We start from the raw sequence: 124435 nt of genomic DNA on the forward strand, positions 1-124435 counted from the left end.
TGGTCCCCTTTTCCTATTGGCCTCAGTTGCTTTAAGGTATCTGCTTTAGTTTCTCTGCGTTAAGGGCAACAAATGCTAGCTAGTTTTTTAGGTGTCTTACCTATCCTCACCCCTCCCTTGTGTGCTCTCGCTTTTATCATGTGCTCATAGTCCAATCCCCTTGTTGTGTTTGCCCTTGATCTAATGTCCACATATGAGGGAGAACATACGATTTTTGGTCTTTTGAGCCAGGCTAACCTCACTCAGAATGATGTTCTCCAATTCCATCCATTTACCAGCGAATGATAACATTTCGTTCTTCTTCATGGCTGCATAAAATTCCATTGTGTATAGATACCACATTTTCTTAATCCATTCGTCATTGACTGCATTTTTTAAATGAAAGCCCTTACACTATGAGTGATAATTCAGTTTTACAGATAAAAGGATCCCCTTATTGCTCAGACTTCCAAGAAACAAAATGGTCAGCTGGTATATTACTTTGCACTCCCTCTAATGATGGTGTTTATAGACTAGGAAATAATATTAGGGCAAAAAGAAGATCTATTGGGATATTTAAAAAAAGAGAAAGTACACAAGGTAGGCTTACAATGAAGCTTCAGCAAGCCACCTGCAGAAACAGTAACCACAAGGTTGACAGGACACCCAACAGGGTGGCTACAATTTTTCAACTTAGATTTGATCCAGGTTAGGAGACAGAAAGCCAATAACAGAGCCACAAGGAATACAGAACATTATCTAAAAGTATCTGATTTCAGACATACTCACTGTTCCCAAAATGTTTTCTATTCTATGTTGTTAATCAAAGGAGCCAAAACTTGGTCTTTAGTCCTCATTTTTTGACATGAAAATTTTTTCAATAACACTAACAAAATCCTCACAAGTTTGATAGAAACATACCATCCCAATGGCAAGACTCTGAGGCTAGCATAACCTAGAATACTAATTTGGGAGAATTAAAACAGCCATTGCTAGTCCTCCCTTAATTATTAATCCCAACTGAAATGAAGCCACTCCAAATACCACAGCAAAAAAGGAAAATTACATAATAAGTCTGAACTAGTTTTAAAAGAAGTTTAAAGATGGCAAAAGGCCCCAGCACTCCCATTTTCTATAAGGAAGTCTGGAAAGTACCACAAAGTTACAAGTTCTTTTTTTTTTTAATTTTTTCTTTTTGCAGTACTGTGGTTTGAACTCAAGTCTTCTCACTTGCTAGGCAGGCTCAACTGCTTGAGCCATGCCTGTTGCCCTCTGGTTACTTTTGAGATAAGGTCTCACTTTTTTGCCCCAGCTAGCCAGGATCATGATTCTTCTATTTTATGCTTCCCACCATAGTTGGGATGACAGTTTGCACCAGCATGCCCAGCTGGTTGGTTGAGATGTGGTCTCACTTTTTGCCAGGGTTGACCTCAAATTGCAATCCTCCCTATCTCAACCTCCCAAGTAGCTAGGATTACAGGCTTAAGTGACTTCACCTGATTACAACCATGTTCTTTAATGAGGTAGAACTAATAGGCATTTTTACCTTCATTTAGAGTGTAACCTTAATTTAGATGTAATTAATCATATTAATTGCTTGGATGCTATTTAGAAAATTGTGCAAAATTAAGCAAATTGCTTAAAAGACATCTAAAATTTCAAAGTGTCAAACACAAAATCTAAAGTAGAGGCACTATTTCTAAGTCTTTCAAAGTGTATTTCTAAGTGTGAACAAAGCCATCACAAATGAGGGTCAGAAGCTATTACAATGACTGGGCATGGTTGGGTGCAGTCAGCTGTAGTATAAACAGCAGATTCTGTTGAAATAGAAAGTGAATGAGCATATTCCATTGTAGCTGTCAGCTTGGTTAGTGGTGCGTGTGTTTCAGAGAAACCTGCAGTCTAGAAGGACATTCACTGTGACTTTGCCCAAATTACTACTACTCTGAACCTCAATTTCATCACCTATATAATGGGGAGAGGGTTTGATGAGAAGAGCCCTAAAATCTCAGCTTTAAGTCTCATCCTGTCTTGCCCTGTGATGCCTCTGCCTTGTTATAATGCAGTAAGAAGACTGCATTATATGACAAGCAGTTTCTAGTACTATGCTCTTGAATTCCCAGACTCCAGAACCATGAGCTCAATAAATCTCTAGTACTTATATATTAAAGACAAAAAAAACTCTCATTTTCTGAAATTTATTTATAGTGATTGCTGTTGAAACTCCATTCCCATCTACCTTAATGTCAGGGACTATGGGTAAAACAGGATGCTGTTTGGAGCAGTCTGGTCTTTTAAACCAAAGGCCAAAACCTCTTCCTGAAACTACATGACCTTTTTGCTTTGTCTCCTGCCTTTGGTTCTTTATCTTGTCCAGCCACCTTGTTTATAGATGATAACTGACCCAGAGACAACAATTGGCCTGCCTAGGGAACCAAAGCTAGAAAATTACAAAGCCAAGACTGGAGTCCAACTTGGCTAGTCATTAAATACAGTGTTCCTTCCCTTAAATCATTCCATCCACCTGTCCCTCACCTGACAAAAAGCAAAGCAAAACAAAACTGAGAAACTCTGTTCGGGGAGCATCTGTTTAGATAATACTAGTGAAAAGTATGTTATTTTATTTCAAAAATGTAAATATGAATGTGATAGTAAATGTTAATGCCTAAAAAGCCTAGCTTAGTGAGTGTATGGCAGGCTTTCAGTCAACACCACCAGTAATCACTACCCAGGGCCTTGAAGTTAAAGGAAGCTCTTAGGAGAAGTCAGGGACGGGCAGAATACTTAAGATTACATGTGTAGAATAAATACAGTGTTGGCAGAAAGTGATTAAAAGTTCCCAGACCAAGGAAATCCAATTCAAGGAGATAAGGCACAGAGAGAAAGATGGCATAATTTGGCTTAGAGTTAACTGCAACTTAAGTTAATGTAATACCACCTAAGTGGGTATTATACATATTTTCGTTATGTTCTAGTGACAAGAATTCTGGAGAAAATGATGGTTTATACCTCACAAGACAAGAAAAGCATCACTATGATAAGCTACTGACTTCAATTTTGACATTTGTGACTTGTCTTGGTAATAACAAAAGTACTAAAACAATTCAGGTTCATTGTTGCTATTATCCAAAGTGGTTGGTAAGATTCAAAGGAACCAGTGGAATGTGAATTTTATGGCACCATAATTATCTTCAAAAGGGAACCACTCAACATGCAGAAAGGCAAACAGAAATTTTTAAAAGCTGAAGGCTAGAAAAGGATAAAGGGTGTGGCAAGACTAATTTCTCCTCCTATAAATAGTAATAGTCCACTATGAGGAAGTAAAAAGAAAACCTGTGTGTGTGTATGAGAGAGAGAGAGGGAGGGAGAGAGAGAGAGAGAGAGAGAGAGAGAGAGAGAGAGAGAGAGAGAGAATCTGGCCTTCAGCAAAGAAAAAGTAGTTCTAAATGAACTAAAAAGCATTCATTTAAAATCTACTGGTTGGGAGGGATGAAGAGGCTCAAGAACCGATATCAAGAGCAAATGTTCAGTTCTTCTGAAAAGTACAATAAAAAAATCCTTTTTCAACAATGGAATTTCAGGTAGTTTTACAATAATAAAGAGAAGTCTAGATTCCATAAAATTAAATAGGATACAGCAGTAAATAACATTAAATAAAAACTCAAAGACTAATTAAAATAAATTAAGAAACATTTATATTGAGAAAAGACAAATGTTGGTATCCTGAGATTCTCAACTATAAAAAGAATAATAGTAACATCAGTCTGAAAGTTTGTAATGATTAAAATAATATACATAAAATTCTTAACAGAGTATCTGGTACATGAGTGCTTTACAAATGGTAGCTATTACCACAACCAGGAAGAATAACTTCACTAATAAAAGCTTTAAAATGGGACTAGTTACTACTCCCCGCTTCAACTTGAGTTTGAGCATACTAATATGGTCACCAATCAAGTAGCTTTTGCCTAGATAATTGATTAGATTTCCCAAGAGACCAAAAATAGTATTTGAAGCAAAGGTGAAGTAAAAAGAAAAAGTTACCTGAGTAAGCAATGGCTAGCAAAACATTTTGACTTTTTTTTTTAAGCAGCATTCATAAGGCAAGGCCTCATTCACAGGACACAAAAATAAGGAAAAGAAAATCAAGGCAATTGAGAGATTTTAAAAATTAAAGGGAAATGCTATACAATAAGCAGTAACCAAAAAGAAAAGGATATTTCCAAGGGAAACTATAGGAGTCTTTGCTAGATCCACGCTTATCTAAAATAACTCAAAGCCAGGTGTATAGTGTATACCAATAATCTCAGCACTGGGAGGTGGAGGCAGGAGAATTCCGAGTTCCAGGCCAGCCTGGGCTACAATAGCGAGACCCTGTCTCAATAATAACAATTCAAGACTCTGAATTGTTATTCAGTTCACCAACTGAGTCAATATACTTATTTTAATAACAGTTCATCTCTAGGAGGATCTAAATTTCTTTTTCTCTGTTTGATGAAGCACTTAATTTCTTTTTGTTCCCAGTACAGAATTTATTTTTGAAGAGTTCCATTTTTACTCTTTAAAGTTAAAGACCTTTTTCTCTCTTCATCTAAGTCTAGAAATCAAAGGCTTTGACAAAAAGATAAGAAAGATATTTCAACCCTGGGGGTATAGTCACAGGCAGGACACTCACAGCTACATATAAGAAAAGATAAAGTAGAAAGGAAGGTGGAGTTGATGAAAAAGAAATTCTCATACAATCTGAAGGCTAAATGTAGAGAAATATAGAGAAGCAAAGCTCCAGGAGGGCAGTGGATGAAGATGAAATTATTATGGCTTTTCCTCTCTCATCAAGGAAGTACTGTTTGTGACTGAGCAATCTCTTAACAGAGGTTCTGAAAGTTACCATGTAACTTCTAAACCAAAGTTTAGAATTTGCTATTTCAGACATTCCAGGATTTAGAAATTGATAAAACTTCTATTTCTAAAAAAAAAAATAAGAGTTTGATATTATTGTCTTTGCCCACTCTCCTGATACTAGTCTTCATTTCTTTAAAAACAACCTAAATACATCCCAAATGATGTATTGATCTTAGCGGTGAAATGCTTTAAATCTTTCTATACATAAAACCATGCCTGGGAACAGTGACTTGAAACCAGACAAATCCAGGTCCTGGTTCCCCATCACAGTTTCTCCATTCTACTTACGGCTCAAAAAAGCAAAATTAATGCTCAAATAGCCCGTGAGGCACGTAAACATGGAAAATTTCTATCCTGATCAGACCAGATATCAGGTAAAATATTATCTAATTTTCAATGGACTGACTACCCATTTAGAAGGGGTTCTAGCATTTTAAAATTATATACTAACATCAACAACACTGTCAAGGATCTTGAATCACACCCACAATGGCTTGTCAAATAAGCACGGAAGTTGTGTCATTTTGGTTGCCTGGAAATTCATATCTGGTCCACTGAACTACAAAGATCTTGGATCCCAATTAAAGGCTGTGGATCTCCACATAAATGATATCTCTGTTACAGAGAAAGAAGGGGCTGCTGCACTTGTTAGAACACCTCTGGCTTTGTATCAAGATGCTCCAAGTTTGGATTCAACCAAGCTTCCAGTGTGCCCATGCCAAACTTCATGCTTCAGCAAGAGGCAAATGCTGGCTCCCAGGAACACACCAGATCTCTGGGATGAGGAAAAGAAGCATGCTTCAGTTGGACTAAGCTTGGTCCTCTTTGTTAGCACCAATCTCTTACCATTTAGTTCCTCACAGACTAAATTACAGCTTCTCTCTGAGAAGAGGTCCTGGGTACGAAAAAGTAAATAAAGTAGAAATTAAACTAGAAATTCCAAGGCCAAAGCGAATCTGAGTCCAGTACAAGAAAGTGGAGGAATTCAATGAGCAGCAACTCTGGGGTACTTAAGATTCTCCAATCCTGGTCCAGCCTCATGGTCCCACCTGTACCCCAATCATCGGCACCACCTCATCGATCCACAATAAATCCAACGGAGCTGAGGCTCGAGTTTGTCGGTGGTGAATTCGGCGGATTCGCAGAAGGTACAGGATGATGGCCAGCAGCACCACCAAGATACAAGCAAAAAATAGATAGTGGTTGTAGACAAAGGAGAGACGGAACCAGCTGACATGGACTTGTCGGACACCTTCCTGCCGAAGATCCCTAGAGAAGGAGAAAAGAACTAGTAGTTTCACAGAGATACATTTACTCTGATTTGAAGTGTCCCATGGTGCTGTCCCATTTATTCCATCCACGCAAACATTGTCAACGCTAGTTACACAGAGCAAGCAAAGCTGCAGAACGTCCCCAGCCCAGGGACAGTGTGCAATTCTACCTGCGCCTTCCTTTCCCTAACTTACAGAAACAGCCTTGCAGGCTCCAAAATCTGTAGACAAGAAATCTGAAGACCTTTGAAACCGAAGAGGGAAAACCAAAAAAACAACCGAAGAACAGGAAGACAAGACTGGTTATCTCTCACATAAATCTTAAAATATAGTTCATAAATACAGTACTAATGAAATAGGGTGTTCCCTAAATCCAACCAAGAAATCAGAATGTGTCTATGTCTTTTTTAAAGAGCTGCTGCATTTCCTTAGGATAAGGATGCTGATGTCTGATCAGCTGTATTAAAACCTGGGAAACAGTAAGAGATATGCAAACCAAAGGGCAGTGGTCTAGTGGCCTGGCTGGAACAGAAGTCACTCTTAGGTGGTCCAGGTGCTGGAACCAGTTTTTGTTTTGTTTAATCTGCAGTGTTTTTTAAAAATGTGCATCTCCGAACTGAACGACTTCATGTAAAATATAGATTCTGGCTTCTCTGGACAAATGAGAACTAGCAAACGCTGGGACAGCATTTCCGCATGATGCAACTAGCCTTTTAGCTGGCACGTTCTCTGGTTCCCCATAGCCCTGTACAGCCCACTTCCCTCACTCTGTCACCTGCCTGACTCCTAAGGCATTAAGTTTAAAAGAACAGGCACCAAAGATTAAGAATTTGTCTTAATCTATCTGAACTAGTCCAAGGAAAGAGGACCTAAATGTTGTCCCAAATATCTTCCAGGGCATAAAGGCAGGGCATCAGGCTACCATAGCATGATGAAAATACGGCCCCCCCCCACCCCGCCCCGCCCCGCCACATGCAGAGACAAAAAAAAAAAAAAAAAAAAAAAAAAACCCCGAACCATTTTCATGTCCTTTTTACTAATTTCTGAAGTGACTCTATCCACTAGGAAATCTTGCTCTATTCCGATAGCCTTCCCCCTTCCCTATTCAAAATCTTTTTCAGGGTAACTTAGGGATGACTTTTAGTTCATCACTCAGCATCTTAGAAGAAATTAGTATGAGCCCAGTCCAAAAACTGATTTGTTGTAGACGAACAAATACAGTTGACTTTCTGAAATGGCAGAGCTGAGGAACGGACTCCAAACAATAATTCTCAACCTTCTTTTGTTTTTTTGTTTGTTTGTTTTTTGGCAATCCTGGGGTTTGAACACAGGGCCCCACACTATTAGACATGTGCTCTACCAGTTGAGCCATACCTCCTGCCTCAACTTTCTGTTTCAACTGCCGGATTTGCATAGTGGCTCTGTGGAAGCAGTAATAGGAGTTTATTTGTTTTGTGGGGTGGGAGTATAGAGGGGTTCACTTAGGAAATCTATTCTGAGACACAGATTAATATCCTCTGAGATCAAGGTACAGCTTGGTTAGTCTCACTTTACCTGAGTGGTAAGAATCGGGTTTTGTACAAAATGGCTCCCAGTGTCCACTGAACCTCTCGGTCATACACCAGCTGAGCTGTACGCAGGTTTGGGTAGTCATAGGGAAAATGGAATCCTTCGTGTAGGACTTGGTACATCCAAGCTGACTTAAAACACTGATATCTGTGTTGTGACAAAAAAAAAATTAAATCTTAAAAAAATAAGATAAAAGAATTCTAATGTTTTTCTTTGCAATAAACTACATATTCCCATTAGATATCAAAAGATCTGCCTCTCCCCACTTCATCTTCCTCACCTCTAGGTGAAGCCAAATTTGACCTATTTTATCTTACCATATGTGAAGACTACCTTTGGCAAGGTCTTGATATTGTGGCTGTGATTTTTCTCTTTTTGTTTTGCTTTTCCTTTTCCCTTAAAAAAAGTAGTACTTATCTTTACAGAGCATCCTGAAATATCTAGAAATGTAATTGCATGAAGTTTGGGATTTGCTTCAAAATAACCAAGTTGCAGTAAGAGTCAAGTAGTGGGTGGGAAAATAAAACAAGACCGGCCCAGAGTTAAAAACTGTTCATACAGAAGCTAGGTGAAAGCTGCACAGGAGTTCATTATACTATTTTATTTTGCTTATAGGTTTAAAAATTTCAAATACAAAATGGAAAACTGATGAACCACTGGCAAAATGTTAATAGTTGTTGAAGCTGAATGATAGATTGTTATAAGTTACCATTCTTTCTTCTTTTCTGCATACTTGACATGTTCTATAATAAAGTTCAAAAAATTTTAAAAAGGGCATCATTTTTATGTCTAGTCACTTGAAGAGAACTCTTGAGTAACCACTGCTTTTCCTTGGCTTCACTAAAATTGGCTTGCTATTTTGGCTCTGATCCCTCAGAAAATTGAGATCTGAAATAACCAAATTCTCTTTCAAATCCAACCTGTACTACTGCTTGAGTACTCTCCATCATAATCTGCCATCCTCATCTTTAGGCCATATCTAAGGTAGAAAAGGAAATTGTTTACTTGATTTTATTTTCATTTTTTTGGCAGTACTGGGGCTTGAAATCACGGCCTTACACTTGCTAGGCTTGCTAGGCAGGCACTCTACCACTTGAGCCAGTCCACCACCGCTAGTCTGGAAGTTACTTACTTGAGTCGATGCTCATCTGCATGTGAAGAAAAAAGGCCATTCTTGAATCTCTGAGTTAGTACTGACCAAGCCATGCCACAGTAATCCTGGAACAACCAAAGAAACAGTGCAGTGAAATTGGAGGCAGACTCTCTTCCTTCTCTACAGTCACAGCTGTTTTATTTCTAGTTAGTTATGACCAAAGAAAACTCTCATTCACTGAACACTGTGCCATACCCCTCTTTATTCATATCACCTCCAAGTCTAGTGCAAAGATAGCCCAAGCCCGCTACTGGGCCTCTCAGCCTCAGAGAGGGTTAAGGTTAGAACTGGGAATAGCAACATGGGAGGCCAAAGAGAGCTTCAATCTATGAAGGAGCAAAGGAGGACAGGTGGAAACCTATCACTGGCTTGTCTGGGTGTTATGCTTCTCCCCAAAAGAATCATCCCTTTTTGGTTTGTTCAGCGAACTAACATTTACTGAATGTCTACCATGTGCCAGACGCTATTTTAGGTGTCAAGGGATCGAGCAGTGAAAAATAAAAAGAGTCAAAAAGTCCTTTCCTCATGAAGCTAGAGACATTAAGCAAATACACTACACATACAAAGTATGTGCAATGATGTAAGTGCTCAGCTAAAAAACAGGAAAGAGCAATAGGTACTATGGGGAGGGTTGTGATTTTTGGACGGGTCGTTGAAGGAAGAAGAGAACACTTGAGTCAGAGTTTTAAAAAGTTAAGGGAATACAATCATCTCTTTTTACCTTGGGAAGGTAACTTACTAAGTCACTAGCAACTTGGAAAAGCTATAACTTGATGAGCCATTTGGTGTTCAAGAAAATAGGACTTGAAGTTTTGAGATAAGAAACTCAGTAAGGGACAGTAAGGGAGTCCTGAACTCTAGAAAGGGAGTAAGAGGATATTCCTGGAGAATGGAGGAGGGATAAAACAATACAAACCAGGTATTCCACAATATTTCTTGGAGCCTGATTTTTGGGGATTGAATAGTATTGATACTGCAGATATTATTTTATTGGAAGTATTTTACTCTAGAGAATTACAAGAAAGCAGAATGGAAAGGAAAATAAAAGAGGACAGAGATAGATCACAGAATTATACAAAAATCAAAGAGATGACTTTGCAATTGTTTGAATCTGGAAGGTCCCCACAAAGGTCCATGTGTTAAATAGGCATGGTCTCCCATGGTGGCACTCTTGGGAGGTGGTGGAGTCTTTAACTGGTATGGCCTAGAGGGAGGTCTTTATATCATTGGGGGATGCCCTTGAAGGGGATTATGAGAACTTGGCTTCCTCCTCATTCTCTGTTTCCTGGTTCATGATGAAAATGGTTTTACTCCACCACATATTCCTTCCTTGTTACAGGCCCAAAGCAAAAAAGCCAATTGATCATGGACTAGAAACTAAAAAACTGTGAGCCAAATAAACCTTTTCTCTTTATAAGCTGACTATCTCAGGAACTTTGTTATAGCAAAACAATAAACAATAAACATCTTTTCTGGACTCTCTATCCAAAATTACAACCTTTCTCATATTACCTATTGCCTTTTCCTGAGCACTTTTGTCATCTTACACACTATGTATGTACATGTGTATGCATATTTAGTTATTGTCTCCTATAGAAAAAATGACTAGCACAGACTCTGAATTAAGGCAGGGAGTTATGGAAGTTTGGCTAAACTGTTACCTGTCCAGGTAACTAATGCCTTAAGCCTATAACATGCATAAATCCTATATATGTGCAAAGTGAACTTTTCCTCCTCCATTTAAAATTTAAATAATACTTCTATTATCTCTGCTTTTTACAACATCTTTCTAATATTCTAAGTGAGCCCATACCAGTTTGGTCTCTTAATAACTAAGAGAAGAAAAATGAACCTACCCACCATAATCTCCAAGAACACATGACATCTAAGACACCCAGCAAAGAGAAAAATAAATAACATGAGACTGTTGGCCACAAACATTAAACAAGACTTCTGGAAAGTTGTAAACCAGCAAAGAGAAAAATAAATAACATGAGACTGTTGGCCACAAACATTAAACAAGACTTCTGGAAAGTTGTAGGAAAACCATATATAACCACTGCAATTTTATATTTGGGTAATAGGACACCCATGGAAACCTAAACTTAGTTAATTAGAAGGCAGTTTGATATAATAGGTTTCTTAATTTCTCTAAGCATTCTTTCTCTTCTATAAAATGGAGGCTTATGGAGCTCCTGCAAAGAATCAAGTGAGATCATGCATGCAAAGCCCTTTGCACAGTGCCTGGCACAAAGTAATGCATCCAATAAATGGCTACTGCCAACATGAGTCATCTTTATCATTAATGAGTTACCTGAGCAGCCTTAGCAAATGTTGGCCCATGATAGCGGCCACCGATGCGCAGCACATCCTCTGTGCAATAAAAAAACTCAGAGAAACCATAGAACTCGCTGTTGTTAAAGTCAATTGGTGACTGGTAAATGCCATTCAATGATGCCTGGGTGGTGTTGGAGCGAGCCAGCAGGGGGCTCAGCATTGTTCCACAAGTGGCCCAGTCTCCCTTTCCTCGGATATGCAGGACCTGGCTGTTCCTCTCCACCACATCTGTGAGTCCCACGGGCAGACAGGGATCCAGAAATGGATTGTCGGGACTCAGGCCTGTCTTCTGGCCCAGCAATCTGTCACAACAAAACAAACAAGAGTACAGGACTCAACCTCATCTAAGAACCATGACGTATATCACAGATATCTTGTTACTGTTTTTCATGATATCATTAGAAAAAAGAATGGAGTACTACCAGTCAGTGGCATCAGATGTACATTTAACTCAAGCAAATTAAACTTAGGAAGACAGAGAAATACCCTGGGGATCAATTTATTTAACTCTATCATCAACATGTTTATTTCCTAGTGTACAGCGAAAGGAGAGATGTGAATCTGCTGTTTTCATCTAGACTTCATGCCCACATGCCTCTTCAAAGTGCAGGGATTTTGATATTTTGAGGCAGGGTCTCACTATGTAGCCCAAATTTGCCTTAAACTCCTTTTCTCAGCCTCCTGAATGCTGGGATTCAAGGCATGTGCCACCTTATTGGTGGCAACTACAAGAATCTTATTTTGCTGAGTGTGGTTGGCATGTTGAAAAATACAACTGGGAGGATGCAAAGTGGGAATGACTGGAGGAGGGTTTCCTGAAGAGAGGACCATGGTGGTGGCAGAGTAGTGACGCCTGATTTTGAAAGAACAGTGCTAGGACAGAGCATGTGGAACACCAGATCCAGGAAGCAGCCTGAAAACTTTGGAGACTGAGTGGGAGGGGGACAGACAGGATTTGATTCACTCCATAGCCATCACACAGTTCTGGATCTTAAGTCTGTACTTGTATAGCAATCATATTCTCATTACTAAAGAGATTAATATGAAGATCTGGCTAAGGATGGGAATTACACGGAGACCATATAAACTTGCAACTGCAATAAATTATTCATCAGTTCACAAACTAGCAGATTCCTGGGGTGAAGATATACACTCAGGTGTAAGGACTGAAAGAGGGAATAGGAAGGCAACACAATAGAATACTTGGAACAACTGGAATCTGACTACTTCAAGGACATGCCATTGACTGCAAGGAAAATTCAGAAAACCCTTATTAAGAAGAAAAAAACATTAAGTTCTGCCATCCCAGGAGGCATAGGGTTCTCTAATAGATTGGCAACTACACAAGATACAACTTTTACCCCTCAACCTCCTGAAGTTGATGAATTAGACACTTAGCCAGAAAATAACCAACACATGGGAAGAAGACGGTACAGCATGGGAAAAATCTGGAGGCAGCAGAGAACAGAAAAAAGTACAGAACAACAAAGGAAGAAAAATGGAAAAGGAAGGACAGCAGCTACTGAAGAAGGAACAACCAAAACCAATGTGAAGCTTTCATAACAAATGCCCTTCAGACATCATGGAACCAGCAGGAGCAATTCGTGCATCAAACCCAAGCAATGTTTGTACAGATCTAGGAGAACTTCAGAATACCACTTGATGTTTACACAATCATCAATCTTCCAAAATGCCAGGACTTTCCCAAAGCCCCTTGAACTCTTAGTGATGGAGACTTACAAAGATTAAAAAGGCTTTTGAGACAATATTTTCTTCAACATGTTCTAAACACAAGGTAATTGATTGCTATGGAGAAAGTATTACAAATGGATTAACCAATACCTCCTTATGCTAGTCTCTAGCTAAAGAAATGAATATAGATAATTTTATGGTAGAAAAGAATTCTATTGTCTATTATCCTTTCCTTCAATAGGATAATGATAAATAATTTTCAATACTCAAAACAAAAACAATCACCTAACTAATTCATTTGGTATTCAAATGAAGAATCAGAGATCTGTCCAATACTGGAGGAAAAACTTGCTATTCTGCACCTGATGAAAGACCATTTTAAAGGTAAATTTTAAATATATATATAATATGTGTGTGTGTGTGTATACATATATAATTGGTATTGGGGGTTGAACCCAGGGCGTCCTCACTTGAGCTACCCCAGCTCTTTTATTTTATTTACGTATTTATTAATTTTTTTTTTTTTTTTTGCAGTACTGGGGTGTGAACTAGGGCCTACACCTTGAGCTACTCCCCCAGCCCTTTTTTTGTGATGGGTTTTTTCGAGATAAGCTCTCTCAAACTATTTGCCCAGGCTGGCTTCAAACCGTGATCCTCCTCATCTCTGCTTCCTGAGTAGCTAGGATTATAGGCGTGAGCCACCAGTGCCCAGCTGTATTTTGTTTTTGAAACAGGGTCCTAAATAACTATGCCTGATCTAGCCTGGAACTTATAATCCTCCTGCCTCTCTGTAATTGTGATTACATGTATGCACTAGAATTTTAAATTAGACATTTATTAGTCTCACTTATTCCATGATACCATGATGGATGTGGGACACAGTGAGAGATCACAGTTAAGCTGCTGTACTTTTTTTATGAGCCCTAACAACTAAGAGCAAGAAGCACCCTTGCCCAGGTCAGGTGCCAGAGGGTCTCTAAGAGAGCGATGCTAGCCCACAGGCAGGGAGGTAGGAAAGAAGGAAAAGGAAGGACTTAGCCATATCCAACCTTAGTTGGATATGAATATTTCCTTCCAAATATTTGTGGCCTAATGAATTTCTATTTAGAAACTTGGATCAATGTACCTGTTTTTGTTAAGAGTTTCATTCAGTACAAGGTCTTCGTAGCGCTGCCGGGCAAAGTTGCCCCCAAAACCCAGAAAGGTTGTCACGTAAACCCTGTACACATGTTCAGTGTGCTGCACATCGCAGCCCAGGTTGAACTCAGCCAGCAGGATCTTGGCAGCTTCTTCCTGTTATACAATAGCAAGAGCAAGTCGGGAATTTTATTTTAATTCATCTCTAGGAAGCTATGGCATTGCCAATGCACCGCCTTCCTTTCCTATGACTTCTTTAAAACATCTAGCAGCATCCTTTCATTGTAATAGCATTATTTTAGACAACGACATGTAAGGAGAAGACTGCACCAATAAAGTACAAATAAGAGGCCAAGTTGGAGATTAAATACCAAATTAGAGAATCAAATGCTATTTGTAGTTACAGGTTATAGAATTATTATAGTTGAGTCGCTTTCTGGCATGTACTTCTTTGTATTTTCCAATTCTCTACAGTGGGATTGTGCTATTTTCATTACGAGAAAATCCTTCAAAAGAGGAATTTGAAGGATCATTGTGAGATGTATTCATGGCTTTTTCAAAAACTATTAGAGAAGTTCCAGTATTCCTTGTGACAGATTTGGATGCTAGCGAAGTTCAACTTTATTTTAACTCCAAAGAAAAAGTGCTTTTTTTCTTTTCTTTTATTATTTATTCATTTATTCATATGTGTATACATTGTTTGGGCCATGTCTGCCCCGTCTCCTACTCTCCCCTCCCCTCCAGCTCTTTTTTTTTTTTCTTTTTGAACATCAAGTACAGAGGTTGAATTTTTATATTCTTCAACTCAAGGCACACTATCATGGCAAAGCCCCTCTTCTGTTTTATTTATTTATTCCTGTTTATCTTCAACCCACTCCTGTTCCTACCCCCTGCCATAAGCAACCATTCTAAGGTGCTTAATGCCTAGTTTCTGTCTATATGCATTATTACAAAGTGGAGATTATTTTTAATTTGTGAAAATGCTATTGCAACTCTACTCCTAGGTGTTCAAAAACTCATGTCTATACAAAAACATGTTCATGAATGTTAACAGCAGTATTATCCATAATGACTAAAAAGTGGAAGCCACTCAAATGTCTATCAACTGATGAATGGGTAAACAAAATGTGGCAAGGTCATACAACAAAATGTTATTTAGTCATCAAAAGAAATGAAACTTGGAAACATTTTTCTAAATAAATGGCAAATATAAATGGCCACATTGTATGACTTCATTTATAGGAAAAACCTAGACTAAGCAGATCCACAGGAGATAGACTAGTGGTGGTTAGGGATGGAGATACAGGAGAAGGGGAAATAACTGCTAAGGAATATAGAGTCTCTTTTTGGGGTGATGGAAATGTTCTTGAATACAAAAGTGATGGTTAACACAACTTTTTATAGTACAAAAATACATTAGGTATTTAGAGATTATTTAAATTTTTTAAAATGCTTCTTTATAAGACTTGCTTTCTTTCTATCCCAGTGCTGCTTTCTAAATCCGCACATACAAGTCATTTGTTTAAAACTTTATGCCGTAGTGCCACTTGTCATCTATCCCTTAGACGCAGAACTATGCCTCAATTTAACCTATTGATGCGTACTCACAATATAAACTAAAAAGTCTCAGAGCCAAGTTAGTTCCTGAAATCTCCAATCCTAATATGACATCTATGTTGACTGTGAAATTCACATTTCCAACAGTCCTGTGGAAATTCTGACACATATGTTCCTTGGATATCTCATACTCAACATACCCAAACTGAACACACTGGTCTTAGGACTTCAGAGCTAACGACCAGATGATGCTCTCATTCAAACTCTCAGGACAATACTGTTTGCTTCCATCAACCCTGCCCTTTTCCATGTTCTCCTCTCAGTAATTGGGTTCCTCAGCATCCTAGTTATCAGCAGCACTGTCTCCCCACCCTGCTCACACCACCACCATCATTCACCCAATTACATTGTTTTTTCTCTCCAAAACATTCCTTAAAGTCTGTTCTATCCCTTCCATTTCAACTTACGTTGTCTACTTCAATGTTCACCTCCTTACTTTTTTTTCTTTTTTCAGTGATGGTGATACTAAGGCTGAACTTAGGGCCCTGCATTTGCTAGACAGACACTCTGCCATTTGAGTCATTCCACCGGGGACGCCCCCCCACCACCACTTCTTACTCAAGACTCCCTAACTTCATTTCTTTCTCTTACAACAAAATAATTTTCCTAAAAACATATCACTGGACACTGGTGGCTCACACCTATAATCCTAGCTACTCAGGAAGCAGAGATCAGGAAGATCATAGTTCAAAGCCAGCCCAGGCAAATAGTCCATGAGCCCTAGCTTGAAAAAACCCATTACAAAAAAGGGCTGGTTGGTAGAGTGGCTCAAGGTGTAGGCCCTGCATTCAAGCCTCAGTACCACCAAAAAAAAAAAAAGAAAAAAAAAAAAAATCAGCCCAGCCAACATGGTCACAAAACTCAGAGCTGGGAAGGACTTTCAAAATTTGTTTTACGGTAGAACTGAGGTTCATATGAACCCCACCCCCTCTACTGGCCCCTTCTGCTCAAAACCTTTGCTAGGTCCTCATGATCTTCAGAAATAAAAACCAAGCCTTCTATGACATGCAAGACTCCTCATGATCTTATCTTCCCATTGCAACACCTGATAATCCTACACTAAAACATGCTATTCACCATTCCTTGGACCTTCTGGGCTCTTTGCTGTTTCTCCATGCCTTTGTACATCCGGTTCAACCCATGCAGATGCCTTCCCCAACTTCTACTCTGCAAAGCCTACTGTCATCCTAAGCCCAGGTAAATGCCTCACCTGTGAAGCCAGCCTTTCCGTTTAAGCCTTTGCACATGGAGCTGATCCTGCCAGTCCCCACAATGCCATAGCTCTCTGTTTAAACTAGAGGGCCTCAACCAGTGGCAATTTCTACCCTGCCCTCTCAAGTGGACATTTGGCAATGTCTGGAGAGACTTCTGACTGTCAAAAATGGAGAGGGAAGGGTAGTTACTGTCATTTGGTAGGGGTCAGTATCATGATACACAGCCACCCACAACAAAGAATTATCCAGCCCAAAATGCCAAAAGTGCCAAGGATGAAAAACCCTGGGTTGGATCAAATTACAGGACTGTCACGGTCTACCTAAAATCATTGGCTGTCTCCACTGACAGATTATAAATTTGAGGGGGACAGTGTAACTAACAGGTACTATTTCTTGTACATATTACCTGCTCTTTCTATGATGAAACTTCTGCCGCAAAATACAGTAAGTAAGAAATATTAGATGCACAGGAAAGGAATGGTAAAGGGAAAGGAAATACCATTTATTGAACAATAGGTATGTATTAAATAGTGTGCTCCTATATGTATTATGTTTACTCTTCAGGCAACCCTAGGAGATACACAGTATTAATTGTAACTACTAAAATGTATCAAAAACTTATCATTAAACTGGCAATTCCCTAAATGCTTCATACTCCTGGTTTTATTTCACCCATAAAACTTTATGAAATAGATACTGTTATTATGCCTTTTTTACATGTGAAGACACTGTTAGAACATATTCAAGATAATCCATGCTAGCAAGTATCTGAACAAATATTTGAACCCAGGCAGGTTGGTCTAAGTCAAAAGATAATGTTCTTCTTTCTCAAATACTGGCATTTCTAATTGAATTTCCATAAAAGGCAAAATACCTGTTTTGGAGGAAGGACAGAGGCTGAGGTAGGAACTTCATATGCAATTTGGAGAGAGGCCCCTCCCATATCCAGTATCCCTACTGTCCTTCTTCGTCCTGCTGCTGATTCCTGGGAAGCTTCAGCATCTGATTCTGAAATGGTAAGGGAACAGAAGAGCTCTAGGAATTAAAAATCAAAATTAAATCCAAAAAAGAACACCTCCCCCAACCCAAAAGAAAACAAGAGCATTGCTTTAAAAATCAGAAAGCAAATGAAAATAATCTAATAGTCTTGACTATAGATTACATGGAGAGGAATTATTTCAAATGACCTAAACATGATATTTTAACTATGTCCATAATGGGACAGATTCTAAATAAACAAATAACTTAAGCTGAAGTCTAATAGTTTTATTGTTAACACTATTGCTATTATTATTTTTAAACTATTAAACATATATGGTAGAATAAAGCAGTACGTTAACATCTTTAGGAACAAAGATTGAACATAAAAGAAAAAGGATACATGTACAAAATCAAGAATTAAATAACAATTTTATAATCTTAAATATGAGTTTATTTATTTTTATTGATTTATATTTTGGCAGTACTGGGGTCTGAACTCAGAGCCTCACATTTGCTAAGCACGTGCTCTGCCACTTGAGCCATGCCACCAGCTTAAATATGAGTTGAAAATATCACTAGGAACTCACATTCATATGAACTCTGTGGCCAATGACAGGTCTAGGGTAGAAAGTATACAAGATGAGTATAGAATACCTTGGTATATCAGACAGCAGGGAAATAGTACAAAACAGTATTGGGATCATGCTACAGGGAACAGGAGCCTATCTAAAGGTGTTCTTAAAAAGAGTAATGAGGTGGGGGCATGACCTCAAGTGGTAGAATGCTTGTGTAGCATTCAAAAGGTCCTGGGAGGGAGGGAGGGAAAGAGGGAGGGAGGGAGGGAGGGAGGAAGGAAGGAAGGAAGGAAGGAAGGAAGGAAGGAAGGAAGGAAGGAAGGAAGGAAGGATGGATGGAAGGAAGGAAGGAAGGAAGAAAGAAAAAGGAAAGGAAAAGAAAAGAAAAATGATGTGAATAGGTTCTTTTGGGCAGGGTGGAACAGCACTGGGGATTGAACCCAGGGCTTCATGCATGCTAAGCAAGCAACCTACTACTGAGCTACACCTCTAGCCCTAATATGGTGGGCTGTAATGCATCAACTATATTAAAAAATTCCTAAATTCATGACAATAAACACTGAGGCTGGTGGAGGGGCTCAAGTGGAAGAGCACCTGACTCCACAAGCATTAAGCCCTAAGTTCAAACCCCAGTAACACAAATAAAATAAAATAAAATTCACTGATTACCTTGGGAAGTTGCTAGGACACCAACTCATTATTCAAAAGCTTAATAAATAAAGGAAAAGAATCAAGGGTTTAGTCTGTCTTTCCCATAAGAACTGTATTTCAAGAAAATCAAAAGAATTGATGAAGTTCAAAAATCCCAGCTGCTAAATGCAGAAGGAATGACAGAAAAAATCACTATTTTGCAACCTCTAAAAAAAAAAAAAAATACACATCTAAGCAACTATCACAATTGGCTACTTACAACCATTAGGTGAAAGGTGAATGAGAAATTTTATAAAATTAGACAGTGACAACCTGAACCCTGAGTATCTCATCAGTCTGAACATGACTAAAAGTAAGACAGACAGGATAACACCTGATGTGACATAGCAGGAAACAAACAGCACTATTTGTGATTAATTCTTATAGATGGAGTTCAATCTCAATCTAATCAAGCTTCTATAACTGACCTTCAGTATATAGGACATATAGGGAAAGAGGGGAAGAACATGTTAAAGACTCCTCAAAGATACAGTAGACCAAATTCAGAATGTGACAAATTCATTCTATCAAATGACCTAATTTTTCCCTTTTTTTTTTTTTTTTTTTTGTGGAGACAGGGTATCTCTATGCAGCCCAGGCTAGCTTTGAACTTGCAATCCTCCTACCTCAACCTTTTAAGTGCTGGGATTACAGGCATGTACCCCATGCATGGGTTTGTTTTTTAATGATTTGCAAAAAGGTGAGGAAGTAGGTGGTAAGGGTGTGTGTTAAAACAGACTAAAGAGGAAGCACAGGTGGCTCATACCTATATTCCTAGTTACATGTAAGGGTAAGATGGAAGAGGCAACCCCAGGCCAACCTGGGCATATAGTTCATGAAATTCCATCTCCAAAATAAGCAGAGTGAGCAGGGTACTGGTAGCTTATGACTGTAATCCTAGCTACTCAGGAGGCTAAGATCAGGAGGATCATGGTTTGAAGTCAGTCCTACTAAATAATTCTCAAGATCCTATCTCAAAAATACCCAATACAAAAAAGGGCTGGTGGAATGGCTCAAGTGGTACAGCACCTGCCTAGCAAGCATGAGGCCCTGAGTTCAAGTCCCAGTGCTCACACACATATATATACACACACACACCCAAAACAGAGCAAAATGGACTTGAGGTGTGGCTCAAGGGGTAGAGGGTTGCTTTGCCAGTGCGAAGCCCTTAGTTCAATCTCCAGTCCCACCAAACAAACAAACAAATAAATAAGACCAAAGAGACATACCAATCAAATGGAATATCAGATTCTAATTTGAAACAAGACAGCTACAAATGAGAATTTCTGAAAAAAGTCAGTGAAAGTTCTACATGGATATTAACCAGGCATTGTATAACATATAATATCAGAAATTATTAATCCTGTTGCATTTGTACTGTTTTGTTGATTTTGAGGTGGGCAGTATTGTGTTTGAACTTAGGGTCTCACACCTGTTAGGCAGGCATTCTACCACTTGAGCCATGGTCCTCAGCCCATTACATTTTTAAAATGGTATTGTGAATTTTTTCTTTTTTGCTTTATTTTGAAACTCTGGTATACATATGAAGATAAAATGATACATATGGGCTTTGCTTTAAAAAAAAAAAAAGAAAAAAAAACCATGTGGGAGCCAGGTGTGATAATACAGATCTGTAACCCCAGCACTGCCCAAGCTGAGGCAGGAGGATTTCAAGTTCAAGCCTAGCCCAGAATACATAGTAAGGAAGGAAGGGAGTGAAAAAGAGAATAGAGTGGGGGAAATGTGTGTTATAAAGAAGTCATATAAACAAACAAACAAAAAAAGGCAAATGTTATTAAGTGTTGAGTCTGAGTAATAAGTCCATGGAGGTTCATTTTATTATTTATTCTGGTTTTATGAATATTTAAAACTTTTCATAGTAAAAAAGAAAACCAAATTAGGACTGGAAAATGAAGCAGCTTAAGTTTTTAAAAAGAAAAACAACTCAAATCTACTAATAGATTATGACTTAAACCATCATCCCTTAAAGAATTATCATAAGAAGGTGGTATTACTCACCATCTTCATGGTCAAATCTTCCCAAAACAAAGTTGATTCCAATCCATGCATAAACCCCTAGGTAAGAAATATAAAAAGCCTCACTTAATTCTATTACTGCTTTTCTCCTCCTTTTCTTAGAAAAAAGAAATCACCGTATTCTATTCCATACTCTCAAGAATATGGATTTTAAATCTTTTTTTTTTTCTCCCCTCCTCCTGTCACTTGGCCCTGGGTGCAGATGAAACCACAGGAAGTGCTTGGCAGAGTGGGAAAATTGAAAGCCTCCTTTTCTGACCAGAAGACCATGAAAGTGAGCTTCAAGGAACCAGAAACTCTCAGGAGCATCAGGAGAATAGGGAATAAAATTAGGTACGAACTCCTGGGCTCACCTCCAGGCTATACATACATGGATCTGACCCTAAATAATAAACCAATGGTTTTGAGAACCATGTGGTAGGACACTGCTCAGGTCCTAGGCTGGCCACTTGCTGACATTCACAGGACAAATCCCAATAGTAGTGTCAAGACTTTGAATAATAGGATCAGCCTATAAAAGGTGTGAAAGAACTTGAGCTTGAACCTATCAGGTTGACTGCCTGTTTAAAAAAAAAAAAATCCAATGATCTCATATGCAAAATTATTTGGCATACGAAGAACCAGGAAAACTTTAATTCAAAAGGGAAAAAAGTCAAAAGATGACAACACTGAGATAACACATATATTGATTGGCATGTTAAGGAGGCTAGGCCATTGCTGACTCAGAGGTGATCCAGCTCTACCCCTCCAGACTCAATACCTTCCTGCTTCCCAGAGATCACTTCTGCCTGAGACTGGGAAAAAAGGAAGTCGAACTCCAGTGGTAAATCTTTCACTAGGTCAGCCAAGATAGCCAACTGCTTCCTGCAAAACAAGAACAAAAACCCAGAAGTTAATAATTTACTGTCTTTTCAGGCACTCTACTTATAGTCCCAGCTACTTAAGAGGCTAAGGCAGAACTGCTTGTACCCAAGGGTTTGGGGCTAGCCTGGGCAATACACAGAGACCCCATCTCTTAAGGAAAAAAAAACAAAAACAAACCCTCTCTTCTCACTAACTGCCTATACTGGCCTTCCTCCTGGTCCTGTTATAATGGCATTGTTCGTCTACCTTACCCACTTGTGCAGCCCTGCTTCTTTTGATTTCAAAGGTTTAAACTTTCTCCAAAGAACAGCCTCCTACATAAAAAGGAATATGGTAATAGTAATACTTTTCCCTTATCTAATGTTATAACTCAAATAGGATTGAAAACTGAGACTATGCCTCTCAGATGGTGAGTATGAATAAGCCACAGGAAATGACAGCACAGAATCATAATCTATAAAATACATATAGCAACATTATTCTTAATTACTTTGAAAGAAAAATGTAAATTAAGGAACCGATCTCATCTTACAAAAATAATGCCTCCCACATGACTCCTCCTCAAGACATACTGTTAGTTATACAAGTTAGTTATTCAAGTTTTTATATAATTCTTTACACAAACTAACAACTTTTTAATCTCACTTTCCGTATTTCAAGAATTCTTTCTTGATAAAAGTCTTATCATTTGAAAACCCATGGTGGGAGGGGAGATAAAGGAGAATGATGGAGGGGCTAAATTCATCTATGATATATTGTAAGAGCTCTCATAAATGTCACAATGTACTCCCAGTACAACAATACTGTAACAGAAAAAAGAAAAAAAAAAAAACAGATCAGATTCAAAATCCAAAGTTGGTAAGATTTCCAATTCAAGGATGACATTTGAAACAGTATCTACGAAGTCTTTCTAAGGTCTTCCATACATTCTCAGTATTATCAGTCAATGAGAAGCAAAGAATCAAAGCAGGAGGTAATATTATAAATCTAGTGAAAATGTTAGTTGGGCTACAAAACTCTATGGATAAATAAATAAGTAGACCAATTTTCTTGGATTTTTAAAAGTTATTCATTATGAAACATTCCCAGCTGGATATGCTTCTAAACAACCCACAGGGGAGACTTTGCTGGGTGTGGTGATGACAGGGAAGAATAGGTACCAGCCTTCATTGCTGTTTGCAATGTAAATTATGGGTCCCAATACCACCTTTCTAGAGAGGAATCCAGGACTGCTTCAAAATTTTAAATGTGCTTAATCTTTGACCTAGCTATTATGTTTTTAGAAATTCATTCCATGGAATGGAGAGAGGAATACTGCAGCATTATTTATTATAATAATGAAAAACTGGAAATAACATGATAATATAGGGGTTAATTTATAGTACATTCATACAATAAAATACCATAAAAGTGTTAAAAGAAATGAGGTCAACTTTTATCTACATGTACTGACATGAAAAGATGTTCAATATACTTTGTTGAATTCTAAAGGTTACAAGACAGTATGTATAATATGATCCTATTTATGTTAAAAACAAAGAAACTCTTCATATACTGCACTTGAATAAGACACAGCTTTCATTTTCCAAAATTCAATGTTTATTTTAAAACTTTTAATGACAAAACACTGATAACTGTGGAAGCTGAGTGGTGGATTAAAATCAAGACTCACTACACTGTTCTCTCTACTTTTATATGCATATGAAATTCTCTAAATAAAAATTTTTGTGTGAAATATTACTCTGTCAATACTTTTGTAATTTTATACTACAAAATAAAAGGACAGTCAAAAAAAATTCTGTTAGGTTGTTGGCAAAGAAATAAAACCAACTGGTAATAAATTCAAAATACAGTCTGCATATTGAATATTGCAAACACTAATAAAGTAGCAAAGCATTAATCATACAAAACAGGTTCTTGCAGTGATAGTCACACTTATGCCAACAACTACCTTGGCCTTAGAGGCAGCAACAATTTCATTAAAGTCAGAACAGATATAATGCATTACTGTATTATTAAGAGACAATCAGAAAGGTAAAAGAGAAGAAAAGTTGCATTTCTTTAAAAATTCTCAATAAAATAATTATCAACATTTAGAGCTTCTACACTGGCAGCTAACACCATAAACAAATAGAGTGGAGCTACACAGTGGGTTTTGTGTCCATGGAAACATTGGCAAACAAAGGCAATGCTGGGCAGTGCCAGAAGATGAGGCAATACTCCAGACACACAAAGGTGGCTGAACCACAACCAGGTTCTTCTACCCAGCCTTGCAGGGTGGCTCTGCCCTTTTGACCTCCCACTCAGCTTTTTCTCTGGCTTCCTTCCCCCTTCCTTGATTATGAGAATTTCAGCCATTCAGAGATTTTGTGATATGAAATCCTTGTCTTGTGCCATCTATTCTCTCAGGGTTTCTGTAACTTTTAAATGGTGTGAATATTACTTATATCAAAAACAAAAATTCTAAAAATGTATGCACAGATTATAACTTGTGGAAATTACATAAAGATGGATGCAGAGAAGAAATTGGAGCAAAGTTAAACCGTTTCAATTGGCTAGTAGAAAAGTAAAGCTTGGTTTATTTTTAAGATTTCCCTTAATGGTTAAGGTTGCAACTACCATAACATTTAACGTTTGGTTTTAAAAATATGTAAAAACAAAATGAAATTTCATAAAAGACTAAGATGTGTGGGGAAATAAAACAAGGAACTAGAAGAAGACCTCTCATATTGACAGATGGCTATATAAATGGTCTGCTCCTCAACAGTAACCACTAGCTAGGAGTCTAAAGCATGGGGAAGGAGTTCACTGAAAGAAGGACTGCTGCTTGTTATACATGTCAGACACAATACCATGAAGTCCTTCATGCGTAACTAAGGTTTTTCTTAACTGTTGCTGCTTTAGGAAAAGAAAGGCTGAGTATAAAAAATTAAAATTTATTTACCAAGGGAAAATATTTAAGCCAATAAGAAATGCCTGCTGCCTCTGAGACTATGACCATTCCTGCAAGATGGATTCTGAAGTTAAGGTTGGCCATGATTTCATTGATAACCAACATCACAGGCAACAAAACCAAAAATAAATGAGTGGGACTATCTCAAACTAAAAAGCTTCTGCACAACAAAAGAGTGAAAAGGCAAACTATAGAATGGGAAAAAATATTTGCAACCCATGTCTGATAAAGGATTAATCTTCAAAACAAAACGAAAAAACTTCTTACTAGGTAACACACACGCACAGGAAATCAATGTGAGTCAATGCCCTGTATAGCTATCCTTATCTCAACCAGCAAAAACCCTTGTTCCTTCCTATTATTGCTTATACTCTCTCTTCAACAAAATTAGAGATAAGGGCAAAATAGTTTCTGCTGGGTATTGAGGGGGTGGAGGGGAGAGGGAGGGGACGGAGTGGGTGGTAAGGGAGGGGGTGGGGGCAGGGGGGAGAAATGACCCAAGCCTTGTATGCACATATGAATAATAAAAGAAAAAAAAACTTCTTACTATTGAATAGTAAATATATATATAATTAGAACTATTGTGATCTGGGGAATTATCTGAAAACAATTGAAATCAAGATCTCGGGAGATATTAACAATCCTATGTTCTTGCAGCATTATTCACAATAGCCAAGTTCAAGTTCTGGTAACAACCTAAATGTCTGTGGATGGATGAATGGATAAGGAAAATGTGCTACTGTTCGGTGTTCAGCATTAAAAAAGGAAACTCTGCAATATGTGACAACATGAGTGAACCCCAAGGACGCAATGCTAAGAGAAGCTGCGAGCATGTAGTCTCACTTAAAACATGAGCACTTTCTAGAGAGCTGCTGTACAACATCACGCAATATGTACTGTATACTTAAAAAGTTGTCAAGGGTAAATTTCATGTTAAGTGTTTGTTAGGGTTTGGATTTGAAGCATCCCCCAAAAAGGTGTGGTCCTCAGTTGGTAGATCTAATCATTGAGAGGTGACTGGACAATGAGAGCTCTGACCTAATCAGTGGATTATCCCCACTGATAGATTTGAAGTTTGAAGCATTATTGGGAGGTGGTGAAAACTTTTGGGGGTGAAGTCTAGTAGGAGGAAGTAGATAATTCGGGGCATGTTGTTGGGGGCTGTATCTTGTTCTGGGCCTTTCTTTGGCTCTTCCTGGCCACCATGAGGTGAGCAGCTCTGCTCCACCATGCCCACCTTCCTCATGGCAGGTTCTGCTCTACCACAGGCCTAGAAACAATGCAGCCAGTGACCATAGACTAAAACCTTTGAAACTGTGAGCCAAAATAAACTTTTCCTCCTTTAAACTGTTTCAAGTTATTTTTCACAGCAATGAAAAGTCTGACCAATACACTGTTCTTACCACAATAAAATAAAATCACAAGAAAACCAGAGTTCAGAGGGCTCACTCCCATCCCTTGCATAGTAAGTGTGGTGGGATCCAGGAGGTATTAAAGTGGAGAAATCACAAACAAGGAGGTGTCTGACTAAATATAACCTCCTCTTCCTGCTCTTCTACTTCAGGAAAAAGCATCAGGAGATAAGATGTCAGGCTGAACTGCTGAGGTTAAGTGGAAAAGACTTCACTGGCTAGGGCTGAGAAAACTGGTCTAAAGTGATGGAGACTGAGATTTGTGTAGCTGCAACAGGAAGGACTTACTAATTATCACTGGGACCCAACCAAGAGTTACAGAGAAGGCAGCATTGCTACCTAAGCTGTCCTGGAAGCCCCTAGTAAGTATCCACTTTCTCAGGTGAGAAGGAGGCTTCTATAAGTAAGTTCTCCCTCTAGATGCTTTGTGATTCAAATTTATCACCAAAACCACCACTCAATCCAAACTCAGAATCACCATGGCCATGTCAGATATTGATCCCAAAGCAGCAAAAGATAGGAGGATGTAAATGACTGATTATGCAGTAACTAGGTACAGGGGTGGCTCTGCTCTATTTCTCAGCAAGAAGCCTTTAGGTGCCACCTATGAACTCTGCTCAGTTGGTGTAGCCACATCTACATCCAGACCAAGGGAACCGTGAAGGACGATGTATGGAACTGGCTTTCAACTCTGTGTCACCCATTTGATTCCCATGCCTTCACCACACCTCTCAGGGAGAAGCCGCATGCCTGCTGTACAAAGGATGTAAAGAGGGGTCTCCTTGTGCTTCTTCACAGGCACGTGAGCAGCAGCAAAGCTCAGCAGAGGACGAAGGTAATCACTGGCATGTTCTGGCGTGTCTGCCATTGCTGAGATTCCTTAAGTAAAAGAAAATACTGCCTTTACAAAGCAGATCACGTAAGACTCAGAAAACTGACACCCCACAAGGTTCTGCTTAACATTCTAAACATTTATTTATTTGAAAGGAGTAGAGCAACAATGGATAAGATATTCCTCCTACTACCCAGACTCTCACAAAGAAAAGAGTAGCTTGTTCTCCCCTTTTTCTTCTCTCCTCTCTCATGCCTATAGCAGGTAAAAAGAGATTAATAACAAATTATTCTAATTAATACCTGGCTTGATTTTTTTAACCACAGGTTGGCTGTTGCGGTCCCTCATCTGTTTGATGTCCAGCAAATCATGGGGGTTCCCATTATGTCTTGGCCAGAAATAAACAAAAATCCGGGAGCCACTGCTACCACAGTCCACCACGAGTCCATAATTCAGATTAGGGTCTTCAGTGTCAGTGGCTTCAAGATCTCCTACCCGAGCCAAATACCTAAGCCAGACAAAAAGAAAAACCAGCCAAGTCCATGAAGGGCATCACCACTTACTAATGAGTCTTTACTAACTACCTGTATGTACCAACCACATAGCACAACAAGACCTCACAAAGGAATGGAACAATACTGGTCATATTTACCAACATGTATGAAGCAACAGCTGGTTGGCTTGCCTGGAGGCCACTGAAATTAGATATCTAAAAGACTCCCCTCACATTTGGAGCAGTTCTGAAACTGGCCAGGCTAATAAATCTTTTGCCAGCATTAAAGTCTGTAGGCCTACATAAATAACTGGGTTTTGCTGTTATAAGCCAGTAAGTGTTAGGGTGGTTTATTATACACATTAGACAACTGCAATAATCTTAATCACTTCTTTTCTATGTATCTGTCCTTTCTGTACATATGTGCATAAAGAATACTGTGGGACAATAACCACTTAATGTGTGTATGTGAGTGCTGATATTTTTTACTGGGTTTTTGTTTTGTTTTGCTCTTTGCTTTGTACTTATGTTGCTAGAATTACATTAAATAAAAAAATGTATTGCACTGGCCATGGTGGTGCACATCTATAGTCTCAGCACATAGGAGGATCAAAAGTTTGAGGCCAGCTTGGGCTATACGGTGAGACCATGGCTCAAAAAAAAAAGAGGCCTGGCAGTATGGCTAAAGTGGTAGAGTACCTGTGTAGCAAGCATGAGGCCCTGAGTTCAAACCCTAGTACCATCAAAATAAATAAATTAATGTGTTCCATAAAAACAATATTCTTTTCTATAACCTTTTAAAATATTTTGCAGACATAAAAAGAATGTTTATATAGGGTATAAAGAATAACAATAAGCCAGGCATGGTGGCACATACTTGCAATCCCAGCACTGAGGAGGCTGAAGCAAAAGGATCTCAAGTTCAAAGCCAGTCTGGGCTACAAAGGGAGACTCTGTCTCAAAATAAAAAAATAAAATAAAGGATAAGAATTAAAATAAATGCCTATGTACCCATCAACCAGCTTAAAAAATAAAACACTACACTATTAAAATAAGTGAATGAATGAATAAACAGATAAATAATAGAGTGTTTCTAGACCCTATGACATTAGTGTTATGTGTTGGGATTTTCATTTTCAGATTCTCATTTCATGATACCTGGTTGACAGCTGGAAGATGAAACTAGTAAAGATGCTACCATGAAACACACCAAGGTTTGGATCTCAGCCCCATCACTTCTTATGTGACCTTCATAATATGCTGTGTGACCTTCAGCACATTACCTAACTTCTCCAGACAGTTTCCTCATCTGTAAAACAAGGAGAGTTAAGAGTATCTACCAGAGGTTGAGGATGTAGCCCAATGGTAGAGTGTGTCCTTAATTAAGTAAGGATGTGCCAGGCCGTGGGTTTGATCCCCAGCTAGCACCACAAAAACAAACAAACAAAAAATAAGTGTATTTACCCTCGGAGAAATAACGGACATCAAGTAGTTAAGCAGTGGCATGTGTAACTATTGTTATTAACAGGATAAATATTAGGAGAGCAAATAATTAGAGACTCTCAGCCCTCAGGAGAAAAGGGCTAAAAAGTCCAGAAAGAAGGATAAGAGTTGGTAAAATGCTTCTGAGTGCTGAGGCATTCATTGATGCTAAAATCCCATCAGAATCTGAAGGTCTGAGAAGTACAAGTCTCTCTAACTGCCATCCACAGGCTTCAAACAATGAAGAGGACATACTACATGGCACACAGATTTTAATTTTGACTTTTAAATTCCTGGATATGTGAATAAGTATTACTATAGATTGAGCTAACAATTGTCTGGATAAACCCCCTGAAAACTATGCTGTGAAATTTTCAAGTATTATAGCTAATGTATAATATTCACATGGGGCCCTGTGCATCCAATATTGTCATTGGAGTTAACTCCTAGATACTCAGGGACTTACACAGAACATCTAAGAACCACCTTTTGTGAAGTCTGAAGCTAATACAATCTAGAGAGCTTCTTTAAAAAGAAAAAAAAAATTAACATTACGAACACAAAATGGGACCATAAGAGTGATAGACCTTGAAGGGTAGGGGGAGCATGGCTTAAGTGGCAGAGTGCTTGCCAAGCAAGTGCAAGACCCCAGTACTTCAAGAAAACCAGAAAAATCCACTCCAAAAAGTGACAACCTTGAAGTACAGATATAATTAGCTTTATCATAAATCCATCTCCAAACAGAATAATAAGTCACAGGCACATCCATCAGGTCAATCTAGCTGGTGTTTATGGTGATTTCACATTGTTATGCAGACCACAGTTAGTTCCTTGCTTCTTAAGAGCATTTAAAAATAGTTCTGAAGTCAAAAAGAGGAGCTGAGTATCTTCACCTATCCTACTCCACGATGAGAAATACACTTTGCTAAAGGAAAAGAGCATAACTTGCGCTTCAGTATAAAGCCATAAACTACTGAACAGGGTAAGTCAAGTACACATTTTTTCTAGATCTAAAATAGTAAAAATCTATTACACACTAGAAAATTTACAGTCTTAAAGCTTCCAGTTCACCTTCCCATTCTAATCAAATTACTGGGGTTTGACCTGGGCTCAGACTCCACCAATTAATTCCTAACAGCTCTCCTAGCACATGAAAGCTGGCAGAAGTCTAGATTTGAGCTACAGAACTCCCAAAATACTGATCACACACATTAGAGGCCACAGATTTAAAATAAAAACAAACAAAAAAATCCACCCCCAGCCCAAAGCTCAAAGTAGTTTTTCATTTTTCATCAGAGAAATCTTTTTACTTCACATGCTTAACAGATCTTTCTCTGCTGCCCTTTTCTGAAAACTATCCCCTCTCTTTTTTTTTTCTTATTCATTTATTCATATGTACATACATTGTTTGGGCCATTCCCCCCCCCTTCCCCGTCCCCCGCCCCTTCCTCTTCTCCCTAACCCCCTTGCTTCCAGGCAGAACCTGTTCTGGCTTTTTCTCCAGTTTTGTTGAAGAAAAGACATAAGCAATAATAAGACAGACAAAGCGTTTTTGCTAGTCTGAGATAAGGATAGCTATACAGAGAGATTCCTAGCATTGATTCCATGCACATGTGTATTACAACCTGAATTGATTTATCTCTACCAGACCTCTTCACTACTTCCCGGTCACCTTCCCATATTGACCTCTGTATTTTAAGGTTACTGTATTAGCTCCTCTACAGTGGGCACATCAAACACTTTCAAGTTCTGGGTTTCCTACCTTTTCCTATCCCTCCTGTATATGTCCTCCCCTTAGTGTGTGACCCATGTCCAATAATATTACTGCATTTGTTTTAGACCTAAAGTCTGCATATGAATGAGAGCATAAGATTTTTGACTTTCTGAGCCTGGCTAACTTCACTTAAGATGATGTTCTCCAAGGGAGGTGTGAGGATAGGTAAGACACCTAAAAAATTAGCTAGCATTTGTTGCCCTCAACGCAGAGAAACTAAAGCAGATACCTTAAAAGCAACTGAGGCCAATAGGAAAAGGAGACCAGGAACGACAGAAAAGGTTAGATCAAAAAGAATTAACCTAGAAGGTAACACACATGCACAGGAAAGTAATGTGAATCAACTCCCTGTATAGCTATCCTTATCTCAACTAGCAAAAACCCTTGTTCCTTCCTATTATTGCTTATACTCTCTCTTCAACAAAATTAGAGATAAGGGCAAAATAGTTTCTGCCCAGTATTAAGGGGGTGGGAGGGAGAGGAAGGGGGCGGGGTGGGTGGTAAGGGAGGGGGTGGGGGGAAGGGGGGAGAAATGACCCAAGCATTGTATGCACATATGAATAATAAAACAATAAAAAAAAATAAAAAAATAAAAGATGATGCTCTCCAGTTCCATCCATTTACTTGCAAATGATAAGATTTCATTCTTCTTCACCCTCTACCTCTCTTTAACAAGGTTCAGCATCTCACCCCTTCTGCTTATTGAATCGCTTTCTCTGTGGTACACTGCTTACAAATTTTTGGGCTTCAAGACTCCTTTATATTCTTAAAAATTACTGGATGCCCCCAAGAGCTTTTGTGTACATGGGTTACATCTACAAAATATTTATATTACAAAATAAAACAGAAAACTTTTAAATATTAATTTATTTAGATAAAAATAAACCCATTATGTATTAACAAAGTATGTACAGAGAAGCTACATTTTCTAAAACGAAAACAGTTGGAAAAGTGGTATGTTTTATAGCTTTGCCAATATGTTTAGTGTCTAGATTAAGAGAAAACAGCTAGATTCTCTTATCTGTTACAACACACTGTTTTGGCTAAAGTATTTGTGTTAAAATCCAGCCTCTCAACACACATGGTTGGAAAGGGAAGAGTTTTGTTTTGTTTTTAATTTTATTTTATTGATGCTAGGAATTGAATCCAGGGCTTCATGTGTGCTAGGCAAGTGCTCTACCACTGAGCTACATCTGCAGACAGAGGAGGAGTGTTTTAATAGCCCTTTTATATCACTGAAGATATTCTGCTTTGATATTACATTAAAACTTGAAACAAATAGTTTCGTAAAGGTTAGTTGCAATAACTTTTCATATCCTATAACATTAAATGCACTTTGAATGACTTTTACCCAGGCATGATTTTGCAATATCATATATTAGACAGAATATATTGATTCACTGAATTATACACATCTTCCTAAGGTTGACACATTTTATTCTACAATGTCAAAAAACCACATTCAATCATTAATAAATAAAGACTAATAAAAGAGTCTTCTAAGTACCAGAAAGCTATCAAATTCACAGTAGCAGAGATAAGCTTCCAAAATTCTAATTCCTATTTTGAAGTTCAATTTTTATCATTGGCAAGAAATACTGACAATTGTTTTCTTTGGAGTAACAGATAACAGGTTTATTTCATTCGTTTTCAAAAAAAAAAATCTATGGGGTGGGGATGTAGCTCAAAAGTACAGCACTTGCCTTGCATACACAAGGCCCTGGGTTTAATACCCAGTACTGCAAAAATATTTTTTAAAAATTTAAATAAATAAAATATCCATGAAAGACCCACATCTGAAAACCAGTTCTTTCAAGTACTCTTAAGTACTTGAAAGATAAGTGCTTTTCCTCAAGATAACTTTAATATGCAGAAATGCTTAATGCCTACTTTTCATCTTACCACACAGTATATTAAAAAGATATCAAATGGGGCTGGGAGTGTAGTTCAAGTGGTGGAATGCCTGCCTTGCAAGAGTGAGGCTCTGAGTTCAAATTGTAGTACCACCAAAAAAACCCCAGATATCCAGTGGACTGGATTTTTTCCCATTGCAACTGTGTACCAATACAGTATCTACTGATACGCTTCTATGTTTCACTCTTGATTTGTACTAAGCCACTAATACAAGTTTTACTTGCTGTTGCTTCTATACCATCAAACAAATGTCAACTCAGTTGAAAAAGGCAAATAACATGGCAACAGTCGAGGCAGAGCAAGCCAAATGTCCACCAATGGAGGAATGGATAAACACAATGTGGTTATGTACATACAACGGAATAAGATTCACCTTAAAGCCATGCCAGTGGCTCATGCCTGTAATCCCAGCTACTCAGGAGGCAGAAATCAGGAGGATAGTGGTTCAAAGCCAGCCCAGGCAAACAGTTCACAAGATTCTATCTCAAAAAAAAAACCCATCACTAACAAAAGGGCTAGTAGAGTGGTTCAAGGTGTAGACCCTGAGTTCAAACCCCAGTATCACCACAAAAAAAAACAACAAAAAAAAGATTCACTTTTAAAAGGAAGGAGATCGTGTCACATGTTACATGAATGAACATTTACAGCACTATGTCAAAGGAAATAAGCCAGTCATGAAAAGGTAAATACTGCATGATTCTACTTAAATGACATAACTACAGTAGTTAAATTCATAGAAACAGAAAATAAAATGGTGGGGACCAACGTCTGACAGGAGTGAGCAAAGTGGAGTTGTTTAGTTGGCATAGAGTTTCAGATTTGCAAGATGAAAAAGTTCTGGAGATCTGTTTCACAACAAAGTAAATATACTTAACACTATTGAATTATACACTTAAAGTGGTTAAGATGGTAAATTTTATGTTTTTATTTTACCACAATAAAAAAGATAAACAAAATCTTAAAATTATTATGAAAACAGCTTTGGCTTCAGACTCCTGGAAAGGATCTCAGGGACCCCAATGGTCATTAAACAATTTGAGGGCCTGGAGCTGTGGCTCAAGTGGTAGAGTGCCTGCTTTGCAAGTACAAAGCCCTGAGTTCAAACCCCAGTCCCACCAAAAAAAAAAAAAAAAAATTTGAGAATGACTGCTTTAATGCAGTCATTCCATCTGCTTTTCTACCTATTCCTTCACTTTTCCATCTTCTTTGACATGATTTCCCAATTCTAAAGCCTCTACTTAACAACATTGAGTTTTATATCCTATAATATCCACAATGATTTGAAAAGCATCTCTATTATGTACTAAATGGTGACATGTCATTCCCTGTGAGTAGTTTGTTTATTTCAATATGAGCCCCAAAGATTTCTTTGTCCCACCTCTCCATTTAAACTATCAATTTCTCAAGAGCAGGTACCGTATCTGCCGTACCTTCATATTGTAAGTGTTCCTCACATTTTTCTGCCCAGTGAGTATCAATCAGTATTCATGAGCTTGACCCTAGAGCTCATAATATGGAGGTATCCATATGATAGCTTGTTAATAATCCCCCTTGTATTGCTATAAATCAAAATCAACTGGTCTCCTAGAAAGTTTCCATGCCTTTCCACGTATGGTGCTATCCTTTCTGATTCCTGCCAGATAAGCAACTTCATAGCCCTACTTTTGGTGCTACTCAACTTTGCTTTCTCTTTCCTTAGATGTCTTCATGCATGCAATGGCAAAAAATGTCAGCTGACATTATTAAATCACAGGGCAGAAAGAGAGGACCAGATGGCATTTACTTTACACTCCCCAGTTGAGACTTTGATCAGTCACTGCAGGCAGCATAAAGTCTTCATTTTCCTTATTCTGCATACAAATGAGTCACTGAGGAACCATTTTTCCTCTGGGAAGTAACAGAATTACCACTTTCTGATCTCTGGCTTCTTTTTTTTTTTCTCTGACTTCTTTTGACCTCACCAGGCTTCTTATACTTTTCAACTGCCTGAAAGGCTTCCTCTCTCTAAGCTCTTAACATGATCACCAGTCCTTTCTTGGACTTTGTCATTTATGATTTGCAGTCCTGGCCTTGGCCATCATGGTCAATTACTTGCACTGCTGTAGCCTCCTATGTTGCTGATGTTCCACTAAGCCAATCTCTAAAGGAAGACATACGTCCAAGAGAAAATCCCAAAAAACTTCAGAATCCCTCGCAGCCACCTTCCCGAGAGAAGTAGGATTCTCTATCACACATATTCACTACTCACCTTCACATATTCATTCATTCTCTCTCTGGTAACTGCTGAGTCAATGAAAAGAAAGTTACCCACAAATACATCACAAAAGACAAAAACCTTTCATTATCATTATCCTGAAAACATAAACAGCATTAGAGCTGTATCCAACCAAACCATTTACCTAAGCTTACAAAATCAACACTAATTATGCCACTTTTAAGAGTTCAAACACAACTCAGTGATGGGCCAAAAGTCAATAAACTGGGCTCCCATAACTAAGGGCTATAGCTCTTTGCTGAATGTCATGATACTTTTCAATACTGCTCATGACTCAGAACCAAATACAATGAGATTGTAGTTAAAGTAGCCATGCATGAATGATGATTAGCAATACGTGCCCAGAAAAACATTTTTGTAAAGTTACTGTTTACCTCCTAACAAGATTAATCAGAGCGGTCAAGAGCATTTTCAATCTTGACTCTCTCACATTTGAATAATAAATGTGAATAGATGCCTTCAATTTTATCATTGAAAATCTCTGAATTGGTCTATATAAGAACTCTTGCTGGGTGTGGTGGTACATGTCTACAATCCTAGCACTTGGAAGGCTGAAGCAAGAAAATGGCAAGTTCAAGGCCGGCCTGGATCCATCAGGTCTACAGAGTGAGACCCTGTCTCAAAAAACAAAACAGGTTGGCAGAATGGCTCAAGCAGTTAAGAAAGGCTGCCTAGCAAGCATGAGGCCCTGAGTTCAAGCCCCAATACTGGAAAAAAAAAAAGTCACTCAAAAACAAAACAACTCTTAATTTTATCTGCATATCCTAAAATTGGCCATTTTTATTCTAACTAAAAGTAATGTTTCTTTTTGACTTAAACAGAACTGAAACTCCATAGGATACTCCTAAGGAAGGCCAGTCCTGCACTGATTGCTGACATAGAACTTCTCATTCAGCTATCACAAAGGAATACCTTTTGACAGCTACAATTGTTCAACTAGCACTATTGTTCTGAAGGGTGTGTGTGTGAATACATATGGTCTAAGTACTTTATATACATCTATGAGAATGGTACAACGAAACCTGTTAAAATTTTGTTTTCAGAAGGGGAGAAAGGGGACAAAGGGAAGGGTTGGAGGGGTGAATTTAACCAGGTACACTGTATGCATGTATGGAAATGTCACAATTAATATATGCTGTGTAGAATTAATATATGTGTAGAGAACATAAAGTCTCACTTAACAAACTGCAAAGTGTGTCTGTACTTTGGGTGTACTGCAGTTTAGAATCAGTGAGCTACCAGACCTCTGGACTATAGATAAACAGCTGCCACCAACACCAGGACCAACACCATCTACATGGACAGGACTGATAAGGCATGCAGCCAAGAAACACCCAATATGGCGCCCAATATGGCAACATTCATGCTAACACGTGATGACATTTAGAGGTCATGGACCTCCACCCAGATTATACCCAAAGGTGTAACCAATCGGCAGAGGACTAAATGATGTAAGAAGGGAACACCCTGGAGGAAAAAGACATATAAAAAGGGCACCTGCTGAGGACCCAGCAGAGTGCACTCTTCAATGTCCTCTGATGCTCACGAGCAATGTATGCTAGCATCAAGGGACTCTCTCCTGTATGCACCTCTCCTTGCCAGAGGATCTCTCTCCCGAGAAAGAGAGGTCTTGCCATGTAGTAGTTCTCCCTCCTGAGTGGACCAAGCTCCCAGCAATCTCAGCCCAAACAAACTGACTGCTTGGTGGGGCTCCCTTGTGGAGCACAAGCCTTACCTGCTGCAGTGCCTGGCGAGGCAACCAATAGCATGTGGTGACTCCCTCTTGGACCTTGTAAGTGTACATTTAAAGTGTAAATAAATGTTGTTGCACTGACCCAAGTGTCTGAGAGGTCTTTGAGGGGCATTGCCATGGTTTCATTGCCTCTACCCTAAGTCAGCCATGGACGATATCTCAATCCTACCATGGAGATACTCGCCCAGGTTCAGGACATAGCTAACTTCTCCCTTGTGGGAAGGAGGACGAAGTATTATTTAAGACAGTATGCTAATACAAAATATTAAAAATGTAAAAAGTTTACACTCTAATGAATACAGCAGTGGCTACCAATGTGAGCAATATTAATCATTAAGGTTAAAAAAAGAAATGTACTAAGTGTATAGAACATTTAGGTAAGAACAGTTTACCATTTGTCTTATATATAGATAGATGGATAGATAGATATTTATAGTAAATATATATTTACACTAAAGATCAACACATTTTAATAATTTATTGAGCATCCAGGGCACTGTCTGAAACATGGTAGACTTAGCACCATCTAACAGAACTTTCTGATATGATGGGAATATTCTCTATCTGCACTGTCTAGTAGGATAGCCACTAGCCACATGTGATCACTGCACATTTGAAATATGTCCAATGCGAGGAGCTGAATGAAACAAACATCAAATACAAGTATTATTCTTAAAAAACACAGCACTCCTGCACTGTGTAGAGGCAGAGAATATATGGGAAATCTCTTTGCTTTCAGCTTCAATGAGCTGTAAGCCTAAAACTGCTTCAAAGTAAAATCTATTATAAGTAAAAACAGCTCTGGATTCTATCCTTACTAATACCCCACACTCTCTAAATTTGCCTTTTCCTAAATTCTAGTTCCGATGCAAACCTCTTCCTTTCTCCTTCCAGAAGCAATATGTGTTTACAATAATGGGGGAAAAAAATACGACTCTGTTTTGGAAACTACTGAGGGAAAACTCACATACACACCCTAGTTCATATTGTCAGGTAGCAGGAGAGTGATGGGAATCTGCAAAGGGAATCTAAATGCATGATTCTTCAAGGTTTCTAAGAGAAAAACACTGGAATTAAACTTTCCAACTCTTAAAAGCTTCTGTTAAGATCAAAATAGCCCACCAGGGCCATGAAATGTCACTAGATATTTTTGAGTCTCCCATAACCCTAAGGTGGGTGTACATCAAACAGTTCTTAGAAAAAATGATCTTTACTTAACAAAACAAAGACACAGTCCTGTAAACCATAAGCTAGGGGTCAGATGGACTCAGTAATAATTTAATTTGTAAATCTATAGGCCTACCCTAGCTTCTTGACCCAGCCTATGGGCTAGTCCAAGAGAGGGACTTAGAGCTCCTAGCTCCTTGCATTTGAATAAAAATTTGTAACAGGATAAAAATAATTGTCCTTTCAGTCTACTGAAAGTATACTCCTCTCCTAAAAATCTTTGCTATCATTTTCATTATGTTTTCTAGTCTTGCCTGAATTCTTCCCTTGCTACACACAAGGGCTGAGGTAGTTATCTATGCTGACTTTTTGGGAACAATATCACCTGAGAAGTGAAATTTAAATTCCACCAATGATTGAAAAAATCTCAAATTCAATTTTTTTTTCAATAGAAAATAATTAAGGCTGATGGAGTGGCTCAAGCAGTAACAGTTCCTGCCTAGCAAGTGTGAGGCCCTGAGTTCAAACCCTAGTGCTGCCAAAATACAACAAAAACAAAAATCTGGTGAAAATAATTAAGTTAAAATGTTTGTGAAAGATTAACTACTTTCTTACATATAAAAACACAATGCAAGAGAAATCATCATTTCTAACTAAAGCAATGCCTTATTTGTTGAGACCACAGAACACAGAAGAATAAATGCAGTGTTCCTATGAATACATTTTCCTCATCAAAGGTTTCCAAACTTGCACCTGTGAAGACATCTGTGTGTTCCCAGCAGCACAGCACACACTAAGGAACAACACAAATAAAACACCACTGATAAAAAATTTCATAACGTGAATTTAAAAAAAATCAAGAAAAATACAACTATATCATGTACAAAAATCACAACCACTAGCATTCATCTTAAATTTTCTTAAAGCCATTGAGCTAAGGTAATAAGTGTTTCCATGGATTCCTAGTCATTCACTTAACCATTCTATCATCAGTTCTACTCAATGGTACTTCAGCAGTAGCAGCTGCTACAAAAAAAAAAAAAAAGAAAGAAAGAAAGAAAGAAAAGAATTAATTATAGAAGCAAAATTTTAAATGTAGATAATGCTGCTCATTATCTTCAATATATACTTTCAGAGCAGAAAAAGAGAATTAGAGAATGGAAAAATCAATGTTATTTCAAATGACACACTGTAGTGGGGAGGAGGGTGGCATGGCAGAAACCTGAAACTTAAGGAAGCTGGGCATGAGAAGGGTCATGCAGCACTGAGGATGAAGTAGTCAATGAAAAGTACATAACTACAGACTTCCGTAATCTGCTTGCAAGGGTAGATAAAGCAAGTCCCCTTTGTTCTCAGCACTCAGCCTTTGGACACAAGGCTGCTGAGTCTGTGCTGGCACAGTACAACAGTGCTTCCTGCGGAACTGCCTCAGTATCCCATCTCTCTGTTCAAGAATCCCGCAACATTTAGGGGGCTCTTTACCAGGATTGGAGACAGTGTTTTTTTCTACCTCTGCTGTTGCTAGAGTGCATCTCCAGGACTCCCAGGAGAAGTGATCCTGCCAGGCACCAGTGGATGGTTTGATCCAGAGGAGGGACTTGCATGGTGAGTCAGGGTGAGGGCCTCAGATGCACAATAGAACCCAGAGAGGCACAGGAACCAGCTAGGGGAGCACGGGCAGTCAGACTGGTAAGAACCAGGTTCAAATATTAGGCCTGCCCCTAAGTGGCAGAAGGGGAGCCTGATCACCTCCTGGAGTCCCGAGTTGCTTTGGACAAAAGTGAAACCATGACTCCTAGGTTCTGGGTGGGGGTGGGCGGTGGGGGGCGGGTAGAAACATTGGATGCCTGCATGTGAATGTATGTAGCCTGGCTACAAAAGGAAAAGTGAGTCCCAATCCGCTGGTCAGTGGCAAACTCATATGGTCTAGGGCCTGTCGTTCAGGGATTATATGGACTCACTATGGCTAAGAGATGCCTAAATTCCTGTGAGGGGAGCAGCTGGAGACAGATGAAGTGAGTGAGGACCCTGTGTAGGTGCAGTTCCTGGCTGGGTGATCACATCCAAGTCACCAATAAGGGGCAAATACTGTTCTTTCATGTGTATCAGAGAAGAGAACCCCTTACCTCTCCTCCCAAAACCCCCTACTCCTCCGTTTCTGTTTTGATGTCTGATTACGGGAGGTGGAAATCAGAGTAAAGGCACTCCCTCGGAGTATATGCTTAAAAACTTTAAAAATAGATTTAATGGGGACTATGGATCAGGTTAACTCCTAGCAAGTTTAGGATATTTTGTGAATCAGATTGGCCTACTTTTGGTGTAGGGTGGCCCCCAGAAGGATCACTAGACAAAACTATAGTCAATGAAATTTATAGGGTAATTGTAGGGAAGCCAGGACACCCAGACCAGTTTCCCTACATTGATTGCTGGCAGGATGTAGGTCTTGGCCGGCTTGCGTAGCTAAGACTCTGTCTGGAAGAGACCTATAGGATCATGATAGCTAGAGTAGCTGCAACTTCCAAGTGTAAGGAGAAGCCAAAGGAGGCTGTACTGGCCAAGGAGCCCAAGGAAACACCACCACCCTATGTGCCACTTCATCCACCCCTGCCACCAACATCCAGTTCTGTACTCTTGCCTTTGACAACAGATGGGGAAGCCCAAGGGAAGAACACACCTGTAAAATCTGGCCTGGAAGCTTCAGAGGCCTTGACTCCCCCAATTTCCCCAGGTCCTACATATCCTAAGTCCACTCCAATCTGCCAGTTCTCACCCCATACCCCACATTCAATCAGGGAAACCCAGTGAGGACTCCTTTTCTCCTCAGACTACCACCAACTCTGCAGATGCCTGATATATCATAACCAGCATGGTCAAATACAAGGAGGAGGATGCACATTCACCTACCAGCCCTTTACCAACACAGACCTCCTAAACTGGAAACATCATACCCCCTCCATCATGGAAAAACCTCAGGCTCTGATTGATTTGATGCAGTCTATCATCCAGACTCATACACCCACTTGGACAGACTGCTGACAGCTTCTTCTGACTCTATTTAATACTGAAGAGCAACACTGTATTACATTGGTGGCTCTAAAGTGGCTGGAAGATCATGCCCCTGCCAGTACTCTAAATGCCCAAGCATATGCTCAGGCTGAGTTCCTCAAGGAAGACCCCTATTGGGACCCTAACAATGACTGAGATTATCAGTGGCTTGAACGGTATTAGGAGGCACTATTAGGGGGCATGAAGGAAGGAAGGAGAAAGGCCATGAACATGAGCAAAACATTAGAAGTCCTCCAAGGACCAGACGAGAGTCCCAGCCAGTTTTATGAGCACCTGTGTGAGGACTTCCACTTGTACATACCCTTTGACCCAGAGGCCACTGAAAACCAGCAGATGATTAATGCCGCCTTTGTTGACCAGGCCCAAGGGGACATAAGGCGAAAATTGCAGAAACTGGAGGGATTCACTGGAATGAATGCCAGCCAGCTTCTGGAGGTGGCCACAAAGGTGTTTCTCAATTGAGACCAGAAGGCAAAATGGGAGGCTGACAGGAAGATGAAACAGAAAGTGGATCTCCTTGCTGCAGCCCTTGTTGAGCAGTCAGGTGGATCCTGGGGGACTGGTCTAAACAGAGGCAGGGGCAGTCACCACAGATGGCCATTGGTGCCCCTGGGATGCCCCCACCCTAGGGAGGAATTAGGGCAAAATCAATGTGCCTACCGCCACCAGGATGGGCACTGGAAGAATGAATGTCCCCAATGGGCCAGAGACTCCCAGAAGGCCCCCCCAGACTAGAGGTAGAGGCCGAGTTGTCAAGGGAAGATACCAGCCCGCCCACGGGGAGGCCAGCCCCTTGGAAGAACACATCATCAGACTGGCAGCCCTAGAAGGCTATGAGGAGGAATAGGACAGACTGGTCTCCATTCTACTGGGCCCCAGGAGCCTAAAGTCTGAGTAAAGTTAGGGGGCCATCCCACTGATCTCATGGTTGATAGAGAGCAGAACATTCAGTTGTGACCCAGCCAGTAAGTCCCCTTTCACAGAAGCATGCAACTATTATTGGGGCTACGGGAACTGGGCCTGCTGCCCCTTCTTAGTATCTAGACAATGCAATTTTGAGAGCTATAAGGTAAAACATGAGTTATTTTATCTCCGATTGGATTGCCCCGTGGTCTTAATGGGCAGCGGCTTGTTATGTAAATTGAGGGCACAGATAACCTTTCATTCAGACAGCACAGCAGCCTTAAAACTGAGAGGACCAGGGCAAGAATTCTACCCTCACAGTCTCACAAGAAGACGAATGGCAGCTCTATGCCCCAAAGGGAAGGTCTTCTGAGATTTCTGAGCTTCAAGATTCCAGGCGTGTGGCGGGGGGAGATAACCCCCCAGGAGGACTGGCCAGAACATGCCCCCAGTAGTGGTGGAACTAAAGCCCGGAGTCAGCTCCATCAGCCAAAAACAGTACTTCATTCCCCAAAGGGCCCAGTTGGAATTCAAAACACCTTGACAGGCTCCTAAAACATGGGATCCTCCAACCTTGCCAGTCATCCTGGAACATCCCCTTATTACCTGTCCAGAAACTGGGGACCAAGGATTTTAGGTCAGTTCAGGACCCACAGGCAGTAAATTCAGCAACTGTTACTCTGCACCCCGTGGTCCTGAATCCCTACATGCTTTTAGGCCTGGTCCCAGCTGAGGCAAACTTTTTTACCTGCCTAGATCTTAAGGACACATTTTTCTGCATCGACCTAGCCCCACAGAGCCAGCCTATTTTTGTGGAAAAATCACATACAAGAGAAAAGGGACAGCTAACCTGGACTCAGTTGCTGTAAGGTTTTAAAAACTCCCCATTATCTTCAGAATTGCCTTAGCATCCAACTGCACACTTCTCCAGTATGTGAATGACCCCCTGCTGGCTGGACCATCCCAGGAGGACTATATAGAATGGATTCGCCTCCTTCTCTCTTTTTTACAGGAGAAAGGATACAAAGTTTCTTGGGAAAAAACCCAGATTTGCCAAGACACCATCAAATACCTCAGCTTTCACCTGTCCCAGGAGCATCACAGGCTTGGCTATTTGTTCCATTCTAGCCCCCAAGCCCCAGGTTTCTGCTGAATCTGGATCCCTAACTACTCCCTCTATGAAGCCACAAAGGGGAGAGAATTGGGAAGGCTTAGTGTGGGAAGAGGAACAAGAGAAAGCCTTTAGAGAAATCAAGAGGGCACTCAGAAGTGCCCCTGCTGGATGTGATGAAGCCCTTTTTCCTTTATGTCCATGAGTGAAGAGGGGGACAGCTGTTGGGATCCTAACTCAGCTACTAGGCTCCTGTCACCATCAAAACAACTCAATGCTGTTTCCCAAGGCTCGCTGCCTTGCCTGCATGCCCTAGTGGCCACTACAGTCTTGGTGGCAGAAGAACTCACTGGGTTTTCTACTTCATCCTGACTTTCATGGAGTACAAGGGAAATTATTGGCTGACTAAGTCTCAGATGGTCGAATACCAGAGTATGCTATATGAAAACCCACATATCCAGCTGGAGGTTGTTAAGACTCTAAACCTGGCCACCCTATTGCCAGTTGATTTGGGGCCCCCAGAACATGACTGCCTAGAGGTTATGAACAAGGTTTTCTCAAGCTGGCCAGATCTAACTGATCAGCCTATCAGCCATTCAGACATTGAATACTTCACAGATGGCAGCAGTTTTGTCCAAGACGGCACACACTTTGCCGGGTAAGTGGTGGTAACTCCGAACTCAGTCACTGAAGCCCACCCACTGCTGGTCGGAACTTCTGCACAAAAGGCCAAACTCATCGCCCTCATCCAGGCACTCCAGCTCCCTGCAGGAGTGCAGGGAAACATCTATACTGACTCTAAATATGTCTTTACAACCATTCATGTCCATGGGGCCCTATATAAGGAATATCAAGTATGGGGGGAAGGAAATCCTCAAACTGCTAGATGCTGTATGGGTCCCTAAATGGGTGGCAGTTATACACTGCCAGGGACACCAAAAAGGAGATGTAACAATTGCTTGGGGAAACTGGAGAGCTGACAAGAGAGTCCAAGCAAGCATCCCTCATGAGGGGACTGACCCCCAACTGCCCTGACCTCTGCCTTGTTCCTGTGTCCCTTAACTGAATGGGACCATGATATACCCTACAAGAAGACTGAGAACAAGACCGAGAAGGGAAGTTTTCTATGGGGCAGATGGCAGAAGTTTGCTGATGGTTGCATTGCCATCCCTGAGTCACTGGCTCCCACATTTGTCAAGCAGTTCCATGAAGGAACCCATTTAGGATAGACGATCCTCGAGACCACCCTGGCCCAGCACTTTTATGTCCCCAAGCTCTCCAGCATAAGTAAAACAGTATGCAAAAGATGTAGCCTATGTGCCAAAAACAATCCCCAGCGAGGACTGAGAACACCACCCCAGGTGCAAAGCATTGGTGGAACTCCTCCTGAAAACCTGATCATAGACTCTATTGAAATGCCACGAGTCCAAGGATGCAATTATCTATTAGTGTTCTTCTGTACCTTCTCAGGATGGATGGAAGCCCTTCCTATGTGGACTGAAAAAGCCCAGGAAGTGGCCAGATGTCTGCTAAAGGAGATCATCCCTCAGATTGGAATACCTGTGTCTACTGGGTCGAGGTGGTACAGCACCTGGAAGTTGATTATGGCTTACTGCCCTCAAAGTTCAGGAAAAGTATGAACAGAACCCTAAAATTACTGTTGGGAAAACTATGACAGGAGACCCATCTGCAGTGGGATCAGTTACTACCCATAGCCTTACTAAGGATTAGATCTAGCCCCACGAAGTGGACAGGACTTTCACCATTTGGAGTCCTTTATGGACATCCACCCCCCTTAATCAAGGGTATACAAGGGAACCTCAAAGAAATAGGTGACCTCACCTTTGGACAACAGATGCAGGCCCTCAGGGTGACTCTCTCAAAAATCAATGACTGGGTCTGGGAGAGACTTTCCATTAGCCTGACAACTCCCACACACTAAGAGGATGTCATCTGGATAAAGGAATGGAATGTCCAACTGTTAAAACTCCATTGGAGGGGCCCTTTTGTTAATCTGTCTACCCCACCACAGTTAAGGTAGCGGATATCGCTCCCTGGATCCACCACAGCCAATTGAAGCCAGCTTCTATTGAGTGGGAGTGCATCCCTGATCCAGCTTCACCATGCAAAATCACCCTCCAAAATGCCCATGCCTTTTCTCAGCAGGACCCTCCAGAATCTCCGGCTACCTCCAGGCAGCAAGACAACAACCTTGCTTTAGTCACTCCAGAAGATGAGTAATCTAAACACGGCAGAAGCCTAAGGAATCAACTACCTGGAGGGATAAGTAAACTGTTTCTACTGGTACAAATGTACAGCTACTGTCTGGTGTTACTGATCTGGTTCCAGAGCCCTCTTCCTGTCACCTGTATATACGCAAAACTTGGTTAGGCCAGGGAGTTACTTAGACTTTGCTATCCCACACTCATTTCTCTTGCCAAGAAAAGGCCTTGGGAACCTGCACACATAATCAGACTATCTGTTCTATCTGAAAACAGGGGGATCAATACATTTGTTTCAATCCACAGCACTCCACCAGTGAAGAGTGGTTAGAGGTCCAGCACTCCCAAGGTGGGGGGGGCTTTAATTACCCAGACCTAGATTACTAACCCTCACCTGCCAGTGTCAGTACATTTTGATGCATGTGCAGCCATATATAATAACCCTTCACTGGTCATCAAGTGTGGGGGCTCTGCCATGGGAACAGGAATACAGGCTCAATGATAAGTATATATGTGAACAGGCTTCTCCCCAATCCGGGTGTTATGGTGACCATTGGGCTTACTGTTTCTCCTGGAGCTGTGTGTCATGGGCCACCTGGCAGGGTAAGGAAAAGGCAGCACCCCTCCAAAAAGGAGTTGCCATATCCAACTGTAAATTAGGATCCTGTAACCCTATTAACTTTACCATTCTTAACCCTGAAGAATCAAGATGGAAAATTGGCCACAAGTTTGGCATAAATATATATATATATATAAATAGGCAGGGCACTGACCCAGGAACCATACTATACTTCAAGAGGGCCATAGTCCCACTCAAAGCCTCATCTCACCAGGTTTTTCATTCCTTTTATTAGGCAATAGAAAGCAGCCCATCTCCCATCTCCGCCACAACAAGAAATCTGTTTCTGGCCCTGGCAGAGACTATAGAACAGTCTCTAAAGATCACTTCTTGCTATGTATGTAGAGGAACCAATATGGGGGATCAGTGGCCCCCATACTGATATAGGGCTAGATCCCCACGAGCCCTATAAGGGGACAGGACACCCCCATCCGGTTACCAGGGTTTGGCTTCTAAAAACTTCAATTATTGGAAAAGAACTGTCTTGCCTGATGGGGAGAACAATTTAACACCTCTGTTGGAAGTCTGACATGTCTGGGCCAGAGATTCTATAATGCAACTGCCTAGAAAACCCAATAGTGGGGATCCTCAAACCACTCTGAACCAGATCCTCATCCCTTGTCCAATTTCTCTCACCTCCAACAGGCCTGAAATGATGTCAGAGCAGACACTGAATGGTAGGCCCCAAGTAGACTACGTTGGATATGTGGAAGGGCTGCCAAGGCTAAACTATTCCAATTTAGTCAGGATATTGTGTGCTCGGATAATTCACCCATCTTTTTTCCTCCTTCCATTAGCCAGAGGGAAGTAAGTGGGAGTTCTAGTACATGAAGACCGAGGGGCCCGATAGGAGCAGCGAGCCCTGACAACTGGTAACTGGAAAGATGATAAATGACCCCCCTGAATGGATAATTCACTATTGTGGCCCTGCCACCTAGGCAGAGGATGGATCCTATGGGTACCATACTCTTATCTATATGTCAGGCTACAGCCTGTTGTTGAAATTATAACTAATTAAACCACAAGAGCCCTCAATTTGCTGATAAAACAAAACACTAAAATGTACAATGCTATCTATCAAAACCGCTTAGCTCCAGACCACTTGCTTGCTTCTAAGGGGGGAGTTTGTGGAAAATTTAACCTAAGCAACTGCTGCTTGCAGATTGATGATGAAGGGAAGGTCATGGAAGAAATCACAGATAGAATAAGGAAGATTGCTCATGTCCCCGGTCCAGACTTGGAGAGGGTAGAACACAAGTGACTTATTTGGAGGGTGGTTCTCTGCCTTGGGTGGAACCAAGACCCTGATAGGGGCAATGGTTCTTGTTTTGGGGACATGTTTAATATTACCCTGTCTGGTCCCCCTGGCATTATGGTCTATCAGGACTATTCTGGAAGCTACTATAAAAAGAAAAACAGCCTCCCATGTAATGATGCTATGGAAATACAAACCCCTAACTCAAGATGATGCTCTTTGACCCTAGGCGGGTCCAAGTATCAAAGCGGGGAATAATGTAGTGGGGAGGAGGGGGGCATGGCAGGAAACTGAAACTTAAGGAAGCTGGGCATGAGAAGGGTCATGCAGCACTGAGGATGAAGTAGTCAATGAAAAGTATATAACTATAGACTTCCGTAATCTGCTTGCAAGGGTAGATAAAGCAAGTCCCCTTTGTTCTCAGCACTCAGCCTTTGGACACAAGGCTGCTGAGTCTGTGCTGGCACAGTACAACAGTGCTTCCTGCGGAACTGTCTTGGTGTCCTTCTCTTTGTTCAAGAATCCCGCAATAATACTGGGGCTAACATTCGATTAGTCAATCAATGCACCAGGCAGTCCTAGATACTTTACTCCATTCAAATGAAGAGAGTACAAGGCAGCCATTTTATTCCCACTTTATACTAAACAAAATGAGACTCCAGAATATTAAGAAGCCTGCCCAAGATCACCCAATTAGCAAATGATTAGGGCTTATTAGTCTTAAATCAATCCTCTTTCCTCTACACAATACCTCCCATAGATAGACCTACAGCAACAGTCCTCAACCCAGGCTGCATAGTAGAATCCCCTCCAGAAGAGGCCCTATAGTTTACATTCAAAGGCCCTCAAGTGATTTAGACTAAAAATCAACTATTTATGATCACCATTAACATAAGTTATTAGAGACTATGTAACAAAAGTTTTAACAAAATACATAGAACTGTCTATCACTATAGAAAATATCTGTAGAAAGTCTGAGTTATTCAGTTTATTTTTAATAAATTTCCTCTCTTCTGCCTCACTGTCAAGATGCCAGGTATTCCTGATTATTGTTATCATGGTGCGTGCCTGCATCTACTGACACACCCTACCCACCACCCACCATCCTAATTTGCTGTACTGTGATACAAGAGAGAACCATGTTAATTAAAATAGTAACAGAAAAGCAAACAGGTTTTATATGAGAACCTATCTTATCAGTAAAAGTACATGCACTTTTAGGACATGAACTTTGTGATATCAGATTTGGCTACTCATGGGTCTCTTCTGATTAATTTCTGATTCTTTGTTCCTGATTCTTAAATGTGTATAGTTCTTGATTCTTTGTTCCTGATTCTACATAGCTGTAGATAAAATGTATCTCACTGGGAAATAACTATTCCTTTAAGTCCATCTCCCCAATTAGGTTATGAATTCTACAAGCTCAGGAGCCACGTTTTATTCATCTTTGTACCCAAGTTCCTCACACAGTGTCATATACACTGCAAGTTCTCAGTGAACAGTTGCCTACTAAATGACTCATGGGCCTGCCATGAGTGAAGTTAAAGATATATGGTAATTTGTGACATTATGTACATAACCTTTCATAAGCAACAACGAGCTCTAGGCTATGTGGCTGCTGACTGTTTGCCAGAGCTTTCCAAGTTGTTAGGGCTTTGGTAATGTCCTCACAGTGGCAGTGTGTGCGCGCCTCAGCTCTGTGGCCAGCTTGTTTCAATTCAACTTAACAAGTAGTTCCTGGATCTAGTCATTTGGGATACAGTGGTAGATAAGAACTATTGAATCATTCTGCCTCCCACATATCACTCAAATGCCTTCTCTTCTCTATCCATGTTGCCGCTATCCAAGTTCAGGCCACCATCATATCCACTGAAGTACTGTAATTAGTCTTTCCTTTTTTTAATTTCCTCCCAGTCCATTCACTAAAATGCCATCAAAGTTAGCTTTAAAAACAAACAAACAAAAAAAAGCAACCCTGACCACATCACTCTTCTAAACCTTTCATAGCCTTCTCACTGCCCTCAGAATGATATCCAACCCCCCTAAAATGCCTTAACAGGTCCAACCTCATTTTCCTCTCCAGCCATATAGCTCACTACTCTCTAACAGTCTAGCCAAATTATCATCTATATGGAATTCCATTATCAGATCATGCCATCTTCCAGTGGGAAACTGTGCTCAGATCTGTTAAGTAAATTCCAATAAGCATTTAAAAAAAATCTGGACTTAGGGATTTAGGTCTTCAAAGGTGCAAATTTCTCAAGGCCAATTGTTGTCTACTGTAGCCATCCAGTGCTTCCAGTTCTGGAAAGGTAGATTCAAAAATACAAATGAGTAGGGCTGATAAGGTAGAGAAGGTTGAAAACATAAACTTCTTAAGAAAACATACCAAAGTCTCTGTGTCCTGCTGCCTACGAGCACCTGCACATCATGACTGCCTACGAGCACCTGCACATCATGACTGCTCAATAAACTTTTTGTTTAGTTAATTAATAACAAAAATGAAAAGGAAATGAGAAATTGTAAGGGCAGAACAGCCCCAAAATGAAAAGAGGAGTAGACATCTGTCCCAACTCTAACCAAAAAAATGATTCAAGGAAAGAGTTACTCCAGGCTTCTGGGAAGGCTCTTCTTCATTTTTAGAAGAGGACCATAGAGCCTGTTTCTCTCTCCTACAGGACCTGAATGAAGATGCATGTTGTCTTGGTTGTTACTGGCTGCTATTTTGCAGAAAACAATTTAACTGACACTGTGAACAAAGAAAAGAGATAGAGATTGCCATCCTGCTAGCTAATGTTGATCTTGTGGGCTCTCTCCTCCTGGACTTCTAGTTACATGAGCCAAGAAACTTTTTTTGTTTATTATTTAAGTCAGTTTGAACTGTTACTCTCCTAACTGATCCTTACCTGAGAAGCAACAAAGAGAATATTTCTTAAAATAAAAAAATTAGAAAATCATGTTGAAGATGTTAAACACAGCATGCCAGCATTTAATTTTGTAGCCTTGGTAGAAACTAATCTCAAAAATACAGCAAAATGAATCAGTGTTATAAAAGAATATAGGTTTTTCTGTGTCATTAGGATGGCATTGAAAGTATATCAAATAATTCAGAGAGATTTTCTGTGAAAAAAATGTATTCAGCTTTCACTGAATGGAATTAACAGATTAGACAGTATAGAAGGAAATACAAATGAATTTGAACACAGAATGAAACACAGAGAATATACAGGTTGGGGGGGGGGAAATGACTAGAGCATCAGTAAGCTATGGGAAAATTCATGTAACACAATTATATTATAACCAGAGTCTCCAAAGGAGAAGGGGGGAGGAAAAGTGCATGAAGAAATACGTCAAATTTTTTCCAAATCTGATTAAAAACTGTAACTCCATAGACCCAAGAATTCAAAGGCTACATTTTATTCATCTTTATACCCCAGTGCCTAGCACAGTGTTACACACAAAGCAAGCTGTCAGTGAATATTTGCTTCTGAACAAGAATCATGTGGAGAACTACAAATAAGCATGCCATAATCAAGTTGCTTAAAATCAGTGATTAAGAGAAAACCTTAAAAGCAGTCAGAGGGAAAAAACACCTTATATACATAGAGAACAAAGATAGAAATGACAGCAGATGTCTCAGAAAGAATGAAAGCCAAAAGACAGTTGAGCTTCATCTTAAAATATTGGAAAAGAAAAGATCAATCCAGAGTTTATGCGATGAGTATTTCTTTCAAAAGGAAAGCAAATCGGGACCTCACTCCTTCAGTCATACAAAAGCTGAAAGCTGGAGGCATGGCTCAAGTAGGAGAGGGCCTGCTTAGCAAGCACCAGGCCTGAGTTCAACCCCCACACTGCCAAAAAAAAAAAAAAAAGGAAAGAATTCATCACCTGCAGACTTGCTGTACTAGAAATGTCAAATGAAAATCCTTTAGGCAAAAGGAAAACGTTACCAGATGGAAATAAGGATCTACATGGAAGAAGAAAGGACCCAGAAATGGCAAATACATGGGTAAATATATAAGACTTTTTTCTAATTTTAAATATCTCTTTAAAAAATAATTGACTGTTTAAAGCTAGTAATAATATATTGTGGAGTTTACAACATCTGTAGAAATAAAAATGTATGACAAAGACTAAGGGAGAAAGGAGAAATGAAAGTATTCTGTTTCTAAGATGGGTGCCAGTGGCTCACACCTGTAATACTAGCTACTTGGGAGGCTGAGATCTGGAGGGTTGAGGCTTGAGGTCAGCCTGGGCAAATACTTCTGGAGACCCCCATCCCCAAAATAATCAGAGCAAAAGGGACTGGAGGTGTGACTCAAGATGTAAAGCACCTGCTTTGCAAGTGCAAAGCCTTGAGTTCAAATTCCAGTCCCACCAAAAAAAAAAAAAGTATTCTGTTGCTAAGTTCTTATACTATACATGAAGAGGTGCGATGTTCTTACACCTCTTAATCCTCTTAAAAGTAGACTATGACATACTAAAGATGTATGCTATAAACCCTAAAGCAACCACTAAAAAAATTAAAAGTTATATCTAATAAGCAAACAAAAGAGATAAAATGGAATCCTAAAAAATGTACTCTATCAAAAGAAGAAAAATGAACAAGATCAAGTGTGAGGAACAAAACACAAATGACAAAAATAGTAGATTAAGCCTGAACATAACAATTAGATTAAGTGTAGATGGCCTGAAGACCACAATTAAAAAGCAGAGATTGTCACACTGAATAAAAAACAAGGCTGAAGGATACACTTGTGGCTCAAGTGGTAATAATGTGTTTGGGCCCTGAATTCAAACCCAATACAGCCAAAAAAAATTCAAAGGCTGAACTAAACACGGCCTACAAGAAGCCTGCTTCAGGCATAATGACAAAAAACGAGCCAAAACTAAAAGTATAGAAAAAGATCTCTCATGCTAACATTAACCAAAAGGAGGTAAAGTAGCAGCTGGATATGGTGGCACATGCATGCCTGTTTTCCCAGCACTAAGGAGGCAGGGGTAGGAGGATCTGAGTTCAAGGCCAACCTGTGCTACATAGTGAGACCTTGTCTCTAAATAAATAAATAAAGAAGCCGAAGTACCTATATTAATATCAGACTAGATTTCATAGCAAAGAATATAATCAAGAACAAAGAGATCAATTCATCAAGAGTATACAGTGATCCTAAACATTTATGCACCAGTAAGTCTCAGCCCACCAAAATGAGAAAATAGATGTCTTTCATGGTTAAAATGCAGTATCAGCATTCTTGAACTCAAAATGAACACAACACAAATGGGGCTTAAGATTTTATGTAATAAATAGGATGCAATTTTACTAATAAAAATACAGTATCTCCCAAAGGGTCAAAGGTAGTTAAGTGTGTTAAGCAGCTTATCAAAAACATTTATGACTTCAGTGCCCAGCTGATCAAAGTGATCTAAAGCTGACTCACCTTTCATATTGCCTATCTCTTGGTAATGAAGCACTCCAATGTCCAAAGTCCATGATTAACATAAGCAAAAGGAGGCAGGATATGAAGAACAGTCCCAGGAATGCCACCCGCTGACGGAGAAATGGGCTCACTGTGGGCACAGTGAAGTACCAGGAGGCTGGACAGATGTAGGAAAAACTGATCCTGAAGTGAGGCAAACAGAAAAGTCTGGAAAGTCTTTAAAATCCGTGCTTAAAAATGTTTTTTAAACTGGATAAAAACCCTCTTAATAAAGGCAAAAATTCATGCCAACAGCAGTCTAAATGTTCCTTTAGCCCTGAATTTTAGAAAAGATTCTGATTTCCCTGGTTCATGATGCTTCTACTATGCATATCAGAAAAGCCTTATCTGCTTCCCCCACTCGCCCCCGCAACTCTGCACTTTGAGTGTAACTCAAAGAATTAATCTCCTATTAATGAAAAGATCACCAGTTTCCCTGGGCAACTTCACAACACTGGAGAATCAGACCAACTACAGGGATATGTAGATCCACATTAATCTTTTTAAAAAGCCTCATAATATTATAGTGTATGGATAAATATATTTGAAGTTCACTTTCTATATTCATCCAAAACGACCTAAGTCTGTATGCTTTTAAACTAAAAAAAAACAAAGAAAAAAACCTCTAATTGCCTCAAGGGACACCTAGTTTCACTAAGATGGAAATTTGAAACATTTTAAGCCATCACTTTTGGGGTTATGGGCTGTGAACTATTACTGTACTTGCCTTCAAAAGAATACAACTTTGACCATCTTTGAATACACCTGACCAAGATGCAAAGTCCAGGTGCAGCCCTAGGACAACTCTCAGCCTCCTGTGAGCCCACCAACCTGCCTGTCACCCTCCACCGAGCCCCCTGCCAGGGAGAAAGTGTGCAGCCTTACCTAGCCATGGGTTCCCTTTATTGGTCTCAACGTCTGTCACCTCCTTTTCCTTTTGCCCTGAGAAGGTGGCCTCCTTGTCCCAGGCATCTCCTAAGGCTGCAGCCTGGAAAGAGTTGGCTGGGTTTCAGCTTACCTCCAGCAGTGCCCACGACACTGGACCTCCACAAGAATTCCACATCAAGAATTCCACATCAAGAATTCCACATCAAGAATTCCACATCAAGAATTCCACATCAAGAATTCCACATCTCCCTCCCACTCCGTGTCCGTCCGCACATGTTCGTCAGGCCCAGCAGACGCTTGCCGGCATCCAGGGAGCCAAGCGTTCTCGTGGGCCAGCTCTGTCCTCGAGGAACCTGTCGTGCCCAGGTGGAGGGGATGCGGGTCCCCACTTCCTCTCCCCATCCCTCCCGGGCCCGCAGCTCTCCCGCCTTCCCACTCACGGGATCCAGCAGCCCGCAGGTCCCTCTGCACCGCTCCGCTCGGTTCACCACGGCTCCCTGCGGCCTCCAGCCCAGCCGGAAGGAGGGCCCGGGCCGCGGCGGCGCCACGTCCCCAAGGAAACCGCACTGAGCCAATGAGTGCCAGGGGACCCGAGAGAGAGGCCCGCCCCCCACGCTGCAAGAGCCATGGACGAACCCGCGGTGTCTGCCCCACGTCCGTCCGCCAGGGTGGCCAATCCTGCAGAGCGGCTGGCCTCTAATGCCCGCCCCGGGATTTCGAGCCGCAGCCAATCGGAAAGGCGTCGTACCGAGACTCCTCCTGGAGGGGCGGGTGGTGGTGGCACTGGAGAGCAGCGCCTGGGCGCGCCGCGCCCGCTGCCCTCCCGGGGGCGCGAGTTCTCTACTGGTCGCTGTTTCTGCTGCGGCCCCAATGAGTGGAGGGTTCGCGACAAAGGTGCATCCCTTTCCCACAACCTACTGGAGGTTTGGTGCCCACTAACCTCCCCGCCAGAATAACAGTTCTCCCACCTCAAACCTTCCCTATCGCCCCCTACCCCTAAATTGACGTCTCCCAGCTCCATTATCTTGTCCCGTGGAGGAAGAGGGGAGGAGGGAAACAATAGGAGACAAGGATGTCTACATCAGGTGCTTATGTCCATTCAACATTCACTGAATGATTGAATGTCTACTGTGTGTCATTTTGAGCTTCTGTGTCACTTCCCTTCTTGGACTTTACAATAACACAAAGGCAACAGTTCCTTCATGTTTTTATTCTTCGCTTACACCAGCCCTAACTCCCGAAGCAGGGAGCTGCTTCGACAGTATGAAGTCTAATCTTTCTCCAGCGTGTCACATCCATCTTTGTCCACCACCTGCACCTACGGGCTCTCGGGCAGTAATCCTGACCTCTCTTACTAGGCTCCAGCAAACCACCGTTGTGGGTTTTGACTTTTTATGCTTTGCTCATTCTGCCCATCCACCTGTTTTGAATAACCTTCCCTGCCTCTTAGCCTTCTGAGCATCCCTTATCATCTGCCTCCAAAAGCCTTACCTGACATACACCTCCTTTACAAATGCCCGTTTTGTTTATTCACTTTGAATCACAATTGTTATTTATCTACCCCACTAGCCAGAATATCCTTGAGAGCAGAACTATCTGCCTCTGTATATTCCCAAAGCTGGCCACCCTCTGGAAAATAAGACAGGACTAATATTTGATGAATGACTGTAGGAGGGAAAAAAAGGAAGACCACGCAAATGAGATCAAAGAGGATTTTTTTTGCCCCCAAAGATGGCTAAAACCAGGGAGCCATTCACTGTTGCCGCATTTGGCAAACGCAAAGGGAAGCTTAATAGTGAAAGGTCATGTGTACTCCGACTTGGGGATATTAACTGCAGGTATCTAGCTAACTAGAAGCAGGGCATTTTATGTGATTGGTTCACAGGAGTGTATTCTCCTATCTCTAGTTGGTCCTGAGTTGGGTGGGGGGTGGTCATTGATCAGGTCCTGATCATTCTGGACTGATTGCTACAGAGGTGATGGGTCAGAGTTCTGTCATGTATGATCTGGCCATTGTCTAGTTTGTACATTCAGTCTCTCATGACTATTGTTTTCTCTGTCAACTATTCTCTCAAACTGGTTGTCTTCCTAACTTGTCTTTTCTCCTTCAATTCTCCTTTCTCAATTTTCTTCCTTCTCAATCCCCACACTTCAGAATCCCCACCTGTGCCCCAGAAACGATGGAATAAAACAGGTGCATAAAGATGTAAATTTATACAAAATTATACAAATATCAGGTATTTTTTTATCATTCCAGAACTCAGTTCATTGCTTAAAACAAAGTAGACATGGAAAAAAATTCAAAAATGTCTTGGAATTTTTTTTAATTTGAGTTGCCTTTGTGAGTTCTAAGTCTAATCTATATTTCAAACTTAAGTGTTTGACAAAATGGGTGGTTTTGAGGGTAAATAGAATTCCTGTCTATATTTTAAACAACAGGAGATTGGTGGAGTGACAAGTGGTAAATGCCTGAGTTCCAACCCCAGTACTGAAAAAAAAAAAGTTTTAAACATGCACTTCATATGACCGTATTAACATACAATTCAAAGGTGCATTAAAACATTCTCTAAAATTAGAGGATATAAATAACTACTGTTAGAAAACAGAAAAGAAACTACGTTTTAGTCCCAAGACTCTCATAACATTTTCTTTATGAGACTTTGATGGTTTGGTTTAGACAATACTTGCTTTAATAAATCCATACACCCTCAGGAATTTATTAAGCATGATTCTTTATAAAACCCTGCAACTCTTATCTGATTAACAGCTCACAGGGCTGAGTTCTGAGGTTTCCAGTCAACAGGCCAAATAAAAAAGGATTGAGACCATTTCTACTTGGTGTAACTCAACATGTTGAAACAAATTACAGAAACCCATATTTCAAAACAGGTTTTTAACTGCTCTTTAAAGGCTTGTCTATAATTACATTAGAATTTTTGTCAAGATGCCCTTATGTCCAGCCCCAAACAAAATCAGCCAAACCTGTCCCATACTAGGTATCAGTAGCCTGCATTGCTTCATTTCCCCCTTATAAGTTCTTCCTTTCCACACTTCATCCTCTAAGGGAGTTTATGTAGTTTTCAACCTTCCATATCTGTTCTTCTGTCTTCGTGGATCTTTAAAGTACTTCACTGTTCAAAACCCAACTTAACTATCTCTCAACTGTCTCCTTATCCACCCAAACTTCCTCCATCCCTATCCCCATCTTTGACAAAATACCCTGAGATTCACCCAAGCAGGAACCTGTTTGAGAGTCGCTCTAGAATCTCTTCTACTTTTTTTCTGCATTTCCAGCCAATTGGCCATTAGGTGTTCTTAATTCAAGTGCCTAACATCTTCTTCTGACAAGCCTTCCAACTGGTGGGTCTGCCTCCAGACCTGTGCTCCCCAAATGCCCCTCCAATCTGACATTACTGTGAAATCTACTCATTCTACTTCCTGACCTAAAATTCTTCAGTGAGCCCTTATCCCAACAGAATATAGTTCAAATTCCTTAGCTTGGTGTGGCACATTTTGCTGATTGCCCCCAAAACTAATAACTCTCTCCTCCATCTTGTTAACTTGTTGAGTAACCACACTCCAATGTTTGGCTGTGTGTTTGAAGAGTGCTAGTCTCCAACCCCAGCCCCAGGAGTAAACTTTGATTGGTCTAAATCAATCACCATGGGCATGCACACCAAACATTAGTTTAAACATGGACATATGGGATTTTTGCTAATAATACTGAAATGAAGTCAGCTGTTGGCAGGGAGGAGAGAAGCTATTTCTGAGAAAGGTTATCTCCCTCTTTAAAAGCTACAAATCAAAAAAGTTTATGCAATAAAAGAAAAGGACTCTTTTCTTCCTTCCTGATGTAACTTTAAGGGTTTAATGCCTGGAGCTGCTGTACTCATCTCATAATCATGGGGAGACAAGTCTGGGAATAACAGAATGGAAATACTATATAGAAAAAAAACTACATCATTGATGACATCACGGACTAAGACTGGCAAAGACTAACATGTTCATAATATACTATGTTGCAGAAGGGGTAAGAGCACTTCATTCTTCCAGATGCTGAGGTCTAAAACCTAGGAGTCATCCTTAATTCTACCTCTTTCTCCCACACACCACATTCAGTCCATCAACAAAACCTGTTGGTGCTACCTTAAAAATGTATCCAGAATCCAGCTATTTCTCACTAACCCCATTGCTACCATCCTGGTCCAAACTATTACCATTTCTTACTGGATTATTGCAGTAGCCTCTGAACTGGACTTCCTACATTCTGAAGTCTGTGATCAGTATGAATCTTTCAAATCTAAGCCAGTAGCTTTTCATCTCACTCAAGAGTAAAAGCCCTATCCTCATAACCTACAAGTCTATGCCATCTGCCCAACACACACACACACCCTCCCACCTCTCTAACCTCATTTTCTCACTGTTACTTCCTTCATTCCATTTACTCTAGTCAAATAGGCTTCCTTACTATTTCTAGAACATGACAGGCTCTCTCTTACTTTAGGTCTTTTGTACTTTTGTTCTCTTCCCCAGAGATTTTCTGCATCTTCTATTACTACCTGGTCTTACTCCCTGATCCTCCTTCTATCTTTATTAAAATAGCTACTTCTCAGTGAGACCCTCCCTTCCATCCTATTTCAAATTATAACTGTCCTTTCCACCCACACTTCCTATTCCCCTTCCTTGCTAGATCATCATTTTAGTAAATGCATTGTTTTAATTTATTTGCTGGTGCTGAGGATTAAATCCAGAGCCTCACACACACTAGGCTGAGCTACATCTCCAGTCCTATTTATTGGTTTATTGTTTTTCTCCCTACAACTAGAACAACTCCATCAGAGCTGCAATTTGGCTCTAAAAATGAAAAAGAAAACTCATTATGTTTTCATATGAGATCCCAAAGAAATATGTTAAACCAGGCTTAGTGTTTCAAACCTGTAATCCCTGCACATGGGAGACTAAGGCAGGAGGATCATGAGTGTGAGGTTATCTTGAGCTACAAAGCATGATCCTGTCTCAAAGAGAAAAGAAATACTGTCTTTTGTTATTGTTGGCAGTAACTGGAGTTTGAATTCAGGGCCTCATAATCGCTTGGCAGGCTTTAGCTTTTGTTGGCCAGGGCTGGCCTTGAACCATGATTCTCCTGATCTCTGCCTGCTAAGTAGCTAGGATTTACAGTGAGAGCTGCTGGTGCCTGGCAAAAAATATTGTTAAATAAAAAACTGGTGACTAGCAAACACTCTAATTTAATCACTTATAAAAACTAATTTGAGCTAGATCATAGTCCTAGATATAAAGGAATAAAACCATAAAACTTGTCAAAGAAAAATGTATGTTAACATCTTAGTGGCATTGGGTTTGATATAGATTCTTTTTTTTTCAGTGCTGGGGTTTGAACTTAGGGCCTATATCTTGAGCCACTCTAACCCTTTTTTGTGATGGGTTTTTTCTGATAGAGTTTCACGAACTATTTTGCCTGGGCTGGCTTTGAACCGTGATCCTTCTGATCTCTGCCTCCTGAGTAGCTAGGATTATAGGTATGAGCCACTGGTTTCCTGCTATGACAAAGATTTCTTAGATTCAACAGTAAAAGCAAGAACCACACTCACACACACACACACAAATTAAAAGTGGTCTCCATTAAACTAAGATCTACCTTTCAAAACACACTACCTGGAATAGGAAAAGATAAGCCTCACACTAAGGGAGAAAATATTTGTAAATCACATATCTGACAAAGGACTTGAATCCAGAATATAAAAAAGAATTCTTATAAGAAAAAAAAACCCAAATATAAATGTATACACTCTCTGGTTTCACTTCAGATTGTATTAATCCTTCACCTTTTACCACATATAAGTGAACAAAAATTTGGCACTTCACACACACACACACAAAAGGTGGCAAATAAGCACATGAGGTGTTCTGATTCAACATCATTAGCCATTAGGGAAATGTAAGTTAAAATGCTGAGGCCAGGCGAGGTGGCTCATGTCTGTAATTCTAGCCACTCATGAGGCAGAGACAGGAAGATAGCTGTTGGAGGTTATTCTAGGCAAAAAGCAAATGAGACTCAATCTCAACCAATAGCAGGATGCCCATCATCCCAGCTACATGGGAAACATAAATAGGTAGGTCAAGATCCAGGGCAAAAACATGAGACCTTATATGAAAAATAACTAAGGCAAAAAACCAAAACAAAACAAAAAAACCCTCAAGTGGTAAAGTGTGAGGCCCTGAGTTCAAACTCCAGTATCACCACCACCACCACCACACACACAAAAAAACTACAATGAGATACTACTATATAATCTACTTATCTATCTACTTACATAGCCACTAGAATGGCTATACTCAGCAATGTGTTACCATGCCATGAGGACACTTCAGCAGCCCTCAGGAGAGGTCCACATGAAGAGGAACGGAGGCCATCTGTCAACAGCCGGCATCAATTTGCCTGCCAGTCAAGTGAGTCAGCCATCAGGGCAGTACATTCTCCAGCCCCCAAAGCCTTCAGGTTCTGTAGCCTCAGCCAACAGTGTCAGATTCCTTACCCACAGAAATGATAATAAATGTTTATTGTTTTGTGGTAATTTGTCATGGAACAAGATAACAATATACAACTACATAGGCTTAAAAGAAACAATATATACATTGGTTGGCACATAGTAAGCCCTTCATAATAGCTGTTGTGTAATACATGTATGTCTGTTTTTAGCCAGAGATCGCCAATCTTGAAAAGGGGAAATGCAACTCATCCTTTTCCCTTTTTTGCATTCTCTGTCTCTCCCCATCCTTCTCGGCCATACATATAACTCAAGGCCAAAGGTAATTTTTGTCATTTGTTCCTGGGTAGTTGATATAAAATACTGGATTTTGTTTGTGGTTTTGTTTTGTTTTTTGAGACAGGAGTCCCTTATAGTCCAGACTAGCCTGGAACACTCAGTTCTCCTGCCTCAGCCTTCCAAGTGCTGGGATTACAGGCCTGAGACACCACACCTGGAATGTCTGGCCTTCTCTGTGCTACTCTGTAGCATAATCAGAGTTGACTGATTAAAAAAGAGCAATGAAGAAGTGAGCAGAAGACTAGGTAAGAGGGTCAGGGATGTGCCTGTAATAAAAATGTAGTAAAAGAATAGGCATGGGGCTGGAGGGTAGCTCGCTGGTAGAAACTTTGCCTGTCATGTGCATGGCCCTGGGTTTGATATTCAGCACTGAAAAAAAAAAAAAAAGAAAGAAAGAAAGAAATGAACTTGGAGAACAGCTAGGAAAATCACAGATAACTCAGGGTTTCAAGGTTTGTGGTTTGAAGCCCACATATGCTACCATACATTTTTTGTTAGTGATGATATTGCTTTACTGTTAATGTTTGCTACCTACTTAACCTTGGCTAGTTGCTTTGATAATGATATTTTATAAAGGATTCAGTACACAAAGCATTAAAAAATTCAACCAACTTAAATCTTATCCCTTGATAATAGCTTATCTTCTTTGTACTTCAAGGACAATAGACCATTACATTCTTTGATAACACTCCAAGAAAGCTTTTAATTACAGCCATTTTGCTTAAGAATTTGGTCTAGTCTTTAGGATACAAAGTTCATACAGTGATTAATGTCACATATGACATGGGTCTGGATTCATGGACGTTATTTTCAGGAGAAAAGAAGGTTTATTTGTGGGATATCCTAAATTTGGTGCTATAGTCTAGCAACAAGATGATTGTGTAATAAGCAAAAGACAGTAACTAGTCATGGTCATTTTGTTTCCTTGCTTGGGAGTGAGGTAATATGTCATGGATTCCTGCAATAGTGAATGAACATTTATAAAAGAGAAGTAAGTAATAATAGTAACCAATATTTGTTGAGTTTTAACTATATGCCTGATAGTATACTAACCACTTAACATTCTTTTTCTGATTTAATCCTCAAACAATCCATTGAAGTACCTACTATTATTATCATTTTACAGGTGAGGTAACTGAAGCTGAGGTCAAGGAAGGGAACCTCAGCTACTTTGTGCTACCTTCCTTGTTTTCATTTTCTGATGGAGTCAGGACCCAATCTAGAAAGGAATGAGTTAGATAAGGCCTTCTCACTTTCTTTCCTTTTTTTTTTTTTTTTTTAAAAACTTACTGTATTTATTACAAACTTGATCTACAGAGGCAGCAGACTGTGTATTTAAGAGTCTATGCTCTGGAGTCAGGCTAAGTAGTTTTTAAAACCTGGCTCCACCACCTACTGGCTATATAACCTTCAGGAACTTACATTATTTGAAGCTCATTTCCTTATCTATAAAACGATGGCCAACTTCTAGGGTTGCTGCTTTCAATCATCTTTTACAGGATCCAGTGACCTTTTCAGAATTCAAAAAAGGGTTTCCCAACTCCAGCTTAAAATTTCACAATGGAAGCCCATTGTTCCTAAGATACAAACTGATCCTCTTTACATGACTTGCAAAGCTTCTTGTGGTCCGTTCCCCACTTACTTCCCAGGACTCATCTCAAACTGCTTCCATTGGGCCCCCAAACACTGGCCAATCCTCTGATGCATCATAGTGGAAATACGATATTCTCTTTGTTCAGAAAGTTCTGCTTCCTCGACCCCTTCCAGTAAGTCCCTAGGCTGAGTCAAATTTCCTTCACGTATGCTTTTGGTGTATCATGTGTTTTCCGTTCATTACACACACCCCAGTTAGTTGTAATGTTACATCTGTCTTCCCCAGCAGACCCTAAACTCCACCAGGGAAGACACCATGGCTGGGATTGTTCATTAGGGCCTGGCACATACTGTTCTGAAATATAAACAAATTGGGTAGCACTATGAAGTTTTCCTGCCCCCTGCTGAGTTATAGCTTTTACCCTATGAAACAAGCACCGCCAGCTGGGTCTTAGACCCTATGGTGATATCAAAGCACTGTTTCTCAAAGTGTGGTCCATGACCACCTAGGTCAGAATAACTGCTTGCAAAAATGCAGATTCCCATGCCTCACTCCCACAGATATAATTTGGTAGGTCTAGGGTATAGTCTAAAAGTTCACCACCCAGAAAAGAGGAAGAAACTGACTAGCAGTTTCACTACCTTTTAATAAATACTCACAAAATAGTGACAGCTGCTCTATTTTCAGTCCTGGTTCTTATTGGGCCTGCTTTTTCCAAGGGAATTTCTTAGAATTAAGGCCCCAAATAGTAATGAGACTTGCTCCCAGCTTTCCTGACTACAAGCTCAGGCCCAGGATTCAGGAGTGTCTCATTATTTACTAATTCAAATGAATTAACAATTCAAATGAATTAATACCATTTCAGGTACTGTGCTATCCTAAAGAAAATTGGTGCAGGGCTTGGGAGCATGCCTCAAGTGTTAGAGAGCCTGCCTATCAAGCATGAGGCCCTGAGTTCAAACCCTAGTACCATCAAAAAAAAAAAAAAAAGATATAATGGTACAGAGGGAAGACAAGAAAGCAAAAAATATACTCCCTGTCCTGATGGGGAATTACCACTTATTAGTGATATAGATATTAATGAATTAATGAAATTGCAATTATCTAAGCTCTACAAAAGAGAAGACCTGAGGCATATGATGGGAGAACTGATCAAGTCAGGAAGATGAGGGAAAAATTGATTGAATTGGTATTTGAAAACAATATAACTATAAATAAGAAATTGATGAATAATTTTACCTACATAAAAAGCAAAGCTTCTCCACATCCTTGCTAGTGGTTATTTTCAAACCATAGTTGTCTGTGTGTGTGTGTGTGTGTGTGTGTGTGTGGTGTTAAAGACAGGAGCTCACTATGTAGCTGGCCTTGAATGTGAGATCCTCCTCCTGCCTTAGCCTGCTGAGTGCTGGCATTACAGTTGTACACCACTACACCCACTTAATGATTGTGTTCTTCACTACAGCCATTTTGGTGGGACTGGGGTTTGCAGTCAGGACTTTGTGCTTGCAAAGCAGGTGCTCTATTGTTTGAGCCACACCTCCAGGCCATTGTGCTCTGGTTAATCTGGAGATGGAATCTCATGAACTATCTGCCCCGGCTGGCCTCAAACCAAGATCCTCCAGATCTCAGACTCCCAAGTAGCTAGGATTACACATGTGAGCCACCTGGCAAGCCAATAATGTTTTGACAGAGGAAAATGAAAATGCTTTTACTATAAACGTGCATAAACAAGAAAATATAAAATAAAAATTTGCTTTTGACTTCTTTTCTTGGGAAGGCATAACCTATAGAAACATAAACATGTACTTTCCCTAGACTTCTAGAAATAATGCAAAATATAAAATTGAGACCCAAGGTGAGGCACCACCCAAGCTGAGTATCACTCAGCTCTTTCTTTTATCTGACCAGAGAAGGAACACTGCCCTTGTAGCATGATTACTTCCAAGCACAAAACTTTAAAAAGTACAGATTTTTTTTTGAGGTGCTGGAGATTTAACCTAGGGCTTGTGAATGTTAGGCAAACATTCTACCCCTTGAGCTGTATATCCAGCCCTTTTGTTTTTATTTTGTTTTTGAGATAGAGTCTCTACACTAACTTTGCCCAGGCTGGCCTTGAATTCGCAGTCCTGCCCCTGCCTCCTGAGTGGCTGAGATTAAAAGCGTGCACCACCACATCCTGCATAAGAAGTATACATCTTGAATATCCTAGTCCAAAAACAAGATGGCAGTGCCTGAATGAAATAGGCACTACCATCTTTTGTATTTCATATTGTACTCTTTGCTTTTATCTCAGTGGAGAGAATACAGCAGTGATAATAGTCGAGAGTTGGAATAGGTGACCTAGTTAAATTAAAAACCCACTTCTCCACTCTATAATACATATATACGTGGAATATCCCACAAGAGCCAAAATATTCATTCTTAAAGCCATGCTTGCCTTTAACAGGAATATATGTAATATGTCAGGAAAGATGTGACATCTACAATTATACATTGATTAAAGCAGGCCTTGCCAACACCAGGGCCATTTGACAAACTGTGGAACTTTTTATGTACCGGGGAATGAAACATAGCAAAATGAAGGATTGGTGAGGTCATCCCTTTCTTTTGTAAGGTGCAAAGATGAATTGAGAAAAGGGAGAATAGAAAGGAAAACTGTCTCAACTGCTTTTTCAGAAGGATGAACTTTAGGAAAAAATTAAGATGAGGAAAAAGTTGATTCCCTTGAAAATTTGTTTCCCACATATTCCCTGGAAAGCCTTCCTGTACATATTCTTCAGCTCAAAAACTGATGAAACATATCATAACATCTCCTCATTCCTTCAGTAACTAACTGCCCTATGAATTCTATGGCCCTCAAGGTCTAGTCTTCATTTAAAATCTCTTTCATCTACTATAAAGAAATCAGTTTTATTTTCATGTGTGACTTCTGGACTCCAATCTCATTTTATACTTTATTTATATTTCATGTCAGGTACAATGGCAGCAAAGGGAAAGAGGATAATGTTTAGCTTTGAACCTACAAGAATGAGAATTTTGATTTTTATAAAAGGGGAGAAATATATTCTAGGGAAAAACATATGTCTGTTGAGATATGAATTCAACTGTTGTAACAAAGATTCAGACTAACAGCAATTGCTTAAATAAGTCTCACTGGCCTTTTTTTCTGCTCCTTAATGTCAGCTTGTTCTCACCTGAAAGTTGTTATACCTGTTTCCTCTGCTGTAATGTGTTTCTCCAGATCTGTCATGACCGGCTCTTGCTGCTCTCACCGTGTCATCTCCTCAGAAAGGCCTTCCTTTGCAAGCTTGAAGCCCCGAGTTCAAAGTCCAGTCCCACCAAGGGAAAAAAAAAAGCCTTCCTCAGTCATATTAATGTAGCGAACCAGTCACACTCTATCACTGCAGTGAGGAGCTGGCAATACGCAGTGCTTCTCTACCACGCATGAGGCCCTAGATACAACCACCAACACAGCAAAATAACAAACCAAATGCAGGTTGCTGGTGCTCAAGTCTGTAATCCTCATTTGGGAGGCTGAAATTGGGAGGATCAAGGTTTGAAGCCAGTCCAGGCAAAAAGTTCAGATGACCCCACCTCAACCAATAGCTGGGCATAGTTATGTTCACCTGTCATCCCTGCAATGGCAGGAAGCATAAAATAGGATTACAGTCCAGGATGGCCAGGGCAAAGAGCAAGACCCTATCTCAAAAATAACCGGAGGAAAAAAGGGCTGGAGGTATGGCTTAAGCGGTAAAGCACCTGCATAGCAAGAAGGAAGCCCTAAATTCAAACCCTAGTACCACCAAAAAACCAAACAAACAAGTATGCAACGGGGAAATAGAGACAGGGCTCCAATGAGAAAAGCAAATTTGGAAAAATAAAATTTTTTAAATTAAAAAAAATGATAAATGAGAAAAGCAAGTTTGATATATCAGATTCCCAAGGTATTAAATATAAGAAGCATTAAATCTTTAAGAGTGTTCCACTTCAATGGCAAGAGAAGTGATGAGACTAAAAACTGTAAAAGGTGGGATAAAGGCTGAAGGCACAGCCCAAGAGGTAGAGCATCTGCCTAGCAAGCAAGAGGGCCCAAGTTCTAACCCCAGTACTGGAAAAAAAAAAAAAAAACTTTTTAAAAAATACAAGATAGAATAGAGTGGTTCCTGAAGGTAGGAAAAAGTTTCAGTGAGAGACAACTGATTATCTCTCAGTCAAGAAAAAAATAGAAATAAAAAGCCATTGAATCTGGAAAGATCATTTGTGACCAATGAACAAAGGAGGAAAAATGTAGAGCTTAAGGACATAGTAGTGGTTAAAGATCATTACTGGAGCAATTTGTCAATAAAGAAAATTAATACTGCAGCAGGATTGATTGAGTTTGTTTTTTTTTTGGTTTTTGTTTTTTTTTTTGCGGTACTGGGGCTTGAACTCAGGGCCTTCACCTTGAGCCACTCCACCAGTCCCAATTTTTTGTGATAGGGTTTTTCGAGATAGTTTCTCAGTTTCGAACTGCAATCCTCTTGATCTCTGCCTCCTGAGTAGCTAGGATTACAGGTGTGAGCCACCGGTACCCGTCTTAGTAAATTTCTTTTTCTGAGACTTGCTCGTTTTTCAAGGGAAATAAGATGGAGAACAGAGAGAATAGAGAGTGGTGGTTGAGGAGTTGTAGCTTTATTATTTTCCAAAAGGCTGCAACACAAAGGTTAACAACCCCTGCTGAGGAGAAAGAGAATAGGTGAGTCATAACACAACAACGAAAAAATCAGAGGTTCAGAGAAAGGCTAGGATTTAGAGAAAAGATGGAAAACCTTTCAAAAAGACGCTACAGATGGAAAAGTTCACAACTGCACCATCATCTCATTAAAATCGGTAATAAAGGCAGAACTGGAAACGCGAAGCTTGTGCTAACAAGCTCCCGCGAAAAGTGAGGAAGTCCGGCAGATGGAGAGGCAAGGGCGCCTGGGTCCCTAGGCGGGGGATGCCGCTGCAGCGTCCGGCCAGCGAGCCTCGGTGCGGCGGGCCTCCGCGCGTAGCGGGCATCGGTGCTACCACCGGTGGGCGCCTCTCCGGCCCCTGCCAACCCGACTGGGAGCGAGAGCTGGCTGGTCACAAAAGGCAATCATGACCGGCAGTGGGGTTTACCAGTGAGTCAGCCCGGGGACAAGATGCTGACGTTTCAAAAGGGACAAACTGTACCTCCGAGCTTCCCCATAGTTGCCATACTGTGTCTGCTGCGCTTGGGACGCTGCCTCCAGTCCACCTCTCCACCTGTCGTCATCTCTGAATCATCCCGCCCCATTTCGACATCTCCATTCCCAGATTCCAGCCCTCGGCCTGGCGCGAAGCCCAGCCATCGCCAGTCCCTAGAGAACTCATTCATCCGACCACTGCGGGGTTCACTTTAGGTGCGAGATCATTTGCAGGGAACTAGGGTCTGAGACCCATAAAAGTCCTTGCAGAGTCCGCCCGCGGCTTCAGGGCCCAATTCGTCAGACCCCACCGGAACGGCCACCACGGTCCTCCCTGGAGGTGGAGAGGGCGTGAGCCCGCATGTTGCAACAGTTTCCCGGACCCGCGCGCGGGCGGTGCCAAGGGATGCTGGGTCCAGGCCGGCTCCGCCTCCCGCCAGCCCGCCATGAGATCCCGCGGGAACAGAGCTCCCGGGACCAGGGCCGCGCGTCTTCTGGGCACACGGGGCGTGCGCTCGAGCGCGAGTAATAACGGCACCCGTTAGCGGTTTGACCTTGAAGGCCTAGCAGTGCCTCTCCACTCCCACTCCCCCACCCCCCGCCGCTCGACGATCCAGCCTGCAGCGCCCGCAGCACCCACAGCCCCACCGGCGTCCCGCTGCGGTCCACAGCCGGTCCCTATCATCCCCAGGCGCTTCTTTCCGTAGCCAATTGGAGACCGATGTGGTGCGGACCAATGGCCGCCGCCAATCGAACTTCAGCCTTAAATTTCTCCCGCCCCTGAAAAGTCAGAGGCGGGCTTATCTTCCAAGTCGGCCAATCGGTAGCCAATAAACAAGAAGCTTCTAAGATCAAAGGGGAAGGGGTGGGACCTAGTCGGCAGCTGCGCTTCTGGACGGAAGAATGACAGACAACTTCACGAATATCACAGACAGATTTTTTTATACGTAAGGAAAGGGGTGGGGCTAAATTGGCGTCTACACCAATGGTTGGCTGGGGGGCGTGTCCGCGGGCCAAGCGGGAGCCGGAGGCCCCGGGCTCTCTGGGCCGCGCCTGAGGCGGACGCAACGGGGCCGGGGGGCGGCGGCGGTAGTGGCGGCTGCGGCGCGAGTGGGCGCCGCGGCTGGCCCGGGTGGATGGAGTTGGAGGGGCGGAGTACAGGCGGCGTGGCGGGGGGGCCGGCGTCTGGGCCCGGGCGAAGCCCCGGGGAGTCGGCGCTGCTGGACGGGTGGCTGCAGCGGGGCGTGGGCCGGGGGGCCGGCGGCGGGGAGGCCGGGGCCTGCAGGCCCCCGGTACGGCAGGATCCAGATTCTGGCCCGGACTACGAGGCGCTGCCGGCTGGAGCCACTGTCACCACGCACATGGTGGCAGGCGCCGTGGCAGGGATCCTTGAGCATTGCGTGATGTACCCCATCGACTGCGTCAAGGTGAGACCTGGACCGGGCTCCAAACCCTACCTGGGATTGACCTGACCCTGAGTCCTGTCTAGAGCCAGGATCCCGGCTGAGAGCCGGAGCCGACAGGTTCCTTCCTGGCTTATACTACACACGATTGGAACCGATACTCCATGCAAGCAGAGTCCTGGCTGTGAGATGAGCCCGGCCAGGAACCAAGACCTATTTCTAACCGTCAATGAGATCTGAACCCGAACTCGTGATCAAATCCCTGGATCCCACCTGGGACTAAGGAAGCAGGAGTAGGGTGGGATGGGGGATCCCGAAGCAAGGTAAGTGCTACCAACTCGATTGAGGCGACGCCAACTGTTGTGAATCAGACCGTGAAGTGGATCTTACGGCTTGAGATGTTTTTTGGGTAGGTGCTTTTACGAGCTTCTTGCTGTGTCTTCCCTTAAAAGTGACCGGGCAGGAAGGAACTGGATCTGGATCTCTGAGCTAGATAAAGGACATATTAAATCTTAACCCATGAATGATTGGAAATCATTGGACGGTCAGAAGTCAGAGTTCCAGGCTGCAAGTATTACGGGAAACAACGCGTTCAGGAAAAGGTTTCGGTTTCTCTGTGAAGCAAGCTTGATATCCCACCTATTTCCTGAACGTGAAAATTGAGCTGGGATTAAGACTGTGTGTGTTCAGGGAGCTCATCAGCCCACACACAAGAGAGATGAAACCAATAGTGTATTTCTTTGGCACCTGAAGTTGATAAAAAGGGAAAAAAAGTTGTCTGGAAGGAAAGTGTGACAGTATTAGAAAGTAGATGTAATTGGGAAGAAAATGGAACGAGCTCAACACGGCAACAAGATTAGTGTGAAAATAAAAATTAATTGCATCCACAACCAAGCAAGATTGGTGGATACAGAAGTCAGGTCCTTTTGAAGAAAGCTGGGTGAAGATGGGAACGGTTATTGTTTTTTACAATTCTTGTACATTAGTAACGGCGCCAACACTAAAAGTGAGATTTAATTTGAGAGGGAAGTAAACTCGAGGGGATTGTTGAAATGACTGTGGTACAGACTGGCGCTTCCTTTACGAATTAAAGGCAATGGTTAATGATGCCCAGGCAGTTCTTTGATGTATGTTTTCTCTTCAAATTAGGAAAATGCTAATATTTTATTCAAAAGAAGGAGAGTACCAACTTTGGCAATGCAAAGTAGGGCTCTTCTGCTTCAGCCTGGTTCCAGTACTGTTTGATGTTTGTCTTAGCAATATGAATTAGAAAGTGGGGAAAGTGTTCATGAAGCCTTGTGAATGACACAGCTGACAGGAGCACTTTGGCACACTGCAAGGTAACTTTCCAACAAGGGCCACATGCATTGAAAATGTGGTTAAGTGTACTTGACTAAGATAAACATTAGAATTTAAAATGCCCTTGCCATTAATAGACTAAGATCATGAACTGGATCTTACAGCTTGAGGTGTTCTTTGAGTAGGTGCTTTTATAAGCAACTTGCTGTGATTTCCCTTAAAATAAATAAACAGAAAAACCCATTTGAAATTGCTACTGAAATGTAAAATGAGTAAATACAAGTAAGAAAGATTCAGACATTTATGTAATAGACTCTAGGTTGAATGAGTTAATAATGCTACATATCCAAAAGTAGTTATGACCTAGCTGCAGAGTAACCTCATTCCACTTCAGTTCTGAGTAGAGTGCAGGGTTTAGGGTGCTATGTTTCAGGAGGGGTATCAAATGAAAAACAGATGAGAAAGCAGTGAAAATTGCTTATGGCTTGGAAAATACAATGGGAGAATGTGACTGACTTAGGAATGTTACTACAACTTACCAGTTTAACTGTTGTACTATTACAATGGGAGGCTGCCTTCTTAACTCCATATATTTACACAATGCTATTGTTGCTGTAAACATTTTATAAATTCCCTTTAGAAATGCCTCTAGAATATCCTTAATGTGGTTAAATATTTGTCCTGTGACAAGATCAATCAAAAGATTGATTTTGCAGGAGCAGAGACCACTCAGAATCAAATATGGCAAATAAGGTGAGATATCAGAATGGGCCTTACTGCTTGGGGTCAAAGATAAGGTGAGGTTGGAAAACAAGGACCCTGATTTACTCCTGAGGCCTATAAACCCATTGAGAGAACACTTGTAAAAGAGGAGTTCCATAAATGTTTTGCATAATCACAGCATTACTGGAATAAGTCACTTCTAGTCTTCCAAGGTAACTATTTTGAAGAACAGTACCTATTCATCTATGTAACCTTTGGAATTTTTGTTTTTAGAAAATTAGTCACATTACAATTATGCCTCTCCAGGCCCTACATAAAGAATCTTTTCTCATTTGCTATTAATGCTGGGGTTTAAATTAGAAAGGAGACCAGTATGAGTTAAGGTCCTTATGTTAAATGCTTTTGTGCAGGCATGAATGTAAAAATCAAATCCCTTTCTTTAGAAAGGGATTCCCAGTTTACTTGACAGCTAGTCTTTTATCATAAGTGGATGGTGGGGTGGAGAAGCAGCCCACCTGGACCCTAAGACTGGACTGGAAGCACAGGTATCAGTGTTATTGCCTAAATGGCAACCACAGTGTTTGCAAAGGAAAGCTGACGTTGCCTCTTGGCATGCAGGTGTATGTATCCCCAGCTATTTATCAGGGTCAAGTTGACTTAAAATATCCTTGGGAGGGACTATGGGAAGTCAACACAGCCTTGCTAGGTCATGGTTATCCAGCCAGCTATTTCCATGGTCATAATAGGGAGGTTTGGGAACCCAGATAAATCCCAGTTTCCTTTTGTAGGCCTCAGAAGCAAACATCAGGTTTTATCTGTAGGGATAGGCGCTAACTCAGAGCAGTAGAACGCTCTGCAAGGTCTTCTGGCTAAAGGACCCACCTGTTTCTGGTTTTGTGGTGGTAAAGCAAGTATCAACTTACATGACACCTTAAAGAGGGAAAGAGCAGAGGGAGGGAGAGAAGTCTTTCCAAACCACTGGTGTGAATGGTTATCTATACACATTCACCAGTAAAAGGTTTGGAAATGGAAACACTGGCTTGTTTGATTTTCTTGCAAGTAATACTGATAGTTATGTAGTCAATAAAAGCTAATTATTCTCATGTAAAAGTGTTTCAGTCCTTGAAACAACTTCATGAGGTGGACACCATTATCACTTTTTTTTTTTTTCCAGTGGAACTTTGGTTTGAACTCAGGGCTTTTTGCTTGCAAAGCAGATACTCTACTACTTGAGCCACACATCTAGTTCATTTTGCTCTGGTTATTTTGGAAATGCATCTCATGAACTATTTCCCAGGCATGAACCACCAGTGTCCAGCTATAAATGTCATTTTTAAAGGTTAGAGAGGTTAAGTGACATGACCAAAACAACAAAGCTGGGACTCAAACTAAGGCTTTCTAATTCAAATGTGGCTTGTTTTATTTTTGTTGTTGTTTGTTTGCTTTTAACCAAACCATTTACTTCACTACTCATTTCTTTGGCTTTTCTTCAAAGTCAGGCAGTGTTTTTTCATATTGAAACTTTTCATAAATTTTTTAGACATTTCATTTTTCTGCAGAAAGTAAGTTTATGTGCCCACAAATTTGGGCATCCATATTCTTTTTGTTTGTTTTGGCAGTAATGGGGTTTGAACTCAGAACCTCAAGCTTGCTAGGCAGGCACTTTACCACTTGAGCCACTCCACCAGCTCATTTTTGTATTTGGCATTGCTTATGCCTGAATTCTCTCTATAGGGGTGAATTCTCATGAGTTAGAATTGTTGAATTAGATTGAGAAGTGTGCGAAGTGTTTGGAGCAACTTACCCAGGTTCAGTTTTCTTTTGGGGAAGAAGAGGTCCAGACCTCTGACGCCAGCAGAACAATGTGATTTCTGAATGTTCTTCATGTACAAGATCAGTTTTCAAACACATTTATGGAAACATATCTTTGTTATATGATACCGTGTAGTTCTGATTGAATTCCAATAATTAACATTTTAAGCATGTAGTTTTTTATTGGTAGCAAGCAGGAGAAAATAGCTCTAGAGGAATGTGAATTGCTTCAGGCTAACCAGGACCTGTTAATCTGGTTATTTTCTTTTCTCCCATGCTCTGGAGAATAGGCATTATTCTTGGATTGCAGTTGGCCAGCTTGAATCAGGAAGGTTCAAGTTTTTAAATCCAACTGAATCTAGTGATTGGAATGAAGCAGGAATTTAAACTGTCCTTGGGCATAAGTCACCCTCTGTTGGCCACTAGTGGCTGTACTTGTTACTTTCTGAACTAGTACAGACATGGCTCTGTGACAAAAGAATCATTGATTCATTCATCCAGCAAACAATCCTTAAGTGCCTTCTGTGTACCAGGCACCAGACATTGATTTTTAAATTGTTAGCCTCCATGCTACTTTAACCCTGAAATGGGTCAGTAGACAAGAGATTTTTGTAGGGAAGCATACTTCAGAGAAGGTCTGGTTTGAGGAAATATTTCAGATGAGACTAATTCCCAAATTTCAACAGAACTTTGTCGATGAACATCATACAAGGGCCCACTCATACTTTCATCCCAATCATTGAATCTTCCAAGGATTCCAAGGATTCCATTTCTCAGATACTCATTTTATTTGCTGATACCAGTTTTGTTGTTCAGCCAACTTAGATCAGAAATCTGAAAAGCCCTTCAGTTTTAGAGAGTAGGTTGGTTTCTAGCTAGACATTTCCCATCTTCACAATTTCAAAGTCAAATTTCTTTCCTAGGAAATTAGAGCAGCATCTATTAGGAATGGTATTTCTACCAACACTATTGTGCAGACCCAGCTACTAATGCCAAATAGTCTGAAAAGTTATCAAAAAATGAGCCCTGTCTCATTATTCAGTGTACTGTGTGGTCAGGAAGCAGGGCCAACATCAGTCTTTCGAAATTAAGCACAAAGTATGTTGCAGCCAATAAATACCTCAATTTAAAATCCACCTGTAAAACTCTTAGCCTGAGTTTATTAGGGCACAGAAGCAACTTTTGAATCAGCCTGATGTTTATTTTTAGGGCAATGGATAATTTTGTAGTTGTAGGACATTCCCCAGTGGCAATGTCCTCAGGAGAAGTAATGGTGTTCCATTCTTGGGGTCATAGATGACTACAAAAAGTTCCAAGGTCTGGAAAGATAGAACAAAGATTTAGGAAAAAGTAAAGCAGAATGCCAGGTATCACTCGCACAGACTGGCACAGTCATGTGTCGAAAGCCTGCCTATGTCCAAAGCCTGTGTGTGGAGGTGGGCTAGAGGTTGGCATTGCTGACATCGTACTTCTTCTTGCTGTAATTTCAGACCCGGATGCAGAGTTTGCAGCCTGACCCAGCAGCCCGTTACCGAAACGTGTTGGAGGCCCTCTGGAGGATTATAAGAACAGAGGGCCTGTGGAGGCCCATGCGGGGGCTGAACGTCACAGCAACAGGCGCAGGGCCTGCCCATGCCCTCTATTTTGCCTGCTACGAAAAGTTAAAAAAGACATTGAGTGATGTAATCCACCCAGGGGGCAATAGCCATATTGCCAATGGTATTGAGCCTTCCTGTGCTGGTCCCCCCACTTTCCCAACTCTTTGGGCTTTGCTGCTGTCAGTACTTCCCAGTCTCAGCATGGTTTGGAGCTGCGGCTTTGGGCTGGGGTAGGCCAGATTATAGGGGAGGGACTTCCAAACCTGATGTTCTCAGACAACGGGCTGCTTCAACCCCACCCCTCCTTTGGGGCACCTCAACAAAGGGTCACAGTATCCTCCCTTACCTACCAGCTTGACTTTTTCCTCTCATCTTCTCCCTGGCATCAACTTCAAATGCCTGGTAATGCAGAGATACATACTGAACTACCCCACGGTGTATTTCTTGATAGCTGGGTGGTGTCCTGCTCCTCAAGGCAGGATAAGAGGTGACCTAGCCACCCAAGGAAGGCACTAATGGAGCCCCAGTTCTTCATCTTACCTTTTCAGGATCCCACCTGAGCAGAGGCAGTTGGTGTCATTGAGTACATGGCAAAGCCTTGACAAGTGGATTGGGTTGGAGCCAAGAGACTATCAGGAGAATTGAGAAGTTTTAGAGGTTGGGTAGAAGTAAAGGAAGGGATTACAGCTAAGGGTTCCAAGATTGTCTGAAAACCAAGTTGAAGGTGAAGAGGGGTTATAGTAGTGAAGAACCTGAAGGAAAGGTCTGGGTGGACAGATGTAAAGCTTGTGGGACAAGTTGGGCAGCAGGATGGAAGGCAGATTCTATGGTGAAGATCTGACTACCTGGGCTGCTGTGCTCTCCTTGCACTGGTGACAATTGATTTGCTGGCATCCCTTGGCAGTAGTGTATCAGCTTCCGATGGGAACATGCTGTATTTATTCTTAGGACCATCTGTACTGATAAAATCCAGGCTGTTTTCTTCACCTCTTCTGGGCCTTCCTAGCAGATGTGGAATGCACAGCGATGGCCTTACCAAGTTGGTGGGAAGAAATGTCTCCCTTTCTTGGAGCAGGAGTTTAGGAGCAGTGGGGTCTCTTCCTTTGGACTTGCTCTTAGCATTCCCTTCTCTGTGTTTCATCACAACCATTCCCTTTAACTCGGGAAGTCAATGAATTGGTCACTTTCTTGGCCTTACATTTGGCAGTTGTTTTCTTATTTGCAGGTGCGGCTGGGTGTGTGGCAACATTACTCCATGATGCAGCTATGAATCCAGCAGAAGGTAATGATTGCTTGACCTATGCTGCTAGTAGCTGCTGCATGTCTAGACTTTCCCTTTATTTCTGGCTTGCCAAAAAAAAAAAAAAAGCCAGAGCACAGTTTGGGTGGGAAGTTGTCACATGTCACCTGATTTTACCACTAGAGGGTGCTCCCTCCTCATTTTCAATACTTGGAGGGAACTCCTTGTTCAGGAAACATTCTTTGGCATTTAGCTCATCTTTGGGACTTCCCTGGAAAAGAGAGGGTCCTATTGGCCTGCTCCTGGGCCTTCCTTTCTAGGAAGTCTCCCTTGTATATATTTGATCTCCTGATTCATTTTTCTTCAAGAAAGATGGGCTTTTTTTTATGATACTGGGATTAGAATTCAGGGCCTCACATTTGCTAGGCAGATGCTCTTACACTTGAGCCACTCTACCTGCCCTTTTTTGTGTTGGGTATTTCTGAGATAGGGTCTTGTGAACTATTTGCCTGGTCTGGTTTCAAACCATGCTCCGTCTGATCTCTGCCTCCCAAGTAGCTGGGCTTATAGACGTGAGCTACTGACACCAGACGGAAGATGGATTTTGATGTTTAAAAATATTTCCTTTCTTACTGGGCTAGAAATAGTTGAGACAAGAATGAAATATTAAATGTAGACCTCAATTCTTATATTGCTGCTTTGGGTGTTGGCTTTCTTGTTGGAGGAAAATTCTCCAAAGATATTCTCACTGTGAGAATGAGGTACTTAGAGAAATATTAGGGGACGGTATAGTTGCTATGATCCTTATGTTACAGTTTTTATGTCTGGACAAGGCCATATGGTGGAAAGGGCCAAACAAGCTAGAGATCCACAGCACTCACATCACATTATCTACCTGAGGGTGTGGGAGGTGTTTGCAAAGTGAAGCCAAACACTTTGTGACTAAGGATCTTATTTTCTTTTTGGTAGCACTTTTCTTTCCACTCCTCTGGGAGAATAACTGTCTTCATATGTGAAGAGTTAGATGCTCCTCCCCATGTCTAAGGATTGGGATTGTTGAGGCTCTATATTCATTATTACATTCACTGCCACTGAGTCATTCCTTGCTGGGTAAAATGTAAGGCGGTAAGAGATAGGTACTTATTTTTAAGGAGACCCTCTAGAGTTACTAAACCATAGATTCATCATGTGTGTTAACTGGCTAGTTTTAAAGAAATCCTGTTGGGAGTGGGCACAGTATATTTTGATTCTCACCAACCCTCTGCTCACCCATCTTCCTTCAAAAAAGGGAAACATGAACTTACCTGGGTAACAAGCAGCTCACTCATACTTTTTTCTTTCTCCATTCCATTGACTGATCTGCTCACTTGGGGCCTGAATCTGGACACTTTTGGTCACCGCTGGTTGCTGTCACCATTTCCCTCCTCATTGATGGTACTCCAGTGGTCAAGCAGAGGATGCAGATGTACAACTCACCATATCACCGGGTGACAGACTGTGTACGGGCAGTGTGGCAAAATGAAGGGGCCGGGGCCTTTTACCGCAGCTACACAACACAGCTAACCATGAATGTTCCCTTCCAAGCCATTCACTTCATGACCTATGAGTTCCTGCAGGAGCACTTTAACCCTCAGAGACGGTACAACCCCAGCTCCCACGTCCTCTCCGGAGCCTGTGCAGGAGCTGTAGCTGCCGCTGCCACAACCCCACTGGACGTTTGCAAAACACTGCTCAACACCCAGGAATCCCTGGCTTTGAACTCAAACATTACAGGACACATCACAGGCATGGCTAGTGCCTTCAGGACGGTATATCAAGTAGGCGGGGTGACCGCCTACTTCCGAGGGGTGCAGGCTAGAGTAATTTACCAAATCCCCTCCACAGCCATAGCATGGTCTGTGTATGAGTTCTTCAAATACCTAATTACTAAACGGCAAGAAGAATGGAGGGCAGGCAAATGAAAGAGGACTGAGCGAAGCTAGGAGCCAGACAGCACTGCTGCATCCTGCTCCCATTACTATATTCTCTGTCTCCTGATGGGCTCCAGCTTTGAATGGAATTGGAAGAAAGGTAGAGGGCTCTCCCTGGGCTCCTGTATGTTGGCTAACACCAGTTCCTGCCAACCTCTGTTGCTGCCGCCACCTTTCCTTCCAGGCCCTAAGCAAGTGCAGCAGAGCACATCGCAGCTCCTCTGACAACCTCCATCCTGGGCCTGACAACCTGCTCTAGACTGTTATAGAGGGATAAGCAGCACATTCCCCTGGTTCCTAATAAAAAGCCTTTAAATTAAGTGGTTTTGTTGGGTTTGTCTTGCCAAAGGGGAAATGAAATGCTGTTTGCTGTTCTTGACTAAAAGCATAAATCAGGGGACACAAAGGAAGGTTTATTACATGTGTTTAGTTTTGGTTTCTGCTGGCTTTCGTGTGATGGTTTAAGACTGTAGGGCCCTGTTCCCCCTGTCATAGTAGGCTTCAAAGTGTCTCCCCAATACTTGGAACATGGCCTTTGGCAACCCCTAACTCACCAGGTGCTCTGCATCACACTGTAACACTTCCCTTGGGCAGTACAGAAGAGATCTTTCTGCTGTAAGTCTTGGATATGCCTGAGCAGTCAAAGTTTCACATGGCTCTTTGTTTTAATGTAGTTGCAGAATTAAAATTCATTGAAGGTGTAAGTCCTGAAGATTGTGTGATAAATAATAACACACTTCATTTGACCTTAAGGTTTTTACAGAGTACTTGAGCATACGTGATCACATTTGTTTCTCACAAGTCAGGTAGGCAAGGCAGGTACTACCTCAACTTCACAGACCAGGAGGAAGAAAGGCTGTGACTTACTTGAAGCCTCACAGTAAATACAGAACAAAGACCCCAAGCCAGATCTTGTATCCAAAAAGTGAGTCTAATTGTGCCTCCCTGCAAATAGAAAGTGATCTGGGGCATGTTCTTCAATGTGCTGTTACTGAAGAAGCTCCCTATCTGATGTCCACTGGGTCTGTGCCTGGAGACCCACTGTGCTGTAGGGATCAACCTGCTCCTTTTCTTGGATATCATCAGTTAGCAAGTTCTTGAGTACACAGAGTAGAAATTACCCTCCCCCCTGAAACCACCCACCTGTCATCGTAATATCCTCTGCCATTCACTCTCTCATTCAATAACCTGCTAGGTTGGGGAGATGAAGAATAAAATAATCCCAGCCTTCAAGAAGTTTATTGTCTGAAGAGAAAGATACCTGGAAACAAGCAATGATGAGAGATGATGGGATAAATCTAGAATACTCTTGGAGGATATAAAGACATTAACCTGGCCTGGGATAAGCTTTTGGAAGAAGTGACATCTTCCAGGTGACACCTGGAAGACAAGCTTAACTGGCAGAAGAGGGGAAGGAAAGACTATCTCATTCTACTCAGAGACTTAAAGGTAGAAAATTAAATGCCTGGGGTTCTGTGTGCAAGTGGTTTGGTAGGACTGAAACAAGATGAGCAGTTGGTAAGCAATGCCAGGAGTTCAGAGTTTATCCTGAAGGCAATGCAGAAGCTTTACAGGGTTTTAAGCAGAGGTGGGTGTGATCGGATTTACCATTTAAACAGATCACTTAGGCTCTCTGGGGAAAGGATTAGAAGACAAGACTGGACAGGCAGGCAGACTGGTTAGGAGGCTGTTGCAGTAATCCAGGCAACTGCACGGTGGTCTGGACCAGGACAGGCAAACAGACTGGAGCCATGTTAGGGTTGTAGGAGCAAGGGGATTTGGTTACAGAGTTAATCTTAGCCTCCTTTCACCTGACAGTCCTTCAAGTATCTATGGAAAATCATGTCTGAATGTACTTGAAAGCAACTGTCAAGAAACCAGCAGGGGCTTCTGTTCTCTGCCTTATTTAAGAAGCTATGCTGCCCCTCTGATTTAGTGATGGAAAGGAGAGATGTTAATAGTGCCGAATGGTGGTCACTGGAGTCAGGATCACAGATGGAGTAGAAGAAGTGTAATGGTACCACTGTAGACATAATTTCAGAGGGTTTGCCTCCCAGCACAACCTAAGCAAGAAAGCAAAGGACTCTCCAGACCTTGTCCTGTAGACAGCTTTCAGAGCTATTGTTTGACACAGTGTCTGGCACCAATAGGCAGGATGGCAGTAAGGCAAGATGGGATTATTCAGATGTGGGGTACTTTCTGAAAGAATGGTAGCCACTAAACACCCCCTTGGCTCTAATGCTGCTTGCAAATAGTGAGAAAAGTGAGCTTCCAACCTCCCATTGTGCTCTGTGACATTCATTTAGAATTTGGGTGGGGCCTTAGCTTTTTCTGTTCTCTTGCTCTAATCAGTAGTGGGGATAGATGCAATTATGCCATAGGGTTGAGCAGTCTAAAATGCCAGCAACTGGGTACCCATCACTTCCATGGGCTTACCATCTCCAGGAGTGCTATGAGTATTTGATGGCTTCCTTAGGTCCAGAGCCTTGCTAGAAAGTCATGTAGGCTCTGTGACACCTTGAGGACACAGTACCAAATCACTGTCAAGGAGCCAATTTCAGATAAGGCTATATGCCAGAGAAGATGAGAAAATAAATCACAATTTAGCCAGAGAAAAGTTTTCTTAATTGGAGAGAAAAGATCAATGTGAATGAAACAATTCTATAATAACACCAGGTAGTCTGTAGCTATGGACTAGCTTATACAGGACCGACACTGCAGTTTAGAGACAGAAAAGATGAGTGTAAGTCAGAGTTTACAGAGAAGAGGGCAGCTTTGATGGACAGCACAACAAAAAACACTTTTGTAAAAGCCAAATCATGCTAATTTTAGAAAATAGAGATAAAAAGAAAATGTCTCCAATTCCATTACACAGAGAATATGACATTTCGCTATATACATTATCTAGTATTTTTCTATGCATAAAGGTGTGTGTGTGTGTGTGTGTGTTGCTGGGAATTGAACCCAGGGTCTCATGCATGCTAGGCAAGCACTCTGCCACTGAGCAACCCCATTTTTTTGTTTTTCACTTTTCAAAAATGAGATCTCACTGTAATCGTAGAATGCGGTGCCAATCTTTCCACATCATGAAATTTCCTTCTATCACTTCAATGTAAATGGCCACATAACACCCTATTTCATAAATGTTCAACAAGAGCTTATTCGATCAGTCTCCTGGTACACCTTTAAAATAATCTATTACCAGAAAATTGTGGTGATAGGTAGAATCTGAATGACCAAAAGGAAAATAGATTGGTGGGTGTAGAGAGAAAGTTCAGTGTGGGAGAGTTTGAAAAGATTCTGCCTGAAGACCATGGTGCAGATTAGGGGATGCTGTGTGTATGGGGCAGGGGAGGCTAGCCAATGAGAAGGTTAGGGCCAGGAGCCTCCTTAGAAGATATCCTGTTTCACATCCCTCCAGGAGCCCTGCTTCATGCTACAGCACTCCTGATGGGTTCCCCAGCCTTGCTCAAGGGTTTGGGAGCCCACTGCCACGTTAGCCCATCCATATCCTTGCTTGAAGTTTCATCTATTAGAAAGTTCATGGTCTCCTCCTTCCACTCTTGGATCTTGTCACTCTTCTTGGGAATAAAAGCCAAATTCCTCATCACAGCAAACAGAGTTTTACATAATTTGGTCCTAGCCTATCCAACCCTACCTGCCGTCTGAAGGTGAGGCATTAAACACAAACACATAGTTTCTTTAAAATCTAAACCTTTCCTTTCATTGTCTACATTCATTAATTTAGGAGGCTTGGTGGGTAGTACCCTATCTGGACTGTCGGGAACTTCCAGGCGTTTAGACTGGATGTGCAGTATTGTGTTACTGCCTGCTACCTTAGGCAGGTGAGTGGAGAACAAGTCCCTTGGCTGCTGCATGCAGTAGTCTGTGAATTGTCAGAGCCCTACAAACACAACCTCAACACCAAGCCATCATCACCCCTGCCACCCACATTCACTTCACAAACTCAACAGAAAGGAGAACGTTTCTTTATAAATTGAGTCACTTAATCTCCTTGTAATTTCCACTTCTGATGGCATCTTCTGCCTGCTGGGGCAACATAAAATCAGACTAATCCTTCCCCTCTCTGAAAGCCCTTCAAAAATATTAAGACAGCTGTCACATCACCCAGAAAGGGTCAGAGCACAGAGAGCCTAGAAGCCAGGCAGAGGAGTTTAGACTTGACTTGGCAGCTAATGGGGAGCTCTTGTAGTTCCTGAGCAGGGAGAGACTTTATCAGCATAAAGCGTGAGAGCAGGCACAGGACAGCCTGGAAACAGGAACTGCAGCTGAGGGGTTCTTGTCATCATCTAGACAGAGGGGAACCCAAAGAAAATTGTTACAAGATGAAAAGCACTTGATGACAATTAGACACTTGTATGGGAACTTACTGTAGGATCATTCTCTTGTACTCATTTGACTGTGTATGTCTTCTTCGTTATGTGGCACAGAATATCCTGCCTATCTGACATGACTTTCTGTGTCCCACTACTCATAACTACTTGCTGACCATGGATGGTTGTGGCCATTCATGGAGACTGGTTTTTACTGGAGGCATTGGAACGAGCAGATGCTGGGCCAGTGATGATCAATGGTCTGTATCAGCATGGCAAGGCTAAGACCCCCAGTTACTCAAACACTGATCTAGGTGGTGGTGTCACTTAGAAGATGATAGGACCCAAGCAGAAATTATAGTCACCTAAAGGAAGACAATAATGACAAAAAGAGGAAGAGACAGAGTGCAGGGATAGTTAAGAGGCTGAATCACTAAACTTGGCAATCAGATATACTCAGGGTTACAGAGAAGGAGGATTGTTGGATGGATTGCAAATTTCTGGGAAAGAAAGCAAGTTTTCTCAAGGGGGAATAATAAATATAGTTATGCATGTATATTTTAAGCTGGAGCAGATTTTCATTACCTGCAATCTGGATTCTGTTCAGAGGGTATTCCTAAACCACAGAGTAGACGGGGAAGGCAAGTGTTTAAAATAAGTACTCCTCAATCCCTTTAAAAATATAACCTCCAAAAAATAAAAAAGAAACAAAGAGAATTATTAAAAAAAAAATATATATATATATATATATATAAAACCTCCAAACTGGGCATGGTGGTGCATACCTGTAATCCTGGCTCTTGGGAGGCTGATGCAGGAGGATCATGAGTTTAAAGCCAGCCTGGGCTACCAGCAAGACCCTGTCTCAAAAACTGAAAACAATAATTGTAACAATAATATGAAAAAACACACAGGTGGGTGAAATTTTACATACCTTTGCTTCTATGTTACTGTCATACAGCTACGGAATTTCAAAGTTCCAGAAGTTATACCACCCTCAAAGTTAATACCACCCCCAAAGTTAACTACTATTGAGACTTTTGTTATTACAGGTTAGTCTTGTCTGATCCTGAATTCTATAATAATGGATCAATATGGTACATATTCTTTTGTGTCTGGCTTCTTTGCTCTACATTACATCTGTAAGTTTCAGGTATGTTAGCGCATGTAGCAATCATTTGGTCTTTTCTATTGCTGTGTAATTTGAATATGTATCCACTGCATTTAGCTATTGACTTGTTGATAAATTTGAGGTTGTGTATCAGTCAGGGTTCAGTGGAGAAACAGAACGAGTGGGTGAGAGAGAGAGAGGGGAATTGGCTCCCATCATTCATGTCATTATCATTGTGGGGGCTGGCAAGTTCAAAATCTGTAGGACAGGCCAGCAGGCTGGAAACTCAAGCAAGAGTTAATGTTGCTCTCTTGAATCTGAAATCTGTATGGTGACAGCCTGGAAACTCAGGCAGGGTTTGTACATTGCACTTAAAGCAGATTTCCTTCTTTGGGAAACCTCAGTTTTTTGCTTTTAAGGCCTTAAGCTGATTGGATGAGACCCATCCTACATATGGATAATGCCCTTTATTTAAAGTTAGCTGATTGTTAATGGTGATTACATCTGTAAAACACCTTCACAGCAACAACTGGACTAGTGTTTGACCAAACAACAGAGCAGGTTGCTTCTAGTTTTTTAAATTATTATTTCTAGCTTTTACTACCATGAACACTATTGAACCTGTCCTTTAGTACACAGAAGCACTCTTTTCTGTTGGGTAAGTATAAAAGCAGACTTGCTGGTCCAGAGGGGGATGAATACGTCTAACCCTAGTAGATGCTACCAAAGTTCTAATGTGGTTGTATCAGTTAATACTCCCTCCAGCAATATAAAAAAGTTCCAGTTTAGAGCAAACGTTCATTTTCCCCACTTTTTAGCTGTTAAATTTTATATAATTTCACACTTACTGAAAAATTGCAAAAACTGTGCAAAGAACTCCCATGTATTCTTTACTCAAATTCAAATGCTAACATTTTTCCCCCATTTGGTTTATCATTCTCTCTCTCTCTTCCTATCCATCCATCCTGGCATACACACACACACACACACACACACACACACACACACACACACAATACTTTTTCTAAGCTATTTATGCTCCCCCTTTATCTGTAAGTATTTCAGTGTGTATTTCCGAAGAACTTTCTCTAACATAACTATAGCACATTTACAAAATCAGGAAAAGTAACACTGGTACAAGATTCTTATCTGATTTACATTTCATATTTGAACTTCATCAGTTGCTCCCAGAATGCCCTTGTTAGCTGTTTTTTCTCTGACCTAGCATCTACTCCAGGGCCACATGTTGCATTCACTGTTTATCTCTCTTTAGACTTTAATCTTGATGCTGTCCCCAGCTTTCCCTTATTTTTCATGGGCTCAATTTGTTTTTGAGGTTACAGGCCAGTTGTTACACCAAATGGCCTTCAATTTGATTTCTTTGATGTTTCCTCACAATCAGATTCAGGTTGTGCAGTTTGGCAGGCAAACCATAGGAATGATGTTGAAGCCTTTTCAGGGCATCGTATCAGAAGACACAAACATTAGTGAGCCTACTATTATTATTATTATTATCATTACTGAGACAGGGTCTCACTCTTTAGTCCAGGCTGGGCTTGAACTTAAGGTCCTCCGGCTCAGCCTCCCAAATGCTGGGGTTACAGGCACGTGCCACCATGCCTTGCTGTCTGTTGGTATTATTAACTTTGACTAAAAGGTTAAGGTTGTTTTCAGCAGGTTATCTATGAAGTTACTAATTTTACCTTTGTAGTTAATAAGTTGCTTGTAGGAAAGTATTTTGACTCTATGTAAATATCAGTTCTTCATCAAACTTTCACTCATTTTAGCTTCGATCATTTTTTGTCTAAGTCAATCATTACCAGAGTGATTGCACAATGATATTCTAAGTTCATATTCCTTCTATATTTATTAGCTAATATTCTACTATAAGGAAGAACTCTCTCTTCTTTCCCTTATTTACTTATTTATATTATATTAGTATGTGCTCATAGACTTTTTTTTTTTTTCTTTTTGGTGGTACTAGCCTTTGAACTCAGGGCTTTGCATTTGCTAGGCTGGTGTTCTACTGCTTGAGGCACACCTCCAGCCCTAGAGTCATATCTTATTTATTTATGTAGTGGTTTTTTTTTTGAGATGGAGTCTTGTTATATAGCTCAGGCTGCTCCAGGCTGGCCTTGAACCTGTGCTCCTCCTGCCTTTGCCTCCTGAGTAGTGGTATTACAGTCATGCATCACAATGTCCAGTTAGATTCTTTTTTTACTCTATTCTATGGCATATTACTATTATTACTTATTTTAATGTTCAAGTATCCTAGGGTGGGCCAATGGGAACCCTTCTGATTCCTTTACTCTTTTGACTAATCTCCATTATCTTTTCAGTAATTCCTTGCTTTTTGGCACAATAGGATATTGTAGGCTTATCTTGTACTTTCCCTCCTTCAGCCTCCAGCCATTTCTCAAATGAACTCTGGTTTTTTTTAGTGGAAAATGGTATGTTGAAATCTACTGTGTTATCTGTTTCCAAGCCCTTCAGCAGACAAAAATAAGGAATATAGATAACATATCTTAATTTATGTCTATGTCTGCATGCATACACACATGCACTCACATACCTCCAGTTCCAATTCAACACAAGATTCATTTATTTCCCCCCTCTTTTTTTGCTCTGTTGGGATTTGAACTCAGGGGTTTGTCCTTGCTAGGCAGGCACTCTACCACTTGAGCCACACCAACAGCCTAATTCTTCCCTCTCTCTGTACTTAGAACTCTTTTCTCCAACAGCAAATCCCCAGTATGTTTATTCATTTGCTCAGTTCTATAGCACGCAAAAAAAAAAAAAAAAATTCAAACTGCAAACTCGTATCATAAGAAAAACTTCTACCAAGAACTCAATGCTTGTCAAGTTTATTTGTTTACTGCATGGCTTTGCCCTCCTCTCAGTGTGATAGTGTTATTTATTTGAAGTAGAGTTAGGTTCCTTGCTTCTATTTAAGTTTTCACCCCTTTTCTCTTCCTTGTTTTGCTTAAAACAAACAAACAAACAAAAAGTATTTCTCCCCTGGGGCCTGTGAATTTTGTGAATGGGCTTCAAGGGATTTGTAACCCTTGAGGAATTTTATGGAAAACATTAGTTATGTCTGCTTGGGGGGGATGGGTGTAGAGAAGTCTTAACTTTCTTTTTTATTAGCATAAATTAATTGTATAAATGGGTTTCATTGTTATATTTATAACATGCATATAATGTTCCTTTTTCTTAACCCTGCTCCCTCTTCCTCCTTCCCTTTTAGCATTTTTGGTGGGTTGAATTGTGCTATTTTCATACATATGAATTCATGACTTTCCTAAGATTCTCAGTGGTCTTCAACCTAAAAAGTTTGGGAGAGTGACAGAGAAGAGAGGGAATCCAGGGGCCCTCGGCGAGGCCTCCCTCTATGGAATGGGAACTTCTGCCAGACCCCGAGTCTCTCAAAGCAGGAAGGATCACTTGTACCTCTAGTGCTAAACACACATATTGATGTGCAGAGAAAGGAAGCCAAAGGGAGGAAGAGAAATGTGGGAGCGAGTCTGTACCTTGAAGCAAACTCAGGATTGCTTTTGCTTTCTAAGTATCTCCCATGGTGGCAGCATGGCATCAGTCAGACACTTAGATTCTGAACCTCCCAGGGCAGGCCTAGGACTAAGCCAGAGTTGGGGGTAGGTCACAGTATGTCTACAGGTGTACACAGCAAAACAAAATAGAAGAAACATTCTGGCATGGTGGAGACTCTGACCCAAGGCTCTGATTTAACCTGCATGTGATTCTTGTGACTTCAAGGTCTCAGCCAAATTGGAGAATAAGATGCTTATTCCCAAACAGAGGAGTGTAAGTCATGAGGGCTCTGCCCATTGCAGGCACCAGCTGAAGGCTTTCCTTCAGTACCAAGTTACTTCATTAAAAGACAGCACTACTCTCTCAGAGCTCCTACTGACAAACAGGGGCCGAAGGAGGTAGATAAACAGGCAAGGGACTCCTGGTCAAGGGACAGTGTCCCCTGGGTCCCTCCAAATGCAGGCAAGGAATCCAAAGAAGTAGAAGTATTGGTCCCTGTCACATGGCTCAAAGAATGTTGTGTAAGACATGTGTGTGCCCCTAGCAGTAGAGTGATCTGAGGAGTGGGCTAATCAGAGCTCTCCCTGAAGGAAGGAATGATAAGATTTGTGAAGAAGGGCTGGGGCTGAAGAAAGAAGAGATGAGGGTGTTTGTGTGGCAGTGATGGCTGCAGGAAGGAGCAGAAATATGGAAAAGAGATGGCTTATCCCATGGGCAAAGAGGGAAGGGGCTTTGAAAACCAAACAGAGGGTACTGAGGCTGCACACCCATAAGAAGCATTTAGAAGGAACAATGTCTATATAGTGATTCTACCCAGTAAGTGCCCAATCTCATCTGATTTTGGAAGCTAAGCCGGGTTGGGCCTGGATAGTACTGGGATGGGAGAAGGAACAACATGACAGAAAGGTGTTTGAGGAAGAGACAGCTGGGGAGTTGCCAAAGGCAAGGAGGATGGCAGGGGATCACTGAGGTTCCTGAATGAGAGAGATTTGCCTGGAACAGGTGGCAATGGGATTGTGTGTTAAAATGAATAAAAGATTGAAGAATTTACATTTTATATTACTCTACAGTTTAAAATCACATTTGCACATAGGGAATTTTTCAAGCAATAACAATAATTATTTAGAACTACCATACTGGTTGAGCGCCAAATTGGTTCTGATCACTGTTTGAGGGAAATACACAGGAAGCCATGCACTGTCACTTGATATCACTTGTGGTAAATTTGCTCAATCATGAGAACCCTGAGTTAGGTGCAGGAGTTACCATCCCCATTTACAGATGAAAAAAACGGATGCTTAGAGAGGAAAGGCAAGGCCCACAATTGCACAGCCACAGGCCACCAGACAGTGATTTGGAACCTAGACTGAGGTCCTCACAACAACTTTGACTCTGATTTCACATGCACAGACTTCACAGAGACCTCCCGATTTTGATTTGTTCTTGGAAATACTAGAGTGGGAACTCAGGGCCTCACACTTGCTAGGCAAGGCCTCTACCACTTGAGCCGTGTCCTCAGCCCATTTTGCTTCAGTGAATTTTTCTGATAGGGTCTCCAGCTTTTGCCTGGACTGGCCTCAGACCATGATCCTCTTACTTCTGCTTTCCAAGTAGCTGCCATTGCAAGCGTGCACCACCATGCCCAGACCTAGAACTCCAGGTTTTGTACAACACCTCTTTGGCCTGAATCTGCTGCCAACTCCAGGTAAATACTGAATTTCTAACAACAACTTACCAAAAGTTTATAATTTAGCTTGTTCAGTTGAGTCTGGTGTGACTGAGAAAAATTGCCAAAGGAATGAAAGTAGGGGTGAGGACAAGAGGATTAGTCCTGCCAATTACTTCCTTACCTTCTTTCAGAAGACGTAAACACTTCCCCTTTGGCAGTTGGGGTCTCCATTGCCAGAGGCCAGAAGAAGCACTGGACCTGCATTTCATCACATCGCACAAGATATAGGCAGAAAGAGCGAGGACAAACTCCCAAGGTTACATTATTGCTGCACGCCAGGGTTGAGTCTTAGGAAAGCAAACAAAATGCAGATGGTCATTGAGAATCACAGCAGGTAAGGAGGAGGCATGGGGGATAGGCCTTCCTACTCCTTGTCCATCAGTCACTCTTGCCAGCCACTCGGATCTCATTCCCTTCTTCAACCACCTCAGGCCATCCGTTTATTGTCAGAATTAAGGTGTGGCCAGGTGAGCATCAAGATCTTCTGTTGATGATGTCTTCCTCTTTTTCCTTAAAACCTCTCTATTCCCAGGACTCTAGAATGTTTCTTTCAGCTTTTCTAACCCACGCAATTAAGTTACCAAGATTGTTCTTGCTGGTCTCACCTTCAGATCACGTGACTGTAAGGTGTGTTTTGTATCTGGCTGGACCCTGTGATCCCTGCTTGAGCTTCTGTCCACCTCACCTTGCTTTCCACAGAGAAGTGCAGGGGATGGGGGCAGGTGAGGCTCAGGCCCACACACAGCTGGAGACAGAGGGCTGGTGGGAGAACCCTTTCTTAGGAGCTGGAAGGCAGCCAAGGGCTGGGTGAGAAGCGAGCACTGCTTGTCAGCTCCAGGGGAAGATCAGGCTCTGTATCTGTTCATATCAAGTTAATGACTTGACACAGCTTCCACCTGAGAACAAGGCATTAAGATGGAGCAAGGAGTTAGATTAGGGATTTAGCTTGTCTTGCAGGTGTTCCAAGACAGACGGCTCTATCTGTCCCAGGGGCATTTTCCAGGTAAGCATATCCTTGCCTTAGCAGCAGCTCTCAGGATGAAATACTTTGTGGAATAATTTCTTGCTCTAGAGGTTTCATCCCACAAAATATATTAAACAGTCATTATCTGTGAGGCATCTGGAATGTGGATTGGGACAGTAAATAACTTTAAGTTTTGCACTTACTGTGTGCTGGGTTCTGTTTATTCTCACAGCAGTCCTCTGAAAACATTTCATTTTACAGATGAAGAAACCAAGGCTCTGAGAGGTAAGAAATGTATCTGACCTCATCCAGCAATATCATGACAGAATCAGGATTCCAATCCAGGATTCCAAAGGCTGTGTGACTCACCATAGCCCACAGGGCCCCTTTAAAGTGAGAATCAATCCTGCCTACAGAAGCCCACCAGCCAAGGGAGAGCCTGACTGTAAACGGGAGATGAGTCCAGTGCAGTGGCTCATGCCAGCTACTTGGGAGGCAAAGATAGGAGGATGGTGATTTGAGGCCAGCCCAGGCAAAGAAAGTTAGTGAGATCCCATCCTAGCCAATAAACTGGGTGTGGCAGATCATGTCTCTAATCACAGCTACTTGGGAGGCAGAAGTAGGAGAATCAAGTTTGGAGACCAGCCTGGACAAAAAGCATAAGCCCCATCTGAAAAATAGCTAAACCAAAAAGGGATGGGGGTGTGGCGAAAGTAGTAGAACACCTGCCTAGCAAGGCTCTGAGTTCAAACCCTAGTACCACCAAAAAATAGGTCATGAAACACAAGTGCTCCTAGCTCTAACAGAGGCATGAAGAAAGTGTTATTTTTCTTTCTCTTTTTGTCGTTCCTGAACTGGTAATCATGTGTGGAATCCCAAGATCTTTAGAAATGTCAGATGTCATACTTAACTTTCTGAAGCTTGTCACTTTGCTAGTCATCAGCAGGTCAAGAAGTCAGTGAGGAGTAGCCCCCCAGGAGAGGCTTTTGTCCACATATGATGTCCAGACAGTTAAGGTCAGGGCTGTCTTTCTGCTGTCTCATTTACACCCTTCCTGCTGCTACACTTATCATCAGATGCCACCTGTTCACTCTCTCACTTCCTCCTGGTCTCGGCTTCTTTCTCAACTTCTGAGAGATCCTCCCTGAATTCTTAATGGAACACAGCCTTCCCCACCCCTCCATCCCTTACAGCTTTATTTCTCCTACTGCACGATCACTGTCCAAAGTTATATTCTATACTTTTTTTTTTGGTAGTACAGGGGATTGAACTCAGGGCCTCACTCTACCACTGGAGCCACACCACCAGTCCTTTTTTGCTTTGGTTTGTTTTTCAGATAGCGTCTCCTACTTTTGCCCACCTTGGTTTCAGACTGTGATCTCCCTAACCCTGATTCTGTAGTAGCTGGGATTACAGGCACACTCCACCACTCCTGTCCCTATTATTATATATTTATTTGTTTATCATCCATTTTCCCTACATGAAGTCAAAGATCTCATCTGTCTTGGTTACTTCCCTGTTCCCAGTACATAATAGGATCTGGAAGGCAACAGGTACTCAATAAAGAATTTGTTAAGTAAGTAAATTAATTTAAACTTTGTAGCATTCCTGTGAGGTAGGTATCATTTCAACCATTAACCTCATCATCATTTTAGAAATAAGGAATTGTTTGCAGGAGTCACCTGGCAAGTCCAGGCCCCACAATGTGTACACATCCACCTGCATACATGCCCAGGCCCCTGTCTGTCACACACTACCCTCTTCACCAGCACAGCACCCCTATCCTGTCCTGATTCAAACGTTCCACAGTTCTGTGGCCCGAAGGCTGTTAGCTCATTGTGGAAAGGAAAGAAACCTGACAATACCCGGGAGAGTCATTTATAATCCCTGGGAAGGGCAGGGTCGTGTCCTCTGAGGAGTATAACCCAACATCAATGTCACCAGTTCTTAAAGGACCTCCCTTCCAGTTGCTGCCTGGTGTCCAGCAGTGATCTGAGCTGCAAAGGTCCTCCAGATTGCAAGAACAGTTCAACCTCAACTACCTTGCAAGGTCACCTGCTTCCTCCCTTCTGGGTTTCCCTGGGTGCTCTGTAGTAGTGCCCAGCACTTCTGTCTCAAAAGGCTCACGGTAGAGGGAAAGAAGCCATCTCACAGCTGGGCATAGTAGTGTGTGGCTGTAATCCCAGCACTAAGGAAGCAGAGGTGGGAGAGTTGCAAGTTTGACACCAGCCTGGGCTACATAGTGAGACCCTGTCTCAAAAAAAAAAAATTTTAAGCCAGGTGCTGATGGGTCACACCTGTAATCCTTGTTACTTGGGAGGCTGAGATTGGGAGGATCATGGTTCGAGGCTTGGAACCATGGGTAATAGTTCCCAAGACTCCATCTCCAAAATAACCAGAGCAAAATGGACTGCATGGCTCAAGTAGAAGAGTGTCTGCTTTTGCCAGTGGCTCAAGTGGTAGAGCACCTGTCTAGTAAGACTGAGTCCCTGAGTTCAAGCCCTAGTACAACTAAAAAAAAAAAAGTGTTAAGCCCTGAGTTCAAAATCCAGTTCCACCAAAGAAATAAAAAGTTAAAAAGAAGTCATGTGCAGAGTCCTGGAGCCTGAGAATTCAGGAAAGACCAGCTTTTGGTCACTTCCACATGTAACTGTCCAGGACTGTGACAGACAGAGGCCACCCAGACGGAATGAGTAGCAAGGGAGGGCAAGTGAGGACTGCAGGTGTGTGGTCAGGGTACAAATGCCCCCAAGTTCGCTCTCTCTTACACGCACATGCACACAGAGTCTCAACTGAGAAGAAACACTGAAACAGTTGGGAGGTCTGGGTCTGTGTGGAAGCCCTCCTCCTATAAACTATGTGGTATGACATTAGGGAAGTAATTTCCTTCACTAAATAGGATAATAAAATAACACCTGTTGACAGTACTTCCTATGGTTTTATTTTTAGTTTTTTTGATGGTTTGGTAGGGGTTTGAACTCAGGGCTTCTTGCTTGCAAGGTAGGTGCTCTACCATTTGAGACACACCTCCAGTCCTTCCTGTGGTTTAAGAATCAAATCCAATAACAAATATATGAAAGCACCTTGCAAGGACCAGCATCCATAAACATGGATATAAGTTACACATGCATCTTTTTGGATTAAAAAAGGATAGATTAAAGAAAAATTAATGGATACAATCTGTATATAAAGAGAAAAAAATCTGTAATTCTACTGCTCACAATCAGTGCTACCACTTTGTACCCTTCCATCTTACATCCAAAGTCCAGATGTGCAGATACGTATCACATATGCACATGGCCACTCTCCATGAGCTGGGCTTACACAGACTGATCCCCAGGGCGTCTTAGAATTGACTTATTTATTTGTTTTTGTGGTTCTAGGGATTGCAGCCAGGGTGTTGTGCATGTTAGGCAAGATCCCCAGCACTGAGCTACACCCCAAGTCTAGAATTTTTATCATTAGTTTCATTAGAGTAGGAACCTCAGTCTATGATGCGCTGAATAAATAAGAAGCTTTAGACATTTACTATTAATCATTACTGTGCAGTTATTGCACCACAGCACACCAAAAAGGGGGATCTGAGCTCTTTTCCCAATCTGCCAATAAAGAGCAGTGGACACTCTGGCAAGAAGCCTCCCTTACTCAGTTTCCCCAACTGGAAAATGGAGGCGATAATAATCTATGCCTTGAGGATCAGATGAGCTCATGCATTGGAAAGTGCTTAGAGACAGCAAGAAGTTCTGGACACACCCACAGATGGAAGGTACAATTTGCATCCATCTCCATACAAGTTCAGTCAGGGAGACACAGTGGGACATTAATTCCAATTCCATTTAACAAGCCCTAACAACCGAGGGCAAAGCCTACCTGGAGAGATTCTGCTTGTTCCTAACATGGAATATACCATTTCCGTTGCCTCCAGCATTTCATGAATCATTCCATCTACATCGAGCTAAGGTAGTCCCCAAAGTGGCTTAATGTTATCACAGCCAACAGTAAAGTGACTTGGAGGGCAGAACACTTGAACCAAGTGTCACACACACTGTTTCTATTTGAGACCAGCCACATCCTTGGTTCAAGAACAGAGCCCAGGTGGGGAAGGAAGGGGACTCTTCTTCCCTTGCAGAGCCTCATCCTCAGCGTTCTGGGAACACCCGAGTCAACGCCTGGTATCCTTTACAGCCAGCAGTCTTAGTAGACCACACAGAGCCAATAAACGTCAGCTCCCTGGACTTTAATAAGGTTTTGAATGGGTTCCCACTTAAGTAGTCCTTGAGAAACTTGGAAAATCTGGCTGAGTGTGAAAGTTTTATTAAGCAGGATGTCGGGGAGATGGGTGGTGCCATTTAGCAGCTCACAAAATCATTCTTGGCATTAATTGACTCTGCCCTAGGTGGTCTACAAGCCTTCCTTATCTTCTTCCCCCTCTGTCTCTTTCCTAATCTCAATGGCCCCTGAAAATCATGTACCATCCTTCACAAAGACTTGTGTCGATGTAAGCAGGGCTGTAAAACTGGGGCTCCGGGGTCAAGGGAACTCTCACTGAGTGATTTAAGCAAGGCCCACTTTATGTTTCAACCTAAACATCTCCAAACATAAAACAATCCTTAAATATATGCCACCAGAGTATATAGAGAATAAAACTTTCTCTTGAAAATAAACTTTGTCTTCTATACTCCATTCATTTGTACATCATAGCAAAAGTGTGGAGGAAAAAAAGTGAGGGAAAAGCATTGCAAGGACAGATAAAGAAGCAGAAATTTCAAAGTAAGTTGAGTGGGCAAAGCCAGGGTGGCTGCAGCATAAAGACACAAAGTGGTTGAGGCTGAGAAATTGCCCAGGGTTTCTGTCTCTTTCTTAGTCAGCAAACTCGCAGCTACCTACCTGCAACAGGCAGGGAGAAAACTGAGAAAATAGTTATAGATGTTTCCAGCCAGTTTATTGTGTGTCTCCTAAATGCAGAGTGCTGTGCTGACAGATTCCAAATGTTCTGACCTCGATTTCCCCAAATATTAGGCAAGAGAGGCTTTCTTCCCTACCTCAAGAAGATCATCCAGAGAAGATGGGATGAGTTTAAACTCAGCCACATCACCCCCCACCCAAAGCGTGTATATATATATATATGTATATATATATATATATATATATATTTTTTTTTTTTTTGTGTGGTGGTGGCTGGGGATGAAACCCAAATCCTCAAACATGCTAGGCAAGCACTCTGACACTGAACTATACTCCTACCCATACATTCATATAATTTACACATATGTATACATATTATATACATTTATACAAATTGCATATATACATATTATAAAAATGTATATATTCATATGTAAATGCACATTATACAAATAATATATTATAAATTTATACAAATTATATAAACATATACAGATATATACATATACATATATATATATTTAAGCCACAACATAGAGTACCCATGCTGGTGATGCCATGAGCACTTCTCATGGTTTCTCGTTTATTACTATATTTTGTCCTTGAAAAATAATTTTAAGAAAATGTTTAAGTAGTATGCATTTAGTACATTCTTATAAAAGCCAAACAATTCAGAGTGAACACAGTGAAAAGTAAGAATTTTCCTTGACCGCCTCTGTAATTACAAGTACATGTGGCAGCTGGATACAGCTTAGTGGTAGAGTGTGTGCTTCATATGCACCAGGCTATGAGTTTGTTCGATCTTTAGCACCACAGTGGTAGTACTAGGGCTTGAACTCAGGGCCTCACTCTTGCTAGGCAAGTACTCTACCACTTAAGCGATGCCCCAGTCCCCAAGAAAAAAAATTTTAAAAGAAAAAAGAAGCAAAAATGTATAGCCTCTCCAGTCTAATGAAACAGCAGGGTAATTTAGAATATTACTTTTCAGTCTTATTTCTTCCACACTTGGGTCATTCGCTGTACAATAATCCACCGGGTATAGTTTACATTCTATTTTCCCCCAATTACATCAAGTGCATGTTCTTCATCACCTGCCTGGTCTTCTACCCCATGGAGTTGATGGCTGGATGATAGCTCGTTGCTAGCCAGCCACAGTCTGTTAGCCACCCCCCTATCATTCCAGACATTTGCTGCTAAAAGAGTGTTGTGATTAAGATCTTCATGCATTTTTTTTCTTTCTCTAGTTTGGATTATTTCCCTAGCATTCCCAGAAGTGGAATTACTGGGTCGAAGGGTGTGACCATTCTTAAGACTCTTGATCCATAGTGCCAAATTCTTGTCTAAAAGGACTGAACCAATTTTCACTATTTGGAAACTTGCAACCTGCTCTGTGTGAGATGTTCTTGGGAAAAACTTTAAGGTTTCTCGTTCTGCGGCTTAGCTGAAATCTCTTCACTTGAATTTTGCTGTCTCATACGGCCTTTTTCAAAGTCTGTTGACAATGTTTGACCATCTGATGACTGGCTGGAAGGTTTATGTTAGTCTCCCTGTCTCCAGGCTCTTCCTGCTTTCAGTCTGTTTTGCACATTTTGGCTGGATTAACTCTTTTGGAAACATGGCTTGCCTCCTGTCACTGCCCTACTCAGAAATTTGTAGTGGCTCTCTCTTTCCTCCAGGAACAAGTCCAAATGCCTCTCCTAGACCTTGAAGACTTCCATAACAGGTCCCACCCCCTTTCCATTCAATCTGATCTCCTGCCGCCCTCAGCAAAAACCTTCAGCTACTTCCCCTCTTAGTTCCCAGGTTATGTTCCATCTGCCTTTCCTCTTGCTTATACTTCACCCACCTGGAATGCTTCCTTTTCCTTTCTACCTAATCCAAACTCTCCACTTTCAGGGTGGTTCAGTCCCACCCAGTCAGTGTGAGAATTATGCAAACAAGGAGCCATGGGAATCCTGAAAAGAGCTGAACAGGAACACAGGGGAAAAGGAAACAAAAGAGGAAAAGTGGGCTGGCCCAGTGGTTCAAGTGGTAGAGTGCCTGCCTAGCAAGTGTGAAGCCCTGAGTTCAAATTCCAGTACTGCCCTCCCCCCTGGAAAAAAGAGGAAAAACAAAGAGGATAGTGTGCATGTCACTGGGGCCAGGTACCCCCCATTAAAGGCGTGAATGGATTGGCAACTGAGATGAGAACCACACAAGGTTCTTTGCATTATGGATGACATTTAGAACTAAAAAGGTTACAGAGAGCGCAGAATTGTGGGCCAATAAGAAAATAAAAACAAGAATAATTGTGCTATGTTATAATTAGCTCCACGTTGAGAAACTAAGACCTGAAAAATAATGGTTTACAGATGAGAAAAGATCATTTATATTTATGAAAAGGGAAGTCCAGGCTGGAATGGCAGCTTCCTGCTAACTGAGAATCCAAACTTCAGCTCTTTGCGATGCTATCCCCAGGGTATGGTCCTCCTCGTCAGGCTCCAAAGTAGCAGTTGGGACACAGGCCACTACATCTAGGCAGAAGAATGGTGAAGAGTGTCTCCTCCATTTTGAGAGACTTCCTGGGGATCCCACGCAACACTTATGTTCAGAACTCACTGGTCCCATCACATGACCATGAGCTGGGATGTAGCTCGGTGGTACAGCACTCGCCTAGCATGCACAAGGCCCTGGGTTCCATCCCAGCGCCAATAAATAAATAAATAAAACAAAAACCATATGGCCACACCTAGCAGCAAAGATGTTTTAATGGCCAGATCAAACTGGGGTTTAGTTACTAAAAGAAAGAAGAGTGGGCTGGTGGAATAGCTCAAGTGGTAGAGCACCTGCCTAGCAAGTGTGAGGCCCTGAGGTCAAACCCCAGTATCATCAGAAAGAAAGGAGAGAGAGAAAAAAGAGAGAAAGAAAACAAAGAAGAAGAAAGAAAGAAAGAACAAATTTCAGGTTAGTCATCTAGTAGTCTCTGCCATAATTTGTTGATGTTCTGTGGTAATCAATTAATATCTCCATTGTCTCTTTTCAATTTTTTCTTTTCTTTTGCAGTTCTGGGGATTGAAACCCAGGGCTCTGACTTGCTAGGCAAGCACTCCACCACTTCAGCCATACTCTTAGCCCTTTTGTTTTATATTTTGTTTTTGAGATTAAGGTCTTGTTAACTTTGCCCAGGCTGGCCTCGAAAGTGAGATCTTCCTGCCTTTAACTCTCAAGTAGCTAGGATTATAGGTGTGCACCACTACTCTCATCTCCTCTTTTTTCTTTCTTTCTTCTTCTTTTTTTTTTTAGCTACTCTACCAGCCCTTTTATGTGATGGTTTTTTAAAGATAGGTCTAATAAACTATTTGCCTGGGCTGGCTTTGAACCGTGATCCTCCAGATCTCTGCCTCCTGAGTAGCTAGGATTGCAGGCATGAGCCACTGGTGCCCAGCTCTTTCTTTTCATGTTTATGTCAACTCTAAACAAGTACTTAATGGAAAGGAGAAAAAGATTTAGACTTTGAGTACAGAATCTAGGCTCTTTTTTTATTTCAGGCTTCATGAAAAATGATTTCTCATGATATAAAAACACAAAATAATTGGCAAACATCTTTTTTTCCTTGAAAATACAGAGAGAGAGAGAGAGTTCACCTTTCAGAAACTGAGTCTTTCACTTGGCTATTTCACTCTGAGCCCTCCTTTGATGTATTTGATTCTATTTTTGGTAGGTCTTATCTGTGAGGACTGTAGAAGACTCTGTGGGTTGTAAAACATTAGCATTTAATAAAAAGTATTGAAATAATGCTCTAAAGGGAAAAATAACTTTATTTTCATTGAGACCATCCAAGGCAAAACAGTTTTCACAGGTGGATACTTACTAAGAGGTAGGCTAAGAAAAGATAAAGTTCCTCTTCCTTTGATTTGTATTGTGTTTTGAATTGTCACTCCAGCTTTCCTGTAAAGCAGGTAACAAAAAACACGGCCACATAGAGGTTGGGCAGGAGTGGTGGTGCTATGATTGATTGGTATCTATGATGCCTGGGAGCAAGGACTCCCTGTAGGTTGGCTAAATATCTCTGGCCTTTATTAGAGAGGTTGGTGAGGGTGGGGGGCAAGAGGGCAGTTGAGGTGGGAGCTGGGGGTAGGGAGGGAATTGAGCCAGAAAGGACAGCTGTTTGGTAAGGACGTTTGAGACTAATATTGAGTTTGTTTTGTGGTACTGGAAATTGAATCCAGAGCCTCCATGACTCTACCACTGAGCCACACCCAAACTTCTAGATGGATATGGGCTGGAGACAGTGAAGAAAGTATTGGGCAGAGACTGGTTTTTAAAAATAAAATGGAATGGGGCTGAAGCAGCTCAAGTGGTAGAGCACCTGCCCAGCAAAAAATGCAGTAGACATGGGATTGGGGGTTGGTGGAGACTGGAGTTAAGTTTTTGCAATTTTATGCCACTGGTACCCTTAACATCTCCCAGGGCCAAATTTACCCCAAGGGCTACAACTGAAGAATGACCAGGCCACAGTCACTGCCAACTGCTACTTCTGGTGTCCCAGCCTCTGTGACGGTGTGAGCTTGAACTATTTGCATCCTGCAGTAAAGGGTTTTTTAATCTGGAGGAATGAGCAAGGCTGGGTGTTGCAAGAGGGCAGGGAGCCAGAGGAAACCACAGGGAAAGGCTAGTTCTGAGGATGTGAGCGCCTAGAGGGCAAGGACAGGTCAGTTCTATTCCACGCTATTCCGTTGGCCAAGTACAGTGCCTGGTCTGTGGCTCGCTATCCCTCGCCCATTGAAGATCTGTTGAATGAATGAATGAACTAATGCAAAAAGGACGGGTGCCCCTAAAGTTACAAGCTAAGACTATTCATAACCACCTCCCTGCTGGCCTTTTAAGATAACCAGATGGAAATGTCACCAGTCTAAGGGCGATAGTCCTGGTTTGTTTCATCACATGAACAACTGAAGGTCAAAGCCAGAGACTGGTTACATCAATGTGATGAGTCTTTGGTGTGGGGATTGGGGTCTTCAATGGCAGAGTCTGAGAGGATATAGGAGTGGATGGGGGAAGACTTGGTCTTTGTCTGTCTCTCTTGCCTCCTCCTACTGTACCAGGCATTGTCCTAGGGCTGTACTTGCATAATCTTATTTAATCTCCTGATATTCCGTTAGCATCCTCATTGTTCAGATGAGGAGACTGAAACTGATGGAGGCTGACTAACCTGCCCAAGGTATGTGACCCCTTAAGTGAGAGGACAGGATGCCAGCTCTGCTGTCCCTAAACCTAGACCTCTATCTTCACCACTCCACTCCCTGCCCCAATCTGCTCCAGGCTGTCCTTCAGGCTCCTCACTTACCTGGTTGTAAAACAGACTTTATTTATCTGTGTAACATTTTACTTTGAGATATTTTCAGAGGAACAGAAAATTTGCAAAAAATAATAGAATCCCCATATACCCTTCAACCACAACCCCCAATGTTAACATTTTCTGTGGTTGATAAATATTGATGACATATTCTGACTGTATTTTTATATTCTTTTGGACTTAAACTTTCCCTTGTTTTTCAGGGATCACATTCTTGCCAAGGGAGTGGAGAAGTGCTGGTGGGCAGCAGGCCACACTCACCCTTGGGAACCCTGAGCTACTAGAACAAATGGGCTGACTCCCAGCATTCCCCCAAAGGACAAGAGAGTCATCCAGTGACTTGCCTAATGGGGAGGCTTCTGAGGAATGTCCCAGACTCCAAGTCTTGAGAGACTCATTAGCTATAAAAGCTGTCTAAACGAGAGAAACCTTAGCAATGACAGCTCCTCCCTTTGCTGTCAATTCAGGACAGACAGACTTATCGTGAACCTACTATGCGCTAGGCACTGAATTAAGTACCAGGGCAAATGATAATATTCCCAATGGCATTGCTTCCATCAACAGAATAACTGGAGAGATAAGAGAGCATGGGTAGGAATTTCCCCACTAGTCCTTCAGGGACCCTCAGTTGGGGAAAACACCTAACAGTATTTTGGAAACAAAAATTAGGAGAGAGAGAGGGAGAAAAGCAGGGGAAGAGATGACAAGTTCTTGCATGAACACAAGGCAATCGACTTCTGCTTCCTTCCTAATGCTGGTGGTCTTCAGATGAGGTGGGGGCAGGGCTTGGGATAGGAGGCCTCAAGGAGTAGCTACAGAAATGAGGGGCCAAAGGCTGCAGTTGTGAGGGTGGAACCCAACCAGGGACACAGGAAGAGCCCCAGTTCAGCCCCCAAGCAAATCTACAACCTGTGCAGAGAAGAGGGGATTTGGTTAAGGCTTTTGGGACAATATTTGGATCTAGAGCAGAAGGGAGATCCAAGGCAGAGCCAGCAAGAGGCTCCGTCCTCAGATCTTTCATTGTACCCATGAGCCTTCTCAGTCTTTTTTCTTTGCAATGTTCTCTGTGCTTCCCTCATGCTGAGTTTCACCCAGACTTTCACTGATCCAAAAAAACCCAGGGGAGACCTGCTGAGGTTCACAACTCTGGACTCAACACCAGCTCTGCTACTCACCATCTGGGTGGCCACATAACCCCCTTGAACCTCAGTGCCTCATCAATAAAATGGAGATGCTGATTTGTCAGTCATGAGCTGGATGGCAGGATGGGAAGAGATTATGGCAGGAGATGAAGCATTCAGAGTAGTAGGAGGCTGGTCCTGGTCACTAATACATGAGCGCCTGCAGCCTCTCCTTGTCCATCTTTTCCAGATTAGGGTAAAAACAGCACTAGACCAAAGAGCCCAAAGATCTGAATTTGATTCCTCATCCTCTACTTAACAACAGTGTGACCTTGGACAAGTCACTTAACCTCTCCGAGCTCCAGGTTCTCCACTTACAAAATAGGTGCTCTGTGTTAAAGCACCTTATAAGAGTCAGCTGATATTTTGCTGCCCTTTCCATCTCCTCCTCTCCCTCGCTGCCCCAAGCCCAACCTGATTGGAAGGGGCATGGAGCTGGGGTCCTAGCCCCATCATCAATTTTGGGTCATGAGGTACATCACAATCCTCCTACAGGGTCTGCATTGCCCCACATGTAAATTAAAGTGTTTGATTGGGCTATCTTCCGTGGCCTCTTCTACCTTGAGGGTCCACACGGTTGTTGCTGAAGGGGTCAGGTGTTGATTTTCTGACAGGAGGACAGTTGGACTTTGAGGATGTCACTGAGTCTGTGCTCAGATATGCTGTCATCACATTCTTCTATTAAGATGGCAACGATCACCCACTTCTTGGTTGTGTGTGAGCTGGAGGATGTCTCTGATACTTGGTTTAGGGTACTTATTCTTTTTGACCTTAGCAGGGGAAATGTCTCCAGTTGGGGGGGAAATGAAGTTGTCAAACATAGTCCTTAAGAAAGGAGAGATTTATAGGGGATCACATACAAAAGCGCAGGAATTAAACAAACAAACAGGGAAAGAGCACTTAAGAGTTCAGACCAAACAATGTATACCGCACGCTATGTTCAGGCAGGTCAACCAGTGGTCTGAGGCCTCCCCAGGCACCGCCCAAGCCTAGAAGCCCAGACAATTGTTCATCTTCCAAGAAGCCCTTCCCAGAAGCCATAGGGTGGCAGGAAGGCAAAGCCAACGATTTCACTGAGGGGAAGAAACAGCAGTGCTCTGTACAACCCTTTGGTAGTCATTCTGCTTTTTTAAAAACTTGCTTTTGTGTAGCTCAAGGTGTAGACCCCACCATCTCTCCTGGCCCTCCTCATAGCACCTCTGTTGCCTGACTACTCCAGTTGCCCTGCCTTCTGTGGGTACCTCTGGCTCTGCTCCCCAACTTGAACCTCTGTCAGACAGGGTCCCAATAACATATAGGGCATCCAGTTAAATTCAAATGTCAGCTAAACAACAAAAATCTTTTAAAAGTACATGTACATCCCATGCCACATTTGGGATATACTTATATTAAAAATTACTCATGGTTTAGCTGAAATTTAAATATAACTGGATCTTCTATATTTTTGTGTTTGCTAAATCAGAGCACTTGTACTTGCTGTCACCTCTGCCCAGTACACATCAACCTCACATCTTCCCTTGGTTGGTTCTTGTCACTTTGACAACACTCAAGGGTCCTCTCCCTAAGAGATACTTTCTCCCTTTCCAAGTTAAAAGAGCCACCCTGCCCCACCGTACCTCTCCAGCTTATTTCAGGCTTACTTGCTTGCTTGGAGATGAGTCTGTTTCTTGCTTAATTTCTGAGCTCTGACACCATCCTCTCACTTGCAAGGCAGGTAGTATTATCATCTTAATTTAAAACATTTGAATTTATGATCTTTACATTTGCTCCTTGTGAGCTTAACTATTTCCCCAGAGACAAGCCACTTCTAGGTGTGGAAGCCAAATAGCGCAGTCAAGCCTGCAAATCAGGGACGCAGCTACCTGAGGATGCTGTGTTGGGGGGGTGGGGAGGGCAGGGGGAGAGGGCAGCTGGCCCTCCAGGCACCAGCCATCTGACTCAGGTTGCTGGTGGCTCTAGGCTGCCACAGGATATGCCTCGGACACCCTGAAGCTGCTAATCCTAACATCAACACTGTGATTTTCCATGAAGGATTTCCTTTCCTCCAACAAGATTGGTATTGAACAATAGTAACACCTAATCACAGACTGTTAATACCAGTGCTTGTTTGATGTGTGGCCCTTTATATTTTCATAAGTATATATACATACTTTTTAAAATGAAAATGGGATTCTATTTTATGTCCTGTTCTTTTTTCACTTAACAAATTACATAAATCTCTCCATTTCAGGATAGCTCTTTATCACTTTTTTAAGGGTTTGTGTGTGTGTGTGTGTGTGTGTGTGTGTATGGTTCTGGGGATTGAACTCAAGGCTCTACCACTTGAGCCATGCAGGCAGCCCTCTATACCACTTTTTTAAAGGCATATGGAATTTGCCTTTTTTTGGTGGGACTGGGTTTTGAACTCAGAGCTTCTCACTTGCAAAAGCAGGCACTCTAGCTCTTGAGCCACACTTCCAGCCCTGGTTATTTTGGAGATGGGGGGTGGGTCTCATGAACTAAGTGCCCCAGCTGGTCTTGAACCACCATCCCCCCAATCTTGGCCTCCCAAGGAGCTAGAATTATTGGTGTGAGCCACCAGCGCTCAGCTCGGCATGATTTATTTATTTTTCTTTTATTATTCATATGTACATACAAGGCTTGGGTCATTTCTCCCCCCTGCCCCCACCCCCTCCCTTACCACCCACTCCGCCTCCTCCCTCTCCCCCCCTCAATACCCAGCAGAAACTATTTTGCCCTTATTTCTAATTTTGTTGTAGAGAGAGTATAAGCAATAATAGGAAGGAACAAGGGGTTTTGCTGGTTGAGATAAGGATAGCTATACAGGGCATTGACTCACATTGATTTCCTGTGCGTGGGTGTTACCTTCTAGGTTAATTCTTTTTGATCTAACCTTTTCTCTAGTTCCTGGTCCCCTTTTCCTATTGGCCTCAGTTGCTTTAAGGTATCTGCTTTAGTTTCTCTGCATTAAGGGCAACAAATGCTAGCTAGTTTTTTAGGTGTCTTACCTATCCTCACCCCTCCCTTGTGTGCTCTCCCTTTTATCATGTGCTCAAAGTCCAATCCCCTTGTTGTGTTTTCGGCATGATTTTTTTAATTGGTTAAGGAAGATTGACTATTTTTCCTTTTTACTTATCTATATTTTGCAATGCTTCAATTCTAAAGATATATTATCTAAGTAAAAAGAGGGGTTGTAAGGTTTTTTTCTAGTGCTTAGGATGGAACCCCGGGCCTGTGTGTGCAAGCGCTCTACCACTGAACTACACCCCAGCCCTAGGCCTTTTCAGACAGTCTCAAGATATAACACAGGCAGGCTTCAAACTTTTTTTGACTATTACAAAAGTTTATTTAACAAAAAGGTTAATATGAAAATGTACACGACCCAATTTTTACTTCATAGTAAAACAGGCCCTTTGGAGAGGGGCCGTGGATTTCTCTGCTGAACTGTCATCATTTAAACTCGTTCCAAAGCTGCTAACTTGATGATACCATTTCCTCGTATTACCACCATTCCAGTACTGTTCCGTTGCCACTGGTTGCCATCTCCACACATTCATCTATCATAAGATTCATAAAGGATCAAATCCCCGCAATATTCCTTGGACATATCTGCCACCATGTAATTTCTTTTTTTTTTTCACCATTTAATTTCAATGACAACTTCTTGTCCATACTTTTTTTAGCTCGGGAGGGTGTGCTTTACTTATGGTGTCTCAGCGATGCTTTGAAAGGGAACTTTCGGCCTCCCTCTCGGCTTTGAACTTTTGATCCTCTTGCTTCAGCTCCTGACTGCTGGGATTATAGGTGTGTACCACCCACCCACCTAACTCATAAGTGCTTTTTTAAAAGTAGTATATAAAAATAAGAGTTAAAATATAACTAGTATGGACCCCGGATTCAATCCCAAGTTTGGTGAAAAATAAAAATATAGAAAAGGTAATGAAACAACACTGTAAAAGTAAATCCAGTTAGCTCAATTTTTGTTCATTATTTTCCAGTTTTCATCTAAATCTGATAAACTGGATAAGATTTTTTTTCCTAGTGCTATGCTGAAAGACTCCTTTGTCATATTGCATCTGGAACACTTGTCCCTCAGTGACTTAAATAAAGGGGTGGAGGGCATGGGGGTAGAGAAGGTATTGTGCTTTTCCCTCTGGAAGTTTCTAGAGCAGAGCTCCAACATCTGGGAATTTCTAGAACAGAGCTCCAACATCTGGGAATTTCTAGAACAGAGCTCCAAGGATAGACCCCCTAACAGTCTGATAGAGTCCCGGGACCATAAAATATATAGGATTAGAAAAGAAACCAATTGCATAAAAATGCAATTATCAAAATAAAAGCATGTAATATGGTATGACATGTATTTCTTTGTGCACTATAGCAAGTTCTAGCAGAGGGTGAAGTCTAATGTGTATCATAACTTTAAAGTATTGACAAACAAATATTTCATGATATCAGCAAAGTAATGTGATTTGAAAACATCTGTGATTTCTATTAGTGGCAACTAATTCAATTCCAATTTCTGTAATTGAAGAAAATGCTACATTTCCTTTGAAGTTAGCAATGTCATGTTTTTTTTCCAATCGAGTTTATAGACGTCCTGAATTCTCTGAGGGTCAGGAAGTTCTAGGTCAATAGAACCCTGCTCGGGAGAACTTCTACACAAATCAGAAAAGTGAAGGGAGAGAATTGTTTCCAAAGCTTTTCTCCCTTTAAATTTTTTTTTCTATTCCTTCTACCTAAACCATCAGCCTCTCCTTTGGTGCCCATGATTATGGGATCATTCAGTAGTAATTTGGGGCTTTCTCCCGTCTCCAGTCATCTGCCCTCACTTCCACTCTCTTGTCATTCTTTCTTTGCACATCCACAGAAAGAAGCCCGACCTGCCACTGTCAACTCAGCATGTTTCATATTTGCACTAGATTTAACATGCACTCGCCTCCTTCCTCCTTCCTCCTTCCTCCTTCCTGAGAGCCGTCTAACAAGTCCAGTCAGTTCTGAGTCAAGGAAGCTGGATAATCCGCCTACTTATTGGAGACTGTCTAATCCAAACAGATGTTTTTCATCACCGAAGGTATTTTCCAGCACTCTGCAAATCCAGGGGATCAGTCTCCTTCCTTCACACAAGGATCAGCACTGGATTCACTTCTGAAATCACCGGCACCATCCAGGCTCTGCTTTTTTTGGCCCAAGTTGCAGAAATTTTCTGAGATTGAACCCCCCTTTACTTCCCCCAATAATTATAAGCATATCACACTTGCATTATAGCACCTTATCCTTCTCAGAAGTCAAGTTCACATACCAAATACTGTTATCTCAGAGCCAGGACAGGAACTCAGAGCTAGGACGGGAACTCAGAGCTCTGCATCCCTAACCAGTGTGTATCCCTCGATGCCATGATTCAGTTAGGACTCTTTCCATTATAACACAGAATTCCATAAATGTAGCAAACCAGTGGCTTGGTGACAGCGATCCTGCTTAGCATGCCCAAAGCTCTGGGTTTAATTCCCAATGCCCAAATTAAGAAATAAAATATTTAAAATATATAGTTAAAACCAAATCAAATTAATTGGAATTGAAAGAAATACTCCTTGTTTGATTTTTAATAATACCATATATTTAACTTCAATCAGACAAAATCCTAGACCAATGAAGTTGTCCTAATTTGCCTGGGACTGGCCCAGTTTTAAAATTGAAAATCCTACCTTCCACAAAGTCCTTGCTCCTAGGAAATCCTCAGTTCTGGGCAAAAGCTCTGTTCCGGAGATACCAGGCTAGTCGGGTATTATGTTATATTATATGTCACTTTCAGTTTGTTTTACTGACTTTTTAAATTAATTAATATTTTTGAGACAGGATCTTGATATAAAACTCATGATCCTCCTGACTCAGCCTCCCAAGTGCTGGGATTGCACCATGTCCAGCAACACAATTTAAAAAAAAAAAAAAAAGTCCTGTATAAGGTCAAAGATGGATACAACCTAGGCTGATTTCTTTCCATACCAGTGCTGCCCCACAGACATAAAAATAAAACCAAACACATACTTCTTTTTAACCAATTTAAAAAACATGAATTAAATGTATCTTTCTTCTTTGAGATAACCTGGGGACCTAACAACTATTTATAATGGAATTTCTTTTTTTTATGGTGGGGTGGGGTTATTAGGTTACCCAGGCTGACCTTGAACTTGAGATCCTCTTGCCTAAGCCTCCCAAGTAGCTGGGATTTATACTGGGCTACAGTGGAATTTCTATGGAAAATACATTTAAATGCTAAAAAATTAGGCTTTACTAGCTTGTAAGCAATAGAAAGTTACTGACTCTAACTTAAACGAAAGAGGAAAGTCTTACAAAAATATGGAGTAGCTCCCTAGTCCAAGAAACTCTGAAGACCTGACTTTGCAATGAATAGGAACCAGGATAGCACCTAGAATCTAAGTACCAAGATCTAATGGGTGATCCCTTTAGGGCAAAGATGGGCAAACTTTCAGGGTAGGGCCAAGATACGAAATACTTTTTTTGTGGGGCAGACAGTATCTATCCTAACTACTGAAAGTTGTCATTGTAGCACAAAAGCAGCCATAGAAAATACATAAACAGATGACTGTGGCTGTGTTCTAATAACACTTTATTTATAAAAAGAACTAGAGAGCCAGATTTGATCTGTGGCCATAATTTGCACCCCTGTTTTAGGGCATTTCTTTTGGCATGGATCTACTCTACTTTTTGGGGGTAGAGGGACATAGATCTTGCTATGTAGCCCAAACTTTCAACCCTTCCGCCTCAGCCTCCCAAGTGCTGGGATTGTAGTCATTCACCACCATAGCCAGCTTATTTTCAAACCTCTTATCACTTGGCTTACAAGGCAAATGCAAAGGAAACAGCACATGAGGGGCAGAAAGAACTTGAGTCATTCAAATGCTTTTTAACCATGGAAAGGTGGGCCTCTGCCGGGCCAGATTCTCTCCAATCTAGAGTTTGCTTTCTGAAGTCAAATGGAAAAAGTCCCCAGAAAGTGTGGGAGAGGGTGGATGGGTGTAGATGAAGCTGAAACAGTGAGTGGTCCGAATATCATCCACTGATTTTCTTTGCTTTCTTGTTGGTGTCTCTGTACCACTCTACAATGAAATGAAATCCAAGTAACAGACACATCAGAACGCAGTTTTCCGAACCAATTCTGGGAAAGTGAGCCATTCCTCACAGGTCAGTAACTAGGGCAGAACCATAAAGAATGACAATTGAATGATAAAGACTCTCATCAAATTTAGTCCTTCATTTCACAGTGGAAGAAATGGAGGGCCCAAAAGGTTATGGCAGTCCCTATATTGCCAGCTGCAAGGAGGCATGTTCCTGTATCTCTAAGTGACACACAGCTGCTTGGGAGAAGTGGCTGGCTTGGGGTTACAGTCAGTTCACAGAAGGCAGCGGGTGAGAACTTTGTTTTCTGACTTCAGTCCAGGTCTCTTTCTCGGTTGCACCCTTACATTAAATCTAAACTAAAATGGCTCAATTTCTTCAACACACAGAATCTGCTCTCCTCTTCCTGTTAACCAGCCAGGACTTGGCACTTTTGTCCTAAAGGAGTCAGAGCCTGCTCCTCCCTCAGCAGTTTCAGTGGTTGGATTTGAGAAACACAAAATGCACCACCTCCTGGGTGACATATCCTCGGCTAACTATCACAGTATCTAAAAAGAAGAGTTAGTAGTGAGTGAGGAAGACAGGTGTTCCTGGGGTCTTTTTTAACTCTATAAGCAAAGTATTCCCAATCTTCAATTCCTAGACCTACTCTGCCTTCAGGTTTCATGGAGCCCTATGTAACCCCCACCCTGCTTCTCCTCCCTCAACACCGCCCCTTCTTGGGGTCTGGCTCTTTGATCTTGGCTCAGGTGGAAACCTGAGGAAATCCTAGATTAGGCTCCAATGGCCAAAGAATGTCTACCAGCCCCAGGGAGGGGCACTCAACTGGGATGAGATAACAGCATGGACTTCGTGTTTTTGCAAAAACATGCATTCTGTGATTTTTCTGCAAAAATTGAGCGAATCATTGTAGAAAGTGAGTATTATAGTTTTGTTAGAAGAAAAACAAACAGTGTTTGTGTCATTGCTCATGACAAAGGTTTAGGGTGACCAAATGTCCTGGTTTTTGAAGGACTGAGGGGTTTCCCAGGCCTTGAAGCTTTCAGCGATAAAATGGGAAAGTCCAGGCAAATGGGAATAACTTAGTCACCCTCAGTTTCAAACATAATAGCAATGAAGACAACAATAATAATTTGTTATATATCAGGAAGGATTAGAGCACTTTACATTCATTAACTCCTCAAGAAACTCAATGAGAGATGGTCTATATATCTGTCTTATGAAGGAAGACGTTGAGGATAAGATATAGCAGGTAACTCACCCAGGGTCACACAGCTAAGTTATTGTGGCATTGGGGCTGAAACATCTATTCAGTTACAAATCCACATTCTTCACCATCATGATAATTTTTTCCTTCAAATATACATGAAAGTAATTTTACAGGAGGCTTGGCTCAAGCAGGATAGCACTTGCTTAACAAGCACAAAGTCCTGTGTTCAAACACCAGACTCACCAAAACATGTATATCTGAAAGTAATCATATATTGGGACTAGCCTTTCAGGGATAGTGAGTGGTTCTGGAGAAGTCACATCTATGACCACTCGCCAAACTGGAACGAGATTTAAAACAATTCTTTTTTCTTTCTTTTTTTGGCAGTACTCAGAGCCTCACACTTGTTAGGCAGGCACTCTACCATTGAACTACTCAATCAGCCATCTTTGCATTGGTTATTATTTGAGATAGGGTCTCACTTTATGTCTGAGCAGGCCTGGTTTCCACATAGCGGGGATGACAGGCACATGGCACAATGCCGAGGCTGGCCTCAAACTGGCATCCTTTTAATCTCCACAATATCTGGCTTTCTTTGTTTCTTTCTTTCTTTTTCGTCCTTCCTTCCTTCCTTTCCTATACATCATGCTTATTCATTCTTATAAAAGAAATAGAATGTTCAGAAGTAAACACAAATATATACATGAACTAGAACATTTCAAAATACAAAAAGAGTTTACTGTTGGCAAAGGTGGAACTTCAAGTCAGTGAGGGAAAAGTGAATTGTTCAACAAATTGCTGAGACAACTAGGTAGACTTTTGGAAGAAAAATAAAGCTGGATCCCTATTTCAGTCCTTATACTAAAATTAATTCCTAATGAGCATGAGGATGTGACGATGAAATCAAAGAAATACTGGAACGAAGCATGAAAATCAAGACCTTTCTGAGTATAATGCAAAATTCAGAAGCCATAAAACAAAAATTGATAACTTCAAGTCCATTGAAAAATATTCTACCTGACAAAACAAAGTTAAAAATATAAACATATTAGGGGAAATATTTTCAATTCTTACAAACCAAGAATTAATTTCCTTAGTAGAGAAAGTATTTATACAAATCATAAGAAAAGGCTGATAAACAACACAATAACGAACTAATGAGGATCTGAAAAGTCAGTTTGCGGAAGAGACTGACACCTGAGCATTTGAAAAGACCTTCAGCTTCACTGCTGAACAGAGAAATAAAAATTAAGAATGCAATAAATCACTGTGTCATTGGATTGGCAAAGATTGAGAAGTGTGAAAACTATTGCTGAGGTCAAAATTAACAAAATCTCTTTAGAGGGTAATTGGTAATGTCTATCACAATTGAAAACAAATCATAACCTTGGACTCAGTAATTCCACAGCAATACTAACATATATAGGAAAATGACCTGTATGAATTTTGTTGCAACATCTGGTAATTAGAAGCAACATATACATCCACTAAACAAAGGGATCCTGTTAAATAGTGTTGTAAATTATGCAGCTGTGGAAAAAATAAGGAGACACTATCTATGGGGAGAAGGAATGATCTCCAAGATATATTGTTAAAAAACAAAATGCAGAACGTGTAAAGTTTCTTACTCTTTGTGTGTGTCTGTGTATACATGTGTCCCGAACAAAGGAAGATAACATGGTGTATGTATGTATATTTGCTATAGGAAAAGTCTCTAGAAATATATGCAGGAAACTGGTAACGGTGATTTCCACAGAGAAGAGAGTTAGAGCATTATTTTATTTGTCTTTTAAAATTTGTAGCTGGGAGAGTGGCTCAAGTGGTAGAATGCCCGCCTAGCAAGGGTGATGCCCTGAATTTGAACCTCGGTACTGCCAAAAAAAATTAAATTTTGTAGTATGTTAATGTCCCATTTTGATCAACCAATCAATAAGCAAACAAATAGAAAATTTAAATGCAAGAGAGACCAGGACTGGCACGATAGACATGAAACCCATGCATTTATAATGGGTCCTGCCCTTGCTTTAATGCTCTGATGGTGCCATCTTGATTTTTTTTTTTCTGATGCTGGGGATGGAACCCAGGGCCTCTACATGCTAGGCAAGAGCTCTACCACTGACCATGTTTCCTGCTCTTTGAAATTCTTAATAATTTTTTGAACAAGGGGCCCTCCCTTCACTTTCATCTTGTACTGGGGTTTATAGATTATTTAGTCAGTCCTAGAGAGACTCTTGGTTTACAAGTGGTGTCTGAAACTGACACAAGCAGATACTTGTGAAATTCAAATACATTTTCATGACCACAGTTGAAAAATAAATATCCAAATAAATCTTTGCTATTGCAGTGTAAAGAAGTATTTTCCTGGTTAGTGAAGGCAACATTTGGTGACAGGAATGTCTATTGGCAAATGAGGTACACCCTGCCCAAACTGGGCCAGCCATTCTGGTTTCTGTCAATGGAAGCTCTGTACAACACAAATCTCACAAGCTTTTGGCCTCCCACTCACACGAAACAAAAGCAAGGCTCTGTTAAAACACAAATGATGAGTTAGTGTGCATTTAGGAGTTTGTTATGATAACCCTGGAAGGCAAACAAGCACAGCAGCCCCTCTCCTTGATTCATAAAACCATGCTATGGATTAAACGAGATCATGGATGTGAGTATGCTTGGTAAATTGCTAATTACTGGGCTGGCACAGTGGCTCAAGTGGTAGAGCACCTGCTTAGCAAGAGTGAGGCCCTGAGTGTCAAAAAACAAAAAAATTGCTAGTTACTAAGATGTCATCATTCATATTATTACATGAGGATGTTATTTTGAGTGTGTATTTGTATTTTTATTGCTGTTTTGAAAGAAAGGGGAAAGCTATATATAATTCTTTTCCTTTTGGCAGAACTCAGGGTGTCACACTTGCTAGGTAGAGACTCCACCAGTCTCTATACATAATTCTTATAACACTAAAAAGTTTTTTTCAGGACCTCATACTGTAAAATAAACAAATAGCCCAGAAGTAAACAAGGTAAAAAATGAAAGTCCCCTTCACCTTCTGCCACAAACCCTACTGCTTGGTAGCATAGTGTGAATTCTTCCCGAAGGTTCTTTTTAAAACATGCATCTGATTAACTTAGAATAAAACCATACGAGTGCCAGGAGATGGATCACAGTCCCTTTCTCCATTGGAGCGAATGACATGACATTGCTTCTCAGGGGGTAAGAGCCTTCCCACTGACTGCAGGTGTGGCTCGAGCAGTAGAGTGACTGTCCTACAGTCACAAAGCTCTGAGTTCAAACCCCAAAACAATTTTGTTAACAATATATATATATATAAAATGAAATAGAGATCCTCACCACTAAACCCTTTGCAGAAGCAGAGATTCCTCAAATTCTCAAACTTCTAACCCTGCTGCATCAAATTAGTGGCCCAGTGCCAGTCACTTACTGAACAGTGAGAATATTCACAAGCAGTTTTTTTAAACAGTACATGTTACTATTAGAACAATTTCTGCACTGATTACTGGACATAGCCTTAGGGCAGAAGGTCTGAGAGGAGCGGACCAGTGGCTAACCCTCCTCATTGAGGTAAGTAGTAACCTTGAATTGCCTGTTGTTACAGTAACAGTTGATTTTCGCAAAGATTTTAATAGGTAGGAAATGTTCTTAGGCCCATCTTAGACATGAAGAATCTGACGGAGAGAAGTCTAGTGGCTTGTCACATGCTGGAAGCAGCAGTCCTACCTTGAAACTCATGGTGGTTAAGGGTTCTCCCGCAGGGCTTTTAGAACACACGAAAGGCCACCACTACATAAGGTCAATGCTTCTCTAAGTCTGCCTGCATCAAAATCCCCAGAGGCTTAAAAATGCAAATTTCTAGCTGGGTGCTGGAAACTTCACACCTGAAGTCCTAGCTCCTTGGGAGGATCAAGGTTCAAGGTTCAAGGCCATCTAGAGCTAACAGTTTGAGAGATTCCCCATCTCCAAAATAACCAGAGCAAAAATGGACTGGGGGTGTGGCTCAAGCCTTATAGTGCCTGCTTTGCAAGCACAAAGCTCTGAGTTCAAACTCCAGTACCGCCAAAAAAAATCAAGTTCTGTAGGGCGCAAAAGTCTGAGTCTGTGTTCCCAGCATCAGAGAGAGCGAAGCAGGAGGATCTCAAATTGGAATCCAGCCTGTGCTACACACATAGTGCAAACCTGCCTCAAAAACAAAACAAACAAAAGTTAGGGTGGCTCAAGTGATAGAGCACCTGCCTAGCAAGAATGAAGTCCTGAGTTCAAAGCTTAGTAACACCAAAAAAACACACACAAAAAAACAAGTTCTGCAAACCACAGTTCTCTACAACAGCCCTGGTTATACTCTGAGATAACAAATACCATTTAGGTATGAAGTCTACAAAGGAAAAAGGAGAGCAAGAGAGAGAGAGAGAGAGAGAGAGAGAGAGAGAGAGAGAGAGAGAGCTTTCTGGAAATGGCTTGCTGAGCAAGTATAGTAAGGCTCTGTGAGTGCAGGAAAGGCAAGCTAATTTAAAGCCAGTTAAGAATGAGGGGAAGAAAGGAGGCAAATGAAAGGAGATCCCATAACAGAAAGAAAGCTTCCCTCCTCCTGAAAGCTTCCTGGTTGCTTAGCTATTCCCATCATCTTTGGATGGGAAAATGCAGTGGGACCTAGGCTTTCTAGTGATGAACGTGTGCCCCCTAGTGGTTGTTCTTTACAACATTCAAGTCATCAGAGATTCCCAAGCATAGGAAGAATGCACTGTGCAAAAGATCCACATGACTTGATCCTTACTTAACTTCAAAACAGCTAGAATAAGGGGATTTTGAAAATATTTCCCTCGGCTGTATTTCTGGTGCTAACCTGGATGCTGGCAGTACTTTCTGTAATGCAGAGTGACATCAGTTGTATTTCTTGAGTGCTTAGCTATTACACCACGTTCCTCTCCACAACAATGACAGGTAGATTTTACTATTATTGCTATTATTCCTGTTCTTACCTACTGATGAAGGAACAGAGGCTCAGAGAGATTAACTGACTTTTCCAAGGCCTTGGGCTCTGCTCTTGTATGATGACTTCTCTCAATGTGTAAGCACATAATGGCATATTGGAAATGATGCAGTGAGCTATTGGAAGGAAAATCCATACCTCCTTACTTTACTTCTCTGCATGGCAAGAAGGAAGCAGAGATGTGCACTAGAAAATAACTGTGTATTTTTGTCTCGTATGAAAGTATATATTGTGATAAGCCTGAAGATACCTAATCTTTAGAGTCTGATGTAGCCCAGTGTAACTCCTCTCTCTACTGGTGTCCCCAGACATACTCAAAGGATGGACCACAGCCAGCCCTGTCCCCTACTTCTGTGTTTTCCACACTTCTCTCTGGGGCTACAGATCCTAGAAGTAAGGATTTGTTTATGATGTTTTCTAAGCTATGGAGCCATTCTTCCTTTTTCTCCTTTATAAAATGCTGGGTTGGACTCTTAGAGCAATGTTTAAATCAACGTTGTAAGTAATCTCTCCAAGTGTAAAATGCAATACTTCCTCCTCTCGATACATAAACAATTTAACATTTTAAAATCAGGAGGTATCTTACAGTCAATGTCACAAGAAACCTCCTGGCACCACTTTCCCTGCCCTATTCTTCTGAATTATTATTAAATTGAAGGCATCTCTAAACTGAATAAACCAGTGAGTTCTCCTACCCAGTCAGTGGAGAGAGGAAAGAGGAATTGTTGGGTGTGAGTGGGCTAGGCCTTACGACAGACTTAGATCCCATGATCTCATGGTTGTGAAATGAGATCTGGTCTGCTCCTCCAAGTCCTAGCCCAGGTTGAAACCTTTAGGCAAGAAAAAGTCCTGACAAAGTTCAGCATGGTGGCTCATGCCTGTAATCCCAGCTACTTAGAAGGCAGAGATTGTGAGGATCACAATCAAGGCCAGCCCAGACAAAAAGTTAGCAAGGCTCCATCTCAACAAATGAGACAGGTGTGGTGGTGTGTTCCTGTCATCCCAGCCACTCCGGAGGCCATAGGTAGGGGGACTGTGGTCCAGGCTGGCCCCAGGCAAAAACGTGACACCCTGTCAAAAAATATCTAAAAAAGCAAAAAGGGCTGGGCTGTGCCTCAAGTCGTAGAGCACATACTTAATAAACTTTTTTTTTAGCCCTGAGTAATAGGGTGCTAAAAAAAAAAAGAGGGGTAGATGTGAAGGCATCATGATATATACTTAAGAGATGGGCAAGCCAGACATGCTGCTTCAAACCTGTAATCCCAGCCACTCAGGAGCCAGGGGCAAGAGGATCTCAAGTTCAGGGTTAGCCTGGGCAAAGTCAATGAGATCCTATCTGAAACACAAAGTGCAACACAAAAGTACTAGGGGTATAGGTCAACGGTGAGCATTTGCCTAGCATGCACAAGGTCCTGGTTTCAATCCCTAGTGTCACATATAAAGGTTTTTCTTCTTAAAAAAGAGCTATATTTATAACTGTATGAAAGTTATATACTAATAAAAATAATAATAAAAAGGAGGAGGTTTTTAGCAGCTTCCTGTTTGACTCTAGAAAACTAGTCACCCCCTGATTGCCCAAGGGGTGAGACTAATTCCTATGAAGCTAGGGTCTCTTAGGTTCCAAAGCTTCCAGGAGACTGACCTGCAGGGACTAGAAAGCTCTCACATCATGGGCTGTCAAATGACAGCAGAATTGGACTTCTGAGTGACTCCAGTGGGTAGAATGTCATTCAGTGGATGACAGGACAAGACAGCACAGTCTGGTCAATAAGAAGAAAGAGTCCTGATGGACCAGAATCATCCAGACGCCAATCTGGGCTATACTCAAGTCAAGCGAGAGAACCACCTTTGGGATCGGGTGTAATTGTTCCCCTGTGAGGGGACTGAATGTCCCAACTCTGACATCCAAAAAGTCTAAAGGAAGGATGAGAGAGAAAACAGAAAAAATAAGTTGGTGATGGGGAGGGTGGATTCCTGAGAAGGCTGATGGCAGAATTTGCAACAGGGGCAAAACTGTTGGACTGCGTCCTCTCAGTTTGAAGGCGGCTGTTTCTTAGCAGATGGGCATCAAATGAGGAGGCATAGCACTTAGCAGACTATAGACTAACCTATAGAGGGGGAAATTATTCAAACTCAAGCCCACCAGAACATTCAGGAAATATTGTGCAGTGATTAAGTGCAAGGGCTCTGAGTTTGAACCCTGACTCACTACTTAGTAGCTGTGTGATCTTGGGCAATGCAGCAAGATCTCTGTGCCTCCCTTTCTCTGGTTAAAAAGAACAATTGGAATAATAATAGAAGGTACCTTACAGATTTATTCTGAGGGTTAAATGAAATAATGTAAATAAAGCAGTGTCCTGACATGTACTATTTAATGCCAGCTGTTGTCACCTGATCTAAACACATTTACTTATGCACAAACTATTGGGTTATTTGTGGTAGATATAGGTTGCTCCCAAACTTGCTGGGTTTTTGTTTTGTTTTGTTTTGTTTTGTGGTACCATGGTTTGAACGCAGGACCTCATGCATGCTAGGCAGGCACTCTACCACTTGGGCCACTCTGACAGTCCAACTTGCTGGGTTCTTGAAGGTTAGTTACTCCTCCACACAAGTTTCATATTAAATTCTGCCATATTTCAGACACTTATTAGACACATTTGTATCACCCAGTAGATACAAAAGTGATCCACTGTAAAAGGTGATGACAGTTGGTTTTTCAGGGTACTCTAACCAGATCATCCATGAAAGGCTCTTGAGGGGACTCTGTGACCTAGGAGCAGGATTTGGGGACCCCGGAGGCTGTGGGGAGCTGGAATGCTTTGATGCCATGGCTGGACACAGGACCATTTCAGAATCTAGCCTCTTGTGCCATTTGGAGAAGTACAATGTACAGAGCCAGAAGAGTCTTCTGTCATACATGGGAGGATAGGGAGTGAGTACCAACTGTTCTGGCCAATATGCCTATCTTGCTCACCACTGATTTTCATGATGAGAACTGGTTTCTACCTGGCTTATTAACAAGCCACATCTTGGTGCTACTGGGAGACAAGAAGGGCTGAAGCCCTCCCAGCAGCTGTGAATGTGTGATTAAATGCTGGCTGATCACTTCTGTGCTACATATCATCCTTGATTAAGTCTTGATCTCCCCGGAGCACAGTTTAAATGAGCACACATTTACTAGTCACACTGTTGACCGCACACATCTGAGAGCTGACTGCATTTCTCCAGTGCTCTTGTATTTCTGAAATAGGAACTTGCTTTGGTAGGGAGTCTACTAACATATGGCAAGCCTCCTGTGAGACAGTCAACCCCTTATGCCCTTCAGCTCATTGAAATTCTCCCAACAGCCCTTCAAGGTTCAGGCCATGACTCACTCCTATCATCCATGAGGAGCCTGAGGTTCTGAGAGATTATGTTACTCACCCAAAACCACAGCGCTGTGGGAGATTTGGCAGAAAAAGTGAAGAAAGGAGAAATGAGAACCCCTCCAAGAACGAGCTGTCTCACTTAGGTGAAAAGCAAAAAAGAGACTAAGTGTGGTCACCAGACCTGCTGTGAGTCCCCTGCAGAGAGCCTTCCCTTAGCAACCAGACTCACTTGCACTCTCACGTTATCCAGTGCATCTAGTTTACCTCCATTTGGGTGTTAATTCCACACTTTCAATTGACGGCAGAGAGATGAGATGCACTATCTTCCTGCGGTCAGCTGGGGACATCTTGGGCTTGTTCATGCTGCTCCATCTATGCCCACCTCCTGCTAGAATTACCACAAGCTAAGGGCTAGGGTTTCTGCACTTAGCATTCAAAGGCCCCCTCATTCCAGCCTTTTAGTGCCAGGAGGCTCATCACTCATCACTTGCCAGTTGGCGGGTGTATTTTGGGCTTGCTTTGTTTCTGCCCTTGCTAAACACAAGCAAAGGGTGAGGGGCCATGCAGAATGGAACAGGCTGAATGTGGCTGAAGGATGTGAGTGACAGGGTAATTTGGAGAGTCACATTCCCAGGGTGTCAGGGCTTGTGGACACGTGCAAGGGTCTCCACAACTGACATTGTGCATGTGAGTAAGGGTCCACATGCACCATCCCCAGCAGGGATTACTGGATGCAAGGCACTTTAAATGAGAACTTCAACACAGTCCTTGCCTTCAAAGTGAGGTTTGTCATAGTGGGTTTGACACAGTCAGTCAACCTACTCCTCCTTCTCTCTTCTCTGCTTGTCTGCACATCTTTTCAGGTTCCATGAAAGATACACTCATTCACTTTCTTACCTAATCCAAGAACTTGGGAGTCATTCTGGTGTCTCCCTTCTCCTATACCTCTTACAGCTGATTAACCATCATGTCCCACAAATGTTCCCTCCTTTTCTTTCTCACTTCTGTGACCCTGGTTCAATAGATTATCATCTCTTACTTGGACGATTGCAAAAGTCTCATCACTTAGTATCTCCCATCTTGGAGCCACCTTTAACCTTCTCCTCCCCATCTCCTGCACTACGCATAGTGCAATTCTCTAAAATGCACACTGGGCAATGCTAGGAATTCCCTGCAGCTCCCATCACCTGCAGAATAAAGCCCAAGGTCCTCACTCATTCTGTCCCTCTTTCAATAAGTATTTGATGAGCACTTTGTCCATACCAGTCACTATGCTCAGAGGAAATACAGAGGAGTGAACAAAATTGGTACAGTCCTGTGCAGGAGACAAACAGAACAAACCAACAAGAAAATAAATCAAATTGGGGTGAGAGCTACCAAGTAGATAGAGAATACTTAAGACCAGACATTCAGGGATGGCATCTCTGAGAACCAAGAGGTAAGTAGGAGGTAGCCAGGGACCAGATGGGCAGAGCATAAAGGAGCTTAATGGAGTTTGGAGACACAAGAGTGATTGTTTACCAGTGGTGAGCCAGGGCAGAGGTGTGGAGGAGGTTTTTTTGGGAAGGTAGGTATGGTCAGGCTTCGATTAGTGTGGATTTCATTCTAAGCTGCTGAAGGCTTTTAAGTAGGTGACTTGGCCTGACTTACATCTTTAGAAAATCACTTAGGTGGTTATGTGAAGGATGGCTCAGAGGGTTGTAAGGACAGAAGTCACATTATGTACTGAGTCACGTCCCCCCCACCAACCACCACCACATTCATGTGTTGAAGTTGGTATCCCAGAACCTCAGCATGTGACTGTTTTTGGAGGTAAAGTAAGGTCATTATGGTGGGTCCTGACTCCACATGACTGATGTCCTTGTAAGAGGGGATTAGGACACTGACACACACACAGAGAAGACCATGTGAAGACATACATAGGGAGAACCCAATCGTCTACAGCTAAGGAGAGAGGCCCCATGGGAAACCAATAAGGTGCCAACACCTTGACCTCAGACATCTAGACTCCAGTTTATGATAAATACACATTTCTGTTAAGCACCCACTTTGTGACACTTTGCCACAGAAGCCCTAGCAACAGTAACACAAGTGGCACGTTTAGTGAAGAAGCCACTAACAAGCCAGGCTGGGAGGAGCTTTTGGTTCTGGAGGGAGAGAAGGAGGTAGATTACAGACAGCACCCATTAAAGCACAATCCAGAAAGCTGGGTCATAGACTAGATGTGGAGTGGGGGAGAACTAGGGGTCCAGCATGATTCCCAGGTTTCTGGTCCCTGTCACTAGGTGATGGTGATACCTTTTACTGGCATGGAGAAGGACAAGGGGGAAATGGGTGGGAAGAGATGGTAGGCTCCATGTCATGGCCTTCATGGGTTTCCATGCTCTCAATGTCAACCAAGAAGATTGGGCTGCTCCCCCAAATAAATTAAGTTAAGCAATCCATCACAAGGTTTTTTTGTTTGTTTTGCAGTACTGGGGCTTAAACTCAGGGCCTTCACCTTGAACCACTCCGTCAGCTATTTTTGTGATGGGTATTTTTGAGATAGGGTCTTGTGAACTATTTGCCCAGGCTGGCTTCAAACCTTGATCCTCCTTATCTCTGCCTCCTGAGTACCTAGGATTACAGGTGTGAGCCACCGGTGCCCAGCCATCACAAGGTTTTAAAATTTTTAATATATTAATTAACTTTTTAGAATTTTTGGATTTACACCAAAAAACACATGAAAAAATGCTCACCATCTCTAGCAATAAAGGAAATGCAAATTAAAACCACACTAAGATTCCACCTCACCCCTGTTAGAATAGCCATCATCAGCAACACCACCAACAACAGGTATTGGTGAGGATGTGGGGAAAAAGGAACCCTCTTACACTATTGGTGGGAATGTAAACTAGTACAACTACTCTGGAAAAAAATTTGGAGGCTACTTAAAAAGCTAAACATTGATCTACCATTTGATCCAGCAATACCACTCTTGGGGATATACCCAAAAGACTGTGACACAGGTTACTCCAGAGGCACCTGCATACCCATGTTTATTGCAGCACTATTCACAATAGCCAAGTTATGGAAACAGCCAAGATGCCCCACCACTGATAAATGGATTAAGAAAATGTGGTATCTATACACAATGGAATTTTATGCAGCCATGAAGAAGAACGAAATGTTATCATTCGCTGGTAAATGGATGGAATTGGAGAACATCATTCTGAGTGAAGTTAGCCTGGCCCAAAAGACCAAAAATCGTATGTTCTCCCTCATATGCGGACATTAGATCAAGGGCAAACACAACAAGGGGATTAGACTTTGAGCACATGATAAAAGCGAGAGCACACAAGGGAGGGGTGAGGATAGGTAAGACACCTAAAAAACTAGCTAGCATTTGTTGCCCCTAACGCAGAGAAACTAAAGCAGATACCTTAAAAGCAACTGAGGCCAATAGGAAAAGAGGTCCAGGAACTAGAGAAAAGGTTAGATCAAAAAGAATTAACCTATAAGGTAACACACACGCACAGGAAATTAATGTGAGTCAACTCCCTGTATAGCTATCCTTATCTCAACCAGCAAAAACCCTTGTTCCTTCCTATTATTGCTTATGCTCTCTCTTCAACAAAATTAGAGATAAGGGCAAAATAGTTTCTGCTGGGTATTGAGTGGGGGGGGAGAGGGAGGAGGCGGAGTGGGTGGTAAGGGAGGGGGTGGGGGCTGGGGGGAGAAATGACCCAAGTCTTGTATGCACATATGAATAAAAACAATAAAAAAAAAAGAATTTTTGGATTTACAGAAAAATCAAGCAGAATATAATTCTAACATGTTTCTTTTTAAACTGTTCTAAACAACCCATAAAATGGTCATGGGCTAGACATTTATGACATACGATATGATGTTTTCAAATATGCATGTACTATGGAGTGGTTAAATCAAGCTAGTGAACATGCGCATTCCCTCACAGGTCATCTTTCTGTGATAAGAACACTTAAAATCTATACTCTTAGCAATTGTCAAGAATATAACACATTGTTGGGCTGGAGATGTAGCAAAGTGGTAGAGTGCTTGCGTAGCATGCACAAGGCCCTAGGTTTGATCCCCAGCACAAAAAAACTAAAACAAACAAAATTCATTGTTATCAATTATAGTCACCATGTCATCCAACAGACCTCTGGAACTTATTTCTCCTGTCTATCTGAAATTTTGAGTTCTTTGACCATCATCTCCCCAACTCCCCTCCCCTGACCCCTGGTAACCCCTATTGTACTCTCTGTTTCTATGAGTTTGACATTTTGTATTCCACTTTTTATTCTGTCTATATAAGTTTTAAAGCCAGAGGAAATCATTCTTAGAGTCAAAATAAAACCTAAGCATCTTTACCTGCTTTTTCTCAACACAGAGAGATGGTCTGGAAGAAAACTTCACAGTGATGCAACAAGTGAACACAACTTTCCCCAGCTTCCTCTCCCATCAGCCCCACCTCCCCCACACACCTTTCCTTTTACAGCTCAAGTTTGATATTCTTCACTCCCACTGGTGTCTGGCATACTCCTTCCTATTCCTGCCTCAGGGCCTGGCTCCAGTGTCACCTCCAGACACTGGAGAAGTTTGTGCCAACCCCTCCTTTGAAACCCACCAGTCATCCCTCCCCATCCTGCTCTTTCTTCCCCTGTCCAGTGACTAAAGCCCCCAGAGGATGAGGACCATGGCTTATTGCATCTGCATTCCTAGTGCCCCTCACGTGCACGGCTATAGTAAACACCCCAGAGATATTTTTGCAACAGGATGGAAAATGACAGGCGCCATTAAAAAAATAAAAAGTGCTTGTCAGGTACCAGAGGTTCAAACCTGTGATCCTAGCTACTCAGGAAGCAAAGATCAAGAGGATCAAAGTTTGAGGCCGACCCCAAGCAAATAGTTCTTGAGACCCTATCTTGAAAATACTTAACACAGAAAAGGGCTGTCAGAGTAGCTCAAGTGGTAAAGCACATGCTTAGCAAGCATGAGGCCCTGAGTTCAAACTCCAGTTGCACACATACACACACAAAAAAGTACTCTGGGAATTCAGGACTCAATAAACCCAAAGTCAGTCTGCAAAACTGCCTGCTAATTGCAGATCACTGCCTGGAAAGAGGAAGGTACTTAAGGGTTGCAGGAGGGCCTCAGGAAGGGGGGCAGCTGAGCAGCTGTTTGTGGCAAGCTGCTGTCTAGTATGTCAGTGATCCAGGCCCTGGGTACCCATGAGTGCTGAAAGGAAAGCAGACCCTTTCCTGTGTGGACACCCCCACCCCTGACCCTCCGTTACAGTGACCTATGGCATGTGGATGTGGATTTGACATATAATCTATAGACTTCTGTGTTGAATCTGGTTTTGTCCACCTGGCAAATGCATGTAGGATAAATGACCTATCTTCTCCCAGGAGGTTGTAAATTGCACTTAAGTGGTGACTAGGTCTTATTCAGCTGTTGAGTTCTTGTAGCTCCTACAGAAAGAAATTAGATATCCTGGGTTATATGTTTGTGGCATTCAACAATTAGGTTCTACTCAAGGTTTTCTCATGAGTTAGCTGTTTGTGTTTAGAGGAACCAGGTAATTTCCCTGAACCTCCATTTCTGTCTAAGGAATGGGATGGAGGGAGAGACTGGAAACAAAGCAAGGAGCCTGGATTGGAGAGTCCCTCTTCAACCTTCTACCATCCTCACCTTTCCCTGCTGTTGGTATCCTGAGGCTTCCCCTTTATACTCATCAGATGAGAGCCTCCTTGCCAGCTTCCCTCCCTTCTCTTGTATTGTACAAACCGTGGTGGGAGCTTTTCTCTACCAAAGATCACTGATACACAGAGAAAATACTATGGCTTCTAGACAAATGCTATTTTAAATATTGCCTCTTGGCTGGGTGCTGGTGGCTCACATATATAATCCTAGCTACTCAGGAGGTAGAAATCAGGAGGATCAAGGCTTGAAGCCAGTCCAGACAAATAGTTCGAGAGCCCTATCTCAAAAATACACAACACAAAAAAGGGCTGGTGGAGTAGTGCAGTGATGGATTTCCTAACTACCAAGCATGAGGCCCTGAGTTCAAATCCCAGTACTGCCAAAGCCTTGTGCGTGCTGAGCGAATATTCCACCATTGAGCTATAGCTCCAGCCCAAACATAGAGAATTATGACTTGTTTGAGTTGTCTGGCTTTTAACTATAAATGGAGTACATAAAGCTACTAAATATTCTTTAATTCTATCTACTGTAAGTCAGTGGATAAAAGGAGACGTGAAGGAAGAGAGAAGGGGGAAAGGACTTCAAGATATAGTGACAAGCAGGGGTTTTATGTGGAATACAGATATGCAAAGAATGAGACCCTGCTCTTTTCTCACCAGGCTGCCATCTGCCCTCCATATTATTGCTCTCACTTGCCCTCAGAGTACCAAGCTCTAATTCATCGTTGTTCACACCCAAGTCTTCATCTGGAAATCTCTTCATTTACTGATTTAATTCACTAGGAATTATGACCGATTAAGGAAGAAATCATTCTTTAGGCTGTAGGGTCAGAGAAAAGAATACTATTTTACCCAAACCTGAGGAAATCAAGCAAACCCATTCTGAAGGCTAAGTTTCTCTTCCCCAAAGAAAGGCCAAGACACCTATTTATTGCTGAATGTTTTCCTAAACCAGGATTCTGTTTAATATCATGTTATTCAGGGAGTAGAGAGAGATCAATAAATTCTTGTGACAGCAAAACCACCCACATATTTGGATGAGTTGCTTGCTGAACAAGAGTGCCTAATTCAAGAGAAACCCCTATCATCCCACCAAGCCATGCACCTGGGAAAAGCTTGGAGGAAATGATGCCCCTTTGTAATGAGACCAAAGATGCAAGTAATCCTGTATGACCCATCATTCATCCGGAGTAATTTGCTTCTTTATTGGGAGACACACTGTGATATTGTGGACAGCTCTGGAGGACTGATTTGGTCCACAAAAACCTTAACCTTCGCATCACTCTACATTTGGTCTCTGGCTTGATGCTCATTACTCCTGATAAGTTGGTGACAAGATTTCCATTCCGATTTCAGAGTAGAGCACCGTTGCTCAGAGGGATCTTCTCAAAGTCAGGCAAAGTGAGTTCTGGAACTTAGTACAATGCCAGGCATAGGTGCATGTCTATGAACAGAGGACTAAGGAAACTAAGAATTGACACCAGCTATATAGACTCAGTCAGAAGACCTTGCAAAAGGAAGATGGGACTGTGTCCAAGTCCTCTCTTACCTGATTTTGGTTAGTGTCAGGTCTTCCTTAACTGAACCTAGGACTTTCCTTAAGGATCCTGAGAGGCTCTGA

At 41.6% G+C, this 124435-nt stretch overlaps 2 protein-coding genes and 1 pseudogene across 11 annotated transcripts; 1 reads left to right on the forward strand and 2 right to left on the reverse strand.

The window, feature by feature from the left end:
- Positions 1 to 3651: 3651 nt before the first annotated feature.
- Entpd7 (ectonucleoside triphosphate diphosphohydrolase 7) lies at positions 3652 to 54191 on the reverse strand. Of its 6 annotated transcripts, none has more exons than XM_074078548.1 (13): positions 54055 to 54191; positions 53612 to 53714; positions 52688 to 52844; positions 27518 to 27723; positions 27112 to 27262; positions 21915 to 22018; positions 21137 to 21193; positions 17746 to 17879; positions 14030 to 14196; positions 11189 to 11513; positions 8854 to 8939; positions 7707 to 7868; positions 3652 to 6150 (listed from the first exon to the last, which is right to left on the reverse strand). In XM_074078548.1, exons 3-13 carry the CDS (start codon positions 52747 to 52749, stop codon positions 5919 to 5921), a joined length of 1686 nt encoding a protein of 561 aa, XP_073934649.1. In that variant the 5' UTR covers positions 52750 to 52844; positions 53612 to 53714; positions 54055 to 54191; the 3' UTR covers positions 3652 to 5918. The 6 variants fall into 6 exon arrangements, with proteins under 6 accessions (XP_073934649.1, XP_020011884.1, XP_073934650.1 ...); XM_020156295.2 differs by having other exon boundaries at positions 52688 to 52870; XM_074078549.1 differs by lacking the exon at positions 52688 to 52844.
- Positions 54192 to 68266: 14075 nt separating this feature from the next.
- Slc25a28 (solute carrier family 25 member 28) lies at positions 68267 to 77607 on the forward strand. Of its 5 annotated transcripts, none has more exons than XM_020156289.2 (4): positions 68267 to 68669; positions 73970 to 74198; positions 75303 to 75359; positions 76761 to 77607. In XM_020156289.2, exons 1-4 carry the CDS (start codon positions 68379 to 68381, stop codon positions 77276 to 77278), a joined length of 1095 nt encoding a protein of 364 aa, XP_020011878.1. In that variant the 5' UTR covers positions 68267 to 68378; the 3' UTR covers positions 77279 to 77607. The 5 variants fall into 5 exon arrangements, with proteins under 5 accessions (XP_020011878.1, XP_020011879.1, XP_020011882.1 ...); XM_020156290.2 differs by lacking the exon at positions 68267 to 68669 and adding an exon at positions 68676 to 69054; XM_020156293.2 differs by lacking the exon at positions 68267 to 68669 and adding an exon at positions 68676 to 68968.
- A 25953-nt stretch (positions 77608 to 103560) lies between these two features.
- LOC141424617 (small nuclear ribonucleoprotein G pseudogene) lies at positions 103561 to 104235 on the reverse strand (annotated as a pseudogene).
- Between the last annotated feature and the right edge of the window lie 20200 nt (positions 104236 to 124435).

This window comes from Castor canadensis, chromosome 7, assembly GCF_047511655.1.
Source record: "Castor canadensis chromosome 7, mCasCan1.hap1v2, whole genome shotgun sequence".
Taxonomy (NCBI): Eukaryota; Metazoa; Chordata; class Mammalia; order Rodentia; family Castoridae; genus Castor; species Castor canadensis.

Excerpts from the sequence above, each read along its gene's own strand:
- Entpd7 (XM_020156295.2), bottom strand. Across the intron at positions 27,724-52,687 it reads AGAGATAGGCAATATGAAAG|GTATTTGGCTCGGGTAGGAG; the intron begins GTGAGTCAGCTT and ends TGTCTGGCTTAG. Across the intron at positions 7,869-8,853 it reads GCAGATGAGCATCGACTCAA|ATATCAGTGTTTTAAGTCAG; the intron begins GTAAGTAACTTC and ends GTCACAACACAG.
- Slc25a28 (XM_020156289.2), top strand. The coding sequence starts at position 68,379 with ATGGAGTTGGAGGGGCGGAGTACAGGCGGCGTGGCGGGGGGGCCGGCG. Across the intron at positions 68,670-73,969 it reads ACCCCATCGACTGCGTCAAG|ACCCGGATGCAGAGTTTGCA; the intron begins GTGAGACCTGGA and ends CTGTAATTTCAG. Across the intron at positions 74,199-75,302 it reads CAATAGCCATATTGCCAATG|GTGCGGCTGGGTGTGTGGCA; the intron begins GTATTGAGCCTT and ends TCTTATTTGCAG.